This window comes from Emydura macquarii, unplaced genomic scaffold (assembly GCF_026122565.2).
Source record: "Emydura macquarii macquarii isolate MOO-44397 ecotype Brisbane River unplaced genomic scaffold, CSIRO-AGI_Emac_v2 contig_2768, whole genome shotgun sequence".
NCBI lineage: Eukaryota > Metazoa > Chordata > Testudines > Chelidae > Emydura > Emydura macquarii.
In genome coordinates, this window is record NW_027132905.1 from 784,444 (window position 1) to 906,339 (window position 121,896).

General features: G+C 40.7%; 1 protein-coding gene across 1 annotated transcript; it reads left to right on the top strand.

The window, feature by feature from the left end:
• Positions 1-44,974: 44,974 nt before the first annotated feature.
• Positions 44,975-121,588, top strand: CLINT1 (clathrin interactor 1). Its single transcript, XM_067566513.1, has 12 exons — positions 44,975-45,217; positions 86,205-86,309; positions 86,992-87,088; positions 88,699-88,807; positions 89,688-89,852; positions 94,456-94,633; positions 100,867-101,113; positions 107,379-107,457; positions 113,104-113,181; positions 118,017-118,309; positions 119,037-119,241; positions 119,831-121,588. Exons 1-12 carry the CDS (start codon positions 45,177-45,179, stop codon positions 120,193-120,195), a joined length of 1,962 nt encoding a protein of 653 aa, XP_067422614.1. The 5' UTR covers positions 44,975-45,176; the 3' UTR covers positions 120,196-121,588.
• Positions 121,589-121,896: the final 308 nt, after the last annotated feature.

A 121,896-nucleotide genomic window follows, 5' to 3' on the forward strand; every position in this document is an offset into this window, starting at 1 on the left:
TCCCAAAAATGGCATGGCTTACAGTCTTACAAGCCCACAGTGACATGCCAGTTCCACGGCCCAGCTGGCCTCACATCCAGCTTTCCACAGACCCGTCTTCTCCATGCCATCGAATGAGCCACTTGCTGCTGGGCTCTGCCACTCTCCCTCCTTTCTCAGTGCTGCTACCATAGGGGAGGCAAGGCATAGCTCTTATGGCTTGACCTGGTAAGGCTTAAGGAGCTGATCAGGGTGGAGCAAGGGCAGAACCTTCTCATTACAAACTCATGAGCAGCCAGTTTAACAGAATTGCAGTTCCTGGACAATTCACATTGCAGTTCCCCCCACCTGGGGTGTGTTTCTGCCAACACAGCTCCTTGGCATGTGTAATCACAAGGATCTGGACACCTCCCACCACACTTTTTCACCCCGCTGTTCCTATAAATTTAGGATCATCATCATCATCTTCTCAAAGGAACCCAAAGTTCGGTGTCAATCCTTGGCATGGCGATAATGCATTAGGACCATGTGCTCGTGACCCTCAATACCCATCTCCTGTGATTGCAAAGAGGAAGCAACTCCAAGAAAAACCCCAGTTACAAAAGATTATCCCTCTGGATCAGCATCACAACAAGGCATGCTGGGGTTTCAGTTGTAATCAAGACCTGCCTGTCTCTACATGACTAATACGGAAAGGTCATAAGCAAAAAAAAAAAAAAAATAGACATTTGAGCTTTCTGCTAATCCTTCCCCCTTTGAAGATACGTGAAGCTCCTCAATCGCACTAATGTACAAACTCAAACAAGTCACCTCTTCCAGGAAAGTGCAACGTTTGTTTGACGTTACTATTTCTAATTAGGAAGGACTTTGGCTCTCCATTAGCCAGCTCTACAGATGGCTTCAGTATCCCTTCTTTTTGTCAAGCCTGATCTCACCAACAGCATGACCAGCAGGTGCCGTTCCCTTTCAGAGACAAGGGCTTGACCCGGCTGCCATTAACTTCAGTGCTGCAAGAGAAAATCCTGTCTGAGAACGAATTCATCTTCCAGATCTCCAGGCCTCACTGAAAGTCACACTAATACCTGCTATAGAAACTTCGGGCCAGTTAGACACAACCTGATATCACACAACCACTTTCAGCTCAGTTAGAATTTAAGCTGCAAGTCTCCGTGGTGAAAGCCTTCCATCTCCCGAAGTAATTCTGCAAAGAAGAACCTGAGCCACGCTCCCTCAAAAGAGACAGCGAGGTGAGCTAGAGATACTGTACATACACACCTGCCTGTGTATAAATCAATCATAATAAGGCTCCAGTGTGGACATTTCAACCCAGTAATTTTGATGGAAATGAGGCTCTAAATCTGTATTATCATACAAAAAAAAATGGAGCTCTTTTCACATCTGTTACCTAATGGACTAGACACACATTTTCCTTTGTCTTGGGGAATGAGCTGTAAGTGACAGGCCATCCTCGGCTTGTTAATGATGGTATCTTCCATTGGCTGATCCAGGACAGCCTACTGTGTCAGACTGCTATAAAAGGAGACACCTCCTTCTGACCAAAGCAATTCTCCATGTACATGCATGTGTGTGACACACACACATGCGTGTGCACATCCCTTTTTGACTGAGGACGCCTGCTTCTGATATACGATCAGCAGGCTGAACCATGTAATTTTCCCATGTGCAGAGGACCAACATACCCTGGAAGTCCCGCCAGACCTATGCAGAAGGATAAATTCAGTGGAGTGCTGTGACAGGTTTAGTAAGGCATGCAACAGTTCATTTATGTGCCTTAGGTGTCCAAAATGGCATCCCCCATGCAATGTAATCTCGTATGTACAGTGCATACAAGGTCATGCTGTGTGGAGGATGCCATTTTATACTACAAAATGGCACCCTCCATGATGCCAGACAGAATTTCCCATGGGCTGGATCTCATCCCCAGGCCACCAGTTAGACAATGCACCGTCAGGCATGCAGGGCATGCTATGTGTGATTCGAATACACAGACAACAAGCCTTTGGGTAAATTTCACATTCAGGCCTTACCCAGACAAAACCCCCATCGAAGCCCAACGTAAGGATCGAGTAAAAACTGAGGGAGGTTTTCAGGGTCTGGCCCAGCTTTAATAACATCACAAACGTGTTCCTGTGAATCACAGAGACTCAGAGTAAGATACATTCCAAAGCCGGCTCTACCCAACAGAACCAATAAAGAATGTCGACTGCAATAAAGTGCTTTGACGAGTAAGGAAGTCCAATTGGAAACATAAATTCATGCTGTGGATGCAAGCTTGCACCTCAGCAAACATTTCATGTTGTTTTATTTTCCACCCTTGTCTTTCCCACAGAACGTTTTCAGGGAAAAAAGTTTAGAAAAGAAAAGAAAAATGACAAAGAATTAGCTGTAAGTTTGTGGTTTTATTGGTTTCCCTAGAATTTATTGCAGTGCCAGAAATTAATTTATGGATAATAGCAAGCATGGGATCACAAAGAACTTCATGTGAAGAAAAAAAACACCTCAAGAATGTTCTAGTTGGCAAGAAAAAGCCCCTGTGTCGATCTGAATGCCAAAAAAAGCGGCTAAATCTTGCATACCAGCTTTGGAAATCATTAGAGTTTTGCAAATTATGAGACAATGTTATATTGTCTTCCCAAACATTTTTTTCCCATTTACTCCTCTCTTACCCTAAGCTCACACTGTCCTGGAATTTTAGTGTATTTATGGCCACTGATACAGAGTAATTTAGGGATATGTCACTTTCCTTTTCCCCTTTGTTCTTTTTTTTTCTTTGAAAGGTAATTGCTGTGTGCTATTCATCCCTGTGTCCCTTTCACAAGGTTCATTGCTTATGTTTATCATCAAATGATGCACCCTATTAGTGTCAAATATTTTAGGACCTGTTATTATAATGTTGTGGAGTCCGGAAACGGCATTGCAGTTTTTGGCACAGAAAATAAAAATTATTTTTATTTGGCATATTTGTGATAGTCATTTACTGCCAAGCTCCTCCTTGATGGCTTCAAAACAATCCTCTTTGGGGTCCAAATCAGAAGAAATCATTTTCCATCGGGGAATAGAATATGCACGAATTCCTGGGGTAAGATGGCAAAACTCCATGGAAATCACTTACAGCAGGGTTGATTTTAGCACTGCATGGCCAAATCGGATTGACTTTGCCAAGAACTGCTTGTTCAGCGCTTCAAGTTTAGTTAAAACTCTACAATTCCTAGTGGGCATGTATCCCTGCTGCAAAAACCCACACCAACATAGTTGGGTCTCAGCAGACAGGCTGGTGACATTGACATCGGTGGGACGGGACTGTTCTCTCAACCCTAGACATCCAGAAGAGTACCAACACAAATTGTTGGTGCAATGTTGAGCCGTGCCCCTTGGTGTATCTAATGCCCGTGCACTTGTTATGTGGCTAAATAAAGGACTTCAGACTCTTCCCAAGATCTAAGTTCACTTAAAAACTCAAAAAGAATAGGAAAATTACAGGTGTTATCTGATTATCTGGTGTCCAGATCCTATGGAGATGGGTGAATTAGAGCCTGATTGATTAGACAAATAGATTAAGTCATTCATTGTTTAATTGAAATATACCATCTCTCTTTTTTCTCCTAGGAGACTGGAATTCCAGACTCCTATTATTGGCCCAGCCATTGAATTCATGCATGATGTGACTCCTGTATGCCTCAGTTTACGCATCTATAAAATTGATGTTGTATAGTTTCCTGGCCTCACGAACATGCAGTGAAATCCCGGCCCTTCTGAAGTCATTTGCAACCCTTCCATTGATTTCAATTGGGTCAAGATTTCATTCGTGGCCTTCAACTTCTGGTGAACATTAGAGCTACTTAAACTTCAGAATTTCTATCCCACAGGAAATTCCAAGATTTCAAAACTTGGTTTCATCCTGAATCAAGACAAAAAGTCAAAATCTCAGAATTTTTCATGTAATGATCTATTCAAAAAAAAAAATTTGCTTTGATCTTAGAGAAATGAGTTGTTTCAAATTTTTCATTTTAACTGGTATATTATATCATAACACTTTCACTGATAAAGTCAGAATGAAATGCAACATGTTTCAATTTTGTTTAACCAGAATTTTCCAGTGAAAAACTGTTCCACTGGGAAATTTTCTACCAGCTTTAGTGGACACATTTCCAAGATGTGCAATTTAGCTTCCTGTAAATGAATCCACCATCCATGCGTGGCTCCCCCGCTGTGACTCAGAGGGGCTTTACTGATTTGTGGAGGAAAACTTGTGTTGTGTTTGGATGAGTAATGCAGCACCCACTTGGATTTCCTCAACAATACTCAACTTTTATTGAAACAAAGAAATGCTCTTAAAAAGTCAGAGGGGTTGAACAAATGTCTCACTCTGGCACAAGCCAGCACTGTTTCTAGCCTATGTGTAATGCACTGTTAAACCCTCTGCCAGTGCGACGTATACAGAACACCAACAGGTAACATGCCCTACAAACGTGACCCGACAAATTCCAACAAAATAAAAGGTGTTACAACGGTGGATAGATTTAGCCCTATAGTGTTTTTGCTAAGCCGTGTTGCCTACAAAATAGTCAGTTCTTTCCTAACAGGACTATAACGTAATATGCAAAGATCATATGCAATAAGTTACATCATAAAAACAAAGAACTGTAAATTCTCTAGCTCCCACCTTCTTAGAAGGCTAAGAAATAATCTGAGTCATTTTAAGGGATTATGTTGGCTTTTGTCAGAGTTATGTCCTGTTTGCTTGCCATATGTAAAGCTACTTCAAACCACTAGCTATCAGCAAAAGTGTTGCACCCATAAAAATGCTAGAATCCCACAGATTCATAGATTTTAAGGCCAAGAAGGGACCTTTATTACATGAGAGGATTCTTCAGTTTAAAAGACTATTTTGCTATCTCTTAAAGAAAGTCAATTACAACTGGAATTGAATTAAAATTGACAAATTTTATAAGTGCTTGTATACAAATGCTAGAAGTGTCTTGTATTAAATGGGGCTATTGATACACTAGGTATCACAGAAACTTGGTGGAAAGCTGATAATCAATGGGACATGGTAATACCAGGGAACAAAATATATAGGAATGAGAGAGTAGATCGTGTTGGTGGGGGAGTGGCACTATATGTGAAAGAAAACATAGAGTCAAATATAGCAAAAATCTTAAATGAATCAAATTGTACCACAGAATCTCTATGGCTAGAAATGCCATGCTTGAATAATAAGAGTATACTAGTAGGAATTCACTAGCAACTACCTGACCAGCATGGTGATGGTTTGATTGTGAAATGCTCAAGGAGATTGGAGAGGCTATAAAAACAGAAAATCCAGTAATAATGGAATATTTCAACTAACCTCATATTGACTGTGTACATGTAACCTCAGGACAGGATGCAGAGAGAAAATGTCTAGACACCATTAATGACGGCTTCTTGGAACAGCTAGTCCTGGAACCCACAAGGGCAGAGGCAATTACTGACTTAGTCCTAGGTGGAGCACAGGATCTGGTCCAAGAAGTGAATATAGCTGAACTGGTCAGTAACACTGACCATAATGTAATTAAATTTAACATCCTTCTAGGGGGAGAAATACCAAAGGAACCCACCACAGTAGCATTTAACTTTGAAAAGGAGAACACAAAAATGAGGCGGCTAGTTAAACAGAAATTCAAAAGGAAGTCACGAGAGTGAAATGCCTGCAAGCTGCATGGAAATGTTACAAAAACACCCTCATAGAGGTGCAAACTAAATGTATACCCCAAATAAAAAAAACAGTAAAAAGACAAACAAAATACCATCATGGCTAACCAACAGAGTAAATGAAGTAGGTAGAGACAAAAAGGCATGCTGTAAAAATTGGAAGTCAAATCCTACGGAAGAAAATAACATAAAGAAAGGAACATAAACACTGGTGGGTCACGTGTAAAAATACAATTAGGCAGGCCAAGAAAGAACTTGAAGAGCAACTAGCAAAAGACAAAAACTAACAGCAATTTTTTTTAAGTACATCAGAAGCAGGCAGCTTGCCAAACAATCAGTGGGGCCACTGGACAATCGAAGTGCTAAAGGAGCACTCAAGGAAGACAAGGCCATTGCAGAGAAGTTAATTAATTCTTTGCATCAGTCTTCACTGCAGAGGATGTGAGGGAGATTCTCACACCTGAGCCTTTCTTTTAGGTGACAAATCTGAGGAACTGTTCCAGATTGAGGTGCCAATAGAGGAGGTTTTGGAACAACTTGATAAATTGAACAGTAATAAGTCATCAGGACCAGGTAGCATTCATCCAAGAGTTCTGAAGGAAATCAAATATGAAACTGCACTACTAACTGAGGTATGTAATCTATTGCTTAAATCAGCCTATGCACCAGATGACTGGCAAATAGCTAACGTAACACCGATTTTTAAAAAGGCTCCAGAGGTGGTCCTGGCAATTACAGGCCAGTAAGCCTAAATTCAGAAGCAGGCAAATGGATTGAAACTATAGTAAAGAGCAGAATTATCAGACACATAGATAAACATGATATATTGGGGAAAAGTCAACATAGCATTTGTAAAGGGAAATCATACCTTACCAATCTATTAGAATTCTTTGAGGGTGTCAATAAGCATGTCAACAAGGATGATCCAGTGGGCATAGTGTATTTGCACTTTTACAAAGCCTTTGACAACGTCCCTCACCAATAATTGTTAAGGAAAGTAAGCCTTTCTGCGTTAAAATTGGGACAAGAGAGAAAGTCCTCTCATGGATCAGGAACTGTTTAAAAGATAGGAAACAAAGGATAGGCAAAAATGGTCGGTTTTCACAACAGTGGGGTAAACAGCAGGGTCCCCCAAGGATCTATACTGGGACAAGTGCTGTCCAATATATTCATAAATGACCTGCAAAAAGGGGTGATCAGTGAAGTAGCAAAATTAGCAGATGCTACAAAATTACTTGAGATAGTTAAGTCAAAAGACGACTGCGAAGAGTTACAAAGGGATCTCATAAAACTGGGTGCCTGGGCAACAAACTGGAGGATGAAAATCAGTGTTGATAAATTTAAAGTAATGCACATGGGAAAACATAATCCCAACTCTATATACAAAATAAAGGGGTCTAAATTAGCTGTTGCCACTCAAAAAAAAGATCATGGAGTTATGGTGGATAGTTCTCTGAGATCATCTGCTCAATGTGCAGTGGCAACCAAAAAACTTATAGAATGTTAGGAACCATTAGAAAAGGGATGGATAATAAGAAAGCAAATATCATAATGCCACCATATAAATCCATGGTATGCCCACACCTTGAATATTGCATGCAGTTCTAGTCGCCCAATCTCTAAAAAGATACATTAGAATTGGAAAAGGTATAGAGAAGGGCAACAAAAATGAGTAAAGGTATGTAACAGCTTCCATATGAGAAAAGATTAAAAAGACTGTAACTTTTCAGTTTGGGAAAAGAGACGACTAAGGGTGGATACGACACAGGTCTATAAAATCATGAACAGTGTGGAGGAAGTGAACAGGAGAGAGTTATAACACAAGAACCATGGGTCACCCAATGAAGTTAATAGACCGCAGGTTTAAAACAAACAGAATGAAGTACTTCTTCACACAATGCACAGTCAACCTGTGGAACTCCTTGCCAGAGGATGTTGTGACAGCCAAAACTATAACTGGGTTCAAAAAAGAATTAGATAAGTTCATAGAGGATAGATCCATCAATGGCTGTTAGCCAATCTGGTCAGGGATGCAACCCCATGCTCTGGGTTTCCCTAAACCTTGGACTACCAGAAGCTGGGACTGAATGACTGGGGAACGGATCACTCATTAATTGCCCTGTTCTGTTCATTTCCTCTGAAACATCTGTACAATTGTAAAGTGAAAATCTGTTTCACAAAAATAGTGAATTTTGCAGAAATGTAGCAGTGATCTTTAAACTTGTGAAGCTCACCGGTTGTCAATTCACTTTGAGGCATTTGTCCATCATGGCGAGATCTCTGTGCTTGATCTGTATGATGTCATCAACATTTTCCAGACATGGTCAATAGATTGATTGCATGTCCATGAGGCTGGATAAAAGAGAAGTCAGATTTCAAACTTCACATGGGCTATGCTATGGAGATTCCAGCTCATGAATCAAAATTAGGTTTCACAGGCTTCAACTCACCAAATCTTGCAGTAGTTCTGCAGATGGATGATCACAAAGCTGGAGGTGTTAATGAATAGACAGCACTGTTAAGACTTCCTACGATGGAGGTAAATGACAGAGGTGGTTTATCTTATTGTTTCTAAGAGGGGCATTTGACTGGAGTTCTTATTGTGCAATTGAAGCAGGAAAAGAAAGAAAGAACGAAAGGAAAACAGAAAGAAAATGTAAAATCTGAACCAAAATAATGACTGACAACATTACCTAGCACCTTTCATTTCAAGATGAAACTGATGATAGATAGATAGATAGATTCCTGGTATTATATCTGAAAAGCATTTTTATGACCTATATTTTTACATCATCCAATGGCCTATATACATAAATATAGGTCACAAGGATGCCTTCATTATCCTGAGTATCTGCTATTAGTCCTCCCTTTTCTGTGTAGCACTGTATTTGCTCTACTGCGAAGTAGCTATGTTTTGTATCAACTTATGCCTTTTATATTGTAAACTCATCTGGGGAGAGACACTACTCATCGCTTCGCACAGTTACATGCTGTACCACACTTAGCACATGTATGGTGCCTTGTAACAGGCCATATTAATCACGGTGAAGCCTGGAGAGGATACCACTGTGGAGAACTCAGCCTGCCCCTGGAAGGCTTTCTCAGGAACAGCTAACCTCAGGAGCCATGAGATAAGGAACCAGGAGAGTAACAGACAAGAATGTTAAGATGCAACATGCTGTTCTCCTGAGTCATGCCCTTCCATTGCAGTGCTACAGCATTGCCGACCTCCAACGTTCCAAAACTCAGGAGTCAGGCCCCCAAAACATCACAAGATCGTTTTGTGCTGTATTTTTTGGAAACACTTTTCACTTTTACTTCTCATGAGCCAATATAGAATCCTCCCTGTTATTTTCCAAGGGATTATACAGCACGGCTTGATGGGCCAACCAGTCGCACAGTTTTTAATCTATCTAATTCAGGCCCTGATTCCACAAGGTGCTTAAGCATATGCCTATCTTTGAGTAGTCCTGTTGGCTTTAGTGGGACTCTGCATGTGCTTACATTTAGTACCTACCGAACTGGCAGATCAGACCTCACTTAAACCACTTAAACAAAAAGCCATTGGGCCCAGTTTTGCTATCACTAGCGCCATCAGAAGTTTTTACATGCCCATTATCCAAGAGCACTGAGATGACCACCCAGGACACGAGAATCTTATCTCAAACACTGGCTGGGTTACACCAAATGTATATATTTAAAGGTATTGCTTTTCATTTTCAGGTCCTTGAAATACGGAAACAGAAGAAGACAAAACTTAGCTGCCCAAGAGAAGAAACAGACTGCACTGCTTTTAATTTAAGATACTTCAGTACAATTATTTGTTCGAGTCATGGAGGAGTAATGGAGCAATCTTGTTTTACCCAGATGAATTTCCCATGACAAATGATATTGGCTCATCAGTGTGGTAATGATTGAATTCCAGAACGTTCCTTTCTCCAAAGCATGGGTAGGGCTGCAGAGCGCTCTTGTTTTCCTTGGGACATTTGTTTCCAATTTTGCAAACACTGCGAATGTGGTTATTTTTGTAGCAAAGTTATGAAAGCATTGCATTTTATTCTTCATGTTAGAGTTAATTATAAATCACTCACGTTGCACTGCCCACAACAAAGTTCTCAGACCCAGAAACTGAATCATTTGTGATCACTGCTCTCCCGCCCTTGCTCTCTGTCTCTCTCACTGTTAGCTGCTCAGGGAGGGAGGGAGGGGGCGTTATTTTAAGATGTTATTATTGGCTTCGAAATATAAAGTGTCAGTTCCAAGGTCTTTTTTTCCCAGAGCAAGATAAACTCCTTTGGGCCATATATCACTGGGCTTTTGCATTGCTTGACAAGACCTCACATCTAAATGCCTTTACAATACCATATCTGATGACTTATGGGAGGGTTGTAGTTTTTCAGGGGGATGTATCATAAAAGCCCCTTTCAGTAGCATTGGGCTTAGTCCCAGGTTTGCTTCTTTAACACTTTCAATAACAACATTTCTTCTTTTTATTTTTTTTTTTAAATTACTTTAACTGGCTGACTCCCTATTTACTTAGGTTGTGGTTTTCTGTTTCTTAGAGGGTTGCTTTGTTTTGTTGTTGCATTGATGTTTTACATGAACAGCTTAGCTCTTTCGTGGATTTTACATTTGGTTGTGGGCCGGGCAAGTTCCCGAAAGCAGATTACGACTGAAAATTCAGGTCAGAGGATCACATCAAGTTCCGTTACAGGAAATTTATTAAAGTTCCCCTCCCACTAACCTACTTAGTGTCAGGTCTGATTTGAAAGCACGGCGCTTACAAGTGTAGAGAATTTAATCAAGTTTCCTCTTTTATTGCAAAAGATGAAAATCCGGCTTCTCTTTAAAATAAACGGCTTGCTTTTTATCTGTGTCTCTGTCGCAGTGTTCGTTTCCTTTCCTAGGCATTCAGTGCATTAGCAGGAGCTGGCTGTCAACAACGGTAAAAAAGGGATTGCCACTGCAAACACAACAATCATTGTTAACTCAGTTAGGCCCCAGGTCAGGAAAGAACTTAAGCACATGCTTAAGCACATGCTTAACTCTATCCATATTCAGGATGGCATTTAAACACGTTTAACTTTAACCATGTGCTTAAGTCCCAAAGAATTCAATGGACCATTCAAACATCATGAATCAGGCCTCTAAAATCATGAGCATGGGTTAAAAATCATTGGATTAAAAAACAAAACAAAAAAACATTTGGGGTTTGGTTCTGTTTTTTTCTCCGCAATCATGAGCACTACAAACTTAGCTGTTTTTAGACATGAAAACTGAACTTCAGTGGGATTTAGGCACATGCTTCAATGCATCCCTGAACTAGGACCTTAAATCATGACATCAATTTATTGCAATACAGTCTGCTCTTTAAGGAAGATTTTTTTGCAAGACCTGTGAAATATACCTGTCAGAGGAAGATGAATGTGACGATATAAAGAAATGTTTATAATGGACTTCAGTGGAAGTAGGGTCAGAGACCAGACACATTACATGGAGTTACAATCCCCAGCGGTGACAGGGAAAAAACTCGCCTGTTTGGACTGATGTGGAAAGCGGCTGGGAATAGTTCACAAATCCTGTCAATATTTGTCCCCTTTGAAATAAAGGGAATCAGTGCTGAATGCAAATAACAGAGCAAAATGCAGAGCTGTAAATGGTGCATTAAGGCTCTCGTTGATTGGCCTGAAAGGCCTCGGACTTGTGGAAGGAGAGGAAAGACTCAAAAGACGAGTATTTTGCAGCCACAGAGATACTGGCACTAAAGAAATATCTTTCTGGGAAACAATCCCTTCACTTTGCATTGAGTGGATAATATATGGGCTAAAATAATCACTGACCTAAACAGGCAAAACTCCATTGCATAACATTCCACTGTTTATCTCCGGGGGTTACAGCCACTTATGTCAGCAGTGACTTTTGGGCACCGAGCTGGGACGCAGGAGATCTGGGTTCAATTCTCACCTCTGCCACTGGCCTGCTGGGTGACCGTAGGCAGGTCACTTCACCTCCCTGTGCCTCAGTTTCTCCATCAGTAAAATGAGGATAATGATTCACTGGTCTCCTTTGTAAAGTGCACTGAGCTCTAAAGCTGGAAAGCACTATATTAGAACCAGCTTTTATTATCATTGTCCATAATGCCAGCTGACCCCAGGAAAAAAATGCTAATGACAATAAACCTGTTTATTTCAATGTTTTGAGTCTTTTCCCCTGCCTCCCCATAAGCGTCAAGCTTTTCATTTTTTTTAAAATCACCCTGCCAGTCTGTTTCTGTAACTCAAGTAGTATAGTTCTTTTTGCAAACATACACCATGTGCCAGACCCAGCCTCTATGATGCAGAGCGCCATTTGGTGTAGATCAGCATAGCTCCACTGAAGATGAAGGGGTGATGCCCAGTTACACCACCTGAAGATCTGACCCACAGTACCCCCTCCTGCTGCTGACTTCTGGATAGAGGCTAATGAGGAAGATGCCTGTTGTTTTGTGGCTTTTTCTCTCCACAAACACATTTAGGTCTAGGTTGATCCATTATCCCCAGGTCTCCTTTATCCATTTAGTGTAATTCCTATTAAGTGCAGTTCCACCTGCAGCACTAATGGGTGACATGCTGATCAACTGCAGGTCCCTCTTTGTAATATTTAGCTAATTTAGATGCCGGTGAATCCCGTGCATTATCAGAGGAATGAGAGCTTTATAAACGACAGCATTTCCATTTGCCTTCCCAGGAGGATAGAGTAGCATGGGTGAAAGCCAGATATCCACTTTTCAACAGGAATGTAAACAGTGATAGTCATAACTGGCTATAGGTTGTAGTAGTCAAAGCAGAGCGAGAGCAGTACGATTAGTGGCTTGGGGACTGGATTAGGAGCCAGGACACTTGGATTCTAACCCCAGTTTTGCCACTAACCTGTTTTGTGATCTCAGGCAAGTCAGTTCCTCTCTTTATGCTTCTGCTTCCCGTCTGTTTTATCTAGTCAGATTGTAAGTTCTTTGGGGCAAGGACTGTCTCTTACTATGTGTTTATACAGTGGCTTGCACAGTGCTGCCTCTAGGATCTAATGTCATATAAATAAATAATGATACTGACTCAGCCACGAATCATTTCAGTAAGTGTTTTCAGACTAGAGCTGTTTGGGAAGCTTTGTGCAGACCAGCAGTCGCCCATGTAAACAGACCTGGTTCCGAAAATGGGATTTAATAGGGCAGAAAAGCAGGCATAGCGTAAACATGCAAAGTCTAGTCGGTTGTCAAGCTGGAAATGGATAAGAAATCAGACCTCTAGAACGGATGCTACAAATCAGCGTTCTCAAAGTCAGTCCACAAGACACATGGCCAGCCCAGCTGGGGGCCTTGGAATATCCACTCACCCAGGCACATTGGGACCAGTATATGCTACGGCAGAACACAGAATGCGGGAATATAGGCCGGAAGCTGAGCTGCATAAAACCAAACTTGCCCAGTGTAGGTAAATTTCCCTCTTCCCACCGCTGCTGAATGTGAACACAGGATGCCTATGCAAGCATATGCATTTTAGCCACGATACATATGTCTCTCCTCCCTTGCCCTACACACACAAACACAAGACATTCACACGTGTCACATGCTCAGACACACACACACACACACATCTTCAGAATGAAACATGCCTAATTCAGAGACAGCGCACTGCTCGCTGGACTAGAAATCTTCAGAGGGTGGAAGATCAGACAGCTCTTCTCGGTGTGATTCCATGTTAGCTCTCTTGGATTTAGTGACTGCCCTGGATGCTTAAAAACTGGACCAGGCACAGAGTCACAGAGGTGCAACACCATGCGGACGCTATTCCAGCGCAGGCCCAGTTAAGAATTATGAGGCATCGTCAACAGCAGGTGAGCAAAAAGACAACTGCCTAGAGTGCTTGGCAAACCTTTCAGCGTCGTTGATATGGCTTTTTCTACTACATAATTAAACCAGAACCATCCACAGCTTTCTTTGCCAATACCATACAGTTGGACTGCATCAAATCCTAAGATTCAGTGGCCCATTTCATGCGCTGTAGCTAAGTTGCAATCGACACAGCTCAGGAACGATGGTGCAAAAGTGGATTCAAGCTATTTTTGTATTCCCCGGACCCTGGAACCATCCTGATGCCAGACCAGTCCCCAGCCACAAGGCTGTCCTACTTTACATCAGCTGCCTATGAACCCGAGGGACCCTTCTGGCATCCAGGATTAGTTAGGGCAGAACAACACCTTGGCCTCACCCCCTTCTCCCCAGCCACCCTGCCTGAGCTGACTGTGATGCATGTGCATCTGCTTTACTCCATTCCAGCTGGGCAACCTGGACCCAAAACCTGTTTAACAGGCTCAGAGCAGATTGCAAGGTAAGGCTGGTCCCTCGGATGGCCACTCTTCTGCCATGCCCCTTTCCCACCACCAGCATACTAGGAGATAGGAGTTGTGGCCGCAGCAAAAAGGTGTAGCTGGGATGTCCCTGCATTATGCTGATCCTTGCCTGTGTTTTCAGTCCAGCCAGTGTAAATTAGACAACACCTCAGAGTGCTCTAACACAGCACAGGGGGGTCGTCCTGCCCAGAGCAGCGGCAGGGTCGGAGTGATGCACGGGGGATTGTTGAGGCACCTTGGTATGCACCCCTGATCTGCAATCTTTTCAGGTCAGCTGCATCCTGGATCTGACCCGGCGTGTAAAACAAATATAAAGTTCATTTTAAAAATAAAGGCAGGCCCAAACCAGACCATAGCTCATGCCTATCGCTTTGATGGGCTAAAGAGGGACACAAGGACCAAAACCAGCTGAGTCCTAGGGCGATTCGGAGCCAGTTTTAATTCCAAAGTCCAAACTTTACAACCCGGGCGATCTCTAATGAAAATCACGCAAGGATCTCGATCCGCTCGGTGTGTGTCAGAAACACACCTGCCCTTATTGAATGATTGCTGTGGCTCAGAGAAAAGGTTTTCATCCATCAATTGCTATTTCATCCATACACAGCCCCAGTAACAGCCCCACCCCATCAGATGAGAGCTGCCACAGGTATTATACGCTGATTTAATAGTAATGTGACCAAGTTTATGAACTTCACAAAATATTTTGAAATAATCAAGTAGGCACTTAATGAGCATGCAGCGACTGGCTTACTAAAATCTCAATTAAATCCTTGCCTAAGACGTGTGTATTATCACCGAGCGGTGCAAGTAAACCCCATCGGGAGAGGCGCAGGGCCTCCGATTGCCCTGTGCTCCCACGTTACAATAGCGCCAGTTCCACGTGAGTTCCCTGTCACTGCTTCTTTCTCTGAGCACCATCCAGCCTGCCCTGCGTCTGGCTTACAGCACAGCAGCTACTCTGTGAAACTGCCACTGGTGTTAGTGAGAGAACCAAGAAGGGAAGAAGTGAGCAGTGCAACTGCTTTGACTCCAACTACAGTGCAGCCTCCCAGATCAGCCTGGTTGGAACAAGAAATGTGTCTCGCGGCCAGCAGCGGCTTGCTCCATTTTTCCTAGTGTCTACAGGGCTTTTTCCTCCATCTGCAGGGCCTCGAGCTGTCATTTCACCGTTATTTCGTTTGTCACGAGAGGTCAGGTGGGGCAAATCACATGGTGTATCTCCTGTGCCCCTGACTGGTTGAGCTTGTCCCTTGTCACTGGGAGGACCAGCCCAGCACAGCAGGATTCCATCCATTGCCACTTGCTTTCTCAGTGTGAGAGGCTGTGTGTTAGCTGAGTTCTCTGATGCAACTAGAAAAGTCGGAAAGTGAGACTATATGCCCCTGCATTGGCTTGTCTTATTCAGGCTGCAGCCGGGCACATTATTAGCATCTATAACTCCCCCACTCATGAGGCTGCTTTACATCTGGCTCTCATAACTGTATCCCAGCTTCTGAAACTTCCCCGAGATCAGAGTTCTCTTCGTGCGGCAGAAGAGAGATCTCATCTCTGATCCCTGCCAGAAGCCTGTACGCTCCCCTGTCATTCCCCACCAAGGGAGTGGGAACTGGCTCTCTTTTATATTTTGGTTCACATAATAGTCCTGATCCAATTTCTGCAGACTGTTTTCCTGGGAATAGAGGGCTGATGTTGCATCAGGACAGAAACGTGAGCCTGCTTGCGATGAAGCGACCAAAACGGGGCTAACCTGTGTGTGAACAAGCACGAACTTGTCAGAGCCAAACCACGGCCATGCCGTCTTACCACGAGAAAGCTGGCTGTGTCCTCGTCAGTGCTCAGGATCTGCCAGTCCATGCCAACTATACCAATTGCATGCACAAATTTGCAAATCCCTTTGCAAACAGAACCTGGAAGGGTTTTCTCGTCTCTCGGAAATATCGCTAGTCTAAAGGGACCACAGATAAAGGGAAGATCACTACCGTTATCAGCTTACCAGCTCATATCACAGCCACACACAGACAGAGCCAAACATGCAACTGGGCAGAGAGGACCCATGCCTGCCAGTAGTGGGGGGGGAGGGCAGAGTGAGGGCAGCCAGCTTCAGCAGTGTTGCTGAGCAAGCTCAGTCCCACTGAGCATGCTCAGTACAAGCCAAGCAGCAAATCTGCAGGGCCTGTGACCCCATATGCCCCCCGACATGTCGCCTCTGCAACAGAGCCTCTAAAACTGCAACTCCAACATTTGCCAGTACACCCCTCCGTGAGCACAAAATCCCATCTTGGTCTGCTCAGTGGAGGTGAGAGATGTATGCATTGCCCCATTTTGCGGGAGATCTACAAAGACACAGAGGGCAGTTAGATGCCAGGCTCCCATTTGTGCCTTTGAAAATCAACCCCCTGTAAACCAAAATGCCCCTTTGCATGCGCAACTCCTTGCTCATGCATGAAAAGAGAGGGCTTTGTGTAGGCAAACTAGATCTGGGTCAAATTTTTCCACCAAACAGATTATTGGACAAAAAACTAAGTTTCAGTCGACCCGAAACGATTCACACATTTGACACAAATAGCTTTGGTCGTTCACAAAACGGCCAAAAGAGGAGAAGGTGGAGGTGGATGCGCTGCAGGTGTCACCACGACGGCCACCACCGTCCTTGTTATAACCTTCAGCCCAGTGCCTAGGGCATCCACCTAGAACTCAGGAGCAGGCCTGAAATGGGCTTTTTCCATTCACCAAAAATTTCAGATTCAGTGCAACCTGAAACCATTTTTTTCCCCTGGCAAACTGCCACCAAAGCAACAAATCAGTTATTCGTCCCACTCCAATGCAAACAGCAGCACTCCCAGGCTGTGCATCTGACAGACCTCCTTGAAAATGGAGCCCATAGTGATTTCACATTCATCACAGGGATTATCACAAGGCCTCCCAAGATTTTACCCTGACACCTCTGGGGATGGCGTGCTAGTTAGATTTTATTTCATGGTGTTAATCACAAGTTAACTGTGAAATTGCTGCCTGTCACTGCTGCAGTTAGAAGAGCATTCAGCTGGCAACAAGGAAGTAAATCCTTTAAGAGAAGAGGACAGAAATGCTATCAGTCAAGGGTTGCTCTTTGTTCAGGCTGAGGTCTTTTCTTCTCTCCTTCCACAATTTCTTTGGCAGTATTGAGTGCAAGAAAACAAATGAGTGCATGGTGGAGTCCATTCTTCCTCGGTGTCACTCTGTGAAGCCAACCTTTGTCACAGCGGCTTCGCTTGTCCGAAGTTTTAGTGCGATTGTTCCACTAGATGTCAGAGGAGAGCACAGAGCGAGCAGACAGGACCGCAGCTCCACACGTCTGTAAAGCAGCAGCTGTTCTCCTTAACTGTTCACAGCACTGAGAATTTGCAACACTTAGGGCACGACTACACTAGAAACATAAATCGACCAATAGGAGGTCAATTCAGTTCAGGTTCACACTCCCCTCCTTGGGTCATTGGTGCGTCCTCACCAGGGGCGCGTCCACCGAACGAAGAGGAGCCATGTGGGGAGCGGACAGCCTGGTCTCTCAGCTCAGCTGGCAGCTCCCTGACGGGATCCCGGCTGCCCAACAGGCTCCCAGCAGGCTGCTCCCCACCCCACTCCCTAGGGAGCAGAAGAAGATGCTGCCAGGAGCTGGGGGAAGCCGCCCGGGGCTTATCACCCCCCAGGGAGCAGGGTCCAGCTGCTCCAACTTCTTGAACCCCCAGCTCCCATCCGCTCCCCACCAGGAACCCAGCAGCCAAGGCTGCCCCATTCCCGGCAGGGTCCAAAGCCTCCTGGGCTTTCCGCCTCAGCTCCCAGCTGGGAAACAGGTCCATTCTCCCCCAGCTCCCAGCTGGGAGCCGGGTCCAGCCGCCCAGCTCTCCAGGGGAGCGTGGGGCAGCTGGGGCTCTAGCTGCCCAGCGTCCTTGTCAGTTTCACGGCTCCTGCCCTGAAAGTGGCTAAACAGCGGATGAAAGAGATGCAGAGTCTACACAGACCTGGCGTCACCCTACCCACGCCGACATGAGCCTCACGCCTCCCGTGGAGGTGGAGTTATGATGTCAGTGTGGGAAGGCACCTACCTCGGCAGGAGAAAGGCCGTAGTGTAGACACTGACATAATCAGGATGAGGTAAGCTGCCTTATGTCGACCTAACGGTGCAGTGTAGACCAGCCCTTAGTACTGAACCTCAGCTTATAACATTTGCTCTGTCTGGCATTGCAGAAAGGTCCTGGGTAATGAAAGGAGGCCCATTCTGATTGGGTGCCCTGCCTCCTTTACTTTGGACGAGAAATTTGTATGCTGGATTTGCTGAGCTGAGGAAAGAGAAGTTAAATGGTCTTTCCTTTCTGCAAGCTGTGCTGGCGGCTAATAAAGCAACGGGTTCAGTTCAGTATCTCGCTGACGGCACACAAACCCTTTCATAACTTGGACCTGAGCACGTCTCTCCCCCCTTGTATTCCTCTGAGGCCAGGTTTACACTACAGTGTCGCTCTGCCACTCAGGGGTGAGGAGGTGTGATCCCTCACCGACAGAGCTGTGCCTGCAGAAGCCCCAAGTGTAAATGCAACTGTACAAGCAAACCTGTGTTTTACTGGTACAGGTTGTTTCACACATGGGGGTTGGTTGATTGCTAGGTAGGTACAAAGCACACTATACACACTAGGAGCGTTTTGCAGGTATATATACTGGTATAGCTATAACAGTACAGCATTTCTAGTGTAGACACAACCTAAGTCTCTGCTCCTTACTCCAGATTCCATCTCTGGTGTGGGGGCGGGGGCGCAGTTCAGAATTCCTACCTGTGCGATTCCCTGTCTGCCCACGCCCTGCCGTACCGAACTGAAATGGGGTTTACAGGTCCCTTAAAGGGAGCTTCTGGGGCCAGTGCTACCCTGTTCCAGGGTTTCCTGGAAGAATCATAGCTGTGGGATGGGGAATGTGGTCACTGACGGAGAGAAAGTGACCTTAGGAGGCACCTGGGAATTTGTGCGGAAACCTGAGGGCCCCAGAGCCAGGGGCAGAGTTCCAAGGCGAAGGCCGGCTGGAACAGGGGGCAGAGTCGAATCACTGACCTGAAGACCATGAGCAAGATTCAGGCCACTCCCACTGAGGTCAACAAGTTGCTCCCATATGCCTGCGGCCAGGATTTGTCCCTATCTCTAGATTCCTGTTTGCTCCCACACACACTGACTTCACGGGGAGCTACTTGTACCTTGGGGTGGGTTGGGAGGACTGGCACCCCTAGAATCTAGGACTGAGCAAAACTAAGGTCATTGGGCCCCCGTCTCCTGCCAGTGGGTGGGTGCAATTCACATTGGCTTCTGCAGAGACACTTGTATCCAGAGGTAGGAGAATCAGGCCTCGTGTGGCACATGGGGGGTGTGGATGGATGTGGATGACAGAAAGCGCTTGCTTTCCTCACACTGTCACCTGGCCGGTTAGACCAGCTTTTCTCTGGGTTTCTGACAAATGCTTTGCATTGTAAAGGTCAGGTCCACAGTGACACATCGGGGCCTTTGCTCTGGCTGCTCTTTGCCGTTCCCCTCAGCTCACGCCTGGCTGCCCATGCCTGCCCCATCTCCCCTGCAGCTGACATCCAAACCCCTCCAGACCCAGGGGACGTGCAGCAGATTCCCAGCGTTAGCTGTCAGCTCACACAGAGGGGAACAGCACGGTGACATGGAAAACATGTTGATCTGTATTAGCTCTTTACTGGAGGCCGGGCTGTAATTCCTAGTCAGGGGAGCCACCTATCCGGCAGGGGGATTATTCTTACAATAGAGAAGCAGCCTCACAACCCTAGTACTGTGGCGGAAGCTTTGAGATGTTATTTTGTCCTGGAGATCCCCTATTCACCAGCTGTGATTCTTGCAAAAGAGAGCTGCTGGGAGGGTATACATTCTTGTAAAGAGAGAAGCCAGCAAAGACACATTTCTCAAAGAGAAGAGCTCCTAAAATGAACACATTTCTACAAGAAACTTCTCCCACCTCCCTTTCAACAGACTCTTAATCCATGTAAGGAAACACTTGCAGTTATTTCTCTCTCTACATTTCCAAGAGGGAAACAATCCCCCCAAGGACCTACTTTGATGAGTCATCCATTAGCAGGTGTGAATGTGTCTCCAACACACTGATCACTCTCTTAGCAGAAGGAAATGTGCTGTGGAAGGCCAGGGAAGGGAGCAGAAGAATCCCAGCTCAAGGAAGGAATTTAAAAAACAAACAAACATGTTTGTGCATGTGTTGTGCGGGACAAGCAGAGAGATGGGAGCCAGGCAGGGCAAGGAACGACTCCTACTCAAGGCTGTGTAAAGACCTGTGCTCATTTCTGATGCTGTAGGTATAATGGGCCAGTTTTCAAAATGTCGGAAGCAGAGCGGGGTCTCCTTGTGGGTGCTTGGAGATCTGCCCCTAAGCGCTTCTAAAAATCTCTTCCCGTCTGTATTGCTGAAGAACTCGTCTGTGTAGTTAGTGCACCTCTCTGAATTATTTATTGGATTGTGGCATCTGGACTGGAGGCCTCAGTCAGGATTTGGGCTTTATTGTGCTAGGAGCTGTACAAGAATGGGCTCTGATCCTGCAGTGAGTTCTGCACAGGCAGATCCCTGCTGCATCCACAAGGAGCTCATTGCGGCCGGACAGAGGCTTTGAACTGTGCCATGAGTTGCTTAAAATCAATGACGTTTCGGAATACATCCACACCCTCAGGAAGAACAACTGTCTCCTCCCTTTCCTGGAAATTTAAAGTCAATAAGTTAAGAGAAGTCCAACTGAGATGGTTCATTTCTCAGAGCAGGCCGCGGGGGCCATTTCACAACTCAGTTCTAAGGTGCAAACTTGCTGAAAGACATGGATTTTGCATTAAACAGTGAAGGAAGCAAGACGACTTGATAGGGCCATGGTGAATGTCACAGCCCAAGGCTCTCCACAAGAAAGTCTTACCTCTGTAAATTCACATCCAGATTCCACCAGCCCAGAACCAGGGTACTGCAAGTTGACCTGACACATGAATTATTATTGATACTAATCAGACCTGGTTGAAGTTTTTAACCAAATATTTTGTCAAAAAAAAATGGCTGTATTTAAAAACAAATTTGGAGGTAAAAATTTCTGACATTTTTCACCAAAAATCTTGTGCCTTTTTAAAATATTTTTTCCAAATTTGTTATCAAAAAGCTAACTGAAATGTTTGGTTTCCCAAAGCCCACATGGCTTGATAAACAAAAAACCAAACAAACAAAAGTGAATGTTCTTGATAAAAATTTGAAAAAGAAAAATTTGGGAGGGGGAGGACAAAAATGGGTGTTTCCAACATTTTGAAATGACAACAACTTCTTTTTTTTTTTTTTAATTCTTCATGAAAACAGCTTTCCAGTTTTCACTTTTCTGCTATAACAAAACTACAACAACAATGATGATGATGATAACGCTGACCAGAAAAAGGCTTTTCAGAGACGGGGGCCAGATTGTACTCTCAAGTTACGCCAGTGTAAATGAGAAGAAACATCAATTTAGCAGAGTGACACCGGTGGATGTGAAAGAAGAATCAGGCCCATTGTCCCTTCATGGGCTACAGAAAGTGTGTCTGAATGTGAACCAAACCAGTAAAGGTTTTCCTACTGCTGGAAGTGACCCCGATATCTTAATGAACAGAAAATTCTTTTGCTTCTAATTTACATTTGTCTAAACCTATGATTTTTTTTCAAATGTCTCTTTTATGCACCAAAGGCAGATTATAGTCAGAGTGAGATCTTATTTATAGTTTCCAATAACTTTTGTTACATTATAACACAATACTTACAGAAGGTTGTCTGGGATATCCATCTGCATACCAAGTGTTCTTATAAGGACCAGTGCTATTACAGTGCATATTAAGTGAATCCAGAATGATGAGGCACTTCAGATAAATTGTGATCATATTATATTTTCAGATTATCTTCATTTCTCTTTTCTGGGTCATCTTAAATTGTTTTGTCATCTTCATCTACTAAAGAGCAATGAAGAGGAGCTTGTCTAAGGGACTTGATGCCATCCTGGGAAACCTCTCGTAACTCAGAGCTCCCGCTTGATTCTTTTACCTTTTTTTAATCACATTTTTTCCCTTTGCACAAACATTGAGGCCATTTTACTGCTTTACTGAAAGAGGACGTAGCTCGCAATGTGTAGTAGGTGCATGGTGGAGCTCAAGGGTGAATAAGGCTCCCAAATAACAGCTGGCTGAGGGTCAGATGAAAATTTTGCCCTGTTTTCTGACCTATGAACCTTCTAAAACCAGAAGCACTGGCCACTTTAATTCTGGTATTTCCAAAATATTTAACTTTGCAACCTTAATAATGATATTTTAACATAATTCTTGTGTATGTAATAGCACTTAAATCTCACTTAATCCCTATAGGGTCATAGGAAAGCTGGGAATAGCCCGGTGCATCTTGCTCCAGCCATTTCTCCTGCCTGCCCTTCCCTATCTCTTGTGCCAGAGGTCATGGGGAAGGAAGCATAGGAGCCAGCTCCACCATCTCTCAGCCTTCGAGCTATCTCTGTCAGGGAGGTTGTCTCTGAGTCCACATCTTTGCACCACTGAGAAGGGCAAAAAGAGTGATGTGGGGCTCCAAAGCATGGCCTGTTGTTTTCAAGGCAGCAGAAAACCCTAGTTAATGCAAGGCAACAAGAGGGAGAGAGCCTTGAGTGATCTAATAGTGAATCAAAGATGAAGAGCCATGCACCTCTTCTTCTTAATGTTGTCGCCTCTTCTTCCAGCACCAACGTCCCATTCTGACACAAGTGTCTCCCCACTTCCAAGCAGCAGCAGATGTTGGGGTCTTATAGGCTGATTCCTACTGCAGAAGAAATCAGTGACGTGAAGTCTGGGTAAACTCCAATTGTAATTTGCTTTATTTACTCAGATACACCAGTCCTGAAATGAGATGGACAAACAGCATGCACGGCCATCTCTTCTCCCAGGAATCTCGGCCCAGTGCCAATGCCTAGTTCCCCGAGAGTAAGAATTGACTCTAATCAGAGCTCAAGGCAAGCTCTCTAAGTAAACACACAGCTCCCTCTCTCCCAAAGCTGCTTCTACACAAACTTTGCCTAACCCCAAACTAACAAAAATACAGCATGTTCTCCAAAGAGTCAAAACTTGCTTGCACGGTAAGAAAAAAATACTTGGAGGACTATGTGTAACAGCACCCCCTGGTGCTGCCTGCCATATTATGGTACCAGCATGCTCTATAGTGCCATCCTGAGTAAACAAAAGGGATCTGAGGACAGGAACTTCAGAAGAAAAAGAAAATAAAGCAGGAAGAAGGGAAAGATGCCATTGCAGGATTCTCTGGATCAGTGCTGTAAACAGACTCTGTTCTTCGGCAGGATAAACAAATCGGATGTAGGGCAACAGTGCTGAGCTGCAGGGCTCTTATTTCTAATCTTTTCTGGTGAACTTATGCACATATTTAAGGATAGCATTGTGTTCTCTTTGAAGGGGGAAATAACTTCCATGAGGATGTGAAATTTGTTTTCCCAAACTCATGAACTGATTGGTGAATGGAGAGAACTGGAACTGGCCATCACTGTAATAGAAAACAACATAGTTACAGGTTTTTATTGTATTTATTTATTATTTGGACTACTGTAGCACCGAGGAGCACTAGCCAGGGGTGAGGACCCCATTATGTTAAGCACTGTACAAACACAGAACCAAAAGATGGTTCCTGCCCCAAAGACCTTGCACAAGAGACAACAGGTGGAGACAGACAAGGGAGTACGAGGTAACAATGAGACAATAGAGGTCAGCATGATAGGCTGTGGTCTCAGAACACCAGCAACACAGCTGTTGTCAAATGGTTTGTAGGCATCATGGCAAAGGAGAGTTTTAAAGACATCAGACTTTTACGTTGTCCTTTGTCTTCCTTCAGGGTCTCTGAATAATCAGGGTGAAATGCATCCCAGTGCAGTGGCCCTGCACAAAGCCCTGTGCACCCCTTGACCATGCTTTATGGGTGAAAGCTGAGCTGTACCTACAAGTGACTTGAAGATCTATTGCAAAGATACCCTTCATATATTGGTACCGATTTCAATCGCGAATGTGCTTAACTGACTACATTAGAGAGCCTTTGGTCTTGCATAAAGCTCTGGGCCACTCAGCTGGACTTGGGTTTTCATCAGTTTACAGGATGGTCTTCATGACAGCCAGCCAAAGGGGAGGGCACAGCACCAAAAGAGGACCTTGTCAGGGGTGCATCATTTCACAGCATCTCTTCAAGATTTACAGCAATGAGTTACCCATGAGACTGACTCGCTATGGTCCTGGCACCATATTTCCATTGGTGGAGACACAAACTGCAGTCTAGAGTTGATACCATTCTTCTCAGCGAAAGAGCTTCCAGTCAGGACGTGGTAAAGTGAATGGTTCTGTGGCATGGCTACATTGCTGTGAAATTCAAATTATACATGAATGTCAAAAAGGCCCATAGCCCTACCAGAGCTGGAAGTGGAAAAGCTGAATCTGTGTTCTGCTGACATCCACCAGAGCTTGGCTGTGGTATGTTCAAAACTTATTCTTTTGGAGATTTGGACTACGGTGCCTTCCTAAAATACAAAGGATACATAAAACTCCCTTTAAAGAATGCAAATGGTGGTGATAGTGATGATGATGCATGAGGTTTTTAAAGGTGTGGCTGGGATGATTTAGTTGGGGTTGGTCCTGCTTTGAGCAGGGCATTGGACTAGATGACCTCCTGAGGTCTCTTCCAATCCTAATCTTCTATGAGTGTATGATTAAGTCAACCTTCATTGGTCCACTGCAGGTCAAAAGCTTCATTGTTGTAGTGTACTAAGAACAACATCCTGGGTCAAACTTGACAACTGCCGAGTGTCCTGCAAACACTCCCACTTCATCCGTTCATCTCAGTCACTGGGGGGCCTGGCTGTGCCTACCATCCATTGGTATATCCTACAACATGGCCTGTAGTAGCCTCTGCCCATTAATGAGCCTGGAGTTTGAAAGTTCTTAGTATGCAGAGAAGGCAAAATCCACCCCCTCTGTGTGAAGATACGCAGCTACTCGGCAGTTGTGCAGTTGCTTTTTAGTACAGTCAGACTTTGAAAGTTTTACAAATGTAAACGTCAAGCCGGGCTGAAAATCATAATTATTGACATTCTTCATCAGTAACAGTAATTGAACAACAAACTCAGCAAGCCATGGTAGGCCTCCCTTAAACGGTTTAATGGCTTATTATGTCTCCAGGCTGCCAATCTATCTCTTTCACTTCCTACTTCAGTCACTTTTATGTCTGCAGTCCACACGTAATGTGTTTTCCCTTTTCACAGTCTCTTTCCTTTAACAAGTCTTGGAGCCAGCAGGAACATGCTGTAAATGAGAGATGGCATCTCAGTGTGGCCATCCTAGGAATACATATTCAATAAATATGCAAATCAATTCAGCTAGAGCTCTCCTCAGGTGGGAAAAGGTGTGTGAATACAGTCAAGTATCACTTTAAATTATCTTCTCCATGGAGAAAAATAACACTTTAGAGAACCGAGAAAAGGATGCCACCGGACTAAAATTAAAGATTTTTTTTCTTAAAAAGGAATTGATCAGACCTCTGCTCGCTATGCTCAGAAAGCTGAGTCTGTGAAGGGACTAGATCCCACCTTTAAAACCAGACCAACACTGCACTGCACAGATGCTGCACTGAATTACAGATAGCCCAAGTATGTATAAATCCAGAGTGATCACACAGAACTTAAACCTCGTGGGACCGCTGAGTCTGTGAAGCGCATGAATACCTGCTTGAGACCTGCTGTGACTAGATCCGGTAAATCTACCATAGGAACTGCTGTGATGCAAGTTTGCAGGGCCATGAATAGACTTCTGCTAAGAAGGGTTGTGACTTTGGGAAACATGCAGAACATAATGGAAAACCAGACCAACACTGCACTGCACAGATGCTGCACTGAATTACAGAAAGCCCAAGTGAAATCCGTAGGCCAGATTCTGATCTCTGCAGGGATGCTTGATTCTAAGCCACCTTGGGCCTGTTTTTGATGCCACCCAAGCTTCGAACCACACTCAGTTGCAGGAGTATAAATCCAGAGTGATCACACTGATGTCAACAGGGCTACTCTGAACTTACACCGATGTGGCTGAGATCACCCACCTGTCTGAGGCTTTTTCGTTTTTGCTCATTTAAAACCTGACGTCTTTTTTTCCCTCTTGTCCAATCATGCAACTGCTATGAGCGTTACTGAGCATTATGAGCACCCCACTCTGCGAAGAGCAGAATGTACTTTAAGCATTTGGTAAAAGAAGAAACAGGGCTTACAGGGTGAGCGACTGGGTGTAGAATGGACTGAATATAAAGCTAAGAGCTCAAGCTCCCAAATTCAAATCCTGGCACTCTGGCTTCAGGCAAGTCACTTTAGGCAAGTCACACAGACTCTACCACCTTTATTCACACTGAGTTATTGCTTATTTGCCATTGTATTTCAGTAGAACCTAGAGGCCCCAACTGAGATCAGAACTCCATTGTGCTGGGCACTGTACGTACATATAGTGAGAGGCAGGTCCTGCCCTGAACATCTCAGACACTAAGCAGACAAGACAAATGCAGGGTGGAAGGGAAAATAGAGAGGTCAAGAAACTTACAAAAGTTTCACAGCAGCTCAGAGCCAGGAATAGATCCTAGGACTTGAAGCCCAGTCCAGTGCCCTCTCCACTAGGCCACACAGTCTCTCAAATCTATGGGAGAACTCGAAAAGTAAAGTACTGCTGAGTGCAAGTAAACGTGGCAGATTCTGGCCCTTTAAATTCCATGTCTCAATATGCCCATCTGTAAAATGGAACTAACACTCCCCTACGTCCCAGAGGGGATTATGAATACAAACTAATGTAGTTAATATTTATGCAGTGCTTTAGAAATATGACCTGCTATAAAAGTGTTGAGTACTGCTGATAACAGGAGACGCCCACACATGATCAAGGAGAAACCATAACCCAAAGGACAGAAGGAAACTCTAATGTCATAAACAAGTAAGGTCATTAAACTCTCCTCAGCATCTCCAGCAATGGCTCTTCTATGACAGCTGGCTAAGCAAGCTATTCTTTACAGCTTGAGGTAAACAACTTTTTAAAATATTCGAACATGTAAAATCAATGTGAGATTTTTCTCCCCCCCATGTTCAGTAACTAACATCTTTGCAGTTGTCAGTCAGTGTGCTGTGATGTGCAGTTCAAACAGGAGGGCTCAGAGAGAGATTTGTTTCACTGAGATTCCAAAAATTCCTTCTACACACACGCACAGATTCCAGGATGTGACCGGACTGGAAAATAAATTCCTTTGCAAGGACATTTTCCAAAGAAAATGATAAAAAAAATTAAATTGAATTAAGGACAGAACAAACAGAACAAAACCTACCTGGGTACATTTTCCCAGCTGTCAATTGTTTGTCCTGTTGGCCAATTTATTCCACCATTAATTGAGAAGACTGCAGGGGAAATAAAAAGAATTTACAAAACATTCAAAATCGGGTACTTAAGAGGTATTTTCAGATGGAATGTTATAAACCCCTTAAGAGTCTGTGGTGCTTAGTTCTCTGTCCTGCCAACCAACTCAGGCAAAAGCCAGTTAGACCATGGATGTTTGCAGTGAGGGTTATTCATTGAGGAGTTCTTATGTAGACAGACAAGGTTGAATTAGGAGCCTCTTTTTTATACCTTTCCCTATCAGAGAAGCACATTGCAATGAAAGTAGATCTAAGCTGGGACACACACCCCTGTCCAAAACAATCATCAGTGATTAATATAGATATAATTATGCATTCCAGTATAAATATACAGGGACCAATCAATCACATTCCTGGGGTCAGTGGAAAGACTCCCATTGTATTCAATGGGCTTTGAATCAGATTGATAGAGGGTAAGTAATGTCATCTATGTGCAGGTTCCAGGGACTAGGTGCAACTCCACATCACCAAGAGAAAAATGAATGCAGAAAGCAAACTACACTGTATTCAGCAGAGATTTCAATCAAGGAGCATTAGTAGAGCTTGTTGGAAATTTTACATCAAAAAGTTGGGGGGAGGAGTAATGGAAAATGGCTTTTTGACTTTAAAAAAAAAGGAATTTTCGCAACAAATTCAGTTTTTCTCCAAAAAATAGTTCTCATTTTTTTTAAATGAACATTTTTCTAAGAGCAACTTGTATTGAAAACCAAAAAAAAATTGTTTTTGCCTAAATATTTTCCCCAGAAAAAAATGATTTCCCTTCCAGCTCTAAACATCACTCAGTGACTGCACTTTCGTTAGTTTCCCAACGTCCTACATAACCTCCCACTTCCCTCCCTGCAAGGGAGAATCAACCCGTTGGAGGGAAATCCTGCCTGAGGTCACAAGGAGAAAAGTTTGGCCCTCCCAGTCTAGCCTGCCCCAAATCCCCACATAATTTGACACGATTGATCAACATTCACATTTTCATTTCAAGAGCATCTGTGCTTCAGGTCAGAACTGAGCATTGTGGCAAAGCGGTGCTATCAGCCCCTCAGTTCATTAGCATTAAATTCACTCACACACACACACACACAAAAGGTCTTCCCTCTTCATACAGATTTATTAGTTTCTGCATTCCCCGTTTTTTCTGTACTGATGTATTCTCCTTGCAGTTAAATGCCGTTGGCTCTAGCAAAGGTGTCCCTTTCACATGAGGGAATGACCTGCTAAGCTGCCCTTAGCTATGTGAAACCAGCATTCTGTCAGTTCTGTGTCGCTCCTTTCTCATTCATCACACCTCATCTGTCTCTGAAGTGCAGCAATGTACTTCAGGGGCCATGCTTGGCTGAACCCATTCCGGGGGACAGGAGCTGCATTGGTGATCAGCAATAGGGGCATGTGGGTACCAATCTTAACAGTGTCAAGGCTTCAGCAGACTGTAGCGCTCTGCAGGAAACTGATGGAGATCAGCTGTTGCAACTCTCACCTGGGTTCCCCTGGACTGCTCTGACAAGCTAACCACTGTCCCCAGTGCTGGCTGCAGTTGGGCATGTGCCTTTTTGAAACAGCATGTCCTGAACCTGCAACTTTTGTATGCCAGTGAACTGAACAGGGAGAGTGAGTGGATTCTGCCTGACACACTGTCAGGAGGCATTAGACATTCAAATTCAGGATTAACCCTTTCGTGTCTCTGATTTTTTTCAATTACATACTGGCATGCACATTCTACACACCTACATCCAAGCAACTACATTAGAATGTGACAGTTGTAAAGTCAATGTCAAGTACTCACAAACTAGGAAATTCCAGAATTAAGGTTGCCTATGTAACCTTAACTGCCCCCTCATCTTCATATGCATTATGATCCAGTTTTTCACCATCATTAAATAGGAAATCTCTGGCATAGCCATGAATACACCCCAGTTCTCCTATGTCTCAGCCCAGTGCCTTAACACAAGAGAACATACTGCCTCTTCTTGCAGTCCAGAGATTCATTCACTGTCCATCCTGTACACTACATGCGGCTGAGTTCCTGTAGAACAAACAACATGTGATCATGTAATTAAAGAGAGTGTGGCCCAGATTCTCAGCTGACTTCGTATATCACCAACTGTATATGCATATCAGGGAGGATGCATGGGCAAAGATCCCATTGACTTCAATAGGCTTTGCATCAGGCCCTTAAACAGGGTGAAATGCTTGTCGTAGGCTGTAGGGCGGTGAGTCACATTTTATATTGCGTTATTGCCAAGATGTTGTTGTTGTTTGAACAGTGAGAATATTCCTGATAAAGTCATTGCAAAAGCCTGCCCACGTTTCACAAGAGGGTTTTAAACTCCACCCAGTGCAAAAAGCAAAAACAAACAAACTAGTAGTGTTGCCTACTGGATAGCACACTGGACTGGGACTGTTGCTTTGAAACAAAAGAAGCAGGAAGTGCATAGTTAGAAGGGCCATTTGCATACTGCTCGCTCCTTTGTTTTAGCCTACACCAAACTGAGACATAGATTTAAATGAAGAGGCATTGCAGAGGCCAGGATTGGCTGGCTTGTGCTCCGGTGGCTGACAGTGTGAAAGTGACACTGGACCAGCGTTCTAATCAGACGGTGCTGATTCAATTGAAGCAAAGTGATTCATTTTTTTAAAGAACACAGCCGTGTTTTCTAAGCCTTTTAGAGCACATCCATTAGTGAAATGGTTTTGTCACAGGGCAAAGCTAAGCAGACCAAAGCAAAAGCAAAACATTGCCTCCTCTGAAAGGCGTCAGTGTGATCACAGTAATACTGGCTGAATCCTAATCCAAGCTATAGAAGCTCTGGTGGCCATTCAGAAAATAATGAATTGAACTTTACATGACATTCAGACGTTTCAGATCTCAAATGCCATGCTACTCCTTCACTGCATTCTGGGAATTCTGCAATCTACGACTAGAGTTTGTTTAATGGTGGGCTTGCTCAATGTGCTGTGGTGTGCTGAGTCACTATATTTATGAAGGAAAAATGTGCAAGGGATCCATAGATCCAGATACTAAATTGCTGCACTTTGAGTGTGCTGAAAGATGGGCATGAATACGGAGAGAATATAGCAAGTGCTTATGAAAATGCCTTATTGGTGAGACAGAGGCAGCTGTGGGATAATTTTTCAGTTCCCCAAGGAGACCCTTCAGATAGCTTTGACTTTTTCTGCTGTGCCAATAATTCCACAATGCTTGGAAGGGAAGACTTCTGTTATACAATAAGATCCACTTTATAATGTTACTGTTTGGCAATTTAAAAAATACACCAGAATTCTCTACTCTAACCCGAGATGTTTTCCACCATCCACTCAATTAAAATTCATAGATTCTTAGAGTTTTAGGCCAGGCTAGGGTCCCTTAGATCATCCAGTCTGACCATCACGGGCCATCAATTTTCACCCAGATACCCCTATATTAGCCCAAAGACTTTAGTTAGACTAAAGGCTTTCAGTCCTCAGGGAAGTAAACTGTGTACCACAGGCAGAGAATGGTGGAGACGGAGGTGCCATCAATGCTTGCCAGTCCTGCAATAGCAGGCGATTGATTAAGTGAGATATGTCCACATGATCCCAGTAAGTGGAAAGAGAAAATACCCTAAGGTCCCTGCTAATGTAACCTAGGGGATAAATTCCTTCCTGACCAGAAACCTGCCAATCAGTGTGGCTCTGAGCATTTGAGCAAGACACACCAGCCAAATATCTAGAAAGAAGATTCTCTGCACCACCTCAGAGCACCGGTTCACCCCATCCATTGTCCTGTCTCCAACTGTGACCAATCTCTGATGCTTCAGAAGGAAATGGGGGAAAAAAAGACACCCCAGAATATATCTAGCCAATAGTGCAGCAGAGAAAAAATGCTTTTCTGATCCCTGCAGGCAACTGGCTGAAGTTTTGAAGCATGAGGTTTGATTATAGGCATTATTTTAATGTAGAGCTGTAAGCGTTATGAGCATGTTGAGGGCTATGCAGGCAAAGCCATCCTCCCCTTGACCTCCAAAGGAAGGGGATAAACAGAAGGACTCAGATACACAGATTCCAAGTGCAGCAGAGACCACTACGACCATCCAGCCTGATCCGCCTCCTGCAAAATCCCCACGAACACACATGCAGGCCATGAAATTTCTCCCAGAACAAGCAGCTGCCGTTATTGAGATATAAACCTATTAAATATATATAGTCTGAAAATATTTTAAATGACACAAAACCCTATACTGAATAAAATTACAGGATGAAATATTATGTTCCCTCAATTTCATTTTTGTTCTGTTTTTAGGGCAGGATCCTCAGCTGATATAAATTGGCATAATTCTGTTGACGCCAATATTTATTTGACAAAGTCTGCATCTAAAAGATCTGAGCACAAAATCTCAACTCTATTTAATATCTAGTTAAGCACCACTTAACTCCTTGACACAGGCCAAATGTATCCACATGAAGGGTGACTTTTGCTAATACTGTCCCATCTCTGCTATTTGCTTCCATAAAGCTAAATCTTAATTTATTATTAAGATCCTAGTAATTAACCCAGTAATGTGGCCATCGCAACTGATGTGAAATTTTCATTGCAAGGATGGTAGGGAAGGCTTCCAAGGCTGTTACAGACGCAGTAATATACTAAAAAAAACAGATACAAAGGAGTGCTTCACTGTCCAAGGAGAGTTACGAAGTCCAAAAGCTATCTTGCAACCAAACAGATTGAAATGGAGATAAGTCTGCATCAGAACAAGCCGCCTCCTGCTGCATGTGGAACTTCCTGTCTGCTTTATCATAAGGAGCAATCAACGATTCTCAGCATGTTTTGTGTTTGGCATTTCCATAGCCGTGGCTGTGCAGCCTATAAGTTGGATAAGCTTTCTCCTGCATAGCTTGGTGCTACCCCACACGCCACCTCTCTCCTACCTCTTCCTTTATCCTTCTCATCTTTGAGCATCCTCCCTTTGCTGCCCCTTTGTGTTTGGAACACTCTGCTCTTCTTAACTGTTAACCAGCCAGTTTCTGCTCATTCAAACCTTCCTGGAAAGACCCTTTAAGCCTTCCAGTGATAGTCCACCTAAGACAGACATTCATAATTTTACACATAGTAATGCTGGGTGGAAACCGGAATTTCTGTTTCACAGAAAATGTCACGTTTCAGAAAATATTTTCATTCCAAAAACAAAAAGTCAGATACAAAGGCTGACCACAGCTGTGGGCAGGGAGGGGCACAAAGATTCCTCCATCCATTCTCTCATAGTAAGCAACTGAGTCAATGGGCAATCCCAATGGCATATCACTTCTGCCGCCTGTGAGCACACAGGCCATGTCTACACTACAAAATTATGTTGACCTAATGTACGTCTGCAGACAGCCACCGCAGTTATTAAATGGATTGTATATGCACACACTTGGCTCCTTGTGTCAGTGGTGCACGCCTGCATGAGGAGCGCTTGTATCGATGGCACTGTCAGTGTGGGGCATTGTGGGACGGCTGCTGAAAATCACTGACAGTCAACATAAGTAAATGCAGCGTCTGCCCTGACGCTGCATTGACCTAGGTACATTGACTGTGACTCTATGCCGCGTGGGGAGACATTGTTACTAATCAGTGTAAAGAAGTAGGTGCCGAATTTAAGTGCCCATAGCTAGGGCAACGCAAGGCAGCTTATGTCAACCTAACCATGTAGGTTAGACTAGGCCACAGTAAAGAGTAACATGGTAGGAGAAAGAATGGACTCCACATAGAGAAGAAAAACAGGTTGGGCTAAATCCTGAGGTCTTGATTCAGGTTAGATTGTGTACTGGGTAAAAATGAGTAAGAACCTCAGATTTGGCCCATTGTGATTATTTCTTATACACTACCACCTAGTTCCCACTCTACAGATAGTATCTACCAGCTCTTGTTGACTGCTTTTAGCATGCGAGAGTTGCAGTTCTCCTCCAAAGCATTTCAGTTTCTGAGATACTTTTGTTGCAAAACAAGTACACGTGCAGGTACATCCTAAAGCAAATAGCTTGAGTGTCATTAGTCGGTCTGGCTTTCATTCACCAGGCAGAAAGTAAAAATTTCCCAAGAGAGGTGTTCACCGGCTAGGAAGGATATAACCAAGATTTTAACTCTGTTTGGACTGAAACCAAAAGGGTGATGAAAAAGCACAGGAGTTGTGTAAAAGATTATGTTATCTTCAGTGGAGGGCGGTGGCCCCTACGAAATAGTGGTATGAAAAGGTAAACTGCTGATCATACTCTCTCTGACTAAAAACGAAAATCTGCCCTAACTACTCAAACCTTGAGAACTTTCTGCTTTATGGGGCCTCAACTGGCAATCTCTGTGCTAAACTATCTAACACACTTTAGCATTAAATAGCTCCTGCTGCTAGTACCATAAAAGAATATAGGGACACCCTTCAGATGCAATTAATACAGTGACTGAAAGACTACGTCAGACTTCTACTCAGAATGGTTTGAGAGGTTTCATTAAGTGACTCTGGAGAGATGTGCTTGTGCTTCAAAACAGCTCAGAATTGCTCAGCACTTCTCTCTGTTGGTTTGAGGAGCCAAGCAGTTTTGCAGGGAAGTACACGTCAATTATAGCAAGTACTCAGTGCCAAAAAGCTAAATAGTTTTTGAAAGATCTGATTACCCGTTGCTTCCCTTTTATTGGCCATTCGTTTTATCCATGGATGGTTTCATTGGATGTGCAACTATAATTGAGTTTTGTCCCAGGGGTGAGGTCCATTTGGTGACTTAAGTGCAGTGACTTGTCATGATGGATCTTTCCACAAATGTACATTTTTTAAGCTTGCATGTCTTTTGTCAATACCTCGGCTCTCCTAGGGACATCATGTCAACTTCCTACTCTCTTATAGTTGACTGTTACTGAAAATCCGTCTGTTATGGTTCTCTGAAGCCTGCTTGATGGGAAAGGCTTTTTGACAACCCCTGCCTCTCCAGACCTCTTACCTTGATGCTCATCTCTTTCATATTTTTCCCTTCCCAATAACAGATCCTGCTATTTAGGGTGGCAGCATTTATACCTTTTTTCTCCCCAGTCTTCCAAAGTACATCTGCAGCACACAGGTCACCAGCTGGAGAACTCTATTGAACAAGCCCCCCCATGAAACTCACCAGATTAAGCTTCAGGGGTTACTAACATTTTCCCTGTGGACTCACTCCTCACTGAGTTTGAAAGTTTGCATTAAGCTCATGCTGAAGGGTAAACAAGTGAATAAAAACACACCACTGAGGGTAGCAGGGGAACTTTAAAACTATTTCAAGCACAGAAAGTAATGAAGCCACCACATTATGATCCTATATGGCACATGGGTTTTATGGGGTGTGTTTCGCGCAAGGCACAACTTTAGGTCAATCTGGCAATTATTTCCAAGGGAAGAATAGCATTTTGCTCCAAAACTCATCCTAGAGGATGAGAGAAAGAGGAGATAGGAGGAGATTTAAGTAACATTTTGTGGGGCTCTGTCAGCATAAACTCAGTATTCAGTATTCATTCAATCAGCCCTTCATTCAAAGTGAAGGATTGTCAAGAATCTGACACAAGAACATAGGAATTAGCAGATTGGATCAAATCTGTGCTCCACCCCATCTGGTATCCTCGACCCAACTGTGGCCAGTACCGGAGGTTTCAAAGAACAAAACCCTGATAATGTTACCCGGGGTTCTGCCAACCCAAAGCTTGTGGTAACTTTACTTTGTGTGAGGTGGTGTCAGGAAATAAGCCAAATGGAGACACGGCCGTCCAGCCGGCAGATGGACTAGTAGAAATAGTATAACACAAAAGTGCTTTTACTACCAACCTATATTTTACTTAGGCTCAAACAAAACACCAGAGTGCTCTTACTTTAAAGCTATACTTTACTTAGGCTCAAGCACTTACACACATCCACAACCGATTAGTAAAACACCCCAACCCTCAATAATTACCAAAGTCTGGGGCAGCTTTTGAGTGGAAACAGTGACAGCTTTCCAATTGGTCTGATCATTGGAGGATCCAGCAGCTGTGTCCAAGAAGAGATTCCCAAAGAGTCCAAGCCTCTCCCCCTCCGTTTATCCTCATTAGTAGACAATAACAGGTCAAGAAAGAGGGGGAAAAAGGTTTCAAAAGCTAGACCTAAGGTCACCAGAGTACTTAATTAACTAGATGAGTTTCTACGGAATCTGCATATGCATATTTTGAGGCCCAGACAAACATCTCCCCGAGGGCATGCAGAAATAAGCTTATTGGTCTTTTCCTGAAACACACATCCCAGCACATCCACCAGAGCAACAGGGAGGGGTGCAGGGTCAGGCAAAGGTTGATCAAGAGGCTCCCCTCCCCTCCTGGCTTAGTCATGCCAAGGCTGCAAGGCCTGAAGAAAGGCCTGCCAAGTTTGGCTGCTGTTAGCAACACATATGATCATCAATATTACACTATCTAGTGATCCTGGCCCTTTTACTGGTCTATCCAAATCTCCCCGTACAATATGGGGTACGTTGCATTCCAGGAAAATTTACTCCTAACCCCCAATAGCTAGAGGTTGGCTTATTCTCTGAAGCTTGAGGGCTTAATCTCTGATAACTGATGCTGTTCATTCCCATTTTACATTCCCCTCAACTGGCAATGAAAACAGTCACCTTTGATTTTAATTTCAATCTTTACATTTTTATTTTTAATCCACAGAAACCGTTTTGTTTTTCAGATGAACTTTTTTGTAAAACCTCTTTACGAGGCACTAAAAATCAACAGCAGACTTTAAAACGCTGCTTCTTTAAAAAAAAAATTGCTTCCAAGCAATTGAAATAGAAGAGAAGAGGGGTGAGAGGAACATGGAATTGAAAGCTGCTTGAAACACTATTTTTTACCAAAGATATCCTAGACACTGAGAGATCCACCCCCAAGGAGTACGTGGCTTTCCTGGCGATATACTAGATGACTGACAGAGGCTAGTCAGGGAGAGAAGAGAAACTCAGCAAAACATTTCATTTTATTTTATTTTTAAATGTTAGAAAAACAGCAGCACTTTTCCCTGCCCTTTTCCTTTTTGGAGATATATTTTGACCATGATCTAATTGAAGCCCAGTGAGGGAAGATCAAAACTAAATCAAAACACACCTTTTAAGTACTTAGTTCCCCTAGTGCCATGCATTTGGAGATAGAAAGCCAGATTCTCTGGCTTCAAACTGGCTGTACTGCCTTGGATGGAGATTCCCACATTAGATTCCCACATTGTGAGGTTGTATATCCATCATGGCTGGCTCCCATCGCTACATCACCCCCTTTAGCCTTTGGTGTAGGCACTGTGCTGGGGACAAGGAGAGAGTGTGGCTGGAGCCCTCTGTACTACCAATATCTTCAGCTGGTTGAACGCCCCACCATGGCCTCGCCAACTGCTACATTTAGAGCAGCCCCTGAACTGCTCTAAGCAGTGCAAGAGCTAGAGTAGAGCTGGCCTGAGAATCACAGAAACACAACAGGCTACCTTGCGGCCTCTCTCTCCTCATGCTGTGGCAGGACATTGCCAAGAATCTGAGCCGTAGTTTGCTTTGCGATATACCTGAAAGCAATGAGGGGAGAGATTTCTGTGGAAACAAAGTTCAGTGACTCAGACTAACCACATAAAGATATAATAGCAAATGGGAACATTTACGCCCCCACAGCTGATGCTAAGAATCCCAGCCTGAAAAGTCTGGTATATGCTTCTGGTTCACCCTTGTGTTTTAGGACATATTGCTGCCACTAGTTCTCCATCTCTGGCCAGTGTCACTGGAGTAGAAGAACTCAAAGAGTTGACTGATAACCCGGAAAAACCTGTCTGACGGCTAAAGATTACAAAAAGCAGGCGGCAGCAGCCGGTTTCTCGCTCCTCCCAGTTAAACACCAGGAAGAGCTGCTGTTGAGAGAGGGCAGACGTGCATGCAAGGACTTTCAGCAGGTGCTGCGTTGCAGGGACAGTCCCGACCAGCGTCCAGCCTCTGGATCATCAAAATACATCGGAGCTGAGGATGTGTGTCAGAGAGTAAAGAATCTGCAGGTGAACTGCTGAAGTAAAGGAGGAATATGCTAATGTCTGGTCGTTCTGAAGGTTCAACGTTATACATTAAAGACCACATTGTCAGAGACAGGCACCTATATTTATTCCGTGAAGTAAGCACAGCCAAGTGCTAACAGGTAGCTGTGACACATACCAATACCTGTTTTCCCCATGTGTACATATTTTATAGGTGCAATGTAGGCACTTACCTTTGAAAATCTGGCCTGAAAGCCTCAAGGCAAGTTGCAATGCGGTGTGCAAAGATCCCATTTGCCTGCTTATAGGAAAAGCTCAAAACAATCAACATTTGCCATTTGCTGGCAATCCCAGGACCGCCATTTTTTCTTTTTCTAACTATGAGCACAGAACACACTGGTGATTGCGGACGTGGGGAAAGAAAACAGCGCTAAGACTGGATGCAGAATAAGGTTAATGGTCAATATTTCCTTCCTGAGGGGACTTCCATGAACAAACTATAGGTGTTTTGGCAGTAGGGGAAATTGGCAGGGGTGCTAACCTTGCTCCTGAACTGTTGTCCTGCCTACTCCCAGGCTTCCCACCAACACACACATTCCCTGTCTCCTGCAAACACAACAAGGGGGCAGGTGCGGTTTAGTCCCTACAGCCATCTAAGGGTAGGAGCTGCCATTTCTACTTCTCAGAAAACTTTGAACCACCTGTGGTTTGCCAATAGGAAAGTCCCATTTTGATGAACCACAGACAGGTCCTCAAACTGGACGTGCTAGAGGTAAAGAAAAGCATTCTCTCCTGAGCCATGGGTTTGTGGGAGGAAAGGACGGTGTTGGAGAAGGTTATGGATAGGGTGGCATTGATCTCCTCTCTTATTCCCATTCTCCCCTCCCTGCTCCTTCCAAATGGAGCATTCACTCCTTGTATCTTCCAGGACTGCATCTTCCACTACCTACAGACAACTGTGGAACCCTAACTCTCCTTCTCTGGCTCCGCAGGGCTCTGGGCTGAGCCCAGCTGGTGAGTCACGGAGGCTGACAGGTAGTACAGGAAACAGGTAGTAGCTGGAGAGCTCTATCACCTCCACTTGGTGCAGACAGAAAAGATACCTTCGCAAATGTTACCTGGAGAATCTGCAACTTGTGATGCAGTGCACATATGATCAACTTTGGGTGTGTGAGAGAGAAAGAAAGAGAAGGTTAGGGTTTATTGTGCTTGTTTAGAGGGATCTAGGAAAAAAGTGGGACACGTCAAATTTCAGACAGGGAGCTTTATTTTAATGCTCCGCCTGCAAAAGAGACTAATTCTTAAAACAAATGTCTTTTAGAAAATTCAGGGGGCTTGGAAGAGTTAGTGTGTAAAATCTGGAGGCTAGATTAAATCATCTGTGAGTTAAACACAACTATTTCATTCCTACTTGAAATGAAAAGCTTGTCTCAACATTAGCTGTGTAGTTGCTATTGCCTGGTCATAGTATGTTTTCCTTGACATTTCTCCTAAAGTTTTCTTACTTTAAATTCTCCACTGACTTGAACGCACCTGTGATATGTGCTAATATGGGTGAGATTACCAACAGCATTACTCTCCATATGTCCTGGAAAGGCAAGATTGCCTAAATTCTGGCATTCATTGTTATCCTCCTCTGCCTGTATCTGAAACTTCCCCTCTCTATTCACCATCTCTCTCTGAAGTGTGCTGTGATAGTTTATATTATTTCTTCTTTATGTAGTGCTTATGAAAACTGTTGTACTCATACTCCTGGAGACCAAAGTCCTCTACTGATCCACAGAACAAAGTAGCACACAGTGAGCTTCCACACCCAGCTTGCCAGCTGTGCATTACAGCACACACTTAGCCTGTGGAACTCACTGCCACAATATATCATTGACAATGCTAGAATAAGTACCTGACAATGGGTATCTGCAATGGGTGCAGCTGAATTGGTGCTGAGTACAGCTGAACTGCAAGTGTTGCCAAAAACAAGTTGTGTTAAGGACCATTTCAGAAACTGTGTCTACAAATGCACAGATAGTGGTCCTGCTTTAGATGGTAAAAGCTTTTGGTCATTACTAAACCAGCCTAGATTTGAACCAGTAGTCTAGATTCTCTATATCCTTTCACCAGTCTTAAGCCATCAGGTCCCGTTTTGGATATGGAACTGGATGTTGCATAAAACTGTATTGCCATATTCACATAGATGTTATGGTGATGGGGGCCATATACGCACCTAGACAGATGGACAGACAGACAGAGAGGTACATAGACAGACTTCAGAAAGTGGAAAAGTTTAAGACAGGTATAACCATATCATCACGTTTTTGCCACCACACAGATGCATTCAAGAACAACTAAGCTTCAAAGGTTTACAAGTCATTACTGGAGCATTAGGTTGCAACAGATTTTTCACATGCGATCTGGTTTGCTTTGTGGGGATAATTAAAATAAAAGGCTGATGTGCAGAGATGTATGTGGGGCATAGTTAAGGCAAATGTTCATTACATTTTTCTTGAACGAAATACAGTGCCATAGCTTGAAAAAGGAATGTCCAGTTGACCTCAAGCTTTCTAAAGAAATAGTGTCCTCTGGCATAAGACTAAGCTTGCAAAAATTTCATATGTTTAGAGAGAGAGAGAGAGAGAGAGTCAAAACTGAGTTTAGAATGGAAACTTCCTGCCAATCTTGACTATGGAATCATTGCCCTGTCCCCCTAGCTGTCATTATATCAAAAGGGAGGTGTTGTGATAACTGCTCAATACCCTCGCATTGACAAGTAATATCTGAAGATAAATTTTGCAATACTTTGTTGACAAGTAATTTACGCAAGTTAATATTCTCTTGGGGCAGCCTTAATGTGCGATCCCTCCTCCTTTAGTTCCCTTCAACTGATTTGCTCTTTTGTGGGTAGTGGAGACAAGACTTCTGCATGTATCATACGCAGATGAACTTGTACTAGCTCCAGATGGGCATGTGCTCCACCCTGCCATTCCTGTTCCTTTCCGTCTTGCTCTTCGGACTCCTTTGTGAAATGTTAATTTGGATGTCCCACTACAAACTCAACGTGGCAACAACTCCATGCCCCATTTTAACTCCCAAACCCATTTCCTTTACCCCTTTTCTCCATTACTGTCAGTGATTCCACTCCCCTTCCTGTTCCACAGATCCACAGTCCATGAGTCATCTTCATCTTCTCTCTCCTCCTCTGACTCCTTCTCACATTGCTGCTATTGCTGAATCTTGCCAATTATTCCTCCACATCTCCAGCATCTGCCCATTTTCAGTGCTAAGTCCCTTATCAAAGCTCTGATCACTTCTCATCTTGATTACTGCAACCTCCTCCTTTTCAATCTCCTCGCTTCTTGCCTCACTCATCTAACATAAAATGCAGCCAGAAAAATCCTCTTCCCTGCCCACTACTGTGACCGTCTCTGTCTGCTTCTCACATCCTTTACTCTCATAGTACCCACCCAGATAAAGATGGAACCTAGGAGCAGAGAGCCAGGACAACCCAGATGATCTCAACCTCCTTGGACGACAAGTCGCTCAGGTGTTTCAGGAATATATTGTGTTTAATAATGAGGAGAGAAGAGAATTACAGAAAACCTGCTGTATGAAAAGATTTGTATCTAAATGGAATCTTTCTAAAAATTTGTCATGACAGGTCATTGACCATTTAATACAGCAACTTAAAAATTCACAATTCCTGGGAAATTATATTATGATTTCCCCACCCAGCCACCTGTTCTTTCTGTCAGGGGAGGGAGTAAAGGCCAGCCAGACTGACAGCCCCTGGGCTGAGGACAGTTGAGGGGCTGATGCTGAGTTGTTACCAATGGGACCAACTGACTAGAAAAGACAGCGAGTAGACAGAACCCTGGCTTCTGCCCATCTATATGCCAGCCAATTCCACACAGGAGAAGATGTATGGTGCATCCTTTAAAGATGGCTTTCCCCAATTCCTGCCTCTCTCATGCTTCCTGATGTTGCCTCTTGGATGATGCAGCGTTGCATCTTCTCCAATACAGGTACCACAATCCAGTCTGAACTGTGCAGTGGTCCCTATTTCCGAATGCTGGTCAAGTATTCAGTGGACAATTTTACATATATGTCTCAATAACAAAGCCACAATGGACCCTTGAGGGCAAGGACTCTATTAAAAATCTGTAAAGTGCAAGACATATTCATGGTGATATAGAATTCATATACAAGAAAGAAATCATAAAGACAGAATTTTATTCTTAACTCTGAATTCCCATTTTCTTTTCATCTAAGTCAGAGAATTATCATTATTAAAGAAAATGTTACTACATAGTTCCACACGTATTCAGTAGGGGGAAAAAATGACCAAGAGAGGTAATGTGATACTTCTTATTGGATCATAATATATATTGTGCATAAGCCTGGAAGGTAAAAACATATTTTCATTAGATGTTACTTTTATATAATTATTTTATGGTTTAAATAGTTATCTGTGTAGACCTGTCTTGTTGTTTCTTGTCTGGCTCTAAAAGAAGAAATTAACCCACGTGGGTGTTTGTTAAGGAGAATCCTTTAAATATGCATAAGTGTGATGAAAGGCTAATGCTATGTTGTAACTAGAGCATGAGACTGGGGCAGCAGAATACCTGGGTGTTCGTCTGATATATGACAATGGCTTGTGGTGAGACTGCAAGCCAACATTTTCAAAAGGGCCTCGTAATTTGGGGTTCCTTGATATTTTTTCAATTCCCATCTTAATACACATAGAACTTGATTTTCAAAGATACTGAGTACCCAGAATGCCAAATGAAGTCAATGAGTGGCGTGGGTCCTCAGTATTTCAAAAATCTTTCAGACTGTTATTAACGTTTTAAGTTTGACTGCTGTGGTAATTAATTAGAACAACTGCACACTAACTAATTGTCCCTACTGCAAACACTCAGCCCATAATATTTAAACAAAATACTTATTTTTCCATGCCATTCCTCCAAAAATGCTCTCCTGCTTCAGTGTATTTCCTTGCTATTCAAAGCTGTGTCTCCATTTTATTTTGCCCGAAAGTCCCCATTTATTCGCTTTCAAATGATGGTGGGTATTCAGTAGAATAGGCTATTTTGTTTTCCTTCCTGCTCTAAAAAATTGTTGTGCAGTTACATGAGACATCAAGCAGTGCACAAAGACAGCTTATGGAGCCTCATGATCCTGTCATTTTCACCCTCCCTTCCAATGGATGGTTACAATCACTTGTTGCAAATTGACAGAAATTCGATTGCAAGCACTTCAGGGGCAGGGACCATGTCTCCTTATGTGTGTGTACAGCACCCAGCACAGTGCGGCCTGATCCTGGTGGAGCCTTTGTGTACTATCATAATACATGTAATTAATCATATAATAAATGGTTACTTGAAACAAGCCCAGAGGCAGAGAAAGTGGCCATACTCTCTTGTGGGTAAAGCACTCTGGGGGATCTCAGGATCTCTGGGAGATTTCTGGGGGATAATGGTCCAGCAAGATCATTAGCCAGCTCTTTTAAAACTCTTGGATGAAAGTTATCTGACCTGACTTTAAAATGTGTAACTTTAGTAGTTCCTGTTTAACATCCTTCAGAGATATTAGTGGAATGGGAATAGTATTATCATCACCATATATTGAGACCATACCATCTGTTTCCCTCCCAATTACATAACAGAAATATTATTGACCATGTCTGCCTATTCTGCATTTAATCGATAATTCTACCATTTCCATCTAGCAATGGACTAATACCATTGTCAGGATTCTTTTTGTTCTTAATATAGTTAAAAGACTCCTTATTGTGAGCCAACCCCAAGAGCTGTGCAAACGAATCAGATGTAGACTCCTTGTTTTATTGTACAAGTGAGATAGAGGTAGATATAAATGTTTCCTTTACTGTTATGATAATGGCATGGTACTGTTTAGTGTAGCATAAGTGGACTCCATCTTGTTAGTTTCTTGAAGCTCTTTCCTGAAACTTGTACTATTGAACCTAAAAATATCTTGATGAATTATCTTTGTGTGTGTAAGTGAGGAATGTATGTGCAGGGCATAAAAAGACACCAATCTAAACTGCTTTAACAACAGAAAGGGGAGTAAAGACAACATCCTAACCCTGAAGGCCAAAGAATACATATCAACAACCCTAAAGTGCAAATAAACGACCCTAAAGTACAGAAGGATCCACAAACAAAGTACAGAAATAAGAGAATAGTCATGCTTGCAATTAGCTGGTGATTAACAACTATACTGAACCTAGAGGCAGCATGACACAGCAAGGGCCATAGACTTACATGAGAGCTAGTAACTATAAAAGATGGGATAAGAAAAGAACATAGAAACTTTGGGTCTTGTTCTGCAATTGTCATCCTGGAGCATCAGATTCACGACCGACAGAGGCCTGGCTCCCTCCTCATGCCCAACCTAGTTGGTCACTAGGCTGGCTCGAGCAACATATAAAAGGACTGGTCATCATATGACACCAGCTTGCAGAACTTCTTGGGTATGAATGTTTGTGTGTGATTGTTTTTTGATATTCTTATATTTACAATAAACGTGGAGTATTGCCTTGTCCCTGTGAATAAGATCCTGATAGTCTTTTTTTTTTAAACAAGTATAACATTATTGTCCTTAACTCTGATGGCCATAGATTTATCCTCATGTCCCGCTGTTTCCCTTATCAATTTTCTACAATTCCTAACTTCTGATTTATAGTCATTATTCACTACTTTCCATTTCTTTCATTTTATATATATGTGTGTGTGGCTCTTTGGACCTCTAGCAAGGTGCTCTTTCCTGATTTCCAACTATCATTCCCATTTTTCTGATCAAATTCTTCCTCCCTGCTGATTGGGCGCATAATAATTTATATTGAGTAATTAGTGTCGGGCACCCCTCCCCCCTGTTAATTTCCCCACAGCTGTGAAAATTTAAATCTATGACAATGTATTGTTTTGAGCTTTCAAACAAACATCGATGTTATTATCTGCGAAAATTATCAACAAACCAAATTGGGCCACACCTGAAACAAATGGAAGGGGGCGGCTTGGTGGCAGAGCCAGCTACCCAACTGCCAATCTTCCCCCGCAGTGGGAGGAAGAAGGCCCAGTCTGGGGTCTCTGGGGAGGGAAGGTGGGTTCTGGGGGGGTCAGTGGTACCAGCAGGGGGTAGTGGAGACTCCACAGTCCCTGCCCCCCCCCTCAGCCCAGCCCTGTATGAAACTTCCCAGAATGCCTTGGGGGGGTACAGCCAAAGTCCTCCCGACTACCTCCCGAGGACTACAACTCCCAGCAAGCTGAGCGAGGCAAAAGAGGAATACCGCCCCCCCCCACCCAGCATGCCTTGCGAGGGCTACGGCCGAGAGCGGCGGTCTCCTCCTCGCCCCGCCTGGGAGCGGACTACAAGTCCCAGCAGGCCTTGCGGGCATGCGGCGTCGGCGGCTCGGTTTCCGGAGGTTGGGCCGCGCCGCCGAGTCCGTGGGTGCCGTGCCGTTGGGCTGGCTGTGGGGTGACGAGGAGGAGGCGGCGGCGGCGACGGCGTGCCGGGGGGGCCCGGGGAGCGGCGAGCGGGGTTCCGGGCGGCGGCGGAGGAGGGGACCGAGGCCGGGGAGCGCTCTGCGCCGCCGCCGTCATGCTCAATATGTGGAAAGTCCGGGAGCTGGTGGACAAGGCGTGAGTATTATGGGGTGTCGGGGGTCCGGGCCGGCGCCCGCGGCGCCTGCCCCCCAACATGGCCGCGGCCCCTCCCCCCTGCTGAGCTGGCGCGTGCCCCCCTCCCCCCCAGGTGCCTCCAACGGACTCCCCCGTCACGGCTTCTGCTCTCGCACCTGGGGACGCCCCCCTTCAGCCGCCCCCCGCCATAGCTCCTGCCCCTTTCGTAGCCTCATCTCTCCCCCCTGCCCCCCATGTCCCGCCATGGCTGCTTCCCCTCCCCGCACCCCCTTTCAGCGCATCTGCCTCCCTCCCTCCCCTCAGGGTTGCTGATCTGCCCCTCTCGCCCGTCTCTCTTCTGCAGGAGCTGCCCTCCACGTTCGTGGCTAGTTGCCCAGGGCTTCTCTTGCCCCCCCAAGTTCACCGTTTTTGCAGCTGACCCTCTTAAAAAAATAAAACAACCCCTGCTTATTTGGCCCCTGTCATGGCCTCTTATGGGGGGGAAGGAAGTGATCCACTTACACAATCTCCTGTACTGGAAGACATTCCCAGAATACTTGCAAAGGTTCATCCCCTCTTCTCTCAAGTTTTCCACCGCGCCCCCCCTTCCCCATAGTGCACTGCACCTTATCACTATATATATGGCTGTAACTGACTCACGGCCTCTTGGCCACAAGTGGAGTGGGTGGGGAAAAGTCTATAAATCCAGGAAGTAAAACACTCTTCTTTTTTTGATGACCTTAAAAAAAAAAATCCATATAGTTTAGGTCGAGACTAGACCACAATATTAAGTCGACCTAAGTTAGGTCGACGTACAGACACCGCAGTAATTTAATTGCTTTTGCCTGTCCACACTAAACTCCTTGTGTCGGCGGCGCTCAGAAGCGGCGCGCTTGCAGCAGTTTGACTGTCCGTGTGGCATATTGTGGGATGGCTTCTGAAAGGCAGTAACAGTCAATGTAAGCAATGCAGTGTCTACCCTGACGCTGTGTTGACCTGACTACGTTGACCCAAGTGCTACGCCTCTCACGGAGGTGGCGTTTATTAAGTTGGTGAAGTGTGGGCAAGTTACGTCGGTAGAAGCTACATTTTAGTGTAGATGTGTACAGAGTTAGGTCAACATGACCTAACTTTGTAATGTAGACCAGGACTCAGCTACTTGCATAGTTACATGCTGCAGATAAGAAATTCTGTCACCAGCATGGCTGCCTTGGTTACTGTCATCATGAACATTTTGAAGAACGTAACAAGACATGAGTTATCACTTAGTGTGTTTCTCTGCCACTCCTTGTTTGTGGTGGTGGAGAAAAGACTGAGAATTTCACCCCAGATGTGGCTGCCTCAGTGAATGCAGTTTTTATTTAATGGCAGACTTGTTGCAACTTTGCATGAGCAATCAGCTTCAGTACAGGAGTAACTGAATGAAATTCTATAGCCTATGCTATGCAGGAATTTAGACTACATAATCTAATGGTAACTTCTGGCCTTAAAATTTGTCAATCTGCTTCTCAAAACATGATACTTTATTTATATGATCTTCAGTTACTCTACTTTGTCTGAAAGGTTTTTAACCAGTCTGGTTTACGTAAGCTTTAGAAATAACCAACTGTAGAGGAACAACAGCTTCTTGTTGACGCTGGTTAAGTATTCATTTTGCTTCCTGGTGCTACCTAACTCAGTACCCAACTGAGACTTTTCTAGGACAGGAAACAAAGTTGACATTTAAAAACCACAGGGAGTAAGATTCTTTCTGAGGAAGTTATTTACCTTTTCTCTGCTGAGTCTCTTTTTTATGACAGCAATTGACTTGTCAAAGGAGGACACTAGTTCTAATAGATACAAAATGTGGTATGTCAGCTTTCTGATTCTAGTGTTCTTGTGCCGATCTTGAATTCCAGGATATTGTCAGGGAATTCAGACAAATTAGATTTTGTTTGGATAGGTTTTATTGTAAACAAATATATACATACACGTACTTTACTAAACATTAATATAGGCTTTCATTACATTAGAAAAAAATTGAAAGTTCCATTTAATTTTCAATATTTCTTTTAAACTCAAACAATGCAACATTGTGCTGAATGAGTCTCAGAAAGTGTTCAAAGGATGAAAAGTAAATTATTTTAAAATACCTCTGAGTTTTAGTGATTTAACATTACCCAAATGAGAGAGCTTGTCTTTTGCAAATGACTTTTAACTTGAAAGCACTCAGTAACACTCAGAAGCCTCAGTCATGATCAGGGTTCCATTGGGCTAGGTGCTGTACAGGCCTAGAGTAAGCCCCTTTTAATAACTGTCTTGTAGTGCTTGACATCCATAGATCTCCAAATACTTTACAGAAAGGATAAGTATTATTAACCTTCTTTAGATGGTGAAGCTGAGATAGTCAGTGAAAGAGCTGGGAATAGAACTCAGGTCTCTTTACTCATGCCTAGTGCCATATCCACTGCTCTAACCATTATAGTAGCTTCTCCACTCTCTTTATTATTAAAAATCAGACATTCAAAAAACCCCTCTATTTCTACAGTGTTGAATTTTAACAAGAGTAACACTTTCTCCCTTTGAAAGAGAGGGAATGAGATTTAAATAAGGAAGTGGTTTTAAATGTGTGCGAGTAACTTGAAAACACACTTCTGCAAACTTTAATTTGAAGGCTTTTGCTTATTTTTAACTCCCAGACTTTGGTTCCATGTAAAGCTGATTTTGGCCTACTTATTACTGTAACTTACTGATCTGTTATATAAATTCACACAACAGGTTTATGTTGGAAATACCTTGATAAAGAAAGAAGCCTCACATTCAAGTGTTTATTTCTGTTGTTCGGGTTGTGATCCAGACCACGATGACCTGTGTCCTTCACTTTGGCCTTGGCTGGCTTAGAGCTCTGTTTGATCAGTCATATCAGATGTCAAGTTGGTGAACCACTTCTACACTTTTCAGGCTCTCAGTCTCTACAAGGGACATTGTGGAGTTAATAATCATTTGTTTTTAAGTTACTACTGTTACTACTTAGTTTTTATTATTTTGTTATTCAACATCTGTGTGTGCTAGGTGGATTCCAGAAGAGGTATAAAACACATGCCCTGCCCCTGAGAGTTTATAATCTGAAAATAGACTGGGCATGACAAGAGATGACAGAATAGTTCTTTAGATTATTAGAAGTGCAAGTAAAAATCTAAGTTCCCAATTAACATTTTTAAAGTGTTTACTTTGTATGCTTCCCTCCCTTTAGATGGAAACTGAGTTGTTTAGTTTTACAGGTCAGTTTCATTTTCTGATTCACCTGCAATAGCATCGCTTTGCATTAGCACCTGGATGTCTCAAACGGGTCAGCTTCCCATTGTGCTAGGCACCGTTTATACATATAACAAAAACATGGTCTTTTCCTCAAAGAGCGTCTATTCCAAGGCATTCATCCTGGACTTTGTTAATGTGGGTAGACCCTTGTGCCCACACACAGCCCCGTTCACTTGGCTTTATGTTGGTGCAGGGATCTACGCATGTGTAACAAATTGCAAGTTAGGAGGACATAGGCAGTGGTGGTTACAAACCAAACACTACAGGGGAATAGTTACATCCAAATAGTTTTTCTCTTGATTACGTCAACTTCATGAAAATATTTCTATTGTAACTGAAGTTTTGTAAGATTTTTATGTTTAGTAAAAATTTAATTTTTGGTCTTAACTACCTGATCATATCCCTTAAATTTTCCCTTAAACTATTCCAATTTCCACTGTGTAACCTCAGTATTTTTAGTTATTAATGTAATCTTGTAATGTCTTCTCACTTTTTTCATGTTAAATTTATGGGTTTATTGAGTAGCTGTACTTGAATAATAATTTCATGCGATGTCTTTACTGACCAGTTTGAAATAGTTTGGGGCCTAAAACAGATGGATTAATTTAGTTCTGCTGCTATATAGGGAGGGGATTTTGTATCTTTAATTTTATCCTTGCTGTCTCTAAATAGCATATCTTTGTCAGAGAGATGTTCAGAAGTAATTTAAAACACAGTAAAGGTGCTACTAAATATCAGAGTCTGTACAAGTATTTCTCAAATGTGTGGAATTCATTTGAGGAACTGCCTGTCTGGATAGCTTATTACTACCTGTGGGCCTCTGACTTGAATTTTTTTCATCTTTTCTGGAATAAATTGCCCTTTTTTGGGTTGTTTTTAACTTGTAAGTAAATTAACATTGGAACAGGTGAAACCTTTGATTCTGTGAGCTTGTGACATTTGGAAGTTAGTTTATTTTTTAAAAACTAGGTCATATTTCAAACAGAACAATAAACTGTTTGACTGCAGCCCTGCTGCATAGAGTGGTCACCTCATTCACTATCTGACACCAAACATGGTTGAATCTGGCCAATATTTAAATGGCAGAGATCTCTTCTACCTCCCCAAGAAAAATCTAGGGTGTTGCATGATGTGATCTTGATGATTCAGGTGGCACCCTCCCCTCTGAGTCATAGCTGAATCAGTGCCCTGGCAGAAGTTTAGGCCAAGATCTAATTATACTGTACAATCTCAGGGGACAGCATCTAGTAGCGACAAAACTCAGCTTTTGCTGGCCTAGTTTATTTAAGCCCAGATCCCACAACTAAAATCACCTACACTTTTGTCGTGGGGGCTTTTGCCAGCATACTATGTCAATCACATTACACCTCATCAGACCCCTGACGTAGCTATGTGGACAAATGTTTGTCATGGGGACCTGGACTTAGTCTTTTGGATGAAACATACATTTTAGGCCTTGACTCTTAGCACATCTTAGCTGTGGGGACTTAAAGTTTTTGTAACTATTGTGTATCTTGCAATTTCCATTTTTTAAGTCTTGTGCAAAATAGTTGATAGATGGTTTTTCCAGAGACTGTAGTAATGGAAAAGTTTAAAACAAGACTTAGTCCAAAATCACCTGTCATTAAGATCCTCTAGTATTTTTCAAAAGAAGGAAAGTGTTAGTCTGGTATCCTTGCCAAATTCTAGTTTAGGTAATTTTACGTACATTCTGACTACCTGCATCCCTCTTCTGCTTTCAGTTGGATGCAGTATTCTTAATTTACTGTCCTAAATGAACTGTTTGCATATTGTTGCTATGCACTATTTAAACAACAAAAAAGTTCTTCCTCTGAAGTGGCTGCCTTAAAGTAGCGCTGATACAATTCCTTTATGTGTGTGCTTTATAGCTTGCAAAATAGTTTCAGATCCTTTGGGGAAAATAAAAGCTGCTGCATAAATATAAGATGCCATTATAACTTTGTGTATTGTCTAAGAAACTTCCATCACAGGCTTTTAAAGCACATTGATAACTTGTTCCCTCCATTCTACTTAACCTTTGGACCTATTGAGATCTGACTCTTGCTTGTGCCACAATCTGTTGACTTTACAGCCAATAGCTTCACTTTCTGCAGCATTTAATTACTTTACTGCTCCAAATTTCTGTTATCCCCTGAAAGCCTGTGACTTCTGGAGTGAGAAATGAATTGATAATGGTACAAAATATTAGACAATGTGATATTTTATCAATTTAAAAATGAACTTTCTCCTATAAAGAGAAAGTGATCTTTGAATAAGAGGTTTGGAAGCTATAAAACCGGGAATGGCCTAAACTAAGTAGGTGTCACACTGAAATATATGAATGTAATGAGCATTGGAAAATCCAAATATTTTCAGACTCAGTTTTCATTTGGATTACAGTTTAGGTGTATGAGTTAGTAGTACATAAAGCCAGAAGATTGGTCACTAATCTGCTTGTGTTTTGGATATATTTGGACGTAGAAATTAATTAAAGAGGGAGGGAGATTTTGAATTCCCTGCCTTTAACTAGATGCTCCTCCCTCCCACACACGCCTATAGTTAGGTCCTGATCCCCCAGTTACGCAATCAATCATAACACTTCAGCATGCTGCCTCACTGCTGGCCATACAGATAAAAGCAGATCTATAGCTCCTCTCCCACATGACAGTATATAGTTCATCACTGTAGGCCCTACTTCAAGTGGGATATTTGTGGAAACATATTTCACTCTGGCCCAAATATATGCATTTTAGGCAATTTCTGTGTGCTCCTAGGCAGAGCAAAGGTGTATGTCTCAGTTTAGAATGTGTAGTGATGTTTGTACTAGTATTAAATGCTAGGAGTGTTAGCTCAAAAGTCAGATTCTGCTATCATGTTATTTCTAAGGTTAGTCTCATTTACTATAAGGTCCCTTTACACAGCCACAGTGGTAAAAAAGGCCTTTAGTGTAAATGAAAATTAAGCTCCAAAGCGGCTGTTGGTGCTTAACTCCAATGGCACTGGATGGGGGAAGTTAGAAGTTCTCTTTTGGGCTATGTCTACACTACAGAGACTGTTGGCTTAGCTATGCCAGCATGGTGCCCTAGTGTAGATGCAGCATACACCAACAGAAGGAGTTTTTCTGCCTGTAGAAACCCCATCTCCCTGAACGCTGTTAACTGTGCCGACAGAAGCACTCTTTTGCTGGCATAGCTGTCTGTGTCTATACTGGGAGTTTTGTCAGCACAGCTTTGTGAGTAAAGGATGTGGGTTTTTTCACACCCCTGATCAACATATCTTTGCCAGTAGAAGTATTAAGTGTAGATCAAACCTTGGTCTCTAATCAGTGTTTGTGTCAGTTCTTAATTTCGGAGGGGAAGTCAAGTACTCAGCAAATCAGCACTTCCGTCTTGGCTCAAAACTACTAACCAGTTTGTTTTTCCTTGCTGACTTAGACCCAAAGTTTCTAATGGTCCCAAATATGGGGTAAAGAGCTGCAAGAGGAAACCCCTGGTATGATGGGAAGAAGTCATTACTTGGCCATCCATTGTACCTCTCAGCAGCTTTGGCTCAAAGCACAGTATGTACGTTAATCCTTAGAACACTGCTGTGAGGTAGAGATCTCTGAATCATGCCCATTTTACAGATGAGAAGAACTGAATCATATGTTGCACAGAGCTAAGCACATCACAGTTAGACAATGGTAACGAAGGACAGTACCCAGGAGTCCCTGGCTCCTGGTTGCATGTGCTTCTGTATCAGCCCATGTTATGTCTGCACCATATTTAGTAATATAGTATTGCCTTCCAATTGTTTACCCTATAATTATATGGCTTATATTTCACTTTCAACTCTTTGTTGCTTGAATTTTTTGCTGATGTTTGACCAAGCTGTAGGTAGGGGTCTACTTATCATTACCCCACTGTGTGGTTTACATCACATCACTTAACTACTTTTAGCAATTTTTCCTTCTGTCTATAATTAAGCTTATTTACAGGTAATTTTCTTTTTGTTTTATGGATTTGTCCACAAAGAGTATTCAGCCCTTCTGTGACTAAGTGTTACTCATTGGCTTAGTAATAACAGGTATTATGGTAAATGATCTGTCACATGATGTATCCAGGGTAGATAACTGTCTAGTGCTTATCTACAGCTGTCTGACCTTCCTGTAAACTCCCCTCTAGTTCCAGGGTCATTTCATTTTGCCTTATATTTAAGATTTATTTTCGTTCTGCATAAGCAAGATCTCTAAAGCAAGGAGCACTTTGATCATTTTATGTAAGGGACAGTTAACCCTCACTGCCTGAATTATCCTCCCACTGCTGCTTTATGAAACCTTCTGGTGATAACTGCTTTAACAGTGAACATTTTGTATCATTATTACAAGCAAGGTGATTGTTATTGTCTCCATCCTTATATGGACTTTTCTTCTCTGCTCTTACCAGTTCTTCTGAGAGAGAGAAGGAATGCAGTGTTGGGATTGTGAAGAGAGACCGTTGTGAAGCTAGATGATGCATACAAGCACAGTTGTAACTGGGTCTACCAAGCACGGTTGTCACAGGCAGCAACTTTGCCAAAGCCCTTGTTTCTTGTAGGGTTGAATGAACAGCTTAGTAACAAAAAGAAAACAGTTCCAGCATAATTTAAAGTAGTTATTCTACCTGCTCATCTAACTTCCTAAATGAATTCCTCTAGTTACTAGTGCATGTCATATAGCATTGTAATGTAAATGACATTTATTTTTGAAAGAACATAAATTCTGCACCTCTGTGCACATATGCTGTTTTTGTGGCAAAGTTTTTTTTTTTCCTTCTGTCCAAAATGAAGCAGTAAAATATCACCTATAAAATAAGAGGTAGATGAAAGAAATTGAAGCAGTATTTTTAATGCAAGTTAAGTGGGTATAGTAATATACACACATATCCATGTACTATATAAAATAGATTTGAGTGCAGAACATTTGTACATGAATACCCAAAAAATGGACTAAATCATGATAATCACTTAAACAAATGATTTTTTTCTCTACAATAAAGCTGTATTTCACCCTTTTTGCATGATTTTGTTTTGCTAAATCTCTTTGATTCCTCTGTTCCCAGGAAGCACAATGTGGCAGTGGAATTTGCCCTCTGTCAACTTGGAAGGGAAATAAACCCATATGCTTCTGGGCAAAAGCCTACAATCTCCGTTGGGATAAGGAAGATTTTTTTGTCTCCTGGCAAGTTATTCCATAATTGCCTGTTACAGGGGTTCTTACACCTTCCATTTGAAGCATGTGTCTGTCAAACAGGATATTGGACTTTGATGCACCTCGATTGGCTCCAGTAGGGCAATTTCTGTGGTTTTAGATCTTGAAATTCCTGATCATCAATCTTAATGAAATCTTATGATTCACATAGACAAGTGAAGGTAGCTCTAATTACCTGATGCATAAGGATGGCTGGAAGAAAATACTTCCCGAAACGTGCCACTTTGTCCTTTAACTTGCTACCTTGTGCTTAGTTTCAGACAACTTTGAAAAATGCAGTTTTAAGTATTGTACCACTAATGATTTGTATCCTCTTGTACTAAGACCTGCAATACGTAATTGCATTTAATGGGTAATAGAATTCTGTGGTGGTAGAATGTTCAGCCAGTGGAGTGATCTAACTGGGACATCATTTTAAATTTAAAAAGGTAATTGCGACCAGGAAGAGTCTGGGAAGCTTACGTGTCATAATTCACCCACTCAAGCTTTGTCCTGTGGCTTGATCTTAGAGCCCTTTATTATTATTAATTTGTATTTCCATAGTGCCTAGGAGCCCTAGTTATGGAACAAGCCTCAATTTGGCTGAAACTTTCACTCTTGTATGGATTATAAAAATACAATGCTTAGAACCAAGATAAGTACTATATGTACTATACGGTAATCTTAGTTCTAGAGTGCCTATTCTGCCTGTCTCTGAGCATCTTTAGATGCTGTTCAGACATTAACTAACTTTGACATCTCTCAAGTAGGTAAGCCTTGCTTCCATTTTATAGGTCAGGGAAGTCAGGCAGAGGTGAAGTGCTTTTCCCAGTACTACACAGTGTGATTGCAGCAGAGCCAGGATTAAAACTCCGATGAGCTTGCCGTCCAACCCCGTGCTATTTCCTCCAAATCATAGCCTACCACAGTGCATTATAAAATAGTGTATTGTACACCTGCTTTCTTCCCTAAAGCATAACTAATTTCTATCCCTTGTATAAAACAAGAAACTTTTCTAATCAGGACTGTCCCTTTCAAGAGAGGTCTATACATAAGCATTGCAGCTGTCACTAAATAATTTGAATTCCAAAGGAAGTATCCTGTACTTACATTCTGTGTGCGCGCCATTTAATTACAACTTCTAGCTAAACTATGCAGCAACTGCTTTTCATACTTTTTCATGTGTGGTGGCATAGAATGCCATGCTCTGTTTCAGTGGAAACTTTCAAGTAGGGACCATTGGTGGCTGGCTTTTTCTTCTCCTTGGGAGACCAGTGAGCACATTTATAGGGTTGAAAGGTATTGTTGGCTGATGGCCATTTTCTTTTCCTCATATTCTGGGAAGTAACATGCTAACGAGGTAGATGTTAAAAGTGATGAAACCCCCTGAATTTCTCCTAACTGGAATAGCTTTGCTCTGTTGTTCAATTTGCTTTATGGCAATGTTAGGAAAGAAAAAACAGATCCTCTTGCCTCTAGGTTGAGTAAGTTGTATGCACCCTGGTAGGTGACTGGGATATTGTTAGAACTCAGTAATAAAAACAAGAGATTTCTTTGGCTGTAGAATGGTACTTTCCCACAACCACCAATCAGGAGGGTGAGCCTGTTTAAAAAAAAAAAAAAAATCTCAAAAAAGCTATTTGGTTTTTTAAAAAAACTAAAAACCCATAACTTATTTTCCTCTCAGTTCATCTTTAAATAAAAGGAATAATTGAATGGCTGAAAGACCATTGTGAGGGGCATGCTCAATAGTAAATTAGTGGTGACTGAAAGTGTAATGATAGTTCTGTCTCTATTCTACAGCCAAAAAAATCAACTTGCATTCTGTTTTCACGCTTCACTCTAAAAAGCAGCCTTTGTATGCTTGCGATTTAGATCTGTTTACTTTAATTAGTTTTGTTTTGTTCTGTTTCATTGTTCTTGTTCATTTCATTGTTCATTTGTTCTTATGTTTCAAAACTGGGAAATGGTTTACAAAATAGAAAAAAAAAATTAAATAAATCTAACCTCCAGTGTATAAAGTATAAAGTGACAATTTGAAAATAGAATGCTTTCAAAAGAGAGACAGAGCTTCAAATTCTTTTTCTGAGCATCTGTGTGAGACACCTGGTCTATCACTTTCCTAAAAACCCATTATTTGTTGCAAAATGAATCTCTTGTAATGTAAAATCTAGTTACCAATAACAAAGACATAAATAACAATAAAACTGGAGTATGCTGTCCACCATTTTTCCCTTAAAGCACATACATGATTCCAGTTTTTGGTCACAGTTATTGTTCATGTATCAAGGGAGAATAAAACCTGCACTTTGACTATGGGCTGTTAGAGAAACGAGTTATGTATTCCAGGCCTCTTGAACTCAAACTAATTCTTCGAGTGGTGTCCCTATGGGTGCTCTACTTCAGGTGCACATGTACCTCTTGAGCCCTTGATTGGAGATTTCTAGCTAGCAGCATCCATTTGGGCCACACATGTGCCCTATGCTTTCTCGTGGCGGACACTGAGGTTATTTAGAGGTGCATGGGCAAACCGCCCTCAGTTCCTTCTCTACTGCCTTGGCCTGAGGTTGAACCCTAGCATATCTGCTAAAGCATATTTAGCCTTCTGTTTTTTCTTTAGTTAGGGAGTTGTAAATTAGTGTTTTAGATGAGAGGATTGTTTTTCCCACTCCTCCAGGAAACTTGTCATCTCCTGGCGGGGTGTTCCTGGCTTGCCAGGCTTTAAACACTGCCTCTCTTCTCAGGAGGCTATACAGGTAAGTAATGGGCACGCCAAGTATGTCCGTCACCTGAGGGAGTCCCATGTCTCCCAGAAGTGTTCTTTCTGTGGCCCTTACGTCGAGGGCAAGGAAGAACAGGGAGGTAAAGCTCAGACTGTTAGCCATGGAATACATTTTGCAATCACTCTGACCCAGGTCAGAAGCACCCTCCCGCATGGCACATCTGTCCCCAGACAAATCCAGTGCCCTAACAATGTCGGGACATGGTTCCGTTGAGAAAAGAGAGTCTCTGAAGCCCATTGGGAAGACTCCCAGAAAGAGGACTGGAAACTTTCACTCTAAGGAGCTAGCGCCAAAAAAGACCAAGTCTCTGGCGAGGTCCTCAGTCTCCGAAGATAGCATTGAGACCAAGGACTCTTCCTGCGGTACCGGTGGGCCTATGAAGCCCTGGAGCTCCAAGGAGAGCAATCATGACTTCAATAGGAACTAGTACCTTCCACCAGTAAGGAAAACAAATACAAGGTACAATTGAGTTTGGCGTCTCATTCAGCCATTGGTGCCATCACGGACTTTAATCCAGCCATCGGTACTGATGGAAGCAGCTCAGCTCAGTGCACCTGTGCAAGTGGTATCCTTGGTACTGAGCAAGCAATGAAACCTGGTATTTACAATGCCTGTAGTACACCCATCATCAATGCTGTTGGGAATTCCAATACTTGATGCACCTCTGTGTTGGACAAACCAGAGTCCCTGTTGTTGACTGGTACTGAGCGTCTCTTGGTACTGAGACCTCAGTCTGTAAGTGGCCATGCTGTGGCCCAGGGTTTTCTTCCATCTTTAACGGCTGTCCCCCCGGGGGGTGTGCAGGAAGAGGATTTGCAACAGATCTCCTTGATTCAGTGAGGAGTTCTCTTACATACCCCTTTGGGAATCTGCCGTTAGCCAGCCACAGGAAGGACCTTGCAGGTCACCAAGGATGGTGGAATCAGCCTTGGATGCCACCTCTGCATCTTTATGGACCCCCCACAATGGCCATATTGGGAACTGTGGGCTGCATGTCGGCAGCAATTGAATAGACCACAGGTACCATCCTGAGTGAGTCCAGGGTTTCACATCCTTCCCCTACTGATCCACCACCACAGGTGGAGACGTTTGAAGACCAGGAACCTAGGGCAGATGAAGTCAGCCCGAGATTCCCATTTCATCATCCTCACTGGATGAGGTGGTTATGCGTCAACCACCTTCCATGGCTGATGACTTCAGGCAGTTCAGGACCTCATTAGATGGGTAGTAGATATGCTATAGATCCCCTTGGAGGTGGTCAAGGATCCTCAAAACAAGCTACTAGATATCTTGCAGTAGACAACTCCCCCCATATTGAAGCTACTTATTAATCAGGCTCTCCTGGACCTGACTAAGATGATATAGTAAATGCCTGCCATTATTCCACCAACGTGCAAAAGGATGTATAAGTGCCCCTTAAGGATTCTGACTTTTTATTTTCCCATTCCTCACTTAACTTCCTAGTGTTGTATGTGGTGAATGAAGAGGGTAAGCAGCACTTTTCAAGATCTACGCTGTATGAGAAGGTCCAAAAGCAGCTGGATCTCTTTGGATGAAAGTCATACTCATCTGTAAATCTGCAGTTCCAGATCGCTTATAATCAGGCGGTAATAGCCAAATGCAACTTTACTAATTACAACAAGCTCACGGCCTTTATTGAGCAGCTGTCACGTGACTACAGGGTGCAATTTCAGTCCATAGTCGCAAAGGGTCAATTGTTGGCCAGAACAGCTCTCCAAGTGTCTCTAGATGCTGCAGAGACTGCTGCCAGATCCACCTCCATGGCCGGCAGGTGGCATCGTGGTTCCAACTTTCAGGCTTTCTAATAGAGATTCAGAACACAGTAGAGGATCTCCCTTAGAGTCATAAGCTTTTCTCGGAGACTGTGAATGGCTCCCTGCATACAATGAAGGACTCCAGGGCTACCCTATGGCCCCTCAACATTTACATATCTAAGAGCAAGAAATGCTCTATTAGGTCACAAACTGCTCAGAGATCATGCCCTGCTCAATTTCAGAGTACCATAGACCCACCCCCCAAGAGACACAGGTGTCGAGGGAAGAAGGCCACCCAACCACCTTTCATGACCAGTCATGCGTCATCTAAACAGCTGCTTTGATAGGTTGGTCAAGGGATCAAATCCTCCTCCTACTCTGGATTTACAGTTGTTCTCTGTAGCCCACTTCTCTCACCTTGGCCATTTCCATGGACCAGTGGGTCTTGGAGGTCATAACATTGGGGCTGTTCAGCTGTGTCCAGCCATTGATCGAGTTTGTGACAATTCCTTGTCTTCTGTCTCAAAAGAATGCGGTTTGCTGGCTTCACCCCAACCGAGCAGTTCTATACGTCGGGGTGTGGCTCCTGTATAGTTCTTGAATAGTCTTCCTGCTCTATGGATGTACAGCAGGTGTTGTTAAACTGTAGAAGAACATCAACCCACATTACTTACCTGCAGAAATAGAAGAGATTTGTCCATTGGTGCGATTGTCGCTACCTGAGGCCTGAATTGGTTCCCCTTTCCCTCATCCTAATTTATCTTCCCTCACATTAGACACCCCACCTTGTCTTGGTATCTCAACCTGGTTCTCAGCTGCCTTATGAGACCTCGATTTGAACCAACGGTGACCTGCTCTCTATTTCATTTATCTGTAAAGACAGTCTTCTTAGTTGCCATAACGTCAGGCCGTAGGGTCATGGAGATTAGAGCCTTGATGGCAGATCCCCTCCCTTCTCCCCCCGTGATATTCTTTAGTGATAAGGTCTCTTTACATCCACATCCTAAGTTTCTACCAAAGGTTACATCTGAATTTCATCATAATCAGCCTGTCCATCTACCAATATTTTTTCTGAAACTTCATAGTTCTCAGCAGGAATCCTATTTCCATACTCTGGACATTAGAAGGGCCTTCGCCTTCCACCTGGATAGGAATAAGTAGTTTATGAGATCACCTAGACTCTTCGTCTAATAGATCCAAGGGGGTGTCTGTCTCTGCTAAAAAACTTTCAAAATGGATATCAGGTTGTATCTTTACCTGTTATGTCTACAGGCGTTCAGCACCCATCCCTCGGGGGATGATAGCACATTCAACCAGATTGCAGGCAATATCGACTGTGTTTTTGAAGAATGTTCCAATATCTGAGATATGTAGAGTAGCTATTTGGACTTCAATCCATACATTATTCAAAGCATTATACCCTGCTCCATGCCATCCGATCTTATGCGACATTTGGCTGTGCAGTACTATCTTTAATTCTGGACTCTCTTCTGAAGTTCCTGCCTCCTTCTGGGGATTCTGCTTGGAAGTCACTTGAGGTGGAGCAACCATTGCAACACTACTAGAAGAAGGAAATGGTACGAACCTTGTGTTCCTATGCGTGTGCCAGTCCCTGTCCTCTTTGCCTTCTGTTTCATTTGTTCCCTAAGGGATGCTTGGGTAGAGAAGGAACTGCGGGCAATTTGCTTGTGCACCCCTATGTAACTTCAGTGGCTGCCATGAGAAAGTGTGGGGCGACACTGTTAGCCAGGATTTTCCACTCAAGGGCTCGAGGCGCGTGTGTACCTGAAATGGCGCATCCAACGGGAAACACATTTTGAAGCAGTACAATTACTGCACAGGGTGAGTAATGTTGCCTTCATACGTTAAATTTGACAGATGAGTGAGAATTTTGGTTATGGTGATGTCAATATTCTATAAAAGACAGTATTAAAAACCATTTATGGAGGGGTGAGATGACATTAAAAACAGCCTGCTGGAGGCAATAGTTCAACTGCAATGGATATCTAGAAATGTTACTAATATGCGGCAATAATTTAATGAAATTTTAATAGTTTTAATTAAACCAGTTCAAATCCTTTTGAATCTGAATCTCAAACCCAGTATAATTAGAAATTAAAATTGTACATACTTGTTTGCGAAAATGGGCTTTGTCCTTTAAATTATTGAATGGACAATGTCTGAATTTATGTACAAACAAAACACCATACTTGATCAAATCAAAGGTTACAATGAAAGCTCATTTTTTGTCTGGCTTATTTTAGAGTGTTTGCATTTTCATGCAGTAAAGTATGAGTAAAGCCTGTGTTCTATGGATGGCTGCTGTATTTTGTATTGGATTCTGCAGCTGCAGTACTCTGAAACTGGGGACTTTTTTTAAAGATTAGTTTGGGGCACCAGTAATGCGTCAGCATCTTGCTTCATGATACTAGAACAGCAGGCAAAGCTAAACAGTCCTAAATTCCTAAAGTCCTAAAGTCAATATAAAAACCTAGATTGATAAGAATATGGTGTGAATTATGAGTTTAAAGTGTGAGGTATATAATGCAGACAGGTGGCGTCCTCTTGATTTGTCATCACCCCTGCTCTTCCAGTCCTGGCTTTCTCTCAAATAAAACGTATCATGACAAATGTGGATTTTCAGTGTATGCAAATAGGGATTATAACAAGGCCAGCAACCTCAATTTCACTTGTGACATAAGCCAAAATTTAAACGCAGGTTCTGCAAGGGTGAAAAAGTTATTTCACTAACCAGTTGCACTACCTAGTTCCCTAAAATTTACTTTATGAACATTTTACATATTAAAAGTTCCTATAACTTTCATAGTGTTGTGCTATGTATACTTTAGGCATTAGGAGCAGGAAGCAAAACTGCAGAGTTCAAATCTCAAAGTATTCAGTCAGCGTCAATCTAGTATATATGTCTTGAACTAAAAATAGTGTTTAAAAACAAATCTTAGTCTCAGAATTCTTGATTTAAAAAGAAAATTATTCATTACATTATAGAAATTAGTATTTATTTGTTCTAAACTTTTTATAGATTTATAGCATGATGAGTTTGTTTTAATCTCTGATCAAAATCGACCATGTTTTGCAGACTTTATTCTGATCACAAATCTGATAATAAATTAGGTAAGTGACTGTATTTGGCTGAACGTGAATAATGCCAAACTAATACATGACAAAAGTGAGGGAAGATTAGATGGATGCCGCGTTTACTTGAATGATCACAGCACTGTGCATAACAACATGTTCAGCTATCTCACCAGCCTGTCACCATCTTTCTTGCAGCATGTGTCTCATATTCCTGACACAGCAGGAAATAAGTCGATAGAGGTGCTGTATATTTTTAACTTTGTATGTGGGCTTAAGCTTCCCAACTCAAATTGGAATAAAAAAGTCCTTCACATCTGAGATATGTGCTCTTTTGAAAGATATCTGAATGCATCTGGGTGACAACAAAGGCCCTCAACTAAAGGAGTTCAACTATTTCGTTAAAAACTGATTTTATTTCCCTCCATGCCCTATTTCTGAAGAGTAGGGCCAAATTGAGTAAGGATTCTCTTTTAGAGAGAGTGTCGATGTGGATTTTTGCCTCAGTGTCCTAAAGTGGGACTATACTAAATTTAAAGAAAGTGCAATCCAAGTAACTAGGTTTCAGTTAATCTACTTTCAACTGATGTAAGTTATTTGATATTTCCCAGACACGGTAATCGCTTTGGATATCTCTATGCTGCAGCTGGGAGATGTGATTCCCAGCCCAGTTAGACTCTCACTAGCTCAACTTGAGCTGGCATGCACAAACAATCACCGTGTGGACATTACACCAGAGGCTAGCCAGCTGGGCTTAGACCCAGAGGATTTTCACTTGGACTCAGGTGGCTAGCGCAAGGTGCAAGTCCATCTACCTGCTCTAGGAATCACAGTTCCCAGCCACAGTGTAGACATAACTTTTGAGATTTGCGAATACAACAGAGACTTTCAAGTTTGGATAATTCCATCAAAAGGCCTAAGTGAAGCCAATGGAAAAACAAATACGAAAAGTGTGGAGGAATTCTGTGACCTCAAAAAGGACTCCCCTACTCCATCCCCAAAGGGCAAGGACTAAAGAGATTGGGCAGTATTTAATGTCTGCATTGTGACTAGCTGGCTTTTGATCTCGAAGAGTTGCTCTTGATGTTTAGGGCAGTTGTGCATGTCACAATGATTATAACAACTTTAGACTCAGCCACACTTTCTTACAGCTGCATCTGTCTTATCACACATCACTGCTTCAGACTCCTGACTCTTTGTTTCCCTAATTGTTGCATTCTCATCCAAGTCAGTCTTTTGGGGTTGAACACTCCATTATTTCTGGTTTATCTTGGGTGCCTCTGCTAATTTGTGAAAACAGCAGCGAACTGAAGTGAGTTTGCTTTGATTTAGTAGCTGTCTGAGTAGCCACATATGAGACACTTTCAACTCCAGTGCTAAGCTCATGTAATTGTTAGAAGCACAGGAGGGATGTATTTTAATAATTCTTGTTTTAGGTTTGGAGTCATTAACAAACCAGTACTTTGTATAGAATAGTAGTTTTGAATCCATAAGTAAATCTGCTTGGACATGGATCAGATTGCTATTGTTTTCCAACAAGTGTGATTACACCAGATTTTGTGTGTGTGTTGTTTTAAGGAAGCTTTTTTAAAAGCACTGGCACACTATTCAGGAAAAAGTGTATTCCATATCATCCTTGCTAGTTTGAGATAGACTGCATATTTATGGTATAGCAGAAAATAGCTGGCCCATCTGGGCTACAATTAGAAATGTTAAAATGACATTACTTAGAATATCTCCAGACTTCTTAAAATACACAGTTCAGCCTCACTAATCTGCAGCAATGATAAAACGACTCTTGGTGGATTAGGGAATATGCTTCTGTCCCTGTTGTCTGCCTTATCCCTGCCCCCAAAACAACACCAGATATTAGCCTCTGTTTGCCACTTGAGAGTGCCACATGATGCACAGCTCCACACACAATACAGGATTTCTTGTTTTGTAAGTGGGGCTGTGAGAAGCACTGTGAAGACTGGCAAGGGGCAGGAAGTGTTTTGGAGGTGGTGGCCTATTGAGGTTCTATATGCGTCTTAAAATATTCATATTCATTTTGGAATGAACATGACACTGTCAAAATCTCCCCTTAGATGGGGATCTCACTTGAGTCAATAAAAGCTGCATGAGCATCTCTGAAGCCTGAAAGAAAGCTGTCATTTTTCATGTTGCTTTCTAGTCACCATATGATGGTGCAAAGTAAGGCTGAAAGAATCTGCTTTCCAATTAAGCCTCAAAAATATTAAACTTTCAGGTTTTTGCCTGGTAAGTTCAATAATCTTTTTGGTGACATAATATATAGTTTTACTTGCAACAACTTGGAAACTTAGACCAAAGCTTTCTAGTTGGAAACTGGGTTCTTTCAGTCCTATTGTCTATCATTAATTTTGGGTTAATTGTGTAAAATAATTTAAATAGATTATAGCAATTTACTTATTGCAGTTGCAATGATTAGATTATAGTATGTAGAAATGTTCCCATTAATTTGTAAATTTCTATCTGATCATAATTAAAATTATTTAAATGTTTTAAAGTCTATTGTTCCATCTCAGATTATCTTCTTTTCATTGTATTTAAGCAGAAACTAGAAACTAGGGCAATGATGCAAATGAAACCACCTTGTGTTGTCTTTTTAGGACTTGGTGGTTATTTGATCTGCAAGTGGCACCAATTTAACAAATGTTACCTCTGAAAGGAGAGGAAACTTCACATTGTCCTTCTAAATAAGCAGGGGGTGGCATTTAAAAAACTATTTTAAATAATACTGACAGCCAAGTTTTGCAATACTAAAGAATATTTATCTTCAGTGAATGCCATACTGTATTTTAATGTATTTTTAGCTTTGTTTCAGTTAAGCAAAAAAAAATTATTTAAATGAAAAACTGACACACACAGCAACTTAAACAGTTTCACTAGTATTCTAATGCATCTCTTATCATGGATGGTCCAGTGTCATAATTTTATTTGTATGCAATTTGTCTGGCATATTTTAATGGCTATAGACCACTTCCATTTATTCACACTAATGTAAGATTCTCTCCGGCTTGTTCCATCTTATGAAATAACTTTATCCAACTCCTTATAAAATTAAAGGAGTTTTAGGTTGTGACTCTGCTTCACTGAAAGCTTAAAGCAAAGGCAAATAAATAGTATTGAACTAATTGAGTATATTGAGGGTCATGGTGAATTGCATCTTTTGTTACCCTTAATTGGCTATTCAAGGAGTCGGAAAGCAAAATTATAGTAATCCAAATTCATCAAAGAACAGGGAGAAAAATCTGAAATGGGAGAAGATTGGGAGGCAGGTTTTTTGGTTTTTTTTAAAGCTGCTTCTTTTGGTTAATTTCAGTGGCTGTGGTATGATAAAAGGGTGAAGATTAAAAAAGTGTTATTTTATCTTGGGATGTTCCAGACTTAGGTTCAAATATGTTTAAAATGTATCAGATTATTGTTCCCAGTATGCATTTGAAGCAATAATATTTACTTACAGGGCTAACATTTTGCATGCAGAGATTTTTTTCAGGCTGTTTTTTTTATTGTGAACATTTTTTTATTTTTCTGAGGGAGAACTTGAGTTCAAATGGACTCAGTTATGGCAAACTGGATTAAAACATTATGGCCAAGTAACAGATTCTGAAAGTAAGATTAAAGTGGAAACAATGTCTTGAATCCTAGTGGCTGCCATGATACAACACTAAAGTAAAATACAGTGCTCCTGTACATGCAGAGGGAATAGGACAAGAAAATATATTGGATCTTTATAAAATATATGGAGTCCATTCTGATTTAGCAAAATGTTTGAAGGATAGCTCATTACATAATCTCTCTTCTGGAGAAGAATGAATATATTCCATTTTCAGGAAAACTTGTTTCATTTTGGTTTCAGCTGTGCTGGGCTTGGTATACAGTTTTTGAATAGATTTAACTATTTTGGTTAATAGTTAAAGCAGTATACTCCTAACTTTGGACTCAATTATACAATAGAAAGGTGCCTTACACCAGTATATCTTCTTCTCCTAACTGTGTCAATACTCAAGGTTTGTACTGTTTTTAGCTATGTAGGGACAGGTAAAATGGTACAATTTTTGTGTAGACAAACCCTAAGCATTAGTGCACACGAGCTGGGGTGTAAAGTCTAGTGTGCACTAGCATGTCATTGACCCAACTGGTGCATACTAAATGTTTTCTAGTGTACGTTGAGACATAGTATTGTTTGAAATGGAACTACATCAGTGAACACTAAGGAACTTTTAGTGTGCATCCTCATGGGCCAGTTAGTGCACAACATGCTGGTGAGCACTAGAATTTACATCCCAGTTGGTGCACACCAACGTGCAATGTAGACAAACTGTCAGTATGTTGCAGCATAACCTCTCTGCAGGATGTCTGAGCCTGTGCCGGGGCATGAAAAAAATGAGTGGTGGGTGCTGTTTGAGATTGGAAGACTACTTCTTGTTATCACCATAGCATAACTAGCCAGCATATTGGCCTGAATGTAATAAGGCTATTAAAAGAGGTATGAAATGAAAAATTTCAAGTTGTTGAATTGGTCAGTTCTCATTTAATAGATTTTGCTGACATAAAGAGATTTTTCAGCATAATTGGGTGTAAAATGCTAAATCATGCTAAAATTAACTAGATCAGGAAATTAGACCATTGAGTGTTACTTTACCATCTGAACTAGTATTTCAGCTTCTTCAAAACTCTAGATTACTTGAGCTCAAGTGTTTTTTTTTTCCCTACCCATTTATTATCAGGGTGCAGTGGAGGGATAGCTTTTGTTTTGGCAATTCTTGCGTTCCCAGAAAAAGGAAAGCCACTTTGGAAACTGTCAAAATTTGTATTTCTGTATCTTTGCAATGTGCTCCTCTTGCTATATGCCAGTGGAGTCTAGGAATGAGCTCAACTGATGTTGTCACAGCCAGTGCATTCTTGCTTTAGCACAATATAGGGCAAAAATAGTCACTTTTTCACAGTATTTATCTGGCATGATTTGCCAGATACATTTGATAACTGTTTGGATCAGATTTCAATATTGGTTGTGAAAGGAATGCAGTAGATGTATTATAGTTGGATATGGGTAAAACAGTTGATCTAATATGTGGTTTGGGTATAATCACTGTCAGTCTCATGAACTGAAAACTCTGAAAGCCTGTTAACAAACACACACAAGTAAAGAGCAGTGTATTGAGAAGGGGGAATTGTCCACTAGGGTATTGGAGATCTGGGGTTGGTTTTGTTTTGGTTTTATTTCAACTATTTATTTTCTGGAGGAGGGGTTTAAACAGCTCATCAACTAAATTCTGATACTGAATTGCGAAGTATTTCAAACAGAGATAATAATACAAAAGGACCTAGAGTGGTTAGAAATATGGGCAGGAAACAACAAAAATGCAATTCATCATGAAAAAATGCAAGCCAATACATCTGGTGGGAAAATAATCTGAAATGCAGATATTCAGTGGGAGGGAAATACTTGCACAGCAGTAATACTGAAGGACACCTGGGGTGATGGAAGAAAGTAAACTGGATGGAAGATTGTAATGTGGTATGGTAACAAAAAGCCCCTGTGACTTTTTGAGAGGGAATGGTAAATCTAGAGATGTCATGGACATTGATCAATCCTCTCCAACTTTCTTTCAACCGTGGTGGAAGTTGCTTAGGGCATAAGACTACACTGAAACTGCCCCTAGAATATTCCTCTTTGTTCTTGTCACTTCACTACTCAGCATGTCTGTATGGTCCAGGAGACGGGTCAGAAGACCTGAAGCCTATAAAAGGAGGGCAGAGCTTCCCTATATCATAGGTGCATTGTGAAAATAGCCATGGTTTCGAAGTTCCACTACAACAGTAGTGGAAGCCACAGAAGTTTGTAGATTGAGAATGCTTCCCAAGAAGTTCATGTGTGTGGGTGGGTTGAAAAGTAATATTAGTAATTCAGAAGATGAGGACTTGGGTGGAGGGTATAGCAGTGTTTTTAAAAATAGCACAACACATCATTCACGCACACAGTATAACCGTGAATGATGCTTGCAGGATATTGCAAATATGCAAGTTTTATAAACGTTTTTAAAAAATGACTTCTTTCTAAGGCAGTGGTCCTCAAACTTTTTTCCCATCACGCCCCTCCCCCCCCTTACCTGTAATGGAACCTGTCTGTGCCCCCTCCATCTCTCCCCGCCCAGGGTCAGGGCCTGGGAGCTGTGCTCGGGGCTGAGGGTCAGGGCTTGAGCTGGGGATAGGCCGGAACAGAGCTGGAGGTTCAGGGGCACTCTGCCCTGCCCCCCATAGGGGTTTGCCAGGGCCCTGCTGCACCCCCTGAATGTTCCTTAGCACCCTCTTGGGGAGCACGCCCCACAGTTTGAGGATCACTGTTCTAAGGGTTGGTTTGTGTTACAATGTTGGCTTGACTTCACTCCTCCTTGCCTACCTTGAGTGAGAGCAGTCACACTGCAAAACAACACTGAAGCTGCTGAGTGTACATGGATTAGCAATACCAGAGTGATTATTGTATTAGCAGCACAAGGTTGCAGAATCCCCACTGTATGACTAGTTCAAGCATTAGTAGCACTTGAGCTTTAACCCTTGTCCCCTCACAGGCCAGCTAGCTAAATTTAAAGCACCGCTTAACTCGAGACACAGGGTTCTGTGTGTAAACAGGAGTTGGGTTAGGCTCAGGGCGAGAGTTATACCGTGAGCTTACACTGCAATGATGGCAAGCCTATGAAGGGGTCATATTTGATAAGTCTGGTCCCTGACAGTGGATGTTTTGCAAAGTTAGAGCTATGCTTTATTGCGAAGTGTGTGCATTCTTCTTTTTGTCCACCCCGACCACTAATTCCTGGATATTCAAATCCCAACTTGATTCCTAGATGTATGTAGAATTCCAGTTTGAACCACTGCAGGACACAGTATCTTTGCTGTGACAAGTGGCTAAAGTCTTTCCCTAAGAATTCCTTCCTGTTTTGTGGAGTGAGCTCTCAGTATCTAATTGTTCAGCTTATACTTTTCAATCATTTATAGTTTCAAGCCCATTCTTTGGCAAGCTATGTTACTTGTATGTTGGCAGCATAACTCTGTCACATGCTCTTGATCTCTTTAGAAAGCCCTGATGCCCTATTGCAGTTGTTCTCAACCAGGGGTACATGTACCCCTGGGGGTACGCAGAGGTCTTCTGGGGGATACATCAACTCATCTAGATATTTGGCTAGTTTTACAACAGGCTACATAAAAAACACTAGCAAAGTCAGTGCAAACTAAAATTTCATACAGACAATGACTTGTTTATATTGCTCTATATGTTATACACTGAAATGTAATAAGTACAATATTATATTCCAATTGATTTATTTTATAATTATATGGTAAAAATGAGAAAGTCAGCAATTTTTCAGTAAACTGTGCTGTGGCACATTTGTATTTTTATGGCTGATTTTGTAAGCAAGTAGTTTTTAAGTGAGATGAACCTTGGGGGTACGCAAGACAAATCAGACTCCTGAAAGGGGTACAGTAGTCTGAAAAGTTTGAGAGCCATTGCCCTATTGGAACACAACCAAAAGAGAGCAATAAATGAACAGTCATCAGTAGACCTATATCCTCAATGTTAGCTTTATTTTTTAAATCAACTGAGCTCTTGCATGGGGTACGACTGCTTTTGTTTTCTAGAAGAATTATCTTACTGTAATTTTTAAACAGAAATCATCTTAGTGCATTAGTGTGTTGATACATCACTGTTTGCAATGCAAACAGTAGTTGAGGAGGAGACAAACTTCCACTTCTGTTTCTGCACTTAATTTCACAAGCTTAAAAAGAAAAGTTGCCTCATAGCTAGTTATTTTGAAATAATCCTGTACTGATTTCCACAAATCCTCTCTCCAGTATTTTCAGTAATATGAAGCATGAGGTTCAAGACATTCAGTTAATTCTTTCTTGTTTTTATGCAGCTTCTTATAGTCCCTATTGCTGCTGTCTCTCCTTTATACAAAAAAAAAAAAAAAATGGTGGGTGCGTTGACTGACTGCCCTTTTGAAACTATTATTTTTATCACTATTATCTCATGGCCTTTCTAGGGACAAAAGCTTTTTTAACTTTTGATGTTTTGCTCTTCACACAAAATGGGACATTTTTAGGAAATTGAAGCCTTTTAGGCCTGATCCTGCACATTGATGTCCGTGGAGCTCCATACAGGCTTCAAGGGTTCACTTGTAGGGTTGAGGCCTTAAAGTGATAGTTTAATAGCATGTAATTGTGCTGAAGGAAAAGGACATCAGAAGTGTTATATTCAGACAGTGACATAAGTGTATTTGGCATTTTATAAGGGCACTTAGTAGAGTTAAAAACAGTCAAGTATTATAAGATACCTAAGTATAACATATTTTGCAAGAGAAAAAAATGGAACCTAACAAGTTAATATAACAACATTTGGGATGATTCTTCATTTGTATTGCAGTAGTACCTAGATGCCTCAATCAAGATTGAGGTTGCTTTGTGTGAGGCACTTCATGCAGCATAAGGAAGAGAGTCCCTACCCCAAGTAAGGCACGAGAGAGATGCAACAAATGGCTTAATTAATCTGTGGTATAACACCACCATATTCGTGTGAGCTGCACAAGAGATGAACTAGGCTCAGTGCTCAGAAAGGAAGTACATTGCATTTTAAATAAGGATAGGTGGGATTGGCTGTTAAAAGGGAAAGTTGCGAAGATGTGCATTCGCTGATGGGAAATGTTGTAAGCATCTAATTTACAGACTGAGTGCTTTTTCCTTTTTTAAGAACTGTTGACTCTAGAATCTATCACAGAATAAATAAATAATCCAATTTAATTAGTGATTCCATCTGTAACTGTAGATGGAATATTTTGCAAATTAAGATTTTTTTTGTGTGTAACTCAAAATAATCAGATTTACTGCTGTAGCCCAACCCTTCTGTAAACAGGTGTGGTTACCACCCTGATTTGAATAAATCACATACACATTGTGTATAGTCCAGATTAGCCCTTTTCTGAGATTTGACTTTGTGTAACACAACACTCAAACAAAACCAAGTTTTATTACTGCGTGAGCTCTTTGACCCAGGCTCTTGTTTACTCTTGCCAAGAGAGTTGCACCAACACTCTTGAAGTCTTAGTTGGAGCTAACAAGATCTACCTGCTTGTATGACTCAGCAGTAACTATGCTGTGCTCCCATGCAACATTCAAACAACCAAACATGTCTCAACATAGGAGCTCTGCATCCATATACAGGGTTTTAGATGCTCCAGCACAGTTGCATCTGTCTGTGCAAATAATATGCTGCTTCCGTTATAGGACACCTTATGTATCAGAAAACGGAGTTCAAATTTTTTTTGAAAAGCAAGAGACTCAGGCTATCATAACTGAAGATAAGACACTGTAACAATGGATTTCCAATTACACCTATGTAACAAGCTCTTTAAAAGCTCAAAAGAAATGTTTATAACTTCCATAAGTACATTTTACAATAAAATAATCTTCCACTATTAATTTAGTGTTCTGTCTGCTAACTTATGAGGCAACTATGCTGTTGAGTGTCTTAAGTGAACTCTTTCCCTTCCACATTATCTTTAACTTCTGGATAGAAAAGCCAAAACCTCTTGAGTCACATACACATCTCCTGTTGCTCTGTCTTAAAAGTCTGGGGATTATCACACTAAACCAAAATACTAATCCATCTGGTCTAGTATCTGTCTGACAGTGGCTGCTACTAGATGTTGCGGAGGAAGATACGAGAACTCCTGTAGTGAACACATTTTTATATACATCTTTTTTAAGGGGCTATGCTTACTCATCATTAAACTTATGCTCTGAAGAATAAAGGCAAATATCCTTTATATTTTAATTTTTTTATCTTATCTAATGCAGTTATGGATAGTCTCATTATATAAATGTCTAAGTTCTTGCCATCAATAAGTTATCGCAGTCTGTCTCAGGTTAATTATGTAGAAGTATATCCTTTATCAGTTTACAATTTTGCTGTGTAATATTATGAGAGGATAAATAAGAGCATCTGTATTACTTTCTATATACCTGTATACAGGATTATGTATACTTCTATTTCTGTCTTCTCTCCAAACAGTCCCAAGTAAATGCCAATACGCAATTACAACTTAGGCCATGTCTACACTACCAATTTGTCAGTATAATGTGTTGCTCAGAGGTTTGAAAAAACACACCCCTGTGCAGCATAAGTAGGGATGTAAGCGGCTAAACGTTTAAACGGTAAGCAGCAGTCTTACCGTTCTCTAATTAGTTTAAACGTTGCCCTCGGGGGAGCCTCCACACCAAGTGAAAGCTGCCCAACTGCGGCTCTGCAACTGCTCACCCAGGCCCTCATGGACAGGTCGCCCCCACCTCCTCCCCCCTGCAGCCGCCTCCGGCAAGCTAGACCCCTGGCACTGTGGGGGCTGTGCAGCTGCTTCCCCAGGCTCTGTCAATATCTGACTAGCAGCAGCTGTTAGCTCTGCACACACTCCCTCATGGACAGGCCTCCTCCATCCCCCTCCAGCAGCCTTTGCTAGAGCTAGACTGCTGATGCTGCCAGCACCTGGCCGGCAGAGCCGGTAACTCCACGGCAGATCAGCGGGGCCAAGCCAGCCAGGGGAGAAGCTCATCACCACCTGATGCTCCCGTTCCCCCTCCCCACCTACTACTGCAACTGCAGAGTAAATACGCTTTAACCGTTTACACAGTCTATTTTTAGACGCTTACATGGATAGTTAAACACATTTTTACATCCCTCGGTATAAGTTACACTGACATAACGGTTGGTGTGGATGGCACGGTCGGTGGCAGAGCTTCTCCTGCCAGTGTAGCTACTGCTGCCTATGGAGGTGGTTTTATTATGCCGACGGGAGAGCTCTCTCTCTTCAGCATAGAGCGGTTACACAAGCGATCTTACAGAAGCTCAGCTGCATCAGGACAGCTGTGCTCCATAAGCTCTCTAGTGTAGACATGGCCTTAGAGAAGACACTGAGATCAGCAGGACTATTTCCTTCTCCCCTTTTCCCCCTCTCCCCCCTTGCCCGGCACAAATCATTCAGTTCCAGATTACGAAAATTTCACCAGGGAATGGTAGAAATTCTGCAGTCTCCTGAGTGGGTTGAATTTAGTTTGATTAAAAGTTCAAGTAGCTCTCAACTATTTTAATTTCAAGTATCATCAAATTCTTGCTCTGTGTGGTTTTCCTTTTTCCTTTTCTGTGCATTAATAATCTTAAAACAGCAAATACGTGTTTAATATCCTCAATTTCAAAGTTGAAACTGAAGTTTCTTGGTTTACAGTTCTGCTTTGAAAGTTGAAACTTTATGTGCAACTGCAGATAGATGGTGTGCATATATTTCTTGAATTTTTGATTAATTCTCCAAGTGATTTAAACACAGGCATTCTAAGAGGAGAGAAATATGAGGGCAAAATCACTTCGAACTCATTCTTGTCTGATTGCTGTTCCATGTGCTGGGGATTGGGAAACTGCAGAAGAATATTCACCTGTAGTCCTGTCCGTTTGTGTGCAAATATTAGATCGCAAAGGGACTTTGATGTCTGTTTTTCCATTAGTACATGATGATTTAGCTGGGGTTGGTCCTGCTTTGAGCAGGGGGTTGGACTAGATGACCTCCTGAGGTCCCTTCCAGCTCTAATATTCTATGATTCTACATCATGGACTTGTCACTGATAGAACAAGCAAACCCCCCTATAGAAATCAAGTAAGGACTCTCCTTGAGAAGGGTAAAGAGCCAAAGCTCCCAGCGAAAAAGCTTATGTAGGTCTTCTGGCAAATAAGCATCATTATGGTGGACTTCTGGCTGCCGTCCTTTCTTCCTTCTTAATTAAACTTTTCATCTCTTTTCCCTAGAAGCCCTTCTTTCCCCAAGAGGTGGCTGTGTGGGCAGCAGGAGCAGTCAGCAGGAGCTGTGGCAGGAGCATTTTTTTCCCCTCCTAGACATGGTTGGTGAGCAGCTCCTCCAGCAGTCAGATGGCAGGCAAAGGAAGCAATCAGTCTCAATCCCTTATGTTTCTCTTTTAGGTAGTGGCTAACTCTGTCCTGAGGGAGGACACAAAATGTCTAAATATTGTAAATGAACACAATTAAATAAGAAATATTAATCTAGTTGGTCTAATCTAATCTAGTTTGCCCATTACCCAAAAGAAAATGTTTTCTTCGCTTATCCTGTTCATTATCGAAAAGTCTGGGGACTGGTCAAAAAGAGAGAGAAGTCTAATCATTCTGGGTACAAAATGTGTCTGGGGTATAAGAAACAGAAATCTACATGTCAAAAATTACTAGGATACCCAAACTACATGGTTTTTATATCTTTTGGATATATATTTATCATATTCTAAATGTAATGTGTATAGCCTTGGGAACGTATGAATCGAAAGGAACAAAGCCTACTAAACAGTGACTTCAGTTATAATAAACTAGATTTGTGTGTTTATATTGGTGCAGGAAGAGAAATGGGAAAATCTGCCAAATATGAAGTTCCATAACTACTTTTTCTGTTCTGTTTTTTTTTGAGCACAAGTTTACTTTTCTAGTGTGTAGCTGTTTTAAGTATTGGTTCTAGCCTTCAGGTAATAAGATGCATTGAAAGGGAACTACTAAATCTGTTAGAGTAAAAAGGTAAGCCAATTTCACAAATTCCATTCTTAGGATATGTTCATGAGTCATCATAAAAAAAGGTGCAGTGACTATAACATTGTAGCAGGAATGCTGTGCATTTTAAATATTGTAAGCCCATTGTGAGAAACGTAATGAAATGAAACTATTATTCTATATTTACCATGTAGCTGTCGAGCCCTCCCATTAAAAGGAAGTGTGGTACTTCAGTACTTGAATTTAGAACTATCTAAGTATATTGTTAGTGTGTTAAACAACCTTTTTAAAAAAGGAAGTTTGTATGAGAGATTTAGCATGTGTTAACACCTTTTATCCTACTGTAGACATGGCCAAAGATGGATGTGGAGAGAAGATAGTAATGATTAGAGGAAGCCAGTGACAGCATGTCCAATGATTTTTAAGTTGGAGGGTTTGGGGTAGACTGGAAATGGGAAAGATAAGGTGGGGCAGAGTGGGGGTGGGAAGAAGTGACCGAGCAATAAACCAGGGTTTAAGGTTTTGGGATGAAGAGAAGAGACATGCCTTAGAGGTCGTACTGAGTATCTGTTGATAGCACAAAATGTGCTGGTATCACACAGTAATGGCTTGCCACCTATCATTTGAATGACGTTACTAATGACATTACCCAGGAATGTTACAATTGTTGATACATTTGCTTTTGGGTATTAAAACTGCTTTTTGTGACTGTTGGTATAAACCCTGACATGGGTACTTTCTGTAACATACTGATGATGGGTGACTTGAAGAATTAGCAGATGTTAGTGACACTTTTGTTATCTATTATGCTGCTTGCTTCTCTCATCCATGTTACATACGGCTCTTAGACCGTAAGCTCTTTGGGCTAGGGGTGTCATCGTCTCTACAGCAGCTAGCACAATGAGAGCCATCCTTGTGGTCATTAGGTGCTACCACAATATAAACATTTAATTATTAAGAAATGGTCTCCTGCTGAACTTGGTAAGTCTTAATTTGGCCATTGTATCATCTTTCCCACAGCTTTTCAATCCTCTGTCTTGTTCTTACCCCACAGTGGAGAGGATTTTCTCAAGGGGTTACTTCCTTAATGTGATTGTAAGTCTGGGCTCACAAAGCTGATGGAGCCAGCCTTTGAGCCCTTAGCCACTGTAAATTGCCTTCCTTATTGCAAATACCATCATCCAGAAGAGTTAGAGAGCTGTTGGCCCTGGTGGCTGATCTTCCTTATGCTGTTTTATTTGGTAGGCGACTGGTTAGAATCCCAGCCCCATTGACTTCAATAGCAGTTTTGCCTTGACTTGAGTAGAATTGAGGATTTCACCCTGTGACCACACCCAAAATTTTTAGCTGAGATAGACTCTGATTTTATCTTGAACCAGATTCTCAATTTGCCAGCCTTCTTCCCTAAATTGCATTCATCACTGGGAAAGGATAATGGACTTTGAGATGCTGGGGAAAAAACAGAGCATGGCTGGGGCCCTGGATCCTTAAATACTATCAATCAGATCTGAGTACTCTCCAATGTCAGAGAGCTTACCTGTGGCCCCAACGGCTAGAGATTTGTGGTATCATGTGCATCAAAAATTCTTTTAAAGAATATAACTGTGTGAGGTACTTCTATGAAAACTTTCTCTTATTCCTAGATACAGCATCACAGACTAGATCTTTTTGTTGAGTGTATGTTATTGCATTGCCAAAAGTTTGTATAGTTCTAACGTTATTTTCCAATCCAGGTCTTCCGCTGTCCTGTGTGACTCTATTTCTTAGCTGGCTTACACTGCTGTTAGTAAAAGGCCTGACATTTGGGTGGGTCTGTTTGTAATGCTTTAGTACAAACAGTGCACAAAGTATGAGTTTAGCTCACATTGGTGAAATATTTCTCTAGTGATCTATTACCCGGGAAAGAGAGCCCATGGGTTTGAAGATTATGGGTGGGATTTTTCAAAAGTATCTGTGACCTAGGAGCGCAAGTCACTTGGGGTTTTCAGTGGGGCTTTTGCTCCTAAGTCAGTTGAGTGCTTTAGAAATTCCCACCCTATATGTCTTATAGAAAATACTTAAATATGTTTTTCATTCTGTATCTTTAACTTTGATTTGCAGACAAACTGCAGTGGACAGGAAAGATTGAACTGTAGTGATTGTTTTATTTTTCCCTAAAAGCACTTTTAATATTTCACCAGAAGGGGGCGACTTCCTTTCTTATTATGACACAGGAAACTGACCTATTAAGGCAGCTTTCATTGTATGACTGCTTAAAAACAATAGTATCGTGGTTTTTTTTTAGAGTTTTGAAAAGGAAAAAAGTACTATAGCTGTAGCACAGTATTGACATACGTTGTAGCAGCTCTGGAAATGGAATGATTCTGTAACTTTTAAAAATCTATTTTAAGAGACGTAAGTTAAAGTAGTTCCTGAACAAAAGAGGTATATTAGGGTGTTCATAGCAGCATGCAATCTCATTTGTTGAATTCTGCATGCTTTTTAAAAGTTTGGAAAGGAGGTTGCTGCATAGTGGGTTATCTTATTTACTTGGTACTTTTTTTTTAACCACAAAAGTTGTAAGGCACAGGAAATAGCTTTATAGTTCCTTCCTCCCACAAGTCATAATTCAGTTGTGGACATCAGGATGTTTTTCTTGGCTTATCTCTTTCTGTGCAATTTGCCTTGCACATCTGCCACATAAATTAGGAAACTGTTAACTTGAAACGTTGGAAATGCTATTCAGACTCTTACTGTGCCATAGTGAAGATGGTATCATTGGTCAAAAAACTCAAATGATTGAGAATTCCAGAGAGAATTCTTATCATATCCAGTATTTATATATAACATTGCCTGCCGTCGTCATCAGTGGCACCAAATCAGATATTTCTTTTGGGGGGAAGCAACTTCTGATCCTCCCTCCCACCTCCTCAGCAGGGACCCAGTTTTGGTCCCCATTCATCACCTCTTCCTCCTGCAGGTACCTGGGATCTCTCTTGGCTGGGGAGTCACCCCTCTCTTACCCACAAGTGCATGAGCTGGTGCCAGCAGGTATTGAGTATTCATTGGACTCCCCCACACTGTACCTTAGGCTAACAGGCTCCCTTGCTAAAATATGACCCAGCAGTCCCTCCATCTGTATGGAGGGGCAGCTGGGTCAAATTTCAGGGGCACTGTGACCACGTGGCCCGAGCAATGCTCCAGACAGCTCTAACAGCAGCTGTACTAATTTAGTGCAGGACCACTGCTTAAGTGTTCAGGCCATGGCTGTCCCCAGCTCCACGGCCTCTGGAACTTTGAGCAAGTGCAAAACCCTTGTGGGGGAAGGAGCCCTTTGCACCCTGTCCCACCCCAACGCCTCCTCATTGTGCCACTGGTCATCATTCTTGTAGTGTTTTAAAACTGCTGTTCGAAAGTAGGTAATTTTAAATGCACTTAACATTGGGCTGTTACCCCTGTGTGACCTATGGTATTTTGACTGGCATTTTAGCATATGGGTGCCCATCTGTTTCTCAGCTGAATTTGGACTGCTGGTTTCATAGTTGGCATCCATATGTTTCATCTGTAAGATCTTAAATGCAGACTGCATGTTTTATAACAATAGTGACATAACTGACACAAACTAAATGAAAATAAATGAAAACTGGCTAGCAGAGAATAAGTGGGGGTGTTCCTGGATGGTAAAATGGTCACTAATCCATGCTGGATTGGTGATGACAACCTTATTTTTTTTTAAAATGCACTGGTAAAATGTATTCTGGGTACAATTGACTTCTCTTCCTCCACGAATCTAGTCGATAAGCATGAAGTATTTTGATACTTGAATTTCTGTGGGGTTGGTTGGGAGAGCAGACAGGCAAGGAAGCATGTGACCTCCAACCCCCATCTGTAAACCAAGATATTTGGTGCATTAAGCTTTCCAAGGCAGTGACACATGCTATAACAGGTTAAGCCAATGAAATCCTAAGGCTGTAATGCACCTTTTCTTCTGAGCTCTTAGATACACTTTTTTAAACCTTTAAGTCCTGTTCATTGTATACACCTGAAACAGGAGCTTGTTGTGGGTGGGTGATCAACTCTGTTTCCTCAGTATCTAGAACAAGTGATGTCATTATAATCTTCTTACAGAAGTAGATGAACGGAGCTGTGTGATCAAACTTTTCCTCTTCTGGGATGTTAATGTTTCTCACATGTTGTGCTGGCTCCTAGTGGCTCATGAGCAGTGCTGGGGTTCAGGAGCCCGGGTTTCTCATGATACCTGTTAAATGCGCTATTGAATATATTTCAGGCACAGCTGGCAAAGTATTGGGTAAATTATTTTAACAGCAAATTAATGCTTCTGGAAAACTGGTTGTAAACTCTAGATGGACTAAACAGGTTCAGAGCAGTTTAGGTAGGAATGTGGGGAAATATCCTCTATATGAGCAAGTTGGAAATTTTGTGTCATCTGCCATCAACAGTAGAGGCCAGCTTTTGAACCCAATGTTAAGACTGGGTTGTTCATGTTGAAGGAAAACCTTTAGCTTTTTAAAAAGGGTTTGAAATGCATCTATTTCCCTCCTTCAATACATGGCTGAGGATCCTTTAATTCAGTGTTTCTCAACCCTTTTGATACCAGGGACCGGCTTGCTGCCTTCCTAAACTGCATGTAAACTGTGTCAGGGAAATCTCAGGGATTGGCACCGGTCCAGGGACCAGTTGTTGAGAAACACTGCTTTAATTAACAATCTAGGTATTAAGGTAGTTTATATACTCATATATTTGGACTTAACACTTCTATTCCACCTCTTGATGATGAGCCTCTTAAATGGTAGAGAATTTCTATGGCTTCTTTTTAAACAAGAGGTCTACTGGATAACTGCCGCTTCATTGCCAGTATAGTATTAATGTGAGTTGCTTTGTCTGCTGTTTTAGTGCTAAATGTTCAGCCTGGTGATATAGTTTGTAAAAGAAAGGTTACTTTACTGTAAAAGTGTGGATGTCACTATCTCTGACTTCTATTATAGCCTCACCTCTGCATAATAGGTAAAATGAGGGGGCTTATTAAATTTTTAGCCTCTAACTGTGCTGCTTGTGTGAAGTCAGGGGACGGGTCACTGCTCTGCTGTCTGAACAAAGCTCATAAGAAAAGCATCAATGAGTTTAATGAACTATTCAGCTGGGTTTCCATCTCTTACCATCTCCTCCAACTTGGGTGTTTGGAGCAGATAGCAATAACATGCACGGAAGTGGTTGGGAATTGGGGGAGAAGGTCTCCAGCATTCTTATTACCTGAAGGATCACAGAACTCAACCTGAGTCTGCTACGCTCCTGGAAGCTCCAAGTCCACACTGGGCATGCTCAGAGTCTTATCTCCGGAGTTATAGTTGTTACTAGCATGATACTATGTGGATAAACACTCCTATCCTTTTGTGTGTACTTCACTTCAAAAGCCTTGATAGTTGGGTTGAGACGGAGCTGGGCAGGATGGAGAGTGGAACCAACTACTTGCTTATTGAGCCAGGTACAATGTGGCTTTTATCCCTGTTGTAAGATGGCTTTTTTTTTTTTTTTTTTGCTTATCCATTTTCACATGTTATCAGCCATTGACCTCTTACGCTTGACAAGTAACTAGATTGATATGGCCCTGTCTGAAAATTGCAACACACAGTTGGGAATGTATTTTGTTTTATGGGTGCAGGGTTTGAGGTTGCTAAAAACGCCATTTGTTGATGTAGAAGAGGAGGATACCAGATTGTTACCAACATAGCATGTTTTCATGGCCCCAATCAAAGTTTTTAGTTTGTTCTTGGCTTAAGAAGAAGAAATGGTCTGAAGTGGTCAGGTAGAAGGCATTGGGGGAACTGCTTCATAAAAATGGAATAAGCCACTAACAAAATTGCAGACTTGATGAAAACGGAAGTGTTCACATCTCAGAGTTGTTAAAAGGTATGACTGTTCAGCAGATGGTAGTTATAGATTGAGGATAGGACTATTCGGCATGTACTCTGATAGCTCCTATTTTTTAATAATTGAAGTTATTTCTATAGCCAGCTTACTTATCTCTTGCAAAATTTTCTTCCTATACTAAGTAATGTTTTATAATAATAGAGCTTTTGTTAACCACTACCCAGCCTAACACCCTTTATCAAAGGAGCAATTCTTGGGGAGGAATGATTCCAGACACGTTCTTTTTATTTATTTTTTTGTTTGTTTGTTTGGTGTCTATTCAATAGAGTTGGTATTAAAGCTTTCCGTATATTTTTACTCCATTTACTCTTTAAATGGAGATATTTGAGGAATGATCTTTCATTGCAAACTATTAATGGTGGTAAAAAGCAGAAAGTTTCTCATTTCAGCTTTTAGTATTTTAATGTTCCCAGTTGTAAAATTAAAAAAGGGAAAACAGAAGGTGCATAATCCAGTAAGGTCCTTGGAGTAATAGTTAAAGGCATAATATTATGCACATAGGAGTCCATGTATACGTGATATCATAAATGGTTTGAAATATGCATTTAAAAAAAATTTAACTGAGTAGCCAGGTTCCCTGTTCCACTAGCTCCCCTCAGCACAGTGGGTAGCTTCCCAAAAGTTTGAGAAGTGTTTCTAATTAGTTTTGCCTTGTCTAATCCAATGCCTTTTTCCATCATTATAAAGAAACTGTTGTAATATTCCCTTTCACTATGACTTCTATTTATTTTAGTTCTCACTAGTTTAGACTTAGCATTTAACAATGTCTGTGCAGATCTCATGTCCAGAATTGTACCTGTGCCCCCTCTGACGCCACCCACATTAATAGGAGTGCTAATTCTCGTAGCTCTTTAAATGGTCTCTTACCCCAGGCCACACTTGAGGTCTTTCCATTGTGCAGAAACCTAATTTGAATAACTCCTTGTTATGCTGTATGATCGCTTAACCAGTATTAAAGTGGGTTCTAGTCTAAATGTGTGGATATGTTTTACACTTTCCCATTACAGTTCTTATGGTGTGAATATTTTCTTTTCTCATACCCCTTTTGATTGACTCATATTTGGATTCCTTACCTATATCAGCTCTTCCAGCAACTCTGAAATTATTGTCAGTGCTACAATGGGGGTTGAATTACAGGGAATACTTTTACTAGCATTGCTTACGTGGAAGCGTAGTTTTATTCAGCACAGTGATTCGCTCTGTGGCAAAAATTCTTTGCAAATGCCAGTAAATACTGAGTGACGTGTGCTGCAATAGTTAGTTTTTATCGACTTCAAATTTCCTATACTAATACTTGTAAAGCAGTATTCTTTTTTACTTTAGGGATATTTCACAATTCAGGTCTGGATCTGGAGTGTTGAGGCAGTCACCTGGACATTTCTGTAACTTTGTAATCCAGAAACTCCTGTTGTCATTAGAGGATTATTGTGCACATTGGAGGGCTGCAATGTTACTTTTTAGTGAGTCAGATATTTGTAACACTTCAAAAGAGCATTGCTTCCCAGAATCTAGAGCTGGATGGTAAACTTCCCTTAGGAGTTCCAGTTTACACATACGTGGCTACAAGTACAGCATCAGAATCCATGGAGGGTGTCCTGTGATCCAGAATAATGAAAACCACATGATCCATTATCAAGCTTTCACCTCACCACATTGCAAGTATTATTTAAAACTGTTTTCCCTAATGTTTTGGCTGGAAACACAAAATAGAATAGATTTTTCCTGGCACTGAAGTGATTTTTCAGCCTAAGGGAACTTTCTTCTTCAGTGTTTATTTTATGGGTGTTTAATGGTAAAACACTTTGAAGAGAAGCTGATACTTTCTGGAGAGCGTAATACACTTCACTTTCATTAATACACTATTCTTCAGAGCTGAGGAGCACTACAGAGATTTGATTCGTTATGGGGTTCAGTGTTTGAAGAACCTAGTACAGTAGCCTGAAATATTACTATTATCACAGCCATGGAATGTAATGGAATCAAGTACTCACAAAACTCATGTGCACAATATACTTCTCTTACTTGTGTACAAGTGTTTGTTGGGCCTACTTGGTTCCTGAGTTGTGTTCATCATCTGTGTGGTGAGAAATGATCTCTTTATGCTTTTTGTATTTATTCTTGTGAAGTACAGTCCTTCAGAAAATTGTAACACATTTACGAGGCTTACATGAACTATATTTCATTTACATGCTTAAGAAATCCATGTATGTTTGTTTTCTGAACAGCATTTCCAGTTTCTTCCCTCATTTTATTCCTGAAAGCTAACATGATTTATGTGTGTTTTATAATTTGAGTGGGAAGGGATAACTAATTTGTAAATATTCTGTACAACAAATTTTGGCTGGAGCTTATTGTTTTTTGGCTTTCTGTTGTTATCCTTGTAAGAGTGGTCACAGTACTGACTTATCTCTCCCACACCTCCTTTCTCCCATCTTCCTCCACAAAAAAGACAAGCAGCAGGAAATCTAATGAAGCACATACAATATTTCTCTCCAGCCCCTTGCCTGTATTTTTTGTTCTTAACTCACTTTAAGGCATGACATTTGTGCTTGATGACAGCTGCATCTCAAATTCTAGATCTCAGGAAACCATAACTCAGAACGAAATTTGGAATATTTACAAAGCTGTTGTAGAAGTTCTTTGAAAGATTCTTTTTCCTTTTCAGAAGCACATAACCCATTTTTTTGCTAAACTGGGTATGTTTAATCACAATAAAACATTTTTTAAATTTATCTGGTTGTAGAATTAGGTGTTAATATTTTTTTCAAAAACACGAGGAATATTTAATCTCTGTTAACAGATTGATCCACAGTGAGACTATCCAAATATTTTAAAGTAATGAGGTGTACTGGCATTCCCACTGCCAAAGAACTTGAGAGCATCACATACAGTTATTGTAAATGTGTCACATTTTTGTATTTCTAAACTTAACCAATTGGTTGCTGAGATTTTAAAATAAAGAACACCCTCCTAACCACTTAGCTTTCCCCCCCTCCCCCCCACCTTCCCCCCAGAACCTATTTTAAAACTTATGTATGTATGTATATGCCTGTTTCTGGCTAGAAACATAACCACCAAGCTATACTGATTTTGGAAAAGGTGCTGGAACAGTGAATGAAAGAAAACTAAAATTTATCTGTGGTAGTTGACACTGGTCTATAAGATTAAAAAGACAATTATAAGAGAGCTAATGTAAGCAGAAAGGAATGTGACAAAGGTTTTGTAATCATTATTGTCCATTTATTTTTTCCATATGCCTTACTTTGGACCTAATTGCTAAATCCACATCTTCCGTTTATTTAACATCTCTATACATGTCAAAAGAGTCCATAAACTGGCTTGTTATAAGATTTCTATTGTGTAGGCTTTAAATTAATGAGTTCATGTAAATCCAAAGGGAATCTTTGGGATTTATAGTGTGCTTTAAGCATTCAGTACTAGAATACCTTCTGTTAGTCTTAACTATTGTATAACCATTTGTTTGCAAAGTAATCTTTGTCCATGAAGTCCAGCACAATTCCCTGGAAGCTGCCCAGTATAAACTAATCAGAGAGCCCCCCCTGGCGTCTGAAAGTGTCCTCGGATATTAAATTTATATCAATCACAGGAAGTCTTGGCAATCAAACTAGTCACTTTTTCCCTTCACATCTGGATGTAAATTATTTTTTGCTTCAAAGGTCACAAGAATCATGGGTAGGGCATGGAATGAGGGCCATAGAAAACATGGGAAAGGAAGAATAAAACTATATTTCCACCTTTTTAGAAATAGCTATTTTTAAAAGATCTGGAACAAAGCCAAACTATACAACTTTTTTTAAGTTTACATTTGTTTCTGAATTAAATGTGGCTTAAAGATATTTTGTTTTGGAACTCTTTGTGCCATTAGATCTCATCTTGGCATTTATGAGAGTTTTCTCCTGTTTGCTGAGAACAATAACTTTACTGCAGGATGGTTTTAGAAATGGAGCATGTCTTCCTATTTTAGTGGAGTTTAACTGCATTTTTTTTCCATTACTGACTTCCTCCTAATACTGTTTTAGCCCTGTACTTTGAGTCATTGCTTAGTTGATGCTGGTATTTTTACTGTTTCTTTTTCTTTTTATGTGATGAGTGGAAAAAAAAAATCTTAAACTTTTTACTTGAAATATAGAAAACTCCATTTTATATTCCCCCTCCTCTCCATGCCTTCAAACAAGAGCTTGGGGAGGATTTATAAAAATAAACAGAACCTTTCCCTTTTGACCCACAAGTTTTCCTTACATTGGACAAGAAAACTAGTGTGCTGAAAGCTGCAATGCTTCTGAAGCCTGTAGTCTAAATAAATAAATGAAAATGTTCTATATGCATGGGAATTAAAAATGGTACTTGTTTACATATGGATATCTACAGCAAACAAAAGAGCAGAAATGGAAGTTTGTAGTGTGTTGTTTTTGATGATACACTTCTTAATGTTTCAGAGGGGTAGCCGTGTTAGTCTGTATACAGCAAAAACAACCAGAGTCCTGTAGCACTTTAAAGACTAAAAAATTAAATTTGTTAGTCTTTAAAGTGCTACAGGACTCTCGTTGTTTTTACTTTTTAAATGGTGACTTTGTACAACCTAATTGATATTGTTCATATTTACTGCTGAGTTTGGACATGCTTTCTTATACAGATCATAGTCCATTAGCTTACTGATTACTTATTCAGCCATGTAGCTCATGCTTTCTTTTTGACACAGTCGAATAAAACTGTTTTTCAGAATCTGATTGCAAGAATTCTAATGCTGAGAATCTGTGATTAAGTCCAGGAGTCTTCCCTCTGGGTTTATTACCATCGGTGTCCTTTTCTGGGTCTTAAAAGATCTTTCTGTTTCTCCTTTCTGTTCTGCTTTCCACTCCTGTTCCATCATCCTTCTACTATGGAGAGTTGGATGGGTGTCACTTTAAGACCCATGCATGCTTCTTCTCCCTAAACACCCAGATGGGTGACTGTGATGCAATGTTATTTCAGCCCTTTTGGATTCAGAAAACAAAGGAAGGTGACGAAACATTGAACCCAACTTCCACCATGGCACTACACCTAGGCCAATGGATCAGTTCTGCATTTAATTCCGGTTGGTTTTCAAGACATTCCATGGACTCCAAGTTGAACACAATCATGTTGCCTCAACTTCTTTCAGGTTCTGAAACCAGTTGTACAATATGTATTTAAAAATTAAGGATTTTTTTCAAAACTCGTAGTATAAGGGGTATAAACTTAACAGTTGCCAATCTGTTTTGAATATACAGAAGAGTGTGGAAAGAGTATTCAAGTAAGCAGATTATAGGAAATTATGCATCTTTTAGTTGTGCAGTACCTTTTCCGATGTAAATGTGCACATGTACAAATAAATATTCCATTTTCCACACTGGCAGAGTGTCTGAAAAAAATACATCTTAAAGTATGGCAGCTGGAGCTCCTTTTCACATGAATAAAGTTCAGGAGTAAATGGACTGAGCCACTCTTTTATTTTGCTCTAACTGGTTAAGACCGAGCATCTTACTCCTAGAGTATATTAGGACTTCTTTTTTGTATTTTTTGCGGCAGCTTATTCATTAAGAAGGCAGATTCTTTGACTGTTTTATAGATGACTCTGAAATATCCTATTTCCTCTCTCCATTTTGCATTTTTGCATGAACTCCCGTAGAGGGTCCTTGAACTCTTGATATTGTTTTCATTGCTTTAATCGGCATACAGGGAGCCCTGTAGTTTCTCTCCCTTTCTCCTTCCCATTTTCCCTTAATTAAAACTGTTCAAGCTAAGAAACGTACTTCTCTGTGATTTTCTCATCTCCCCACTTTCCAACTTCTCCTATTTGTGTAATTTTGCTAGCACCTGCTGGGATGCGAACATTGTTTGGATTTCATTATAATACACATGATTTGAAAAGAATACACATCCACTAATACTGATTGAGTTCTAGAAGTACTGGTAAATAATTTTGCAACATGTAAGCCTGCAGGCTAGCCAGATCTAGCTGGGGAAACTACCAATTTAGACTAGTTGTTCAGTTTCAGTTTTAAGTTGACCAAAAGCCATTTTTACTGGACTGATTCTAACTCTCATGTAATCCCTTGTCTCTCATCTGTATTCTTGAAGACTAATGGAATAATAAAACCTTCTTAAAGATAACTTAAATGTGTTGTATAATGTCCTCAGGGTAGCTTCTGCACTAAAGATGTTTTCTTTCCCACCCTGTAGAGGTATCTCATTAAGGTACCCACTAGTGTCATTATTAAGTTTTCATGTGTTTCTCAGTTTTGATGCTAATCTTCATGTGTGTTAATTTTTTTCTTTGCAGCACCAATGTGGTTATGAATTATTCAGAAATTGAATCTAAGGTTCGAGAAGCAACCAATGATGATCCATGGGGACCTTCAGGACAGCTCATGGGAGAGATTGCCAAGTAAGTGATAATTTGACTCAGTGGCGAAGAAAAAGATGCATTTTTATACAGAAATGTAAAATTTGCTGACAGACCAAGAGGGATGCCAGGTTGATGGAGAGGAGCTGACAAATAATTGAAAATTAAATGTTAAGATAATATGCTGGGAAAAAAAATCATCAAAATCACTGAATCAAAAACATGTCAAAGTATGCTTACACTGTATTTTTTAAAATCTTGATCTTACAATGTATGTGATTTTTGTAGTGTTTTCAGCATAAAAAAGATCCTTCTTGGGGCCAGTTTCTTCAACACTTTTTTTTAGGTTTTAAGCACATTTTTGCTCATGAACTATATGTACCATCTTATCTTTCAGAGAAGGGCTTGGATAGTGTATGATGAGCTAGTTATGAGGGGCACCACCATCATCATGTTGTAGACATTAAACCATTGCTTTGAAGAAAATAGATTCCTCTCCTTCTCCCTCCCCCAAATTGATAGTTGCTCAGCTTTATTTGAAATGATGGTGTGTGAAACGTCTGTACAAATAAGAAATTTTGGTAGCTCTTCCCTTGGAATTTGATGGAATTACAGTAGTTTTAGACCAAGTCTGCCATCTACTGTCAACATTAAATTGTAGCAAACTATCATGGAAAACTGTTATGAAAATAATGACTTTGCTTCTTTTGTTTAATTCTCTTAGAGCTACATTTATGTATGAGCAGTTTCCAGAACTTATGAATATGCTTTGGACTCGAATGTTGAAAGATAATAAAAAGAACTGGAGGAGAGTTTACAAGGTGTGTGCATATAAAGACATTTTTAGTATTTGATTACTCTTACTCTGTGTATTGAAGAACAAACACTAAGGTATTTTAGTTTCATATCTTGAGGCAATGTTTTGTGCATGTGTTAATTCAACTGTTATAGTTGCAATATCAAGAAACTATAGTTACAATAAACTTTAGTTTTTCCTGTAAGATGTTACTACTAGCTCTGTTATGTCTAATTTCTTTCCTCTTGTTTTGCAGTATAGAGCTTTCTAAAAATAACACAATTTTTTGTGAAAAATGCTTCTTAATTAACACAATATAGCAATCTTATTTTATTGTTGCACAAGTGTCAAACAGAATAACGTCTACATTTTGTACTTAAAAGAAATATCATTTGCCTGTATGCCATTCTTTTACAAATTATTTTAAAATTGTTTTAAAGCATTCTTATAGGATATTGTTTCTAACTAGAATAACTTGGAAACAATTTTAATTTGTTGACAACTTAAAATGTAATGTGCATTAGCATTCTGCCTCTAAACAATCCAAATTTTCTTTCTAATTTTGATGATTATACTTCATTTGCCTTTTGTTTGACTTAGTAGGAAAGAAAGCAGTGAGAATCAGTTGAAGTTTTTTTGGCTTTGGATAATTTTGGCAGAATACATAAACTTTTTTCTTAATGTTATGCTGTACTTCCAATGTAACAACAACAGCATAAGCCTACATATATTGTTTTGGAGGTGGGGGGAGGAGGGGAAGTTGGTATAATATGTATCTTTAAAATTTAAGGTTTAGATCCTACTCAGTCTTGTTTGAGGCTTAGATTATAACAAGACAGACTTAATTCTAAGGCATGCTCTGTTTCTTGGGGTGCCCGGTGTTTTGTATTCACAGTAATTGTTTTCCCTGAAGTATAATGTAAATTAATATTTAATGCTATCATACATACTACTTAAAGTTCTAAAGACTTCTTGGAATTAGCTACAAGGTTTGAATGTGTTGCATTTTGATTACACATTTTAGCTGGTAGACTCTGCTTCATATAGGACTTCTTTTAGATGGAATTTATAGAAGTTAAAGGAAGTTCACAATTTAAAAAAAAATACTTTTTTCAACTTTTAAATTTTTGTCTTGAAGTTTGCTTTCAACTTACTGCAGAATACTGTTTTATACATGAACACATTCCTGAAGAGCGACATAAATAAGTCACCATAAAACATTTTTTAAATGAAAAACACTGGGGAATTGAAGGGGAGTGGAAAAGACAGTAAAACTGTTCTGTTTTACAGGGTGAGATTTGCTTTTTAAATTGCCATAACCATCTTTTTCTGATGAAAAATTATTTCCTTCAAGAATGAGAGATGATCTAATATTAATCTAATATCTACTTTGTTTTTACTGCATAAATGCAATTTAAATTTGCTTACGATACTTATAAACAAAAAAGGGGAAGAGAAAAGAGAACCTGATAAAAGGTAAATCAGTGTAATAGTTACTTATTTAAAAGGGGAACAAATCTTGCCATTGTTTACTAATTTTTGCATTTTATGGTTTAGTTTTTTATTGCACTTAAAAAAAATAATTCTAATAGCTTTTGTTCATGCAATCATTTAAGGTGCTTTGTATTTTTATAGTCTTTGCTGCTCCTAGCTTACCTCATAAGGAATGGATCAGAGCGTGTTGTTACGAGTGCAAGAGAACACATTTATGATTTGCGGTCCCTGGAAAATTACCACTTTGTAGGTGAGCAGTAGAAAAATCTTATAAGCAAATTAAAACAGTAGTTGGAGTTGTCAGTCACCTGAACCAGCTTAGAAGCTTCCCTGCTCTAATTAGAATGTGACTGTTGCGGGTTGTGTGAAGAGTGCAGAATCCAAGACGTGGGACCCTAGAGTATTAATTAGTGAAGACAAGAACTTGCAGAAAAGACTGGCTAATAACAACAGAACCAACACAACATGAGTGTTCGGGCTTGTATTAAAATATGCACTAGAGACTGGTCCCCTGTGGTGTCCATAAAGGAATAGCTTTAATCATATGGGAAGAAAAGGTTAGAGTTCCAAAACACACACATCTGTTTGAAGCTGGGTTTTTTTTCCTTCCACCAAATAATATTTACAGTGCAAAGGCAGCAAGGCCAATGTGTGTTTTGAATGTGAAAGAGGCTGGAGAGAAGCAAATTTTAGTTTTTAGCTGAAAGCACTTTAAAAATTCAGTTTTGCAGTGAGACAGAATTCTAGCAATTAGTGTTTCAAAAACTGCACTAAAAAAGCTAGAAACTGGTGCTGCTTCTTAAAATGGGTTAAAATTGGAATAAAATATGAGTGAAGAAAATAGTTTAAATATCAGTGTCTGGGTTTTTTTTTTCCTTTGCTGTTGATTATAATGTTAGACCTTTCTAAATAAAAAATGTATTTAATGAAAATGATACATGAGTTAATTGAGGATGAAATTTCAATTGAAATACAATATTATTTTTGACCTCCTATTTTAGACAGGTTCAGTGTACCTTAGGATTTTTTCTCATAATTGTTCATTTTGTAACTTAAAGTTTGTTAGCTTGTCTAATTCTCAGTGCTAACTGCTGCTTCTGAATTTTATTCCTCTTTGCCAATATGTGCAGATGAGAATGGCAAAGACCAAGGTATAAACATACGCCAAAAGGTGAAAGAAATGGTAGAGTTTGCCCAGGATGATGATCGACTTCGTGAAGAGAGGAAGAAGGCAAAGAAGAACAAAGATAAATACGTTGGGGTTTCTTCAGACAGTGTTGGAGGCTTCAGATACGGTGAGTATAGTGCTGTGTTGGTCAAGAAGATGAGGAGAGCAGTTTGCACCCAGACTTAGCTTGGTTTCATAGATGTACTGCAAGGAGCAAATGCTAAAACAGTAGCTACTTACTGACCAAATCCTTCTGGGACAATTTGTCCCTTTCTAAGGGACCCTTTAAATTATACCTGGCAATTTTATTACTCTTGTCAAGCTAATAACTTTTTCACATCCTTCTGTACATCTGAATAGAAATGAAGTATTTCCAAAATGTTTTGGTGGCAGCTTCTCTCTGTCCCTGCCCAGTGGGGTCACTAAAATGAACTAAATGGAGATTTTATTATATGTCTGATGGTGATCCACCGACTCTTCCAAAACTTAACTGGTCTAAATCTAATCTAAAAATTGGTATGTAGGGTCTTCTGCCACAATAGAATTCTAATGGAAAGTTTGAAGCAAATCAGAGTAGACATTTCCAAAATACAGTGTTCAGTGTTCTGATCTTTTTTTTTTTTTTTTTAAAGATGGTTAATACTTTTTCACCTCTTCATAGCTGAAAAATGGCTTGACCTAGACATCCTTTGTGTATTCAGTGAGGTCCGCTCACTAACCTTTGATTAGTGTTGTTGGTGGTGGGGAGTCTTTGGTGTCAAAGTCAAACAATGTGTACCAAAGATACGCAAGCAGATCTTAAGCATTATATGGAAGCTTAGAATATAAGCATTGACCGTATGCAGTTATTTTGATATGCACATCAGGTCTGTGTGTTCTTGCTAATATGCATATGGTGCTGCTTGCTGGTCTACAATCTCTAGTGGAATTCAGGGGTCAGCATCTGGTCTGTGCGCTTTTTATTGCATGCATTGAAACTGTGGCTCCCATGTGCACCTTACGGAGCATGCTTCCCAGTGCCAGCACCAAGCCCACTTTGCCTTGACACACTAGGAAACTTACAGCTGAATGTACTGTGCTGCTTTATTGCACCCACCAGACCCACTATGGCTTGCAAAACTGAAGGCAGGTCACCCGTTTAGTGTTTCAAAGGGTGCTTTGGAAGGTAAAGGAACTGTAGTTGAGCAGCAGCTGGTATTGAGGCTTAGGGAACTATGAATTTAAGGGGAAAAAACTTAGTAACTTGGTCTTCAAAATCAATTTGAAAGTATATTCTAAGGTTAAAATAAAATGCAAAAATGTGTAAGTCGGGAAATGTCCTTAAAGTCACTTGACCATTCATAACTCTGCATCTCTCCTTGACAGTAGGAACCACTGAGTCTAATATGTCCAAAGAAGTTGCCCTTCATCTGCAGGAGTGGATACCTAAAATCTAGCTTGGTAGAATTCATATGAATGCCAGGGTCACAGGCAAAACGCATCTCACCTCTGGCATTTTTTTTTTTTTTTTGAAGTTTGATTATGTTAAGGCTGCCCCATTCCTAACTGCATTCGTGCATGAGTAATTCCACTGAACAACATGAATCTGTGCACATGCTTAGTTTGACGCACCGAATTCTGTGGGATTACTTATGTTGTGAATGTTTGCGGGATTGAGGCTTTAGTGATCACAGTGTGCATGCAGTGACCTTTTTTCTGTTTTAAGCAGAATAGGGCATTGTTCTCTCCAAAGTTTGAGAGACTTCTGTCAGCCTTGTTTAGGTGATCCATCATGAGCAAAGTAAGGCACTTTCTTATACTCCACTCCCTCCTTGGCTGCCTCCGTGCTCCCAGCCCTGCCACATTTAGGTCTGAGCTTGCATCTAAATTTGCATCTCTTTGGTGTAGTCCAACATGTTGCATCTATAAGTCTGTCCATATCCTCCCTGGCATTACAAGAGATCAGGATTATTTTCCATTAAGAGGCAAGTCCAACCTCATGCTCACAACTTCTGAGGGCGCCTGTGCAGTAGAACCAATGTGACTTCTCTGTGCAAGAATGGATTGTATGAGAGGGAGCTGTGCAAGAGTATGCATCCTCTGTGTGACATGGAGACAGACTTGCTCTGCACAAGCCACTGTGTGGCACTGTGGACCCTTCCTTTCTCCTCACTATGGTGGGTCTATATATGTGCCAAAGTGCCATAAGCAGGCTGAACTGTCTGTCTCCATCATGTAAGGAAGGATTTCTCTCCCTCCCTCCAAATAAATAATGTAGACAGGCTCCACCATTCTGTAGGATAAGTGGCTCCTTGGAATCTATTCCTTGGAGTTTATGATACCTGCTGAGAGCTCTGGTGATCCTGTTGTCTAGTAAAACACTCCTGAGCTGCTGCCTCTGTACCTTCTTCATTGTTGTCTCCTATCTTTCTGTCTGGGTCGGCGCTTGTTTTACTTTGTCCAAAGAGAACTCTCTCGCCCCATGTTATTCAGTGGAAAACTTCATTCCTTCTCCATAATCTCTTCAACATTTTTAACCACACTTCCTAATCTGAACCAGTCTCATCTCATTAAAGTGCATTTGTTTTCATACTAAAGGATCTATAATTAGCATCACTTGATTTATCACTATATTGAAGTGTTTGCAAACATTTCCATCGGCTTAAAATGCCGGCACCAAAAAACCCTTCAAGCTGAAACTTTACATATAAGGTCGGGCCTTTCAGCTAGAACGGAATAGTTTCTTATATAGAACATGGATTGTTTTTGCAGGGGAATCCCATGGGATTTCTTTTTCTTTTTCTTTTTTTTTTTTTTTTGGCTGGGGGGGGAGGAGGGAATAGTTTTAAGAAACTTTTTGCTTTTTTAAAATATCCAGAAACATTTCAGTTTGGGGTTTTTTGTTTGTTTATTTAAAAAATGCATACAGGCTATTTTTATCAAAATAGCTCATGATTTTCAGCAACATTTTTTTAACACCCGCACCCAACCTGACACTTTTTTGTTGTTTCAGTCTACATTTGGGTACATCAGGCCAGGTTTTTAAGCTGCTTGTCAGAATTCTAAATGTTTACAACACACAAGGAAACTTGCTTAATATAATGTACATTAAAATTCTGCCAAAGAGTCTGTGATAGAAACAAAAAAAAAAAAAGCACATCCAGTGCACATTGATGTGTTCCCTAGCACTTTCTCTGCTTCCTGTGATGAACAGCTCACTGTTGATTACCTGGTTTGGTAGACACTTACATACACTTTAAATGTATGCACTCTAGGTACATATAAGATGGAGAAAAGGATATAGGCAGCTGGAGACTAGCATGGAGCCATTGATCAGAAAGCATATCTGTAGCTGTTGTCCAAATTCTGTATCATACAAAAACTAATAAAGTGAGTGCTTTTGATTTACATAAGCACTTCATTTGCCCTTCCTATTTCACTTAAACTGGAAAATTTCAATAGATTTTCATATTTTCTTTTCTAGTGTGGGCATTGTGGTTTTTATTTGTGCATGTGTAATTCATGTTGGAGAGAGGCATAACTTGGATTCCTAGAATGTATTCATTGTGTTGATTTAAAACTGTTTTAGTTGAGCATGACCCTTGCATTTTTTAAGTTTCTTATGAGTTCCCAAATAATTTAACTAATTCACCATTCTTGTTGTCTGTTTGCTGATTCCGTTTCACTCAGGAAAGGCAGTAAAAGTAGACTGGTCAATGAATTCTCATGCACTATTTCTTGTGCATTATGACCAACGTGTTCAAATGTTGGATGCTTTAATTTAAGCACCTTGAATACAAATTTAGGTACCTCAATATGTTATTTCCAGGATCCAGTTACATGCTAGTTGAAAATCAAGCTACTTATTTGGTGCACTAAATGTGAAAACTTTAGTCTGTCATCAGTTTTTCAGATTCTAACAACGCAAAGGGAAATTTTAGTGAAAATGTCTTTTAATTCTTTGATTAAAGTTAACTTTAAAAAAAAATCTCAATTTAGATGTGTACATGAAATATTTGCGGGTAATTCAAGCAAGGCTATGATCTCTCTTCTAAACTAACCAGCAGCTCGTTGGAGTACTTGATTCTCAATATTCAAAAGCATATTTATGTTGCTGCTAATTCTTGATGGTACTGTAATGTTGAGAAGTGAAAACACTGACTGGCTGCTGAGGAGATAAGTTGCTGTACTTAATGGTTTCTAAATCTTATTGTTTTGAGGGGTTTTTAACAGGAATAGTGCTAGAAATATTGCCGTATGTTTTTCACACTACTCTGTTTTGGTGTTTGGTACTGTGCCTCTGTATTCATGAGCTTTTAAAATGTATAATAAAGTCTTTGAAGGATTTACCACTAAGTGTGGCAGGTTGGCCAGGAATGCAGTGTTGCACATTAAGTGACCATTATAAAAATGGCATGTTCCGGTAAGCTGCTTATACAGCCTGAGTTGATTCTCTTATGCTGCTCCTCCAGCAGGGCCTAACAGTGTCCTGATGTGCTGTGCAGTGCATTAAGGTTGTGTAGTTGTCATAAACAAAAGCTTTAGAATCTGCATTCCTGCCACTTAATGATTGACATTACACGCTGTCTTGCTAGAATATTGTTGATTCAGCACCGTGGGAGCTTTCGGTTTGCTTCGAAAACTTATAAGGTAACAGTGTTTGTGGGTTGGGGAGGCACTCCAAAAAGACTACAGGCATTTTTTTTCCCCATTTATCGTCAGTATTTCTTGTGTTTTAACAACTTATATAGGTGAAAGGTATGATTCTGAGCCCAAGTCAAAATGGGATGAAGAATGGGATAAAAACAAGGGTGCTTTTCCATTCAGTGATAAATTAGGTGAACTGAGCGACAAAATTGGAAGCACAATTGATGACACCATCAGCAAGTTTCGGAGGAAAGATAGAGAGGACTCTCCTGAAAGATGCAGGTACTTTCTACTATGTTAAAATAGCTGTATCTATTCTCAGAAGTCACTATTATTGTAAAGCTTGTTAGGTGTCTGCAGTTTCTTGCCATGCTTTTCCCTCTTAATGGAAATACGCTTTTAGGACAGAGTCTGTTCTGTTCTGACCCCCTTTACCCTGCCCTTCCCCAAGAGAATAAGGAGGCTCTTTGGGCAGTATAGAGCTAGCATAAGTGCCCTGGCCCTGCAACCCCTTGTGTAGGGGGACTCTGGCAATGAAGGAAGTCTAGCCAAAGTGCACTGAGCTCTGGTAATTCTCAGCTATTGCACTGGCCTCGTTGGCACACGGCAGTAGTCCTGAGGCTGCTGTATTTTATGGCAGAGTCCAGGCAAACTCCCAAGTGATCCAAGAAGAGGAGGAGACGCGGAAATTGCTCATAGTCACCTTAGCCCCGCCCCTCACATCCTATTTTCATTGTTTTCACTGTGTTTATGTATTGAGTTCTCGGGAAGAACAATGAATTTGTCTCACTTATTCCGGTACTTGAAACAAATAGTTTTATTTTCATCCTTTTGTAATACATGACAGACATTTGTTCACTTGGCCACTAAATCCTCTGTAGTAAGGAAATAAAATTGAGGTGTTTTGCCTGCAGTAAGAATGCTAAATGCCACACACTTCAACAGGTATATTAAATTTTATTATTGGGAGATCAAACCCATTCTTAACAATCTGAAATTGCTACAGAGAAAGTGCTTATGGAAAAAATAATTTCCTTTTGGATAAACATTCTAAAATTGTAGGAATTCTAATACATCTTGCATTAATGTTTGTTGGTGTTTTTTCACAATACTGTATCTATTTTGTTTTGTTTTGTTTTTTAAAGTCAAAATGCCAAGTAATCCAGCAGGGAAACAAAAGTAATACTAATGGTGGCACTTTTCAGAACAGGGCAATATGGCATTCCCACTAGGACATTAATAAATCATAATACTGGTACTCTGTGCACACATCAGGGTTCCCTCTTAGAACTTACTATCAATAGACTACAAAGAGAGAGGATCAGAAGAAGCATAAACAACTTCAGATTTAACAATAATGGTACATTGATTTGAGCTTTATGTTCTTATCCTTCAAGCAACTTTGCTTGTGAGAGCGTCCATAATGCTTCCTAGCTATATTTCAAATAGAGAATGAGCAATAAATAAGTATTTACCTTTATATTCCCCTCTTGTCGTCTTGTGCCACTATGATTCTTCCTCATGCTATTGCTTATCCCTGGATGGATCTCCATCTCCCAGTGTGCTAAGCCAACCTCTCTCTCCACCTTCTAATCCCTTCCCAAAACCCTCTTCTTTCAGCTAGCTTTCAACTGCCGATCTCTGCTCTACTCCACTGTTTTTAATTTTCTGCACTAACCAGTTCTCTAACTTAATCATCTGCTCTTTCACGCCTCTTAATTATTACGTCTTGCATCTTCGTTTGTTACCCTCATCCCTCCTTTCTCTTCCGTTTCATCTTTTGTCAGCATGTCAGCCTCAGGACAATGTCTTTGATTCTGTGAATGCCATAAAAGCATATGGCATTATTAAGTAAAAGGCTTGTTTTTAAACAAGGGCTAAAAAGGAGGACTTGTGTAACATACACAGGCAAAAATGCTCTTCCAAGTGGTAATTAAGGTGAGATTGCACCTTCTAAGTCCTACAATGCAAAGTAACCCATACTTCTGCCAATACGCCATTTCTCTAGTGCTGCACAAAAAGCAATCCAAAAGCATCTTTATGCCTCAACAGCACGCATGTGGAGCCTAGTCTGGAAGCCATTACTTGGGCAGTGGGAGTTGAAATGAATGGAAGTTTTGTCTGCAGGAGAAGTGAAGTCCTCAGGGTGGCCATATTGTCATAGGAATTTCATGATGTAATGTGTAATTAAAACTCAGTAAAAATCATATTGATAGCTATTTATACTCCTAGCAATTGTGGTGCCAATTTTTATCATTTCCCATTTCAGAACATGAATTGAACACTACAGATGCAAGTTCAACAGAAATATAGTTTAATATCTAAGCTTTGGTGATTGGAAGAAATTGGATTTTAGTAATCGGGTGGCTTAAAAATAAAACAATCCCACACTGCACAGAATGGTACTTTGAACACTGTGTGCAACAGATAGGAGTTTGTATCCTTCTACCCTTCTGGGTTCATGGAAATAGCCGAAATCATAGAAGTGTAGGGATGAAAGGACCTTGAAGTTATCAAATCCAGCTCTTTGCACTGTGGCAGGACCAAGTAAACCTGACAGTTGTTTATCCAACATGTTTTTTAAAACCTCCAACTATGGGTATTCCACAATCATCTGTGGAAGCATAGTCCAGAGCTGAACCACCCTGATAGTTAGAAAGTTTTTGGTAATATGTAACCTAAATCTCCCTTGCTGCAGATTAAGCCCATTACTTGGGGTCCTGCCTTCAGTGGACATGGAGAACAATTGATCATCATCCTCTTTATAACAGCCCTTGACATATCTGAAGACTCTTTATCAGGTCCCCAATCTGTCTTTTCTCAAAACTAAACATAACCAGTTTTTTAACCTTTCCTCATAGCTCAGATTTTCAAACCTTTTATGATTTTTGTTGTATCTTCTGGAGACTCGCTCCAATTTGTCCATCTTTTCTAAAGTGTGGTGCCCAGACCTGGACGCAGTATTCCAACTGAGGCTTTGCCAGAGTAGAGGGGGACAGTTATCTCCTATATCTTACATATGACACTCCTGTTAATACATCCCAGAGTATTACTCTTTGTTGCAGCTGCATCACATTGTTGACTCATTCAATTTGTGAGTCACTGTAACCCCCAGATCCTTTTCAGCAGTACTACCACCTAAATGAGTTCACTTAAAAATAAACATCCTCCACAGTTTATTCACAGCCTGTCAGGGTGCAGTAATGTAGAATTAATGTGCTGTTCTATTCTGAAAAGTGACTACATAAGAGGTACTGCCTCAATCCACAGATCTTCATATGTGTTCAGTCTCAACTGTTGACTTTAGTGATTAAAACAAATTATTAACTTTTTTACTCCTGTCAGCACTACAGAGTCAATACTGCTCTGGAAGGATGAGAACAGACTCCATCTGGCTTACACATCATTAGAATGCTTAACAGAATTCCAATCACAATCTTTATTTTTGTTGATGTATAAAATAGAAGAACTCAGCTTGACTTTCAGATTCCACGTCTGGTTAGAAAAAGGGTGTCTTGTACTTGTCAGCTGAACACACTTAGATCAAGTCATTGAGAGATAAATATGTAACGCCATCATGCCATTTTAGGGAGCACAACTGCACTTAAGGTAGGTACAGCTGTCTAACTGCAGAGAAACTGGGCCTAAAATTTGAAAGATGGCTATTTTTTAATCTTAAAAGGAAAATATTCCTGTCAGACAGAATTGTGTTCCTTTCCCATGTTATCAGTACTGCATGGCCCATTGCAACTGAAATGGTAGAAGAGAAAGCGATTCAGAAAGCAGTCGCTAAAAAAGCTTCTGGTCTGCCTTTGTTTCTTGGGATTCCCCCTAATCTTATACTAATGATCCAAGCCTGATCCCCCAGTATCCTCATTGCTTTGCACTCCATCATTTATGCTGATCTCATCCTTGTATACAGAATGAGTATTTTCCAAATTATATGCAGGTACATTAATGCTTCCGGAAAACAGTTCCTATTTTTTAATACCAAACAGGAATTCTTGAACTCTGTCCAATTCTATTTCTCTCCAACATCCTAAGAAGCTAATGTAGGCAGCAGATGGGGAAAGGGAAACAAAACATGGTATTGGTCTCCTATAAAATTGTACGTGTCATCTTTGCTAAAGGTGACCTTGGTTTAAAGAGTGGTAATCCTTCTTTGCAGACTGACTAGTTTTAGGTGTTCTGCCTTCCCCTGAATCTAAGGGACAGTAATCATTTCACAGCTTAAGAGAAGTGGGGGCAGAATCTAAAGCAAAGGAAGAGACCACAGGCTAAAGTTCAGCTCCTGGCTGTTGCATGAACATGAATCGCTCTTAAGACCTTACTTTAATGATTCAGTACAATACTAGATGCAACTTCTTAATATTCACTATGCAATTCTCACATGAAGCAGTGCAATTTTATAGGGATTTATTCTGTACCTAGTAAACACACTTAAAGGGAACATTAATCTATAATGTTTCACTGCTGTTAATGTGACCATCAAAGAAAAACTAAAACAAATCTCTTGAGACATTCAGTTTGAAGCAATACAGTTTATTATAGAAAATTGGGTACCGTAATATTTAATGTCCTACATTTCAATATATATATGTTTAACCTCTCTGGAAAGCTTTCCGATATAACACATGCATCCACTTAAAGGTCACTTCTCTGATGCTGTAGATTTTGGAGATCAGTTGACCACTCAACTCCTCTTTATTTTTGTAGAGCCAGAATTTCTGGTAATGCAGCAGTTAAGGTGGTGTAGATTACTAACGGATCATCTGTGTCTCACTCTTGAGCAAGTGAGATTAAGCTCTCTACATTCCTCTGCAACTTGTGCTATAGTATAACATGGGCATTCATCTGAATCATGCATTTCGTTGCATGTGGCAGTATCTGATACTTGTTAACCCTCTCCTCCCATTCAAACTCCCCACAACACATGCACATATGGGATACTGTGGACTGCACTGAGGTGGTTAACAATAGTAATTGTATTGCAGTAGTACCTAAAAGTCCCAATTGGGATCCTACTCCATTGTATGAACACGTAATGGAAAGACCGTGCCCCAAAGAGCTTACACTCTAAGCCAGGAGTGGAGTGAGTAAATGATGCATTGCATTAGTGAGTTTGTCAGTCATCTTTGGGGACGTGGATTAAAATCCTGATATCACAAATGAAAATGAATGCAATGGTCTCATTCGCTTCCCTCATCTGTGCATGGTGCTAATGGTACTCTAGGCTTAGAGGGTCAGAGTTGCAACAGCTGAGAGTTGCTATAAGTTGGTGTTGAGGTGCATTGGCAGAGTTTTGTGACAGTCTTGCACTGCACTTGCCTGTATGTCTGGCTAAAGCTAATGCTATGAGTCCCTGGAATACAAAGTAGAATGCTGGGCATTTATATTGAGTGATCATGAATTGAATCACCTCCAGTGGCAACTAGAGAGTGTCTCCCATTTCCTCTGTGCATTAAATATGCCCAAACCCACACTATTGTCAGCAGAGAAGAACTATCCTCTAGAGTATACTGGAGTTATTGTCCTATCCCCACTGATGAAAGGACAGTCTTTGTTCAATTAGATATGTTAGTGCTCTTCTGCATTATTAAAATATAAAAACCTTCCATTTTTAACTATGTACCCAAAAGGGATTTGCTATTTCAAAATATTTTCCAATATATTTAAGCTTTCTCTGTAGCAGTTTTCGTTATGTATAATTCTGTTGCCCTAATGGTGATGATGCAACACACACATTGCAAAAATGAATATTTTAAGGGGGTTTTTTGGTCAGAAACAAAGTAAGAATGGAGAATTTAGAAGTCAGACTAAACCCACATTACACTGTGGTGCATAAAAGGATTTCAACTAAAACAGACATGCTTTGAGGTGTTCATGGGTGTTCAGAGCTGGGAAATTTAGAACAGCTCTGTATAATAAGTGAAACAATCTGGTTACCCAGCTTGAATAATTTTTCACTTTAAATAAAATAATATATCTTAAATGGAAAATGGGCTGGGAGTGGAGTTGATATGCTTGAAATCTTGAGGCCAGCACCCTTGCTTGATTCATGGCTTAATTTGGACCAGTAAGTAACCTGTTGGGGCAAATGTTGAACAGGCCTACCAACTTCACTCTTTCTAAATATCCTTAATTATAACAGGATAGACAGCTATATCTAATAAGTATTTTTATACACCACACGTGCATAGAAAAGTCTCTGAAAATTGGAGATAATGCTACACTCACTTTTGTGAAGAGCCACATAAGTGTAAAGTATTAATTTCTCAGATATTAAAGCTGTGTACTCCTTTCCTAAAGTCACTGTCTATACAGTCTACTCTTAATACAAATCAATACTGTGGAAGGGGATGATAGTCAAAATTCTTAGGGCCTGAATCCAGTGTCTGTTGAAGTAGATGAAGACTCCATTGATTTCAGTGGGCTTTGGATCATGGTGAAGAGGAACTGAATAATATTTGTACTGATTATTATAATTTTTGTTTCATTCTTGATTGCTCTTCTAGTGACAGTGATGAGGAAAAGAAAGCAAGAAGAGGTAAATCCCCAAAAGGTGAATTCAAAGATGAAGAGGAGACTGTGACGACCAAGCATATTCACATCACACAGGCTACAGAGACCACTACCACCAGGCACAAACGCACAGCAAATCCTTCCAAAACCATTGACCTGGGAGCAGCAGCACATTACACGGGAGATAAAGCAAGTCCAGATCAGAATGCTGCAGCTCATACACCACAATCTACGATAAAGGTAAGATGTGGCATCCCTTCTTTCAAATATGAAACTATTTTCATTTTAAGAACAAGAGAACTCTGAGTTAAGTAACTTATAGATCAGCCCAAAGAATAACTATTTTCTGAGAAATTTAAGGTTGGATTTTCAATACTTTGAAAACCTAAGACCCTTAACTTGGACCTAGAATAAATGTTCTTTATCTAGCAGTATAGTGCTGCCTCTACACACGTTTAGAATGGACAGTAGATGTGCGGCTTTTTGAGCAAAGTAGCTACCATTTTTCTATTTTTATCTCCATTAAAAAAATAATAGCAGGAGGAGAGAGATTTTTAGATTAAAAAGATTTGTGTTTAATCTCCAAATGTCTGTTATTTCAAACATTCGTATTCTATGAAATACTTTTGATTTTTAAGTTTTTTGCTTAAAACCACATTCAGCCATATATAATAGCAAAGCTCTCAAAATACAGAGCCCCCAACTTAAAATATGTAAACATGATTTTGACTTATTACCAGGCTGAATTAAAGCTCCTAAATTGTTTGGACATCTCTAAGAAAAAAAATACTTGTGGCAAGTATTTTTTCCCTTTGTTCCTGCATTGGTAACCATATTGTATATTCACAACTATTATCCAGCTCATCAGTCTCTGTTGCTGTTAGGTACTGGAAAACTCGGTGTATAGGGACAGTGTTTATTTACAGTGCAATCTAAGCTACAGAAATAATGGTTTGAACAATTTTGTGACCCAACCACAACTTTTTTTTTTTTTTATTTGTACACATGGGCATAGGAATAAAGTATTTTATAACACGGATGGGCTGAGAACATGTTTCACAATAGTGTTTAAACATATCTATTTATGTAGTACAAGTGAACCCTCTAGTCGTCTTGGCTCCCCCAGGTGTCTACTAACCTGGTATTTCCTTAGTTTCCCCATCTGTTATCTTCCTGCTTTTTAATCTCCCTGTAATTGTGGGCCTGCCAAGTTTTTTCAGTTAGTTATGGCCAATCCACAGTTTATGAATCTTTGTACGGTTCGCTTACATGCATCCAAAAATTTGAAAAGATCAAAAGTCTATTGACATCTCTTGGAAAATTGCAAAGACTTTTAGAAGCACATCTTGCCTGTATGTATATCTTTTATATTGTCTATTTTTATTCTGACACTGACCTGAAAAGTGAATCTTTATTCCTCAGGATGGCCTGCTCTTTGTTCCTTATTTGAAATTATAATCCTCTGAAATTAAACTTTCTTGTTATAAAAATAATTAGTGACACTGAGACTGCCTCAGGCTGTTAGACACAATGCTGTCATGCATAGATGTGTCTCTTTTGGTTAGACTCCACAAGAAGTTGTTGCAGAGATTTCTGCTACAAAGCTGAGGCCACTCACTCTCTGCCATAAAAAGGAAAAGCATGTTTCCCGTTGGACTTCCGAATTTCTCCTGTGGTGGTCTTTCAGCAAGCACTCGCTGACCAGCAGTATGCTGTTGTTCTATCTGTAAGAAGTCAGAAAATAATAGGTACTTGTTTCTCAGGCGTGGCAGTTCACCTTGGGTTCCCACACAATCCTCAGGGCATTTGGTCATCCCCAGGGGAAAAGGCTGTGAAAAAAATCTCCTCAGGCTGAGATCAGTGAAGTTCACACGCTGCTTCCCAGACCTCCACAAGGGTCAGAACTTTAAGGTGATAAGTGACCCCCCTTTGTCTGCACTAGCAGGCAGGGAGGGACCAGAGGCTTTTAACTACAGTGAGACATTCAACTTATGGAATGGGAGGAGAGAATCCTAGCCTTCATTTAGGCCCTGTGTACCTTACTGATTGAATTGTCAAGTTGCCCAACCATCAGAATGGAGAATGATGAACTCCTAGTACTTCCATATCATAGCTGAGATTCAGCCAGCCTTAAGTGTTCCTGTTTGTTTCAGACGCAAATCACAAATAAAACAAATGTCTTGAAGACACACTCAATAGTTCTAGGTATGGAAGCTCTCTTCCAGTTACCTCTGTTCCTCACATGCTTTTACTGAACAGAATAGTGTAAAAAGAGAAACATTACTTGTCATCCTGCTTGTAACCAATTGGTCAATAAGGCCCCTTTGGTACTTTGAACAAATGGATATGGCAACCATATGCACATTTCATCTGTCTGTTTCCCAGATCTTCCGTCTGGAACCCACTTTCCTGGATTTTGAAGTATGGCTGTTGTACGTAGCATCATAAAAGAGATTTTAGCCAATTCATATCAGTCATACCATATTTCTGGCTCAGACTCAGTGGTTGGAGCTTATGGACTGTGTGATGACACCAAAAACTAAAGACATTCCTTCATTCTTAGTAAGTAGTCTGATTGCCCATAGACAAACCATCACTTAGATCTTTAGCATATTCAGCATTGTAGGAGCAGGCAGTAAAACTCCGCTATCTTTCTCACACAGCATGGTTCATCAGAGTCCAAACTCTCATCAAGCTCTGTGTTGTGGTATTCATGTTCTTATGAGCCATTGAAGTAGCTTTCTTGGTTGCCGTTACCTCTGTAGGTATTAAAACTATCCAGATAAAGAGGTTTCCTGTATACTTCACAAGGACAAGATGATCCCAACTATATATCTAAAACAGTGGAGTCTAAATTAGCTGTTACCACTCAAACCAAGATCTTGGAGTCAGTGTGGATAGTTCTCTGAAAACACCCACTTCATGTGCAGCAGCAGTTAAAGAAGCTAACAGAATGTTGGGAATCATTAGGAAAGGGATAGATAATGAGACAGAAAACATCATATTACCATAAATCCATGGTACTCCCACATCTTGAATACTGCATGCAGATCTGGTCACCACATCTCAAAAAAATATATATTGGGGAGGAGTGGGGAAGATACAGAAAAAGGCAACAAAAAGATTAGGGGTAGTATGGAACAACTTCCATATGAGGTAAGATTAATAAGACTGGGACTTTTCAGCTTGGAAAAGAGATGACTAAGGGGCGGGGTAGATATGATAGACTGGTGTGGAGAAAGTAAATGAGGTATTATTTACTCCTCATAACACAAGAACAAGTGGACGGCAAATGAAATTAATAGGCAGCATGTTTAAAACGAACAAAAGGAAATCTTTTGTCAGACAATGCACAGTCAACCCATGGAGCTTTTTGCCAGAGGATGTTGTGAAGGCCAAGACTATAACACGGTTCAAAAAAGAACCAGATAAGTTCCTGGAGGATAGGTCCATCAGCTGTTAGCTGGGATGGGCAGGGATGTAAATCCATGCTCTGACGTGTCCCTAGCTTCTGAGTCCCAGAATCTGGGAATGGGCAAAAGGGGATGGATCACTTGATGATTACCTGTTCTGTTCAGTCTCTCTGAAGCACCTGGCATTGGCCACTGTCGGAAGATGAGCTAGATGGACCATTGGTCTCACCCAGTATGACCGTTCTTATGATCCCATCAACTTTGCTTATATCAATTGCTGTTATGAATTCTATGATAAGAGAGTCATCTTTCCCTCTACCTGAATCTGAAGCATGAGGAGGAATGCTAGCACAAACTGGACATCAAATGAGTTATCAGCTTGTTCAGAGATCCATAAATCTGCAGAGCTTCTATCCCAAATATCAGAGTAAAAGTCTTCAAAATAACCATTTCCAAATGGCCAAGATGTGATGTTAGAGACGTTTACCCCAAAATTGGCAGACCAGTTCCCAAAAGTCTACAGGGGCAGTGCTCTCTATGGGCTAAGGCCCTCGCCTGAAGAGATGTTCAGAGTTGACTGGCCATTAATGTGTATCTTCACCAGTGTCTACAAACTAGACTGTAGCCTTTGTGCTGTCTGTAGAAAGAGGGCTTAGAAGCAGTTCTTTATTTTTAAACTATTGAGAGTGAGAGTGCAAGGCTTTTACTCTCCCGTTTCATCATGCTCTTATGTTTCCCTTCCCTTATGTGTCTCAGATTCTTACGACTGGTTGTATCCCACATGTGCTAATTTAAAGGGTGCTGTAGAAGGGTACAAAACTCTCATTGGCAGAATAAAACTGTCAGCCATTCTGGATCTTTTTTTTCCCCCTGACTAATGCCTGAATCCATGATTGTTCTTCTAGACCAGGGGTGGGGAACCTTTTTTCTGTGAAGGGCCTGATGGTGGCCCTGGCGGCGGGGGGAATTTGGCGGCGGTGTGGTTTCACGGCGGCGGCGGGGTTCCGGGGGGGGCAGTCCCCGCCACCAAACTCCCCCCGCCGCCGAAAAGGGGCAAACGGTGGCTGGGTTTCGGCGGCGGGGTTCCGTGGGGGGCGCAGTGCCCATGAATCCGCCGCCGTGAAATCATTTGGTTTGGTCCCGGCGGCGGGGGGAATTCCCCTTCCCCCCTCCCCTCCCACGGAGCCCCACCGCCGCCGCCGCCGCCGAATTCCCCCCCGCCGCCGGGACCAGACCAAATGATTTCGCGGGCCTTATACAGCCCGTGGGCTGGACGTTCCCCACCCCTGTTCTAGACGGTAGAAACCATCTTAAAATGTGGAAGCTTGTCAAGAGAGTCCTGAAGGTCAGCAGACCCTCCCCTTTTTCTTGTTGACCAGGATTGATTGATCTGGACTGCCTCCCACTTCACCTAAACTGAGAGAATCCACAAATTCTGTGCCAGTGTGATTGAGGAAAAAATGTGTCTTCATAGGCAAATGCTCAGGCAGACAGTCAGTAAAGTTGTACTTAACAGGCTTTTCAGGTACTGCATCGTCTGCCGTAGATGCACTTTGACCCCAGTGCCAAGGCTCATAGAACATTAAAAATGCCATCGTACTCCAGGAGTTGTAACTGGCTATGTGCATTTTTTGTGCATGTTTCCTGCAAGAATATAGGATTCAGAGTACGACCGATTAATCAGACAGATTGTGATCACATGTATTAGAGCTTAAAGCAGTTTTCTCATTCCATAAGAAGACTTTTTAAAGACTTCCCATCCTGAATCAAACTAGTAGCTGAAATTTCAAAAACTTTCACAAACCAGTAATCCAAAAATTTCAGATTGGGTTAATTGAAAAGTTTCATTTCAATTTTGACCTTTTACCATTTTTATTTTTTAGTATAAACTTACTAAAGTTTCAAACCACAATATTTTTGTTTCAGCAGGGTCAAAACAAGATGTTTTAGGGAAAAAAAATTGAGAGTGATTTGTCAGAACCGACCCTTTCCTGCAAACAGTTTGTTTATCCAAATCAGCGTTTTCTGATGAAAAACATTCTCTTGGAAAATTCGTGACCAACACTAGTATTAATGACTATACCAGTGAAGTGACTTCTAACAAGTCCTGGTCCTGTGTCAGAAAATGCACTTTCTTCCTTGCAACATGACTGATAAAAGGAAGGCTTCAATACCTCTTTCCCTTTGTCTCCTTTATTGACTTTGCAAACTGTCAGCATCCTCTAGTCACTTCGCAATAATATTTAATAATACAAGTCAGTTATTTTGAGATTTTTAGATAGGTGTATTGCAAAACAATTTGTCTCCCAGATAACTTTGTCCATTAACTAAGAGCTTGTTTACACTGGTAAATTTTCTTGCATAGCTATACCAGAATAATTATTCTTCTATAGTTGTACTGGTGTAATTCCTCTGCAGGTATACAGTTCCAAAATAAGTGATTCATAATTTTCCAAAGCAGAGTAATTATTCTGGAATAAAATCAATTTTATTGTAGAATAGTGTCCACATGGTGATTTATACCAGTATAACTAAATGGAATAATTATTTATAAATTAATAATTCTGCTATAGCTATGCTGGGAAGGAAACGTCCTCATGTAGACAAGCTCTAAGATCCCTTACTCGGAGTACCAATAGAACATACTCACCACCTGTTAAAGGTGACTTACTTTACTAGTATTGTACTTCAGGTTTACATCATTCAACCAAACAAAAGTGATTTAAACATGTGCACATTTGAAGTTTGCTCCTCTGGTTTAAATCTTCCAGGGACTTAAATGGCTACAGATAGTAAAAATAACGTGGTAGGTAACGTTCCTTTAGCACTTTTTAACTTCAGATTCTCTGAAATATATTCTAGTGAAGTCTCCCTTTGCTTAATTAGGTTACTCAGACAAGCTCCCCTCTACGCAACTGCATCTATGCAGACATTCTTGCCATTTTGGGGGGCCATCTCATCAGGAAAACAATGCTCAATTCATGTGTGAGGTCTGTGCTAAGAGTATAAGGAAGCCAGAATTGCATTTGAACTATAAATTCTATTTCAATCATGTTTTTTAAAAAGCTGGTAAATACTGTCTTATTTTTTAGGGTTCCATGCCCCCTGGCAACAAGTCCTCTAGTGACCTGGTTGATCTGTTTGATGGTGCTGGCCAGCCAGTCTCAACAGGTAAACTACTTTATTTGTTTTCCATATCCATAATCTATGATCTGATTTAATTGTGATTGTCTGTGCATGAGCTTGTGGGTTTTAATATTGTAGGATAAAGGGGAACAGAAAAATGGTGAAAAGCAAAGAAAAATGTAGAGCTGTGCATAAGTTTATAACCACACAAATTACCATATTATATAGGATTAATAATAACCTTAGCAAATCATAAAGATTAGCCACTAAATCAGTCTGTCAGAAACTGCCTAGGCTATAATGCAGAGTTATTTATAATTAATTCTAAAAGCAAGCACAATCCAGTCAGGTTTAAATATTTCTCATGTTACAAGTTAAGGGATAGGCAGCTATAGCAATGAATGACCTCCATTCACAAGCCACATCTAATGTATACAGCAAAAATAAACTCATTTCTTTTATTTCCTCATGACCCCTGTGTAACCCCAACCCTACTACCAAAAATTCACTCTGAAGTTATAATTCTGTTCCATTAATTTATGGTGACTTACTCTCTGAATACTAAACTGAAATTTAAATTCATTCATGTCCATGCTAGCACTAAACTATCAAACGACAGTAAGTCTTTTAGGCAAGCTTTAAAATTCAGTGACTTGCATACAAAAGTACAAGATTGGAGTTTTTGGGGTTTTTTTGTTTGTTTTTGTTTTGTTTTGGTTTTTTTAAGTCCTATGTCATGCTACAGACCTTTGTGAGCCACTGTTTTAACTGTGGCTTGCATGAACTATTAAAGGACCGTTGTCCCATTAAAACACCTTAGATTCATGACAATCAGAGAAGAGTTCACTGGAAAAGGATGGGGGGGATGGTCAGATGGCTGAGTGTAATATTTTTCCTTAGAGATATCAAGATCAGTTTGAACAGAGAATTATTAAGCACCATTGTGGCCCTTTGGTTGTCAAGAAACCTTTAAGAGAAGCTTTCTCTCTCCATTGCAAACAGAAGTTTTACTAATTAACATGGAGTACCTTGGTAGTGCTTCTGTTATTGCTGATGTTATTTTTGTCATGGCTTATGCTGGGGCTGAATGAGGCCTCCTTCCCATAGCAGATTGGGTTATAATACTTAAGTTCTGTGAATTGATGGTAGTCTTTTCAGCTGTATTTATGGAACAAAACAAATTTACAGTTTTTTCAAATAATTGGTTACTCTTATATAATGTTTTTGTTTTAAAAAGCCACACTTCTTACTTTTGCCCAAAGCCAAGGGTTAATGGCTTTGTGGTATGATGCATCATCATTAACTAGATGTAATTATATAAGATTTACATAAAACTTAAAATGTATTTAATTCATAAACTTGCTGGTTATTTATGAATCTGCAAGTGCAAGAAAATTCAGTAAAGGATTACACTTCTAGCAGCCAAGAACAATGTGGCACCATCTCAATGCTGCTGTATTGCACAATGTCACTTATCAAAAGAGTGCAAACTTGTTTAGTTTGGACATGTTGTGCATTCATGAAATGACAGTCGAATGTGATAAATATCGTCTGATACTTTTTGTGCTATACTGGGTGGAAAGAGCAGTGAAGCTGAGTAGAACCGCACCCATAGTACTCACCAGACCACCTTTTTATAAAAGATAAATGCCACTGACAGTGTGTATTAACTTGTCTGTTGTCTTGTACTTTGTAAATTATACATCCTTTCCACCCATACCATGTGCAGGTATTGGGTATATTTGTATAAACATTGGAACCCAGAGAATGTGACTATTACGTAGAATGATATGTTTGGGGAAAATAAAGTGAGGACAAGATTGTATAGGGGATTGGCAGTGGTGGGAGTCTCTTGTGTCTAGATCACTGGTTCAAATCCAGCTAGGGTTACTGGAGACCAAAAGTTACCGCCATTTGATAGATGTCAGTGGTCTATACAAAATTAATTGATGAGCTCAGTCAGGTCGACAGATATCCACATATCCCAAATCTACTGTACTGATAAAATATGCTTTAATTCTTAAATTGTGTATATGTAGAAGTGTGCGTGTGTGTTTAGCTCTCTTATCCCAACCCTTTGTATGTAACTTGTTAGGGCCCTGATTCTTAATGCACTGCACATGGGTGGACCCCTCCACCATACATTACAGAAGCTTGGATTGTAAACTCATGATGGCAGGGTCAGTTTATGTGCATGTTTAGTGCCTTATGTAACAGGATCCCATTCTTAATTGGGGCTCTAAGTGCTACTGTAATGTAAATATTGAAGCATAAAACAAAATTGGCAAACAAAACTGCACTACAGGAGAAAAAAATTTCTGTTCTGTGTCAGGTATTCACACCATGGGACCAAGTTAAAATAAATAATCAAGTATCTATGAGATCTTTAAAGTTGTCATACATTGACATTTATTTACGTTACTGCGGGAAAGGTAAATCAAATGAGTGGGGTATGCATTTTGGGAATGCTGAGATCCCTGGTCATTCTGATATGTTCCAGAAGCAGAACCCACATTGTCTTCCACTTTGCCCCTTTATCCATGGAAATACCCTCTCTCAAGTTTTTTTTAAAAAGCCTATTTTCCAGCGCTTTATTCTTTCCCTTTTAAATCCCGTTTTAATGGGAGATGTATATATTTTAATAAAAGGAGGTGCCAGGATTTCTTGGGATTTCAAAATCTCTTTAGAATCTGCTGAAACAGGCATTTTTAGTTTCAGTTGGAGTTGTGACACGTGTTGTTGTTTTTTAAACCTTTGTCTGACCCTGGCTTGTGATATGGCCACTCACATCTGGACAGTGATGGGCTGGCGTTTTTAGAGTCTTTTTGGTGGGTTTTTTTTTTTTTTTCCACAAAGTCTAAACTGAAAGGAATTTTTCATTTTTAAACTGAGATTCCTTGCTCTTCAAACAAATGGAGCTCTCCACCTTCCACATTTGAGCACATCTGAGCTTCTGATCCTTTTTGTTTCTTTGCTGTGGTGCAGTAATTTTTCCTTTCTGCAGCAGCATTTAGGAGTGGTGTTGAGAAGAGGCACATTACCAGCTGGTGGTTGTAAATAAACTCCTTGCTGCCCTGTGAAGGCAGATGGAAAGAGTTAATTTATAGTGACTGATCTCTTGTGGGAATCTTTGATAGCTCATGTTGTGAAGATTAGCACTGTCCTTCACATGCAGGTCGCTTGTGATGACCAATATGTGTCTTGCAGCACAGGGTGTGGGAACATTCCCTGGGTCATGCAAGACACAGTGGAGGGGTCAAAAACAGCCTTTGATCTCCCCGGTAAAGAAGTTGGCAGGGAAATACTGCGAGTTCAAGGATCTGTGGAGGCGTTTGCTAAACAACTCTTCATCCATGTGTATTTTGCAGTATAGTAACTGCTGTACTGTTTCTCCTGAGATGTGGGAACACTGAGCAAGCTTTACAGTACAGGAAAGGGCTGGTGAGGTTTGAGATTTAACAGATTACTAAAGTTGCTCAAGTAAAGTCACATCCTGTTTACAGAAGGTGGAAAGACAGACTTGCATAGAGAAATCACTCCAACAAGACAGTGCCATGTCCATGGCGGCATGTAGGAGGTGATAGCTATATTTTAGGATTATTGGAGACTAGGTTTAACCCTAGGCCAGTGGCTTCCTCTGTTGAGAGCTGCTTTTGTTGCTATCAGCCTAGGTTCTGCTTCTTTCCTGTTGAGTTTGATATTCAATTTGAAAATGAAACAGGCACACGAGAGAGAGAGAAAATTGGCAAGACTGACCATTGAGGTAAAAGACCTGAAGAATATTCAGCAATCCCTTACATCTTTTGGGTTCAAGGTTGGGGGGTTGGTCAATGCAATGGCTATGGGTCACCTCTTCAAGTTTGGCAGGAAAGCTGCTGATCTTGAGGATGTGGTTTGACAGAAGAGAACACAGGCCCTGTGTTGTATGTTCTGTGTACAGAAAGACAGATCAAATCTTCATCCTCTTTGACAGGAAGCAAATGAAGTATTACTATGAAAATGTTTCCTTTGCAGTGGATCCAGTAAGTTTGATCTTCTCACGTAGTTTCCAACTTGGATATTTGACTGGCTGATGCCACCTCCCTGTCATCCGTACGTTCTATCCAGTGCAAGATTTTTATATCAAAATACAACAGACTAAATAAGTATCTTATATAAATGCCTACAATACAAATCCTACTGTATTTGTTCAGGTCTATAGCATCATTTCAATCTCTTTTTAGAAAAGAGTGGTACAGGGATTACAATGGAATTAACCTTCTGTGAGAATTCAGCAACATGGTCCTCACTTTCTCTGTTTGCTGCTTTATACCAAATCATACACATTCTGCAGGCAGACGCCATTTCCTCTTTGAAAAACACTCGTGCCTTCCTGATATTGACTACAATAAAATAACATTAAAAAGAAATACAGTGTATTAGAAAGTGAATTGTACCTTTTATTACTGCTTGCCGTTTATTAAAAAGGAGATGGTTCTAGTTTAATTAACCCAGTTGAGAGTAGCAGATGGGGCAGAATGTCTTGCAGCAATAAGACAATTCCGAAATGGCACCAGATGTTGGAAGCTGTCCCTGGTGGTGTTTGAGTGCAGCACAGATGTTCCAGTCCCACCTGGCTAGTTTCTAAGCACTGCGGGCTAAGCATCTGTGATGTAACCTATATAATGTACACATAACACTAAAAGCACAATAATTGAACTGCTGCTGCTACTTCTAAGGGTGTGACTGTTCAGAGGTGAAATCTGTAAGGACAAACAAAAATAAGGTCAACTTTATGATACTTTTAGACTATTAGAATGGCCAGTTAAAAGCTGTAGAGAAGACGTGACCAAAACTGTACTGTAAAGCAAAGTGTGTTTTGGGCTAAGCAATTAGTCTTCTGCCTATTCTTTTGTCTCAGATATAATTATTAAAGCTTTTTCCCCTTTTCTTTCTAGTTTGGTTGAATGTGCTTTAATGAAAAATAGTACAATACTGTATTCAAAAGTTAATAATTTATCTGGTAGCTTACAAATGCATAGTTGGGACTTTAATGTTGTTGCTCTAGAAAGGAAGCAAACTTATAAAAAATGAACACCAATGCAAGCTCTGTCCTTGAAATCTTGAAACCAAGATCATTGCAGAATCATTCATGCTTTAAGTAACATAAAAACTAAATATAAGAAGACTTTTAATTTTTCATGTAAGCAGCATAATAAATTAAGGATTCCTCCTCAGTAACAAAAAGTATTTATTTTGATATTTTTTGCCCCCCAAGTTTTAAATTTGCAACCCTCCCATTACGTAGTTGTTTACGCCAAACTGGCACCATATCTTGTCCATTTGATCTCTCAAGCTTCATTGAGCTATATAAATGACTATTTTAGAATGAATTGTAAAACAGAACTTGCATCTTTGTTTTCCCCACCACCTGTATGGTAAAGCCACAATCAGCTAGATCTGCAGCACGTAGGCAAGAATAATTCAATTTGTCTAGGTTCATATAAATACAGAAAGGTGGTGGTAATAAAGCCACAAAAAAAGGGTACAGACTTACATGACAGAATCAACAAACCGGGACTGCCAAATGCAAGAGATTTAAAAATGAAATGAAATGCCTGAAAGCAGTGTTCAGAAAGTCCCTGTAAAGTTCATTGAGCAGGGTATCGCTCCACAATCCTGTAAGAACCCTGTGATTCCTCTCATTTCTAGGTGGATCAGCTGACCCATTTGGAGGATTTGCTGACTTTGGCTCTGCTGCTGCCTCAGCAAGTTTCCCCTCACCACAAGGTAGGATAATTGACTGACTGAAAAGCTGTCATTAGGGTTGAGGAGTGGGGAATGAATCCACTCTCCTTTTTGTGGCATTGACAGTCATTTCCCTTTTCCTGGGGCTGATTTTTGTTGTATAGTTTGATCAAGAATGCCAAATGTTCACCGCAGTGGTGCTTTTTTGATCTCCTGTGGGTATTTTCACACAGTTGACGATAAATAGAGGTCAACTTTCTGGCTTTGATAAATGAGTCTTCTGTACTCTTCTATTGGTGTGGATTAGAACCCTACTTTACTTGCACCCAGCATTGCTCAGAAGCATCCCCGAGTAATGTTGCTATAAACACATAAGATACCTTAAAGGAAATTGGCATACTTCATAGTCACATCCATCAAAAGGATACAGGGAGCAGAGGGAAATAGTACATAAGTAGTCAGAAAAAATGGTGGTTAATAATGGAGATTTAGTTGAGTCTTTACCCTCCCTCTCCATTCATTTCAGGGTGGTTCAGATTCCCAAGCTGCTTTTAATATTGCCCTTCCTAGATGTCAGGTGGCTTGAAGGAGAGATCTTGGGTGTCACAGATCAGTATTTAAATAGATTTCAGTTTTGTATTGGCATACGGTTTAAGCATCTAAATAGTCACGGAAACACAACTTTGGTATGCTGCAGAAGTGGGGAGAGACCCACATTTTGGCAGTTGCAGAACTGGATATGTAGTTGATTCTGAAATTTGCGAGGGCCTCATTTCATAAAACTGTACCACTGGGAGCTTCAGATATAGCTTTGTTTTCGTGAAAGTAGCACTCCGTGTAATTTGGAATTATGGTCTCTCTTGAACCAGAACAAAATAAGGTGTGGCTTTTAGGGTGGAAAATCAAGATATTAAAACTTAACTCAGGGTATTCATACTTTCAAGTTTTGTGGTGGTAACGTAACATGTCAGGTGAAAAATCTGTGTTAAACAGGAAACAATTTCATACAGTAAAAACACTGTTTTTATTATAATTGGAAATGGGGAGGAGGAACTTTTTTTTTATTAGGAATCTTAATGGTATGTTGAGTGCTCCAGTTGACAGTGTTTGTGTTTCCAAAATCATTGCAGAACTCTTCATGCTTTCTTGGCTGTTACTGATGTAGCTAATCAAATCACTATTCATCAAAATGTTTCTAATGCCTTATGTAAGATCATCTGACAAACTTTTTTCTGCTGAAAAAGGCAGCTCCTCGTTTAATCTTTCCAGTCAAATGTTTATAACTTCTTTTCAGATACAAGCAAACACTATAAAAAAAATAGTTGCTTGGGTAGGACAGCAGTATTTCAGGAAAGTATTTGGTAGTCTATCTTCAAAAACAAACATATATTGCTTCACTTAAGAGCACGGCCATGGACTGAAAAGTGATTGAAGGGCCATAAATGCAGAGCAATGACAAACAATAATGTATCAAACTGTGCAGGGATACTGCAGGGATCCGTTCTAGGACTGGAATATCCTAGCAGCTTTAATTATCTGGAATATGAGCGCACACTACATTCGGAGGTCACAAATACAAAGGGATTTTAGTATGTTGGAAATTCTGGGGGAAAGTAATAATAAAACGTTTTACCTAGCCAAAAGCTCATGCTGAGAACTACACTGGCCAATTGGAACTTAACCTCAGGACAACCTTCCTCCACACCCACTCCACAAACAATTTACCTACAAAAGTCCAACAATACAACCAAAAATGCAAGATCACGTGCCATGAGGAATAGCAGCCCACCTGTGCTAGAAGAATGACAATCCCTAAAGATGTCCCAAGATCCCACTTGTCTTCTAAGATTAACACAACATTTGTGTAGTATAAATGGAGAGACAAAGGTATATTGGCTTTGACAGATGTCAAGGGGGATACTATCAAGATTTCAAAACCTCCAGGTGGAATACAAGTTACACCTGGAAGGACTGACAAAGTGTGTCTGAGGAAGGACTGAGAAAAGTATGTATTTGGGACCAAGTTAGGCCCTCAGTACTCTAGTATAGCTCCATTGTCCTCAGTGGAAGGTGCTTGTGCATATCTGTGGGCTGAAGCTGACCAATGGTCTTTCATAGCTTGGCTAAATGACAACTTGTTTACAAGTACTGGGAAGAGATGAATGCCAAGGAGGGCAAGGAACTGGTTATGGTGGCACAAGAAATATATGTTCAGGAGTAAGAGAGAGCAGCTCTTTCTCCTAACAGGGAGACTGTATCAACAATGAGACACCACGCTGGGGAATGGTTTCTCAAGGGAAATGGAACCCGCATCACTTGTGATGCTTAAAACTGTTCTGAACAAAGTAGTAATAAGCAAACCAGAGTGAACAGTCTTATACTAGCAAAGTGTGTTGGAGCTGACCACTTAAAGATCTCTTCTTTCTTTTACTTCTGCTTTTCTGAGCTCAGCTTTTCAGTAGAAGTTGAGAGTGCTCAGTCCCTGGCAGGAACCAGTTCAACAATGTTGCTATGTCTGTATATTTGCAGGTGACCAAAAAGTATAGTGCTACAATCAAAAAGGGGGTAAATTTTACTCTGGGAAAAATGCCATTGAGGCGGTTGGAAGTTGTGCTTCAGCAAGGGCTATAGGAGTAAATCCAGAATGAATAAAGACGTTTCTGTGACAGATTAGTAAATCTCTTGGCAAATTGGCCGCACCTCAGCCCCTGTGAATCTTTTGCAACATTAGGAAAGCTGTATTGGGCATCTGTGGGTTAAACACACCTTTAATATTTCAACTGGCAGGAAAAAATGGCACTGTCCTAATTTTACAGGCTTTTTTACTGTGATACTTATTCAAAATAAAGTTTTTACCAAGTATAAAGCCGCCTACTATGCAAATAATTTGTGTATGAATAGTGCCTAAAATGACACAATCCTTTATCTGCATTAACATGATTAATCTCTACCGATCACCATTCTGCAAGGGGCCAGGAGTCTTGTGAAATGATTAATCATTCTCTAACAATATAAACCCCTCTAGTAATCCTTTCTTCCTGGATTAATCATCTTTGATCAAGTTCCCCAAAAGGGGGGCAAACCTTCTCCTTTTACCCCCACTTTTCTTACTGTGTGTTCAGGCCTGTGCATCTAATACACAGAGAATCAGCACATTCAGCATTTACTTGTCCATCAGGAATACTTAAAGTGGGTTTAAATCTTTAATATGCAGTATTAATTGAAACTCCAATACGGTCCCTTTTATAAGGGAGATCAAAGCAAAATGTTCTAGTAAGACTCTGAGCTAATGAACATTAGCCCATTTCTTGCGTTAAAACTGCTGGTAGTGCTTGGATTTTGTAAACGAACTCACTTCTTTCCTTCTGCCCCCTCTCCATTACTTAAAATTTAATACACTAGTGGAGGTAAGGATAATTAAAACAAGGTTTGAACACACAAGTGCACAGGTGTTTAAGCATTTACATGGAGTGTAAAATATTATTACAGTTGCCTTTGACTAGACAAAATACAGCTTGAGGAAATAGCCAGGTGTGTGGGTCATAACTCTTAGCTAGGTGTATAGGTCTAGTAACTTTGAAATCGGTGAAATCTTAATCGGAGCCTCTTCCTTTGCTCATGCAGAGAGAACTGGAGTTCATTTAATCATTCATTCTAGTTCAGCGCTCTTTCCCTACTGCAGTGACATTGCTTGTGGCCTAACTGGGGAGTGAGAACTTCATCATGAGATACAACCTGCAGGGGAATATCATGATTCTTATGCATGGTGAAAACATTCCCTCTAAGCTGTGCATCCATGTAGCAAATAAAGCAGTCCAGTGCATTTCATGTGCCAAAAGAATGATACTCATATACTACATCCAAGACCTGTATAACATTAGCCACAAAACAAAAAATCTGACCTATGCAGTGACTAACAACAAAACAAAAGCCCTGTAGAAAATTGTGTCCCTTAAAAACAAAATACCAAAAAAAAAACCCCATCGTAGTTTATGGGATATTTTAAGTAACTTTCACTATAAAATGTCACCCATAAGGTTTCTTGTAACTTACTTTTATTCTGTAAGTGAAGGAAACTTATTTTAATGTTGATGGTTTGACTGATCTGTATAAAGGTAAGGAAATGGAAGGATCCTGTCAGACCCTGGGTTTGCTGGTCTGTATCAAGGTATTGGAGCATGTGATCCGAAACAGGTACATATCAAAGCATTGTGTACCCTCATAGCTCTGGAGAAATTTTGTGGGTGTTGTTAGCAGGCAACAGAGTGAGATAAAGATCCTCTGGTAACCTGTTTTGAAAGCTCTTGGTTTTATTAGTATCCCACTAAGTGTTCCTATGGTGTGCAAAAGCTATTAATTATATGTAATCAAAATGTTTTGAACAAATGGCTATTTTCTTATTTGCTTTATTATGACAATGAAATTTTGCCTCTCATGTACAGTGACTGATGCATGAGATCCGTTAGCTGGGATCACGGCTCTGAGAATATCAGAGCATTGGATTACATTTTGGAAAATTTGGTTCTGAAATGTCTAGCTCTGCTTTTAATAGAACCTCAAATCCACTCCTTCAGTGTCTATTTGGATGCTGCAAACGTAGTTGAAGGAAACCTGTCCCCCACTCATCCTAGGTCCATAGGTGACCCCATTATCAGGCATAGTTTTTTTTGTCTTTGCGTGGGTGTTTCATATTTCCTTTGCTACCTTGTTAAACCTGTTGGAATATTCATGAGAAGGAATGGTGTCCAGATGGAGATTCTACCTGCAGATGTTAATCTGGACGGACACAAATCAGCTCTCATTTGTTTCAGTTCACAGAATGTGGCGTTAGTTCTCTGCCTTTCAAAGTCTTTTACCTTTCCTTCCCTCGCCCCCAGGTACAGCAGCAAGTGGGAACGGAGACTTCGGCGACTGGAGTGCCTTCAACCAACCCTCTCCAGGTCCCAGTGTTTCAGCAGGAGAGCTCTTTGGTGGCACCGCCCAGCCATCTGTAGAGCTCTTCGGCAGCTCACAGCCAAGTCTTGGCCATCCTCCAGCTGCCTCAAATTCTGCTGACCCCTTTGATTTGATGAGCTCTCCCCAGGCTACTATGACCTCTTCCCAAAGCATGAATTTTGCTATGATGAGCTCTAGTGCTGTGGGCATCAGTCTACCCATGTCAAGGTCACAGGTACGCTGTTGTTAGACAATCCCTTAATGACTAGCTCCTCTGTGAAGAAAAGGCTTTAGAATGTTTTTGACCAAGTCCTATTTTAGCTTAAACCTTCTTGTCATCCCCACTTTCAGATGCTTTCTTTTTCAGTCAGTCAGTCACTCTTCTTTGAGATGCTCTGTCATCTTTTTGAGGGGAGGGAAGGTTTTAAAGTTGGAACCTTAAACCCAATAGAATATGTGTGCAGCCTACAACATCAGGCAACTGATGGACCAGTCCTCACCACCTGCGTGTTGCCCGGATGCACAGACGGGTTACTCCAGTGGAAAGTAATTGGCTGTTGAAACCAAAACGCATTTATTCTTTTGTGTAAAAAGCCCTACAAATACATTTCAAAAAGCCCAGAATTGAATGAGCTCCTTATTTGGGAGATGCCAGACAATTCTGATTTTTGTGACACACTGCACTGATGCAGATTGCTAACATATGAAATACCATCCTGACCATTTCCAACAGGATACCAGCTGATGGGGAAGCTACTTTGAAAGAGTTGTACTTCCACGTCTCATAAAAACTGAAGATAGTCTCTCTGGCTTTTTAACATCTCATATAAACATAATCAACCATCTGTTGTACTTCATGATGACATGATGGAACTGTTTATTTCTTAGACACAGCAACAATAAATGTGTTAGGAAGTGAATGGCATCATTTAAAAAAAAAATCTTTTTTCTTTTGTTTCTAGCCTTTGCAAAATGTTAACACTATGCTGCAGAAGCCCAACCCTCTTTATAATCCGAGCACAGAGATGGTCCAGAAAAATGCCAGCAAATCTCTACCATCCACTTGGTCAGACCCTAGTGTAAATATCAGTTTGGACAATTTAGTACCTGGTATGCAGCCTTCCAAACCCCAGCAACCATCGCTTAATACAATGATTCAGCAACAGAGTAAGTGATCCCACTGATTTTATAATACTTCACTTGCATGACATGCTACACAGATGTTATCGATATGTCTTTAAAAAAAGCTGACCCCTTTGCTAGATTACCTTATTTCTTAATTTTAATCATAATCCTATTTTTCATTTGCTATGTTGCCTCTTACCATTGGAAATTCTGTTACCGTAACATCCCAAAGAATGAGCCAGGAAATGTATCAAGGCTGTGAAGCCAAGAGTCTCTAACTGCGTGGGCATGCATCATTCCCAATCTTGACTTTAGGTCTCTTTCCTATCTTAAACTCTTGCGCTGGATGGCATCAACTATCCGTCCTCAGAGCTGAGTTTATTAGCAATAGTTATATCGTAAAATGTCCTGTTAGGCTTTGCTGAACTTTAACTGAAGAAGGAAGAAGTGTGGAAATTAGTCATCTTGGTAGGCTAACTGACTAGTGAACATAAATGTAACTTTTTCCCTGTCTTTATTCACTGTAAAGTCACAATATAGTTACATAACTTTTAAAAGTAGATTGTAATTTACCATGTTTAGCCCCAGATTTTGATTAAATTAAAGGCTGTTGCATCTTATTTTTCTGCAGATATGCAACCACCTATGAATGTGATGACTCAAAATTTTGCAGCCGTGAGCCTCAACTCCCAGCCCAACGTGATGCCTGTTCGACCCCAAACAAGTTCATTGATGGGAGGACCCGTTCCGGTAGGAATGGGGATGCCCAGTGTTATGACGGGTACAATAGGTATGACCTCTTTGGGAAACACACCTATGATGAACCAGGGAATTATGGGAATGAATGTGAACATGGGGATGCCAGCTACTGGAATGGGTTTGACAGGCCAAATGGGCATGGGGGTCCCCAGTATAGCTATGACCTCTGCTATGACTCCTGGAACTGTGCAACCCAAGCAAGATGCCTTTGCAAATTTTGCCAATTTTAGCAAATAAAGATTGTAAAGAATTGGTCAGATTGAATGAAGGATTTTTAGCTGCACAAATGGGAGAGGGATGGAGAACACTGATCAATACCTTTTTCCTTTTATCAGTTAATTAAAATGAACCTACATAAAGAACCAAAAGGCTATTTTGTAAATGCTGAAACATCTAGCTGTCAAGCTCTGGAGAGATGAAGGGTTCTTCTGATGTATCAATTGGATGACTTTGCAATTAATAGGCCATTGTTTTGTAGCGAGACCATCAAAAAGCCTTTGTAGGTGGAAGAACCAATTTTAACATTGAATCTTGTGGGGAGTCTGGATGGGGGTTGGGTAAATCTGTTTGAATCTAATTTTATACTTTTCTTTTTTTTCTTGAAGAGCTTGATTTTTCTCTCCTTGAATCACTTAGTCATAATTGGAGCCATTCCTTTTACTACCACCCTGAGTCCATATTTGAAGTCACTCAAGTACAATGATCAGTTTTTTATAAGAATATATATTTTTGTCCAAAAATGGCTTACATATGTGCTTATGGCTAATTCAAAGGGACCTGGATTGTACATATATACTTTTGCTAATGTTCCAGCAACACTGGTATAATACCCAAATTTTTATTGTAAAAACATCTTTAAGCAATTTGGTGATAAATAGATTTAGGGGCTTTTCACACCTTTACTGCTATAATTAATATCCAGTGCTGAATTGGGAGAAATTTCATCCAGAACTGCTGTATGGTTTCCTTTCAGAAAACTCTAGCATATATACACTTCTTGCAGTTCTACTTCAGTGGCAACTCCATGCCACATATGCCCCTAGGGGGTCACTGGTTTACAGTGTCAGCAGCAGTCAAAAGGCAAAAATATTTTTTTGCATCTTTATGAAACAAAAAGTAATAACATAACTACACTGTCTTTTAAGTTGATATAAATCTCTAAATCCTTGTCAATCCAAAAGCATTGGATTTTAGATTTTATACAACATTTGATGACTTTTTGGTGTAAATACGGTGTTAGCAGCAGTGGAATCCAATAGAAAGGAGTTAAATAAATATATATATATATAATATATATATATATTATTAAAGGAAACCTGTAGCAGTCAAATATTTTATTGATTTAATGAAAATAAAGGAAATTAATTAATTAAAGTTTTGTTTTCCTGCTGTAATTCTGCATTTTAAGTTCACACATGAATCATGATTCTAGAGTCTGGAATGCAAAGACATGGTTATACTCACAAGCTGGGAGTATTATTGAGAATAAGCACTATATTATAGGTATGAAATTTATTACCTCCTCTTTCTTATGTTGGATTTCTTTTTTATTATTAAATTGATAAAACTTTGTTTCCATTGTATTCACAATGTTCTGTTATACATAACATTAAAATGGTCATTAAAATCAGTGTTGGGCCGCTTTTCCTTTCATTCCATTTGACGTTTGTGAGAGTGTTTGGGGAAAAAAATAATTATAATTTGGGCAAAGTAATTTTTATAAATAATTTAAATTTGTTTAATGACTTCTTATCTCCAGCCTTTCCTATCTGGCTCTACTGTTAGGAATTAAAAATGAAGCAGGCAAGATATCCTGACCTGCTCCAGCCTTGCTAATGCTCCATCTACAACATTTCTAATTAGGCAGAAATTCATGTACTTCAGCTAAGTGGTAATGAAAAGTGATTCATTTGCTGAATAAGAGATGAGAGTGAATGT

What these genes read in the sequence shown, in the direction of transcription:
- CLINT1 (XM_067566513.1), top strand. Translation starts at nt 45,177, where the DNA reads ATGCTCAATATGTGGAAAGTCCGGGAGCTGGTGGACAAGGC. An exon ending in TGTTGGAGGCTTCAGATACG is followed by an intron (nt 89,853 to 94,455) that starts GTGAGTATAGTG and finishes CAACTTATATAG; the next exon opens with GTGAAAGGTATGATTCTGAG. An exon ending in CACCACAATCTACGATAAAG is followed by an intron (nt 101,114 to 107,378) that starts GTAAGATGTGGC and finishes CTTATTTTTTAG; the next exon opens with GGTTCCATGCCCCCTGGCAA.